The sequence below is a fragment of the Podarcis muralis genome, chromosome 2, assembly GCF_964188315.1.
Source record: "Podarcis muralis chromosome 2, rPodMur119.hap1.1, whole genome shotgun sequence".
In the NCBI taxonomy this organism is placed as follows: Eukaryota; Metazoa; Chordata; class Lepidosauria; order Squamata; family Lacertidae; genus Podarcis; species Podarcis muralis.
The window spans coordinates 122,289,607-122,430,241 of NC_135656.1; the positions used below are offsets into that span (position 1 = coordinate 122,289,607).

Here is a 140,635-nt window from a genome sequence, read left to right on the forward strand (position 1 = left end):
ACTCAATAATTGAATGTTAAAGGGCCTTTCCTGGAAGCGCCTTCCCTGGGACCCACCGGCAGGGTACGTGGGATCCGGCTGCGATGTTGGGGACCTGCAGGGTCTCCTTGGAAGTTTCCCCCCCCCCCCCACACACGTTTCTCTTTCCCTGGAGGGCCAAGAGATGCTCCCCTGCCCTGCACCCCCAGGGGCCCTTGATGCAGAGTCCTTGGCCCAGATGGAGAAGGGAGGGCAGCCCCTAGAGCGCAGAAGCAAGCAGGGAGAGGGAGGGAGGGAGGGGCGGTCTGGGCGCCCTCGGCTTGCCAAGGGTTAAAAGGAGCAGAGCGGGATTCCTAGAGAGGACAGGAAGGGGAGGGCGGTGGGGGGGCAAGGTCCTCCCGAGCAGAAGCCCCTCCCTGCCCAGTCCCTTCCTGCCAGCAAAGAGGAGGCTGCTTTGTTCTCTCTGCTTTGCAAAAACTTCCTCGGTGCCCCTCCTGGAATCCGGTGAGTCTCTTCTCTCTTCCCCCTTGGGGTGCAGCGGGGAGAAGGGGGTCCCAGGGCTGCAAGGGGGGAGGCAAGGGGTCCCCCGCTCAGCTCATGCATGGGGGGGGGGGAAGACCCCCAAGTCCTGCCCCCAATTCCTCTCTGCCAAGCCAGGGAGGGGCTGAGTGTCCAGCAGGTCTGCAACTCTCTTCTTTGGGGCAACAAAAAGAGGGCATGCAAATAAGGCCCCTTCAGACTGAGGGGAAAGTCGCATTTCATAACATAGAGAAGCAACGAAGGAATCCGTGGAAGGAGAAGCCCTGTGGAGTGGGGAGATGCAGCCCCCCCCCCCCAAGTGGGGAGACTATCTACCCAACTACAATTCCCAGAGTTCCCTGGCAAGAAGGGTGGATTGGTGACCACTCTGGGAATTGCAGTCTTTGGGCAGCAGGGCTGAAGCTGTCTCCTTGCACCTCTCAGGGTCCTGAACCAATTCTGGCTCCCAGGATTCTTGGGAGGAGTCCCTAGGGCCGGGTGAGATCTGGTTTCCAACCTTGTGATGGATCAGCAGCTAAACATCTGCCCCCTCCCAGCTGAGCAAGTGCACAGACTGGCATGTGCCACTCTTAGAATTGTAGAATTGGAAGGGACCATGGCGGTCATCTAGTCCAACCCCCGGCAATGCAGGAATCTTTTGCCCGACTTGGGGACTGAACCTGTGACCTTGGAATTAAGAGTCTCCTGCTCTACCAAGTAAGCTATCCAGGATGCAAGCTTTTGGGAGCAGGAGCTGCATCCAGCCTTGCTCAGATCAATATTTTTAGGAAGACCAAGCCCCTCCTGCCCTGGCAAGGCACTGGAGTGAAGCTGCCGCCGCAATCAGCATCCTGTGTGAATAATAATAATATTTATCTGCTACCCAGTTGACTGGGTTTTCCCAGACACTCTGGGCGGCTTCCAGCACATATAATATACAGGGCTGCCTTCAGGTGTCTTCTTAAGTTTACATAGTTACTCATCTCCTTGACATCTGATGGGAGCGTGTTCCACAGGGAGGGAGCCACTACCAAGAAGGCCCTCAGCCTGCTTCCCTGTAACTTCTCTTCTTGCACTGAGGGAACCGCCAGAAGGCCCTTGGTGCTGGACCTCAGGGTCCAGGCTGAACGATGGGGGTGGAGATGCTCCTTCGGGTATCCTAGGCCAAGGCCGTTGAGGGTTTTAAAGCACCAACACTTTGAAAGTAGATCCTTTCGGAGCGGTCTTACATGGTTCCAGCAGCCACTCCCAGACACCAGTCTAGCCTCCGCATTCTGCAGAACACTAAGTGAATGACACAGAAGTTGCTACAAATGGTATAAGGAAACATGATATGGAATTAAGGGAAAAGATGGTGTTGACCTGGAGTGGTTACAGAATTTCTGGTCTCTCCCCAAATGCCACGGGCCCTGCTCCAAAGAGAGCTTCTCTAAAGAAAGCACAACCAAAAATCACTCCATTTTGCGTGAATAAGGAAAATGAGGAGGTGGCTAAGAAACAGCAGGAGCCAGATCCTATTCCCAACCTTCTAGGGTCTCTCAGCAGCTCTAATGATGAGAAGAAAGAGGTTTGGGGCCCAGCCAGCTCAACTGCTAAGGCATCTCTTGCACTGAGACGTGGGTGCACCTATATGTAATAGCTACTCGGCTGTATTCTGCCCATGCTCTGGGGTTGCAGTTTTCAGGCTTGGGGACAGGATGGTGCCTGGTTTTTGCACCAAGTTCTATCCATAAGCCCCACTGAGTTCAATGGGGTCCACTCTCAGTCACTACTGTGAATACCATGCCAGCCTTAAGAAGTGGGGTGAGGTGCAAACAGATTAAGTTGGAATCACCTGAGATGTTTCAAATGGGGTTTCTGTTGGGAAGGGGCTGCCCCATTTGTGCTTCTCCAGGGGCAGGGGAATATCTAGGGCAGCAGAATCCCTGCAGGGCCTCTGAGGCTCCCTTTGTTTCTTCCTCTCTCCCAGGACCCTGCAGCTTGTGGTGGCTTCTCGACCCCTCAGGAAGGATGAAAGAGACTGAATCTGTAAACCTAGAGAGGATGGAAGGGGGAAGATGGACAGTTGACCTGGTCAGGTTGTCTCCTGCATCCCTCCCCACAGCCTCTGAGCGTTCCCTCCCAGGGGCCTCTGAGAGATCTGGTGAGTCCCAGGGGAGGGGAGATGGGGACATGGATGGATGGAGCTGTATTGGGGCTTGTGTAGCATTCGTGCACACTCTCCCACCTCTCCAGCCTGCCTTCCAACTCCAGCAAGACCCAGCTGAGGGGTGTGGGATGTGTCGAAACTTTTTCAGAACATAAAGAAACAAAAACAGTAGTTTGCTGCCCCCACTTCCTTATCTTAGAACAGGCCTGAAAAGTAAGCTAAGGAAGGAGGTTACTCTTCAGTTTTTCCAGACTGCCCCACACTGTGTCACTTTTCTGTGTCACAGACAGAAATCCACCAGGCTCTGGTAGGCGACTAAGCGGTCAGGTACTGGTTTGGCTTCCCCGGCAGAAAGGCATTAGAGACAGAAACAGGGAAAAGTCCTTTTTCCAGAATTTTTTAAAAACCAAGATTATTCAAACATAAAAGTTGGCACACCTCTTACAAACCCCAAACAGAAAATAAAAACATTTTTCGATATCACTAACTACAGAACATACTCACAAGGAGAATGAAAGTGTGGAACAGAACTGTTCTCCGCATCCCTGGCATCAGGGCAAGTCCTCTTTGCAAGACAGTGGTCTCGCATGGCAAGGTATGTTAGGGAATTGCAAGTTGGCTTCCTTAGGTTTTATCCCCTTCGAACCCACGTGGATTCAAAACTCAAAAGCCAATTAGTTCTTTAGATTAATTAGGAACTCGCCAATGGTTAGATAGAAGAACAATGACTCAGGCTTGTTAGGAGCCTTGACAGCCGAATCCTGTTTATCAAAAGGCCTTGAAGATGAAAAGCATTCCCGAAGCCAGACCAGATTCTTTGAGTTGTAAATTAAGCTTCATAACCTTTTTCACACAGAAAGGGCATCTAAGATAGCCAGGTGTCAAGACTACAAATCAGCTAGGAACCTCCTTCCTGCAGATGGAGAAGATAACTTATTCACACTCTTTGAGACAGAAAGTCTGCAATTAAAGAAGAAGATACACATTCCAAGAATTCTACAGCGTTTGGCTCTCCCATAATGCTCTTCTTTAGCATGAGCCAAAGTTCTAACTTGCTAAGAGCCAGTGTGGTGTTCTGGTTAAGAGTGGTATTCACCTAATCTGGGGAACCGGGTTCGCTTCCCCGCTCCTCCACCTGCAGCTGCTGGGTGACCTTGGGCCAGTCACACTTCTCTGAAGTCTCTCAGCCCCACTCACCTCACAGAGTCTTTGTTGTGGGGGAGGAAGGGAAAGGAGAATGTTAGCTGCTTTGAGACTCCTTCGGGTAGTGATAAAGCGGGATATCAAATCCAAACTCCTCCTCCTCCTCTTTTTCTTTTTCTTCTATTTCACAACTTCATTACAAACTCTTTATTGGTAATACATAGAGATAAATTGAGGATTTTTACAATTTTATAACATGCAGATAAAATTATGTGTTGCGAAACCAGAGAGAGGAGCTGGGGGAAGTCTTAGTGGTGGGGAGGGATTTTTTTCTTTTTTAGGGAGAAATGTGGGGGGGATAATGTAGATGATGTATTTTTGTTAAAATTGTTATGTTTGAATTCCTAATAAAAACATGTACTTTTTTTAAAAAAAAGGAATTAAGGGAAAAGATGGTGTTGACCTGGAGTGGTTACAGAATTTCTGGTCTCTCCCCGAGTGCCACGGGCCCTGCTCCAAAGAGAGCTTCTCTAAAGAAAGCACAACCAAAAATCACTCCATTTTGCGTGAATAAGGAAAATGAGGAGGTGGCTAAGAAACAGCAGGAGCCAGATCCTATTCCCAACCTTCTAGGGTCTCTCAGCAGCTCTAATGATGAGCAGAAAGAGGTTTGGGGCCCAGCCAGCTCAACTGCTAAGGCATCTCTTGCACTGAGACGTGGGGGCACCTACATGTAATAGCTACTCGGCTGTTTTCTGCCCATGCTCTGGGGTTGCAGTTTTCAGGCTTGGGGACAGGATGGTGCCTGGTTTTTGCACCAAGTTCTATCCATAAGCCCCACTGAATTCAATGGGGTCTACTCTCAGGTCATTAGTGTGCATACCATGCCAGCCTTAAGAAGTGGGGTGAGGTGCAAATAGATTAAATGGGAATCACTGGAGATGTTTCAAATGGGGTTTCTGTTGGGAAGGGGCTGCCCCATTTGTGCTTCTCTAGGAGCAGGGGGATATCTAGGGCAGGAGAATCCCTGCAGGGCCTCTGAGGCTCCCTTTGTTTCTTCCTCTCTCCCAGGACCCTGCAGCTTGTGGTGGCTTCTCGTCTCCTCAGGAAGGATGAAAGAGACTGAATCTGTAAACCTAGAGAGGATGGAAGGGGGAAGATGGACAGTTGACCTGGTCAGGTTGTCTCCTGCATCCCTCCTCACAGCCTCTGAGCGTTCCCTCCCAGGGACTTCCAAGAGATCTGGTGAGTCCCAGGGGAGGGGAGATGGGGACATGGATGGATGGGGCTGGAGAGGTACTGGAGCTTGCTCATTTTGGGGGTGGGATGAGGTAGGCAGGCAGATGGAGTTTGAGAAGGTGGGTACCTTTTTGGGCTCCTCCACCTGCCTTCCAGCGCCTTTGACATCTGCAGGCAATTTGAGCCAGGAATACGTCACAGCTCACCGGCCACCGCGATGTACTGCTGCCAGTACTGTGCTCTGAATACCTTACCAATGTCAGAGAACTCACTGATCCATCTTGCAGCACTAGAAGCCATGGTTCTTTAAATTACCTATTCCTAATGTCAGGATTGACTGCAGATGGGGCCTCTGTGTTTCACCTTTTACTTTTCTTTTAGGAATAACTTTTCCTTTTCTTTTAAAAACAAGGATCATATAGGACTAATATATGATACAAATATGTAGACTGAGTCTTCTTAGTCTTCTCATGTGATTCTCAAAACTAGTAGAAGTAATTTGCAGGAATGTCTATAACATATGGTTCATCGTTAGTGGTCACTGTATCAGTTCTGAGTTCATGAATTGGTTTAAATTAGGCGGGGGGAGGAGGAGAGATAGGAGAGAACAGAGCAACAGAACAAGTCACTGATCCATCGTGCAGCACTAGAAGCTGATCCTAAATCTTTAAATTACCTGATCCTAATTTCAGGAATGACTACAGGTGGGGCCTCCGTGTGTTGCCCCATTATCTTTTCTTTTTGGAACAACTTTTTATTGCTTTTAAAAGCAAGGATTATAGGACTAATAAATGATACAAATGTATAGACTCATTCTTCTCATGTCATTTGAATATCTCAAAACTAGCAGAATAAATTTGCAGGAATAACATGTCGTTCCTCGTTGGTGATCAGTATATAAGTTCTGAGTTCATGAATTGGTATAAATTGAAACAAAAAAGGGTAAACAGCGGAGAACAGAGAACATTCAACTTCGCATAGCTGAATTCCTAGTCAAAAGCTATTGTGGCCGTTGGGCTTAGATTAAGTGCGAGTAATAGTCATTTTCCATCTTACGTTACCAATTAAACTATCCTTATTTTTTGCTCTATCGGACGCACTTTTCCCCCTCCAGAAATGAAGAGGAAGTGTTTGTGCGTCCTATGGAGCGAATGCAGGCTTTCGCTGAAGCCTGGAGGGAGATAGGGGTCGGTGCGCAGCGGGGGTTGGTGCTGCACACTTCAGGCTGCTATCCGCAAGCCTTTGGAGCCCGGCGGGAACTCCCGCCGCATTCAAAAGGCTTGTGGATAGCTGCCTGTTCTGGGGTTGGGGGAAGCTCAGGCTTCCCCCGCCCCAGCCCCACAGCTAAAAACGAAGCCAGGAGAGTTAGCGGGATCCATCCCGCTTGCTGTCTTGGCTTCTGCCAAAGCCGCCCGCAGCCTCTCCCGGCTGGAGAGTTTGCGCGCGACTAAAGAGGAAGCCAAGACAGCCAGCGGGATGGATCCCGCTCACTGTCTTAGCTTCTTTGCTCTTTGGGGCTGGGGGGGGGGGAAATCATTTTTTCCCCTTTATTTCCCCCCTAAAGACTTGGTGCGCCCTATGGTCCGGTGCACCCTATGGAGCTAAAAATACGGTATACAGAGTTGGTCTCCTCATGAAAATGAGAGGAGATTCAAGGTGAAGTAAGAGATTTAGAAAAAAGTTTAAATTTAGACCAAATTTAGATTGAGGCAACAGCTGGTGGGGAGTGTGCAGGTGAAGATGTTCCTGCTTGTTTCAGAGGAGACACGGACGTTGCTGGATCCTGACAAGAGAGCTTTGCGTAAGGAAGTCAAGGAGGAGAATTGTGGGATCATGGACCCTCTCATTAAACATCAATTTTGAAATTCCATACATACCTCTATTTCGGGGTGGCCAACTTCCAAGAGACTGCGATCTACTCGCAGAATTAAAAACTGGGAGTGATCTACCCCTGTTTTTGAGGGGTTCAGGTCAAAGTTGTTGAGCTTTTATTAGCAACTCACCAAAGGAGCGCCGGGGGGAAAACAGCCTCCAGCCTTGGTTTGTAAGCTCTGTCTTCCATTCTCCAACAATGGAAGGAGGATCCGGGAGGGAGTCAGCGATTGACTGTGATTGACCAAAACCTCGCAAGGATCTACCAGTAGATCGTGATCGACCTGTTGGACACCCCTGCTCTATTTGATGAACCTCCAGTATTTGGATGGAGACCAACAGCATCTGGGATGTAACATCCACACCGTGAGCCCTGAATGGAGGGGTATCAACTGTTTTCTCTGTGAATATTCTTTGTCTAGTCACGCCTTTTTAAACAATGACCAGGCTTGTCTGAACCACCCAGGCCTTCTTAAATGTGGGCTTGAGAGTTTTTAGGGAAGTTGAAGTAACTTCTGTTAGGTTTGTTGTTTTGGCTTCTGTTTGCATTTGATTGACCAAAGAGATGACTGACCTTGCATATGGGGTGGATTCCAGGATTGAGCCAAATAAAATCTATCCCAGATAAAAGCCAAGCAATATGTCAGTTAATACCAGCCAACAAAGGCAGTGAAAACTATTGTAAGGCCTCACATTTAACTTCCTCTATCACAAGCATTCATTAACTTTGTTCAATGATGGATGTGAACCACGTCCCCTTCGCTCTGAGTGGGGTTAGGGTCCGGGGCAGCAATGCAGAGTTAGCACGACTTACCCTAACATGGCAGTGCATTGCTGGGGGAGGGGTCAGGTGGTGGGTTTGATGGTTCTGTGTCATCTGTGCCCCGGTCACAGTATGCTGGCAGTGTGACCCATTGGTTTCAATAGAGTCAGGCACCCCTCAGGCTTGCTCAAATGTTGGGGGGTTGAAGATGCCATTAATTTAGACTTCAAGGCTGTCCTCTTGAGGCTGAAACAAAGCACTCTCAAGTCTCTTAGTGAGTTGGGGGGGGCGGGGAACTTGTTCAATAATCTGGAGCTCCATTTCTTCCTGAGGCAATAATTATCTTCTCTCTTCATTGCAGATGGTGATGAATGGGAAGGGAAGAACAAGGGGGACCACAACAGAATCCACATATCGGAGAAATCAAATAAATATTCAGAGTATGGAGAGAACATCGGCCAGAGCTCCCAGTCCACCTCCCATCAACGAAAGAGCTTCATTCGGAGGGATAGCCTCACTTCACATGAAAGAATTCACAGAGGAGAGAAATTTTATCACTGCAGAGAATGTGGAAAGAGCTTCAGTCGAAAGGATCATCTCACTCGCCATCAAAGAATTCATAGGGGGGGGAAACCCTATCAGTGCCTGGAATGTGAAAAGAGCTTCAGTCAAAAGGACAGTCTGACTTTGCATCAAAGAATACATACAGGGGAGAAATCCTATCAGTGCTTGGAATGTGGGAAGAGCTTCAGTCGAAAGGACAGTCTGACTTTGCATCAAAGAATACATACAGGAGAGAAATCCTATCAGTGCTTGGAATGTGGAAAGAGCTTTAGTCACAGATCACATCTCACTTCCCATCAAAGAATTCATACAGGGGAGAAACCCTATCAGTGCTTAGAATGTGGAAAGAGCTTTAATCAAAGCATACATCTCACGTCCCATCAAAGAATTCATACAGGGGAGAAACCCTATCAGTGCTTTGAATGTGGGAATAGCTTCAGTCGAAAGGACAGTCTCACTTTGCATCAAAGAATTCATACAGGGGAGAAACCTTTTCAGTGCCTGGAATGTGGAAAGAGCTTCAGTAGGAGCACCCATCTCACTTCCCATGAAAGAATTCATTCAGGGGAGAAATCCTTTCAGTGTTTGGAATGTGGAAAAAGCTTCAGTCACAGGCAGGGTCTCACTTCCCATCAAAGAATTCATACAGGGAAGAAACCATATCAGTGCTTCGAATGTGGGAAGAGCTTCAGTCACAGCACCCATCTCACTTCCCATCAAATAATTCATACAGGGGAGAAACCCTATCAGTGCTTGGAATGTGGGAAGAGCTTCAGTCGAAAGGACAGTCTCACTTCGCATCAAAGAATACATACAGGGGAGAAACCCTATCAGTGCTTAGAATGTGGGAAGCGCTTCAGTCACAGATCATATCTCACTTCCCATCAAAGAATTCATACAGGGGAGAAACCCTATCAGTGCTTGGAATGTGGGACGAGCTTCAGTCAGAGCAGCAGTCTCACTTCCCATCAAAAACTTCATAAAGGAGAGAAACCACATCAGTGCTTGGAATGTGGGAAAAGTTTCAGTCAGAGTGCCACTCTCATAATCCATAAAAGAATCCATACAGGGGAGAAACCATACCAGTGCTTGGAATGTGGGAAGAGTTTCAGTCACAGACATCATCTCACTTCCCATCAAAGAATCCATACAGGGGAGAAACCATATCAGTGCTTCGAATGTGGGAAGAGTTTCAGTCAGAGATCACATCTCGCTTCCCACCAAAGAATCCATACAGGGGAGAAACCCTATCAGTGCTTGGAATGTGGAAAGAGCTTCAGTCACAGCCGCAGTCTCGCTTCCCATCACAGAATTCACACCAGAGAGAAATCTTCTTAGTGTTTGGAATGTGGGAAGAGTTTCAGTCAGAGTGCCACTCTCATGGCCCACCAAATAATTCATACAGGGTTGAAAGCATATCAGCGCATGGAATGTAGATAAAATTTCCCTCGTAAAAAAGTCAATTCAAGAACTCACAGCATGGTGAATAATAGAATGGTAGATTCGGAATCTAGTCCAACACCTGCCAACGCAGGAAAAAATCATTTCAAGCATCCATGACAGATGGCCATCCAACTTCTTCTTAAATACCTCCAATGAAGGAGAGTCCACCCCCTTCTGAGGGAGTTCCTTTTCACTGCTGGCTCTTACTATCAGAAAGTTCTTCCTGCTCTTTAGGAGAAATCTCCTTTTGTGTTGCTTGAATCACCTCTTCAGATTCCTTCATGACCTTGAGAAGGACTTCTGTATGTCTGAGAATGTCCAGGGGATTGGACCATGCTCTATATTTGGGGGGGAACCCATGGAGAGGAGTCTGATATAGGGCTTAAGTCGTCTAGGCATTGGTCAGATTGTCGTAATTACAGACATACTTACTGGTTTGGATGGAGGTGATTCTTATTCCAGGGGAAGTGGTGACCCTGAGATTACAGGTGCTCTCGCCAATATTGTCCAAACGTCCAGTAAAACTTTGACACAGCAGACCAATAGTTTACCCATTGAGGTTGACGTATTGGGAGGTTAGGTTTAGGGCTGTGTGGTATTGCTTCATTGTATGTGGGGTCCCTATAAAGGGAACTTCTTCCTCTAGGTGGGAGGGAGACTGGTCAAGTTACCATCAGTTGAATGGAACATTTAAGTCAGATTTTTTAAAACGGATTTGCAGAACAAAACTCACAGTTTGAAAGGGAGTTATTAGGCTCCAGGGTTAAAATATTATCTAAATGTTACTGGAGTGGGATACAAAGAATGAAATGATAAAATCATGAATGAGAAGCTGGGCCAGAGATGTAGGACAAAACATTGACTTTGCTTTATGGGAACAACTGTGGAAAGTAAATTTAAGTAAATTTACAGCTTGCTACACACTAAAGGAAAACTTCGTGAAAATGATGCAGAGGAGTCAATCAAGATCATCCAGGGTCTGAAACCAAGCCTTATGAGGAGGGCTTGAAGGAACTGGGGGGGGGCATATCTATTTCATTTTTTTAAAATATTTATTACTTTTAAAGATTACAAAAAAGAAAAAAGGAAGGGGGGAAAAGAAAAAAGATGAAAAAACGAAAAAACAATACAATGTATAAACAATACACAACACGACACTAACACAATAAACTAAGCAAGACAAAGCAAAAACAATTTAGAACACACATCATACCATTTCAGTATCATATCTTACATTCACTTGTTTCGACGACCTCCTCACACCTCCCTTTTTGTATTTCACTTCTATTAATTGTTTCAGCAATTCCTTTCCATCTTCCTCTATTTTCTGTCATATAGTTGTCTATATTTTAACCTTATTTTCCCTTTAATACTTCAATAATCTACTTGTACTTAATTCCTTCTAACATTTCTACTAAAGCCGTATAGCTTCATTCCAACATTTTTCTAACACTCATTAATTTTACAATATTTCCATAAATAGTCTTTAAACTTTTTCCAATCTTCTTCCACCGTCTCTTCTCCCTGGTCTCGGATTCTGCCAGTCATTTCCGCAAATTCCATATAGTCCATCAACCTGAAGAGTAATTCTCGGGGAAACTCCCACCTAGAGATGATTTTATTCCTTCTCAACAGGGCAACCAAATCTCCGTAGTTAAAACTAAGATCCAAAACATATTTCGGGACGTCTTTCAAAATTTCTCCAAGTCTGAGGGCCCTCACAATTTTAATCTCTTCTTGACCCAAGTCCAGGTCCCAAAAATCAGCAAATCCCTGTGTACGGGGATCTATCAAACTTTCCTTCTCCAGTTCAGGTAGAGCTCTGATCCTCGAAATCTGATTTTCTTTAAATTCAATCATAGAAGGCATCAACTTGTGATCATCAAGTTGCATCCGTAAGGCTGGGACTCTCTCTCTCTCCAGTTGTGTTACTTTAGGTTCAACAACAGCAACTTTCTCCCTGGCCTTCTCCGCAGCAGTTTGCCATGTCAAAGTAGATTCCTGTATCAATTTCTGAATAGTTTCTGTATTGATGTTCACTTTTTGTCCCAAATTATCGATTTTGGTAGTTACCACATCCACCTTCTTGTTAAGCTGTTCCAGTGAGTCGTTTATCTTACTTAATACAACCACTAAGGCCTCTTCTGTCGACATTCTTAACCGATTCAAGGTCAGTCCCAGAATCTCACAGCTTTTTATCTTGCAGCTGGAAATTCCCCCAGCTCAGCTCTTGTAACAGTTTCAAAGGCTTCCTCTAGAGGGAAACAGTTTCTATTTGTATTGGTCCTTTTAGACACAGTTCAAACAATAAAGTTAGTTTCAATTTTCAGTTACTTTTACTCCTTTTTAAACGCAGGCGGAGACAATGGAAACAATGTATTTCTTTTATTTAGCTAGCTGTCAGTGAACGTTCTAGTCACAGTCAATAAGCATTCTAAAGCACGTCAGTCCTGCTGGCAGCCCGTTTCCAGGATTGGAGCGGTGGTATTTTAACTCTGTTCACTCTCTCCTGCAGGTATATTCAGTCCAAAACTTTCCCCCCTCTTCTCCTGCCACCAAGGGGGTTTAGTATTTTTTACTGATGGAAATTTAGTCCTTTACAATAGACTTTCTGCGACTTCAGCTTGCATCCTCATTGCTTCAATCTATTTACAAAAGGGGAAGGTGGACTTCCTGTTTTGGACCTCCCCATTTCGACACCAAATTAAGACATTTAAAAATCCAATTCTCCGCTCTACTCACGGGTAGTTGCTTTAAGATCAAATTGTCCACAGGAAAAAGTCAGCACTCTCCAGCAACAGCTATCCGGCTTCGCTCCGTGGAAGAAGTAATCAATTTGAAGCACCACGCCGCTCACCCCACGTCGCTCCGGATCCCCAAAACCGGATTTCCCCGCGAGTAGGGGAGGCGCAGAAGGTGCCAGCCGAATCCCACGTTCACAGGCTTCACCCGCCTGTGATTTTTAGTGGGTCTCCGTCTTCGCTGTGGCGGCCAGACCCGAATTTCCACGAGGCAAATTCCTCCCGATAAGAGAAATTCCGCCATTACCGGAGGCGCCAACACGGAAGTCGGGCATATCTATTTCAAGTGAAGTTTGCCGAAATCTGCACTTGCAACATGGGCTGCCATACGTCCAGATTTTCCTGGACATTTCAGCAATTTCCACCCAGACGCTGCTTACAATTCTGGATATATGGCAACCATATCTGTATACAGTGGTACCTCGGTTTTCTAACAGCTTAGTTCCTGAACAACTTTGAACTCAAATGCTGCAAACCTGGAAGTCAGTGTTCCAGTTTGTGAACTTTGCTTCGGAAGCCGAGCATGCTGAGGAGCTTCTGTTTCCATTGTTGCACTAATTTGTGTCCCCTTGCATTGTAATCAAAGCCTTCCTCCTTCTGTTTTCACTGTTCCGCTGCTAATTTGCGCGCCCCCCCCATTGTAATTAAAGCCTTCCATTTCCAGTTTGCAGTGTTCTGAGGTGATATTTGGAGCTTATATCTGGTGCTTTTGTTTTTGCTAAAAGAAATTGCGTTTTTATTTGGCTTTTTGTGTGTGACTGTGGCTTGTTGTTCGTTTTTGATTGATCGTGTGACTGCGGCAATGTATAAAAGCCCTCCCATCCAAACAGTGTCTAACATCAGTGCAGGTAAGAAAAAATAATAATTTTAATTTTAATCTAAAGTACTGTCTTCTTTCTTTTATAGTACAGTACGTTGATTACTGCTTTCATTTTATGGATCAATGGTCTCGTTAGATAGTAAAATTCATGTTAAATTGCTGTTTTAGGAGTTTTTTTAAAAGTCTGGAATTGATTACCGTATTTTTTGCTCTATAAGACGCACCAGACCACAAGACGCACCTAGTTTTTGGAGGAGGAAAACAAGGGGAAAAAATTCTGAATCTCAGAAGCCGGAACAGCAAGAGGGATTGCTGCGCAGTGACATCTGGCTGGTTGATAGCCTGACATCTGGCTGGTTGATAGGGGAGCAAATACTTATTTCACTCATTGTAATACACAGCAATCTCTGACTTTTGTCTTCTGGGTTTCTGGGGGTTTTCCTGTTGTTATTCCATCTCTCACAGCTACAATAAACCTATCTCTTACGCACAGCAACCCAGGTCATGTGGGCGGGGAGGGGGGGTTGCAGTGATTTTTAGGAAGTCATTAGTCTGCACCAGGCGTCCTATTGGGAAGACCCAGTTCTCTGAGTGCATGTTCTGGAAGTTGGGCAATAGGGGCAGTACAGGATTCCTACTGGTGTACCGACCTCCCCGCTGCACCAAGGATTCCCTGCCCGAGCTGCTTCAGGTCGTGGCGGATATGCTCCTGGAGACACCTAGCTTGGTTGTCCTGGGGGATTTTAACATCCATGCCGACACGACCTTACAAGGGGCCGCTCGGGACTTCGTGGAAAGCATGGCCTCCATAGGGCTGTCCCTGAATAAGTTTGGCCCAACTCATAGCCATGGACATGCCTTAGACTTGGTGTTCACCTCTATGGATGTTGGTGATCTGACACTAACTAAAAGGGAAACAAAAGAAGTGCCATGGTCAGATCACTTCCTGGTGCAACTGGACTTCTCCGCAACCCTTCCCCTCTGCAGGGAGGTGGGACCGATTCGGATGGTCTGCCCCCGCCATTTAATGGATCCAATTGGCTTCCAGAGAGTGGTAGGGGATGCTTTATCCCAAGTTGATGGCCTTTCAGCTGATTCCCTGGTGGCACGCTGGAATGCGGAGTTAACCAGGGCTATTGACTGTCTGGCTCCGAAGCGCCCTCTCCGATTGCATGGAGCCTGGACAGCCCCGTGGTTTCCCCCGGAGCTGAGGGTGATGAAACAATCGTTGAGACGGCTAGAGCGCCGGTGGCGGAAAACTCATTCTGAATCAGACCGGACACGGGCTAGAGCTCAATGTCGAGCCTACCAAGTGGCACTGGCAACGGCGAAGAGGGCCTTCTTCGCCGCCTCCATTGCATCTGCAGAAAACAGCAGCAGGAGACTTTTTCAGGTGGTTCGCAATCTATCGGAACCACCTGTACCACCGGGGCCTGGTAGGGACCCCAAGATCTCCTGCAATGCTTTTGCAATTTTTTTTGCAGATAAAATCGCTCAGATTCAGAAGGAGGTAGACTCCACCGTGGGAGCAGGGCCAGGGCGGGAGAGTGCTAGAGTTCTGTCTGGTCCTGTTACATGGGATCAATTCCAATCTGTTACCTCCGAGGATGTGGACAGGCTGCTTGGAAAAGTGAAACCGACCACCTGTCTCCTTGATCCTTGCCCATCCTGGCTGATAAAAGCGAGCCGGGAAGGGCTGGGCGATGGGCTCTGCGGGGTGGTGAATGCTTCCCTCTGTGAGGGAGCCTTCCCAGACCCGCTGAAAGAGGCGGTCATTAAACCGCTTCATAAAAAAACATCTTTAGACCCGGCCAATTTGGCCAACTATCGCCCAGTCTCAAATCTTCCATTCTTGGGCAAGGTGATTGAGCGGGTGGTTGCACGCCTGGAGGAAACGGACCATTTGGATCCCTTCCAATCGGGATTCAGGTCTCACCATGGGACTGAAACTGCCTTGGTCGCGCTGGTTGATGATCTTCGGCGGGCTAGGGACAAAGGTGAGAGCTGTTTCCTAGTTCTGCTGGATCTCTCAGCGGCCTTTGACACCATTGACCATAACATCCTTCTGGACCGTCTAGAGGGGCTGGGAGCTGGGGGCACTGTTATACAGTGGTTCCGCTCCTTCCTCCTGGGCCATGTCCAGAAAGTGGTGGGGGGGATGAGTGTTCAGACCCCTGGGCTCTCACTTGTGGGGTGCCTCAGGGTTCTGTCCTCTCCCCCATGCTTTTTAATATCTATATGAAGCCGCTGGGAGAGATCATCAGGGGGTTTGGACTGGGTGTTCATCAGTACGCAGATGACACCCAGCTCTACCTCTCCTTTAAATCAGAACCAGTGAAGGCGGTGAAGGTCCTGTGTGAGTGCCTGGAGGCGGTTGGAGGATGGATGGCGGCTAACAGACTGAGGTTGAATCCTGACAAGAATAAGTACTGTTTTTGGGGGACAGGGAGCGGGTTGGTGTGGGGGATTCCCTGGTCTTGAATGGGGTAACTGTGCCCCTAAAGGACCAGGTGCATAGCCTGGGAGTCATTTTGGACTCACAGCTGTCCATGGAGGCGCAGGTTAACTCTGTGTCCAGGGCAGCTGTCTACCAGCTCCACCTGGTACGCAGGCTAAGACCCTACCTGCCCGCGAACTGTCTCGCCAGAGTGGTGCATGCTCTAGTTATCTCACGCTTGGACTACTGCAACGCGCTCTACGTGGGGCTACCTTTGAAGGTGACCCGGAAACTGCAATTAATCCAGAACGCGGCAGCTAGACTGGTGACTGGGAGTGGCCGCCGGGACCATATAACACCGGTTCTGAGAGACCTGCATTGGCTCCCAGTACGTTTCCGAGCACGATTCAAAGTGTTGGTGCTGACCTTTAAAGCCCTAAACGGCCTCGGTCCTGTATACCTGAAGGAGCGTCTCCACCCCCATCATTCTGCCCGGACGCTGAGGTCCAGCGCCGAGGGCCTTCTGGCGGTTCCCTCATTGCGAGAAGCAAAGCTACAGGGAACCAGACAGAGGGCCTTCTCGGTAGTGGCGCCCGCCCTATGGAACACCCTCCCTTCAGATGTCAAAGAGATAAATAATTACCTGATATTCAGAAGACATCTTAAGGCAGCCCTGTTCAGGGAAGTTTTTAATATGTAACGCTGTACTGTTTTTAACACTGATTGGGAGCCGCCCAGAGTGGCTGGGGAAACTCAGCCAGATGGGCGGGGTATAAATAATAAATTATTATTATTATTATTATTATTATTATTATTATTATTATTATTATTACCATTAAAATTACGGACTGGTCATTTCTTTGTCAGAGGGCAAAGGGGCAAATTTAGCTGGGGATCAAATACTTTCCCCCCTCACTGTACCTTCATCACTTTAATACATACCGTATTTTTAGCTCCATAAGATGCACCTGACCATAAGGCGCACCTAGTTTTTAGAGGGGGGATGCAAAAAAAAAAAAAAAAAACATAATTTAAACGGAGCGCTGAGCAGAGCCTGTATGCATCCCACTCTGCTCAGCGCTCCCTTTCACGAGCCGCATGGAGCGTATGTGTGGCGCTTGCAGGCTTTTGCCCGAGGAGGGAGAAGGGCAGCCCGTCAGTGACAGGCTGCCCTTCTCCCTCCTCGGGGAAAAGCCCCCAAGAGCCACACACACACACTCCGCGCAGCTCTTTAAAGGGAGCGTGGCTCTTGGGCGCTTTTGCAAGAGGTGGGTGAAGTGAGAAAGCCATGCTCTGTCCCTTCCCCCACCTCCCGCGAAAGCCATGGATTGCTGTGCGAAGCCGGTGCAGGGGAGCGGGATGAAGGCTCCCCGCTCCCCTGCGAAGACTTCGCGCGGCTAAGCTGGAAGCTAGAACAGCGAGAGGGAGCGCTGCGCAGTGCTCCCTCTCGCTGTTCTGGCTTCTGGGGTAGCCCACGAAGCCTGCATTTGCTCCATAGGACGCACATGAAGTGAAGGCCCAAGACAGGAGTTGATCATCATGTGAGCTGCGCACAGGTGGGCTGAAGCGAGCTGCCAGCTAGCCTGTGGAGCCTCCTTTTTATTGAGACAAATATGCAAGCTAGGCAGATACATTTTGGCCTGTGACCTTTACACATCTCCCAGTCCCAAGATCGTGGGCTGGTACAAAGTTATTTTGGCACCTGTTTCCACAGCGTCATTTCCCCCTTGCACAGTGTATGACGAAGGAGGCAAAAGGTCTCAGGGACAAAGGTTACAGACAGGACACTGCAGACTGCTGAGACCGCAAAAGGTCAGACAGAGGGAACAATGTTCGAGACAGCCATGACTTGTCTGAGGGGGAGTATGCTACATACCCCAGGGTCACGCGTGCAGGCAGACTGTGGCTGCCTGCTGGCGGAGAAGTGTGCTCCCTCCGGACCCCACTCACCACTCCGCGATATCCCTACACGCACACACATTTCCCCTTTTTAGGAGGGGGAAAGTGTGTCTTATAGAGCGAAAAATACGGTAGCTAAACAAATTTACATATGAACACCACTACATTGTATGCACTCCGTACATTTAAAATTGCTTTTACCCTTTGAGTTTTTTGATGTGAAGGAGTGAACCCTGAGTGAAATACTTTCCACACTCCATACATTTAAATGGGTTTCCCCGTTTGTTGATGTTTTGCATGGGTTCTATTATCAGTGAAAGTCTCTCCCTGTGTGAGTTTGTTGATGCAAAGCAAGCTGTGCCTTCTAACAAACTCTCCATACATTTAAATGGTTTATACCCTGTGTGAGTTTGCTCATGTGAACTAAGGCTTGACTTCACATTCCACACATTCAATTTGTTTCTCTCCCGTGTGAGTTCATTGATGTACTCTTAAGTGATCGACTTTGACTAAACCCCTTTTCACACGCCATACATTTAAATGTGAATTTGTCTGGGGTATAGTAAGGTTTTATTTCAATCTGAACTATGTTTCACACGTCAAACAACCCTAGAATGAAGCAGTTTCCTGAGCACTGAACAGGTCCTTTATGGATCAAAAAGGAACAATTATGTAAATATACAACCTGAGGCCACTGTGGGTACAAGGATGGGGCTGCATATGTGGGGCTGGAGCTGTGTGTCTTGTATTTCCCATTATTTTTGCACATTTTTAATGCCAATACAAAAATTAAATAAAAATTTAAAAGGTATTGGTATGCCAGTGATCTATATTGGAATCATAGAATCTACTGTCAAACAGCTCTTACTGCCAGAAAGTTTTTCCATATGTTTAGTCGGAATCTCCTTCCCTAAAACATGAAGCCATTGGTTCGAGTGAGTCCTTGTTAACTCTTTTTCCTATCTCAAGTAGTTGGGAGGGAGGGGAAGGTTCATCTCCAAGGTGGATTCTTTAAAGTTTATAAAGGCTTAGCCGAATCCTTTGCTATTCAATCTCAGAAATCACGTGTTGGTGTCCCTGTGTCAATTCTCTGAGAGCATGCAAGACGGGGGCACCGTCGGAAGCCATTTCAACACGCCACGACGCGACCGGCTTCTCTCCCCCCCGTGGTTCCTTTGATGGCTCCTTAGCTTATACTTATCGTGAAACCTCTTCCCGCACTCGGGGCACTGATACGGCTTTTCCCCCATGTGCATTCTCTGGTGTGTGAGAAGGCGCGATTTTTCGTAAAAACTCCTGCTGCATTCCAAGCAATTGTAGGGTTTGTCTCCTGCGTGAATCCTCTGGTGCGACTTCAGGTTGGACGTCCGATGGAAGCTCTTCCCGCACACTGAGCACCGGTACGGTTTCTCCCGTGTGGATCCCTTCGTGGGAGGTCAGCTGCGAGCGCCGAATGAAGCTCTTGCCGCACACCAGGCATTTATGAGGCTTGTCCTTTGAACGAATTAACTGGTGCAGGTTCAGGCCCGACTTGTCGCAAAAGTTCCGGCGGCACATGGAACAGCTGTAGGGTTTCTCTCCCGTGTGTTTCCTTAGGTGGGCAGTGAGGCTTGTGTTCCGACTGAAGCTCTTCCCGCACTCGGAGCAGTGATACGGCCTCTCTCCCGTGTGGGTTCTCTGATGTGATGTGAAGTTGGCACGCTGCCGAAAGCTCTTTCCGCACACTGAGCACTGATATGGCTTTTCGCCCGTGTGGATTGTCTGATGAGTAGCGAGGTGTGCGCTCTGCCTAAAGCTCACCCCGCACTCCAAACATCTGTGTTGCTTCAGACTCGTGTGGATTCTCCTATGAACACTGAGATCTGATTTGTAGCTGAAGTGTTTCCCACACACGGGGCAGATATTCCTTTTCTTTCCCTTGGGATTGTGTTCCTGAACTGGAACTTCGTGGAGGTTAATCCCTGGCCAATATGTCTTCTTGCCTTCCTCTGCTGGGTTTTTCTTCTGCTTATTCTCTCCTTCTGGAGTCCTGAAGTTCTCTTCCATCTCCTGAATCTTGCTTCCCCCTACTGGCCTGGCATATTGGTCTCCATGTTTCTCATCCCCCCCATCACCTGCTGAAATCAGACAGAGAAACCTGGTAAGAGCACAGCAGGAGAAAAGAACATCATCATCATCATCATTATTATTATTATTATTATTATTATTATTATTACCCTGCCCTTCGCCCAAAGGTACCATGGTAGGTTACAGAAATTAAAACATTAAAAAAGTTTAAAACAACTCACAATCACAGAAATAAAGAGGATCCTTAAGAAATACAGCAAACCCACAATTTACCCTCACTTTATTTGCACAAGCGACTGAAAAATAAGCAAACAAATTTGAAAGATGCAGGGGGAAATTTGGAGATGGTTCTGTCTGAGAGCACGGCCACTCCTCAACTGGCGGGAAAGCTAAAAAGCAGGGAACGTGCGCTCCCACCCAGAAACATGCGCTTGCACCAAAAGGACTTTGCTTGCACCAAAAGGCTCTCTCCCTCTCTAAGCAAGCTTCCTACCTTCCACAGCCAGCGAAGGAATTCAAAGCCAGCACCGGTTGGCTTCACGGTTTTAAGAACCGCTTCAACCACAAGAACATGCACACGTCCGGGGAGGCTGCATGTGTGCGCAAGGAGGAGTCAAATACATCCCCTCCTGAGCCCTTAAAACACCGGATAAACAACAAGGGATATGTGCCGGAACAAGTTATCCGTGGGGGGAAATGCCTGAATAAAGTCTGATCGATGGGGAATTTGGTGTGAGTCTCCATCCTTGACCCCCCAGAGGAATTTCTCCCACAAGGATACAGGTCAAGAGGAGTCCAAGTCTTGCTGAACTACCTCAAGTCAGAGCACAGAGGGGATAGATTCTTACCCAGAGAGGCCACATTCCAAGAGTTCTCCAAGGTGACTTCTCTGTGCAGGGATTTCTGCCGTGTGCTGAGTAGGGCCCACTCCTTGTTGCTGAAATACACGGCCACATCCTCGAAGGTCACCAGATCCTGGAAGGGGAAGCAGACATCCCTTAGGAACAGAGGATCCCAAGGAACAGACTCCCTCAGGAGATGGGTGGCCATCTTTCAATTTAGTTGAAATTCCTGCATTGCATGGGATTGAACCTTTGCATGGGATTGAACCTTTGGGGGTGCCTGCCAACTCTACAACACATCCAAAGTTATAAGGCTTCCATGAATCTCTGGACTTTCCCCTCCATGGGTTCTGTTGTTAAACCTTTTCTACTGCATCTTTTTTTTAAATAATACAAATTTATATAACTCTGTTGTGTCCATAGTTCTCGTTACATTACAAGTGTTATTGTAGTCCCGCTAACATTTTGAAATGCTTCAAGGTAAATTATAATTTTCCCTCATTCCTTATTAAAGTTTTGGTCTTCCTGGTTCCTAAGCTTTCCAGTCAGTTTTGCTATTTCAGCATAACCCATCAACTTAATTTGCCATTCTACTCTGGTAGGGACTTTATCTTCTTTCCATCTCTGGGCTAACAACATCTGCACAGCTGTCGTCATACACACTAAAAAGTCTTTTCTGCTCCCTTGGAATTTCAGCACCTACAATTCCTAATAGAAAAGCCTCTGGGTTTTTATTTTGGTAAAAGTTATTTTAAACATTTTTCCCAGTTCATTGTATATCATTTCCCAGAATGCTTTTATTATCTTACACTTCCACCACATATGATAAAAGGTCCCTTCTTTTTCTTTACATTTCCAACAGGTATTTGTGCCTACGGTTCTACATTCTATGCAGCCCTTCATATGAGAAATACTGGGTTATGCTTGGGGGGCTCATAACACAGGCAAAACGCCCCCCCCGTGTGCCCCCCATGTCCTTAAACAGTTACTTCCCTTGTTGCAAAGGGTTAGATAAATACTTGATACCTTCAAGGTGTGCTCAAAAATCACAAACACAGCAATGAAGAAAAAGAAAGTAAGATTTATTGCTGACAGCAATAAGACCCAGCGGAAATTGGCTTCCAAAGACTGGGTGTGGAGCTCTGGTACTTTGGGTTTACAGTGGTACCTCGGGTTAAGAACTTAATTTGTTCTGGAGGTCTGTTCTTAATCTGAAACTGTTCTAAACCTGAAGGACCACTTTAGCTAATGGGGGCCTCCCGCTGCTGCTGCGCCGCCAGAGCACGATTTCTGTTCTCATCCTGAAGCAAAGTTCATAACCCGAGGTAATATTTCTGGGTTAGCGGAGTCTGTATCCTGAAGCATCTGTAACCCAAGGTACCACTGTATATCCCTTTTTCCAAACAGCATTAAACATTACATATTCATAAATTGCAGCAAAATCAAACCAATGAGCTTGGACACAATGCTTCCTAAATCCTCCTATGTCCATTTACAGATCACTTCTGCTTTTTTCCATATATGTACTCAGGATATCACTAATTGCTTCTACCTTATTATCGGCGAGCAAGCGGAAAAAAATCCCCTTTTGGCAGGCAAAGCCAAAATCCCCCCTTTTGTTATCAAGAAGAAGAAGAAGGAGTCTCAAAGTGGCTAACATTCTCCATTCCCTTCCTCCCCCACAACAAACACTCTGTGAGGTGAGTGGGGCTGAGAGACTTCAAAGAAGTGTGACTAGCCCAAGGTCACCCAGCAGCTGCATGTGGAGGAACGGAGACGCAAACCTGGTTCCCCAGATTACGAGCCTACCGCTCTTAACCACTACACCACACTGGCTCTCAACCAGTGTGCAGACATCTGCGTAAGATGGAAAGTACCCAACTTCAGACATCCTGCTTTGTCAGGTCATGGTGACCATCTCATGAGCATGAGGAACGTTCCTTACAGATTGCAAACGCAGCTAAATATATTTCTGTTTTCTGCAAGCACAGCAGCAAAAGAGAGGCGGCATTTGATTCTTAGCATTTAGGCACTTTTAGCATTAAGCATTTTTAAGATACATGACAGCATATGAGGCACAAGGGTATACCTGTTATACCTTCTTTGGGTAGCCTTGCCACACCCTACCTGAGCTGGCTGTACATCTGCCGCTTCCACGCAACCACAAAAATGGGGCATTTCCAGGGGCATGCAGGACATCCCTCGGGACCCTGCGAGGTGGCAGAAACAGAACGTTGAAAGCAGGCTGGGACTCTGGGAGAGGCTGGGCACAAAACACAGGCACTCGCTAGGGAAAGACAGCCTGAGCACATGTGATGAAAAAGTTGGTTTTGCTGGACAGGTTGGATGCAACAAGCATTTATTTTTTCCCCTGCCAGCAAATAGTTAACAAATGGCAGCCTCTGGTTGGCCGTGGTTCCAGGAGGGAGAGTTTAAAAGGAGAGGATTTGAGAAGAGGCAGTTAGTTGAGGAGGTTGAAACAAAATTTAAAAATTTCTTAAAGAAGGCTGATCGCCGAAGAATGGATGCTTTTGAATTATGGTGCTGGAGGAGACTCTTGAGAATCCCATGGACTGCAAGAAGACCAAACCTATCCATTCTGAAGGAAATCAGCCCTGAGTGCTCACTGGAAGGACAGATCCTGAAGCTGAGGCTACAATACTTTGGCCACCTCATGAGAAGAGAAGACTCCCTGGAAAAGACCCTGATGTTGGGAAAGATGGAGGGCACAAGGAGTCCCGACAGAGGATGAGATGGTTGGTCAGTGTTCTCGAAGAGACCAGCATGAGTTTGACCAAACTGCGGGAGGCAATGGAAGACAGAAGTGCCTGGTGTGCTCTGGTCCAGGGGGTCACAAAGAGTCAGACACGGCTAAACGACTAAACAACAACAAGCACTTTAGAGACCAACTAAGTTTGTTATTGGGATGAGCTTTCGTGTGCACGCACACTTCTTCAGAAAGCTCATACCAATAACAAACTTAGTTGGTCTCTAAGGTGCAACTGGGAAAAAAAAAAAATTTGTTTCACTACGGCAGACCAACACGGCTACCTACCTATATTGAGAGGGTTGGTTGAGGTGGGCTGGAATTGAGGTTGGAGAGGCTGGGAGATAGGTAAGGAGACAAGTTAGGGGGCAGGTTGTGGTATAAAGAGTGAATGGGAGGAAGAGTTGGTTCTGGAAAATCAACTTCCACTCTGAGTATATTGTGAAGGACAGAGTGTGGTGTCCTGTAGATGGAACAGACCAGAATTTTACAGGGAGGCAGAGGTTGAGGCAAGAGAAGTAGGAGCTGGAAAGGAACAGCCTACTGGGGATTCAAATCTAGTCTGGAGGGGAGAGATTCTTCTAAGGAAAAGAGGCAACTCCCAAACCCAGTGAAGGCTGTGTGTGTGTGTGTGTGTGTGTGTGTGTGTGTGTGTGTGGAGAGAGCCCTTAGGTCTATTACTTAAAGTACGGTACCTCAGTAAAACCGCACTTATACCAAAAGGGCAGAAGCATATCTATTTGGAATTTTGAATAACGACATTCCCAATGACAAAATCAACATATTTCTGTACGCAACAACGGCAGCGAGAATGTTGGTAGCCAGTCATTGGAAAGGAAATTATATCCCAACAAAAGGGGGAATGGATAAGTAAACTTTGTGAGTACCTGGAGTTAGCAAAATTGACGGATTTAATAAGGCATAGATCAAAAATTATAATTCAGAAACAATAGAAATGTTTAAATGATTATTTATACAAGCAGGGCTCAAATACGAAAGTTTGGTTGTGTCTAGACTAACCTTGTGAAGAATACAGAGAACATAAAGATTTGATTGATTATGAAAGAATTTAAGAAAGGGAAATGACTCAAGAACAGATGTAAATGCGAGCAAGATAACTAAGAGACATGCGGTGGAAGTCTTAAAATATTTTAACTAAGATTATATACTGTAGTGTTTGAAGCAAGAATTTGTTAATATTTTCCTTTTTCTTCTTCTGTCTGCTTTCTTATAACTTTTCTTCTTTTTCTCTTATTAGTTTTCATTTTGGAAAATATGTATATAAGGGTGTTTACAGTGCTATGTATCGTTTTTTGTTCTTTTTTGTTGTCTTTTTACCGAAAAAATCAATAAAATCTTATTAATTTAAATAAAAAAATGTGAAACTGCCCTGTATTCCTGAAGTAACCTGTGTTGAGTCCATTTGTGTTTATTTACTATCTTGCCTTAAATAGATCTTTATTGCTTATTTAAAGAAAACCTGTCTGAGACTCCAACTTACTAGCTACCCCCTCACAAAGGTCCCCAGGAGCAGGATACTCTGGGCTAGAATTTTAAGGGGAAAGGGAAAGAAACCTTCGGGTAAAGGGTTGTTCAGTGAGATGGGGGCAATTTATCTGAGTGAGAGTGGGCCAAACAGAAGGAGTGCATGGCGCCAATCCTGGCTGGCTGCATTAGTTTCCGGGCTGGTTTTGACCTATAAAGACTTGTGCTGTGGCTCAAGACCACAACACCTCAAGGACAGCCTTGGGTATAGCTGGTGCCATATTTTACTTTGGCTTTTAAGGCCTTCATTTAGAGGGTTTTCAGGCTTCTTTCGGGACGCAGGTGGCGCTGTGGGTAAAAGCCTCAGCGCCTAGGACTTGCCGATCGAAAGGTCGGCGGTTCGAATCCCCGCGGCGGGGTGCGCTCCCGTCGTTCGGTCCCAGCGCCTGCCAACCTAGCAGTTCGAAAGCAGCCCCGGGTGCAAGTAGATAAATAGGGACCGCTTACTGGCGGGAAGGTAAACGGCGTTTCCGTGTGCGGCTCTGGCTCGCCAGAGCAGCGATGTCACGCTGGCCACGTGACCCGGAAGTGTCTCCGGACAGCGCTGGCCCCCGGCCTCTTGAGTGAGATGGGTGCACAACCCTAGAGTCTGTCAAGACTGGCCCGTACGGGCAGGGGTACCTTTACCTTTACTAGGCTTCTTTCAGTGGGGCAGAAACTGTAAGACCTGTATTTTATTTTGTATTGATGTGTGCGCTTTTCAGTCTTATATTGATTGCGATTATTGTAATTGCTTTTAGCATGTCTACCGTGCTGGAAAGTTGCTTTGCATTATTATTTTACGAGTAGAGCGACCAAGAAACACTACTATTATTACAATTAACAATAATAATATTCAGGGTGTGCTACTATGCTTTGCTTTGTGGGGGTGTCATTGTTAATTTTAATTACAACTATTTATTTGATTCCATGTATGAAACTTCCTATAACGTATCTCAAAAGCCACTTCACAATAAATTAGTAACAACCCACCCACCCCCCGTCAAAAAATAGTAAAAAGATGACAATATCACACAACTTCGCAACAGCTGCAATAATAGGAAAGCACTTGTGGATTTTGGGTTTTTAATTTGTTCTCAAGTTATACTTTATGTATTTTAAGTTGTCGTTAAGTTGCACCAAAATTCAATTTGTAAAACAGAAAATAAAATTGCACAGCTTCACATATAAAAATAATTATGAGAAACTTCTTTAAAACACACACACACATTTAAAAATGCTTTCATGTGTAAAAACAATTTCAAATCTGATGCCATTACAAACTGGAATAACGACCCCCCCCCCTTATAAGACCTCTTGTTGTGTCTCAGTTTCATTGCAAGCTGCTCAGAGATGGCCATGGAATTAAGCGCTATACCAAATATAGGGGGCATCGGAGGAAGAAAACAGAGAAGGAGGAGGAGAGCTGATACTTCACAAAATCCTGCAGTTCTGAAGCCCAAAGGATCCTCCCTTACCCAATGAATCATTCAGACTTTGTACCTCCTGGGCGATACCCCACGAGAGGGGCTTTGCACAACGGTCAGTTGGGTCCTTCTCTGACTCGTGGGAATCAACGGCCACATCTAAGGACAGGCTTTGCACCTGAAACAGAAGCAAGGCACCCAGACAGGGAACAGGGAGAGGAAGTTAGGAAGGACAGTGCAAACCAAGCAATGGATTCTCGCCTTCCTCCCTCAAGTCTTCTGGCAAAACTCTACTGCAGAAACCAGTGGAGCTGTGAGGCGGAAAGAGGACCTTCTCCGTGGCTCTAGTAAATGTTATAAAGGCTTAATCCCATTTAAAGTGTGTGTGTATTCCCGTGCTGGGACTTCCGGGTGAAGGACGAATAACCAATCTATACCTGTATTAAGAACATAAGGGCCTGCTGGATCAGGCCAACGGCACATCGAGCCTTATGAGGAATGGTTGTTAATAATAATAATAATAATAATAATAATAATAATAATTCATTATTTATACCATCTGGCTGGGCTTCCCCAGCCACTCTGGGTGGCTTCCAACAAAATATTAAAATGCAGTAATGCATCAAACATTAAAAGCTTCCCTAAAGAGGGCTGCCTTCAGATGTCTTCTAAAAGTCTGGTGGTAGTTGTTCTCTTTGACATCTGGTGGGAGGGCGTTCCACAGGGCGGGCGCCACTACCGAAAAGGCCCTCTGCCTGGTTCCCTGTAACTTGGCTTCTCGCAGTGAGGGAACTGCCAGAAGGCCCTCGGCGTTGGACCTCAGTGTCCGGGCAGAACGATGGGGGTGGAGACGCTCCTTCAGGTATATTGGACCGAGGCCGTTTAGGGCTTTAAAGGTCAGCATCAACACTTTGAATTGTGCTCGGAAATGTACTGGGAGTCAATGTAGGTCTTTCAAGACCGGTGTTATGTGGTCTTGGCAGCCGTCACCAGTCTAGCTGCCGCATTCTGGATTAGTTGTAGTTTCCGGGTTACCTTCAAAGGTACCCCACATAGAGCGCATTGCAGTAGTCCAAGCGGGAGATAACCAGAGCATGCACCACTCTGGCGAGGCAGTCCACCGGCAGATAGGGTCTCAGCCTGCATACCAGATCGAGCTGATAAACAGCTGCCCTGGACACAGAATGGACCTGTGCCTCCATGGACAGCTGTGAGTCCAGAATGACTCCCAGGCTGCGCACCTGGTCCTTCAGGGACACATTTACCCCATTCAGGACCAGGGAGTCCTCCACACCTGCCTGCCTCCTGTCCCCCCAAAAGAGTACTTCTGTCTTGTCAGGATTCAACCTCAGTCTGTTAGCCGCCATCCATCCTCCAACCGCCTCCAGGCACTCACACAGGACCTTCACCACCTTCACTGGTTGAAGGAGCTGGGTATGTTTAGCCCGGTAAAGAGGAGATATGATAGCCATCTTCAAATATCTCAAGGGCTGTCACATGCAGGGAACAAGGTGGTTTTCTCCTGCTCTGGAGGGTAGGACTGAAACCCATGGCTTCAAGTTACAAAAAGTGAGATTCTGACTAAATCTACGGGGGGAAATTCTGACAGTTAAGAGCTGTTCGACGGTAGAACGGTTTCCCTCGGGAGCTTGTGGACTCTCCTTCCTTGGAGGTTTTTAAGCAGAGGTTGGGTGGCCAACTGTCATGGATGCTTTAGCTGAGATTAGCTGAGATTCCTGCATTGCAGGGAGTTGGACTAGAAATCAGCCTTTCTCAACCTGTGGGTACCCAGATGTTGTTGAACTACAACTCCCATCACCCCTAGCTAGCAAGGCCAGAGCTCAGGGACGATGGGGGCTGTAGTCCAACATCTGGGGACCCACAGGTTGAGAACTGCTGGACTAGAATAAGCATGGGAGGTCCCTTCCAAATCTACAGTGGGAAACCAGCAAGCTAGACTGAAGCAGCACAAGAACACTCTCCTCTACTGCGGTTTCCAGAAACTGGTATTCAGAACCACGGCTGCCTTCTCATGTTGGAGGGGGATTTCCAGCCGGCGGCAGAGGACAGAGTGACTCCAGGAGACATAGGTGTAAAAACCCAAACAAAAACGAAGACTTTATTACTAAGCAAATAAACACAAACTCTGGTGGGTGTTATTCCTGCAGGCGGGCAACAAAACTCAGCTTTTTTCCTTTATAGCAACGGTCACCTGCAGCCAATTAATCCCAGAAACTTCTTAAAGGTATACACACATGTTTCTGTGCCGAATGTCCTCTAACATCTCAGTCCCTTAGAACTGCCTGGATGATTGGGGTGGGGTGGGGATAACCCTCTCACCTGTCTCTCTTCCTGCCTCCTCTCTTCTGCCTGGCTCAGGAGGAAGCCTGCCAAGGCCACCGCCTGGGAGCTGGTCTCCGCTCCGCACTCCCTGACCCAGTTCTCCATCTCCGGGGGGGAGGACAGCCAGGAACTGCTCCAGGATCACCAGGTCCAGCATCTGGGCCTTGGTGAGCCTTTCCGGCTTCAGCCACAGACGGCAGAGACTGTGGAGTCGGCTGCAAAAGTCTCGGGGGCCCTCAGCCTCCTGGTAGCCAAACTCCCTGAACCGCTGGCGCCGAACGTCTGTGCCAGCTTCTCCTGAACTTAGGATCTTCTTCACCGTTCCTTCCCAGAATCCTCCGCTGCTCCCAGTCTTGGTGGCACCAGGGTCTCCTCCTGCTCTGTCTCCTGCTGTGCCCGAAAGATCCATCTTGGACCTGTGGGGAGAGGCCTCCTGCTTACTCCCACAAGTTTAAGGAAGGACGTTAACATACAGCTTCCAAGCAAGCTGAATGTTTCCAGCTGTCAATCCGAGCATTGCCCTGCAGGAAAGAAAATCTCCCCTCCAGAAACAAACAGGAAGAACCAGAGATCACCAATCCTCATTCAGAAACATTCTTCCCCTGTCTCTCTTTCCCCTGGACGTAGCTCCGTTGGTTAGAGTGTGGTGCTGATAACGCCAAGGTTGCAGGTTCGATACCCATATGGGACAGCTGCGTATTCCTGCCTTGCAGGGGGTTGGAATAGATGATGGACAGGGTTCCTTTTAACACTATGATTCTATGACTGTCCCCTATCTCTTGTTGTCACTGTGTGTGTGTGTGTATGTATACAGTCATACTTCAGGTTACGTCCCGTGGCAACCCAGAAGGATCGGAAAGGGTTACTTCTGGGTTTCGGCGCATGCGCAAAAGCACAAAATGGCGTCACGTGCATGCACAGAAGCACCGTATCGCAACCTGCATGTGCGCAGATGCGCCGCTGCGGGTTGTGCTCTTTTCATGTTGCAAATGGGCGTCCAGAATGGATCCTGTTTGCAACCAGAGGTACCACTGTATATATCCAGGCAAAGAGTCCTTTGTAACTTAAAAGCTGACACTTTTCTCTTGCTAAACATCAGAACCACACAGCAACATTAAAAAGCAGTACCTGGGGACGCAGGTGGCGCTGTGGGTTAAAGCCTCAGCACCTAGGACTTGCCGATCGAAAGGTCGGTGGTTCGAATCCCTGCGGCGGGGTGCACTCCTGTCGTTCGGTCCCAGCGCCTGCCAACCTAGCAGTTCGAAAGCACCTTCAGGTGCAAGTAGATAAATAGGGACCGCTTACCAGCGGGAAGGTAAACGGTGTTCCGTGTGCTGCGCTGGCTTGCCAGAGCAGCGATGTCACGCTGGCCACGTGACCCGGAAGTGTCTGCGGACAGCACTGGCTCCCAGCCTATAGAGTGAGATGAGCGCACAACCCTAGAGTCTGGCAAGACTGGCCCGTACGGGCAGGGGTACCTTTACCTTTACCTTGGGTTAAGAACTGAATTTGTTCTGGAGGTCCGTTCTTAACCTGAAACTGTTCTTAACCTGAAGCACCACTTTACCTAATGGGGCCTCCTGCTGCTGCCACGCCGCCAGAGCACGATTTCTGTTCTCTGTCCTGAAGCAAAGTTCTTAACCCGAGGTACTATTTCTGGGTTAGCAGAGTCTGTAACCTGAAGCATCTGTAACCTGAAGCGCCTGTAACTCGAGGTACCACTGTATGAAGAAATCATTAAAATGACTGGCTACCGGGGACATTCTAGAAACCTGCATAGGACTGTTGGCATACAAAGGTCTTCCAAGAGATGCTCCCAAACTGGTAGCTGTGGACAGCACTCTCTCTCTCTCTCGCTCTCTCTCTTTAGCTGAGTCCGTGGGAACAAAAAACAAACCAATAAACCACCCTCCCAAAACATATTTGCAGAGCACGAGACTCTCAGGGTCGTGGCTTCCAGACCCACATCGGGCAAAAGATTCCTGCATTGCAGGAGCCTGGGCTAGGATGTCCCTCGTGCTCCTTTGCAACTCTGCAATTCTCTGATTCCCTACGTCCATGCTAAGGAGCATAGCTCAGTGGCAGGGCGTCTGCCTCGCATGCAGATGGTCCCGGGTTCAATCCCTACATGCGGCGTCTGTAGGTAGGGCTGGGAATGTCCTTTCTCCGGAGCTTTGGAGAGTCGCTGTCAGCCCAACGCGGGCAACTCTTGATTCCGATGCCCGGAGTCCGCAACACACAACACACACATACACACACACGCCCACTCCCCATCCTGCCCGCGGGAAGGCATCACCTCCCCCCCCCCGCCCCACAAATTCCACTCACCCCTCCAGACCCAAATGCAGCAGGATGTGACTCTCCCTGAAATGCGGGGGGGGGGGGAGTGTTTGGGTGGGTGGGATTTCACCCTTAGCGAGTCTGGCTTTTTTGGGCGGGGGAGGTCTTTGCACAGGGAGAGATCAGACGGAAGAAGGGAATCAACCAGGGAGAGGCGTTGCTGGATCCGGGGAGAGATCCACTTCTTCTCTTCTTGCTCTTGCAAAGTGGACTTGGAGAAGGGGGAGGGCTGTCCCCTCCCCAGCCCCCCCACGCTTTTCTTGCTACGGGAAAGTGCATCTCGGGGTTAAAGAGATCGAGTCCAGGCGCCTAGAGAGGCTGCAGAGGGAACGGCAACACTTCTTCCTTGCCGCTCAAGCCCCTGCGCGCCTTCCTGCTTTTTGTGAATGGAGCTTGGAACGCCCGCGTCACCCCACGTGGCTCCCAGGAGGGCGCAAATTGCGTTTGAGTGGCAAGCAAAATGCAGTTTTTCCCAGGATGGGAAAAACCAATGGTCTGGGGTTGCACCAACTCCTGGCGTGCCAATCTCTCTTTCTTCCACACATATCATTTCCTTTTCCTTTTTTTACAAATTTAAACAGATAAATGTATATTTTGTTATCAAAGTTATCATCGACTTCCCTCTCCCCCCCCCCCCCACCCATGGTTCATTTCAATAACTCTTTTCTACTACATAATCTGGGATGTGGGTGGCGCTGTGGTCTAGCTCCCGTTGCTCTGTCCCTGCTCCTGCCAACCTAGCAGTTCGAAAGCACGTCAAAGTGCAAGTAGATAAATGGGTACCGCTCCGGCAGGAAGGTAAACGGCGTTTCCCTGCGCTGCTCTGGTTCGCCAGAAGCGGCTTAGTCATGCTGGCCACATGACCCGGAAGCTGTACGCCGGCTCCCTTGGCCAATAAAGTGAGATGAGCACCACAACCCCAGAGTCGGCCACGACTGGACCTAACGGTCAGGGATCCCTTTACCCATTAGCTTTACTACATAATCTATTCCCCTCCCCCACATTCTCGTTTCCCCAGTTTTATATCAATTTTTTGTTAATTGCTCTTTAATTACTCCACTAGCCTGACCGTGTTGCATCAAGTTCAGGATCTGTGCGCTTGCCTGTTGATTTTATTGCATTGCATATGAGTGTGCAAGTATAGCTCAGGCGACCCAAAATAATCAAAGAGACGGAACAATTCCCCTATGAGGAAAGTTTGCAGCGTTTGGGGGCTTTTTAATTCAAAGCAGGTCAGTCCAACCCCTCAGACCAAGCGGGCCGCAAGAATACCTTGACACGGGACCCAGGGGCCACTCACCGAATTAGATTTAGGGGTGTGTGCTTATACTCCCCCCTCCATATCAGCACAGATAATATTTAGGGTTCACAGAAGACTTGCAGTTTCCTCGTTTTATTTAGCATGTTTCTTTACTTAAGCAAACGCAATTCAAGGTTACAAAGGAGAAAAATGTAAGTTTATCAAACTGATACAGAAAATGCCACCTAGCAAATTAGGACAAAAGAAAACAAATAATTCCCTAGGCGTAGGCCTGATTCTATCAACAAGAGAAGACAAGAGTTTGGTGCCCCAAAAGGTGGCAATATCTATACCCCGTCTCCCCTCTGAAGAGGAAATTTTTACAACACACATTCAAAATGGTTGGTCATCTTCACAATTGCCAGGGGGAAATATCTCTTTTAGACCAAAGGAAAGCTATCCGGTTTGTAGATCTGTACACATGAAAAGAAAGCAATCGTTCTATTATGAAGGCTACACATACAGCTGTTTTCATCGAAACGTCCTTTACTTTGATATTTGATGCTTAGAGTAAAAGTTGGCACTTGGTAGATCTGGATTTCTACCAGGTCACATAGTTCCTTTTCAGTCTAGACAGATATTAATTGGCACATTGGTCCTTTAATTTGCTGAGCGGTTTGTTATAAAGATTTTCTTGTTGACAACAGAGAGACGCTTTGAGGCTTGGCTTGTGTTAAGAAAGGCCAGGGGGTTGGAAGACACTGCTTCACACTTCTGTCAAGGGAGCTCCTGGGTTCTTCACCACCTCTCTGAACGCTGAACTGAATTACGCTGGAGAAAATGGGGTATTCTGGCTCTGTGGTCTAGGCCTGCTCCTTTTTCTTCGTGGAAGTGGAAGAACACAGGACATCCACAACAGCACAACAAACCACTGGTGGGTATAGGTGTTTGTGGGCGTTTAAATGGCCCTTTTGTGATTTGGAAAGGTATGAATGATTGATGGCATATCCGCAGATCAGGATAGTGATACGACTGCCCCGTAAACAAAGCAGAATGAATTACCAATGACACCAGATTTAGACTAACCACCATGCTTCAACTGCAGATGAATGCGGTATAATCTGAATAAGCAAGATGTCTGGAAGAGACGATAGGCTTAATAAGGCCTGGACAGAAGCTTTAACCACAGAGTGATCAATTCTGCTGTCTCTCTCCTTATATGAGAGATAGTAAGGGCCTCACTGTGACAGAACTTCCGCAGAAGTGGAAGGCTCCATAACGGTCAAACCAATCATGGAAAAAACTGGGCTCTCCCACCCGTTTATTACAATTTTTCAATAATACATATAGCAAAAATGTTAGTATGCATTTCTTATTCCGTAACTTTCTGTAATAAAACAAAATGAGACAAAAACAAAGGTGGGGGAGAGGAAAGAGCAAGACATAAAAGAAGCTAAGAATCTGCAAGTGCATGGAGCTATATAACAGGTGATTGGACTAGATGACCTTTGGGGGAGCCTTCCAACACTACAATTCTCTGATTCGAGGGAGAGAGGGACTTTCCATTCGTGGGTCAATACATTTCATTCTAATTCAAGTTGTTGCAAATTCCATGCTATTTCATATGGCTGATCCACTGTATGGGTTCTTTGATGTGAAGTAAGTTTGCAGCTTGTACTGAAGCTCTTTCCACACTCAGCGCATGCACAGGGTTTCTCTCCCATGTTGTTTTTCTGATGTAAAGTAAGACTCCTACGAGAATTAAAACTCTTTCCACACTCCAGACATTTGTATGGTTTCTCCCCTGTGTGGGTTTTTTCATGTGAACTGAAGTTTGCCTTTCGACTGAAGCTCTTTCCACACTCCAAACACGTGTGTGGTTTCTCTTCTGTGTGGATTCTCTGATGTTTAGTGAGTGCTCCATTGTCCACGAAACCCTTTCCACACTCCAGACATTTGTGCGGCTTCTCCCGTTTATGGATTCTCTGATGTGAAGTAAGGTGCCCAGTTTGACTGAAGCGCTTTCCACACTCCATGCATTGATATGGTTTTTCTCCTGTGTGAATTCTTTGATGTGAAGTTAAGCGTCCATTTTGACTGAAGCTCTTTCCACATTCGTGGCATTCATATGGTTTCTCCCCCGTGTGGGTTCTCTGATGTAAACGAAGGTGTCCACTCTGACTGAATCTCTTTCCACACTCTTTGCATTCATATGGTTTCTCCCCTGTGTGGGTTCTCTGATGTGAGGTTAGGAGGCCACTCTGACTGAACCTCTTTCCACATTCACGGCATTCGTATGGTTTCTCCCCCGTGTGGGTTCTCTGATGTAAAGTAAGGTGTCCACTCTGACTGAACCTCTTTCCGCACACTGTGCATATGTAGGGTTTTTCTCCCGTGTGGGTTCTTTCGTGTGAAATAAGGTTTCCAATGTAACTGAAACTCTTTCCACACTGCGTGCATTCATACGGCTTCTCCCCCGTGTGGGTTCTCTGATGTAAATTAAGGTGTCCACTCTGACTGAAGCTCTTTCCACACTCCGTGCATGTATACGGTTTGTCTCCCGTGTGGGTTCTTTCATGTGTACTAAGGTTTCCCATGAAACTGAAGCTCTTTCCACACTGCATGCATTCATGCGGCTTCTCTCCTGTGCGGGTTCTGCTATGAGCATAAGTCCACAAGCATCTATATGATTTCATCCCTGTGTCGGCTATTTGATGTTCAGTAAGTGCTCCCTTAGCAAGCTCTTGCTGCACTCCTTGCATCTCCCCTGATGTGGGCTCCGCAATATTTATTTAACTTTGGTTTATTTTAGAATATTCCCCCTCCCCACCCCAGGACCCTTTCCCTTGCTTATTGTCCCTTTGTCATATTCCACCGGGATCAAGATTTCGTGGATATCAACAACATGGAAGGATTTCTCTCTCTCTGTCTCTCTCTCTGGTTTCCTTTGTGCCTCAAATGTATCCTTGGATTTCTAGATGTCCTTTTTCTTCCTTCTTTTTGCTGACACCACATATGATTTCCTATAATTTTATTTGTCCTGCTTTTGGCCTGTTTGGGGAAATAAGAAATGAACATGAAAACCTGTTTGGTGTTCAAGCCTGCTACTCTTTATTCATCATCTCCAGAGTTCTCTCTCTTCCTTTTTCTATGCCCTGCTGAATAAATTGATTATGCTACTGTCTGAAGACAATAACATAAATTCATTTCTGGTCCCTCTTGATAATAAATAATAATAATAATAATAATTTATTTATTTATTTATTTATATCTCACCCTCCCCAGCCGAAGCCGGGCTCAGGGCAGCTAACAACAATAAAAATAATACAACATTCTAAAATCATTTCATTATAAAATTAATTCAAATCAAATTGATGGCAACCATTGGGCTAGAGTTCTGTGAAGATTGCCAAAGGAGGGAGTCAGGCTGTGCCCTGGCCAAAGGCTTGGCGGATACCTCTCTTCATCTCCCAAGCACATCTCTCGCTTTCACATGTGTGGGTTTATGAGGAAATTTTTATCGGGAGGAAGGTAAGGGAGTAAAACTCTGAAAGGGTAGAACAGACTCACTTCTTAGGAGAAAAGAGAAGATTGTTATCTAAATTTCAGTGTTTTTAGATCGGAATGTGTTTCATTCTGGGGGCATCGAATTTGACTTTCACAAGTGCCATCTGTGAACATCAGATTAGTGAGCCTCAAATTAGGCAGCCTCTTGAGATCACATGACTTTTTAGTTTAGGACTGCTCTTCTATGTTTTTAAGGTACTCCCTGCTTTTGTCTTAGAGCTGTCGACTTAGAAACTGTTTTATGTTCTTGGTTGCCTTGTGTTGCACACCTAATAATAATAATAATAATAATAATTTATTATTTATTATTTATACCTTGCCCATCTGGCTGAGTTTCCCCAGCCACTCTGGGCGGCTTCCAATCAAGTGTTAAAAACAATGCAGCATTAAATATTAAAAGCTTCCCTAAACAGGGCTGCCTTCAGATGTCTTTTAAAGATAAGATAGCTGCTTATTTCCTTCACATCTGAAGGGAGGGCGTTCCACAAGGGAGACGCCACTACTGAGAAGGCCTTCCGTCTGGTTCCCTGAACCTCACTTCTCGCAATGAGGGAACCGCCAGTAGATAAACTGAAGTTAAAAATGCATACCACAAATAAACAGACTCGTAATATATCTTATGGCCTTGTGCGTCCTGCACAAACATCTCTCCCCCGAAAATAAAGCAGGAGATGAGTTCAGATTTCAGCAACAAGGGCCGTTCTTCTTGAGAAAGCAAAACCATAACTGCTATTCATAACATTCACGAGACCACATAACATAAAAGACCTACATTGGCTCCCAGTACGTTTCCGAGCACAATTCAAAGTGTTGGTGCTAACCTTAAAGCCCCAAGTGACCTCGGTCGTGTATACCTGAAGGAGCGTCTCCACCCCCATCGTTCTGCCCGGACACTGAGGTCCAGCGCCGAGGGCCTTCTGGCAGTTCCCTCCCTGCAAGAAGTGAGGTTGCAGAGAACCAGGCAGAGGGCCTTCTCGGTAGTGGTGCCCGCCTTGTGGAAACACCCTCCCATCAGATGTCAAGGGAATAAACAACTATCTGACTTTTAGAAGACATCTGAAGGCAGCCCTGTACAGGGACGTTTTTAATGTTTGATGTTTTATTATACTTTTATATTTGTCGGAAGCCGCCCAGAGTGGCTGGGGAAACCCAGTCAGATGGGCGAGGTATATATAATAAATTATTATTATTACTACGGCTGCAACAGAAATCTCAACCACACTCACACCAAGGTTGCAGGTTCAATCCCCGTACGGGAGAGCTGCACGTTCTTGCATTGTAGGGGGTCAGACTGCATGATCCTCAGGGTCTCTTCCAACTGTACGTTTCTAAGATTCTAATTCACTGGATAACAAGTGTTGGGTTACTGTATATGGGGCTCTATGTGGGGCTGCCTTGGGAAAGTGCTCAGAAATGTCAGCTGGCTCAAAAGAACTGCAGTCAGATTGTTAGCCAGGGCTGTTTATGGCGAGCACAAGACTCCCTTGTTACAACAACTCCACCGGCTAGCAGTCTGCCTCCAGGCACAATTCAAAGCAAGCTATCTTAATGACTGTATTCCCTCCTAAGAACCTACCTGGGTTTTGAGATCTGCAGTGGAGGCCCTTTTTCTCTGTCCCGCTACCCTCCCAGGAACAGGGCCTTCTCAGTGGCTGCTCCCCCACTTCGGAAGAAGTCAGAGAAGCTCTCTCCTTGCTGTCTTTCCACCGGCAGGCGAAGACTTTCTTGTCCCAACGGGCTTTTGGAAACTGACTGCTTTTCGCTGTTCTTATTTTATCCATAAGCTGCCTTGGGTCTCTGTCAGGAGAAAAGGTGGGGTGAGAAAGGTTTAGCTGCCCCAACCACAACCTTAAACCAACCCTAGCTGTCATACTGGCCCACCTTACAAAACTCTTGTGAGACTGTACTTTGAACCCTCAGCCAATAGTTTCTACTTTCTACCTTCGCTGTATTCTTTTCCGGACCCGTAGTTTTAGGCATGCCTCCTGAGGCATGTAAAAGTCGGCATGTCTTTTTCATCTGCAATTCTGCTGACAATTTAACAGGATGCAAATTTTATTTAAGAAGTAGTGAGGCCTGCTCTGTGTGTGAATTTGTGTCAATGGTGTCTCCGAAACTTTTTGACACATTACTTGGGAAGACAGGCAAACTAATGCCAGTGTCCTGGAAGAAGCAAAGATCACCAATGTCGAAGCAATGATTCTTCAACATCAACTTCATTGGACTGGTCATGTTGTGCAGATGCCTGATTATCGTCTTCCAAAGCAACTACAGTGGTACCTCGGGTTAAGAACTTACTTCGTTCTGGAGGTTCATTCTTAATCTGAAACTGTTCTTAACCTGAGGTACCACTTTACCTAATGGGGCCTCCCACTGCCACTGTGCCACCGCCGTGCAATTTCTGTTCTCATCCTGAAGCAAAGTTCTTAACCCAAGGTACTATTTCTGGGTTAGCAGAGTCTGTAACCTAAAGTGTCTGTAACCTGAAGCGTCTGTAACCTGAGGTACCACTGTACTCTATTCCAAACTTAAAAATGGAAAGTGTAATGCTGGTGGTCAACAAAAGAGGTTTTAAGACTGTCTCAAGGCAATTTTTTTTTTAAAGTAGTATAAACACCAGCAATTGGGAAACACTTGCCTGTGAGCGCTCCAATTGGAGAACAGCCTTTACCAAAGGTGTCATGGGTTTTGAATATGAAAACAACACAGCTGAAAACAAAGCAACCAAATATCCAAAAGAAACTATACCACATATGATTAGCTTTGAATGCTTTCCTTAGCTTTTACTCTCCTTCCCCAGAGGCTTTTAAGCAGAGGTTGGATGGCCGTATGTCATGGAGGCTTTAGATGAGTTCCCTGCACTGCAGGGGGTTGGACTAGATGACTCGTGGGGTCCCTTCCAGTGTTTGTGCTGACCTTTAAAGCCCTAATCGGCCTCAGTCCAGTATACCTAAAGGAGCGTCTCCACCCCCATCATTCTGCCCAGATACTGAGGTCCAGCACTGAGGGCCTTCTGGTGGTTCCCTCGCTACGAGAAGCCAAGTTACAGGGAACCAGGCAGAGGGCCTTCTCGGTAGTGGCACCCTCCCTGTGGAACGCCCTCCCACCAGATGTCAAAGAGAACAACAATTACCAGACTTTTAGAAGACATCTGAAAGCAGCCTTTTTTAGGGAAGCTTTTGACGTGTAACAGACCACTGTATTTTAATACTCTGTTGGAAGACGCCCAGAGTGGCTGGGGAAACCCAGCCAGATGGGCGGGGTATAAATAACAAATTCTATTGCATTCTAATTCTATTCTAAGATTCTATGATTCCATAACATGAAAGAATCAGAGCCCCTCCAACTTTCCCCACCACGCCATATTCTCTGCATTGAGGGGGACCCCATAGGACTGTTGGAAGGCAACCAGCGCTCGCTGCAGCTGGATAAGCCTGGATTCTTTGAGGTGGGGGTCCCTCCGTCCCTCTTTTTTTGTGGGGAAGGGGAGGCAGGAGGAGTCCTGCTCCTGCTCCATCCATCCCACTCGGGCAAGGCTGTTTCCTCTGCATCCAGACGCTTGCTTCCACCCCCCACCCCGTACATCCCATGTCGTCTGAGCTCTGGGATTTGGGGGGGGGGGCTGGGGGGGTGGGCTTCAAAGGATTTCGTGCAACGGAGAAGCATGCAGCCGCCTGGCCTCCGCTTTGCAGCTCCTTTGCATGGATTAGCACCTCCCCACCCCACCCCGACCCTTCCTTTCCCATTCCAAAAAATAAAAAATAAAAATAGAATTATCCTCCCCTCTGCCCCTTTTACCTGTTTGACCTCTCCAGGCATCAGCCTCCTCCCCCATGACCGAGAAGACGAGTTCATTCCCTGCAAAAAAATGAAAAAGGGAGGGACTGTGACCCCCCCCACTCCTCCCCTTTGCAAAAAAACCTCCTGCCCCTCTAGGAATCCCAAAAATTCCTGGCCGGAAACCGCCTCTCGCCACTCAATCGCCTCTTTCCACGCATTTCAAGTGCGCAACTCGCAACTTCGGGTTCGTTTTCGAACGCAGAGAGAGAGAGAGAGAGAGAGAGAGAGAGAGAGAGCGAGCGAGCCGTAGAGCTATTGCCTTGTAGAGCAAACCCCATAAGACTCCTGCCAGCGTTCGAGTGGGAACCGGAAGTGATGGGGCGCACACATGCGCACGCAAACATCCACAGAGTGCTGGACGAAGGGCCGAAAAAGAGCTGAGATTTAAGGGGATTTTTGGGCCACGGTGTCGCCAGGAAGCCGTGGATCCGCGATTTTTGTGGTGCATGCTGTGCCCGTGGCTAATGGTGTTTGATCTGATGGTGACTTCGGGCTGATCTGGTGCAAAAATCATGAGGATCCGTGTTTTTTAACCATGTTTTTGCACCATTGCGGCCCCACGAAAACAGTGGGCGCATGATTTTTTTTATGCTGCCTACAAACTAAGACATGGTCTACAGGGATGCAGGTGGTGCTGTGGGCTAAACCACAGAGCCTAGGACTTGCCGATCACAAGGTCGGCGGTTTGAATCCCCGCGACAGGGTGAGCTCCCGTTGCTCGGTCCCTGCTCCTGCCAACCTAGCAGTTCAAAAGCACGTCAAAGTGCAAGTAGATAAATAGGTACCGCTCCGGCGGGAAGGTAAACAGTGTTTCCGTGCGCTGCTCTGGTTCGCCAGAAGCGGCTTAGTCATGCTGGCCACATGACCCGGAAGCTGTACGCCGGCTCCCTCGGCCAATAAAGCGAGATGAGTGCTGCAACCCCAGAGTCGGTCACGACTGGACCGAATGGTCAGGGGTCCCTTTACCTTTTACCACTCTCTCTCTCCAGTCATCCTCATCCTGTTTGGGGCCTTTCGGAAACCAGATGGGTATATTGGTTCAGATACCTCCTCTTATACCAAGCTCAAAGTGACCTTATCTCTGCAATTATTGCAGCTCCCAGATGAAATTCCCAGTATCATGGCTGGTGATGTGTTGTGTGACCCATTGCAGCTTATGCAGTCAGCTGATATAGACATCTAGGTGTTGGCTGAGGGGGTAAACTGGTCGACCGGAGACTCAGATAGCCATCTGAAGCAGAAATCATGTTTGGGGAAATTATTTTTTTAAAAATCACCAGCATAATAAAAGTGAATGCAATTCATTTTATTTAAGGTGCAATAATCTACCATTCTTTTAAAAATAACACTATACAACGCACTGATTAAATGGGAGAAAGAAGTTGTGAAACTAAATCTATGAAAGCATCTGGTAAAGTGGGCATTACCTGCAAGCAAAATGTAGCTCCAGGGATTAAAATTAACTATGAATTTTACCATAGCTAAGTACATGCATTCGCCCAGCTAAATTCCACCCCTCCTGTAATCTAATGCTTCTATATTCCCAGAGCGACATCTTAATTTAACAGAAGCTGCCAACAGAGAGGTTAATCCCAGGGAACAAGCTCCTCTGGTCTTGGAGGAAGGTTAGACCCAAGGTCAAACTGGTGTCCAGGAAGAAGAGTAGAAGAAGAGTTTGGATTTGATATCCCACTTTATCACTACCCGAAGGAGTCTCAAAGCAGCTAACATTCTCCTTTCCCTTCCTCCCCCACAACAAACACTCTGTGAGGTGAGTGGGGCTGAGAGACTTCAGAGAAGTGTGACCGGCCCAAGGTCACCCAGCAGCTGCATGTGGAGGAGTGGGGAAGCGAACCCGGTTCACCAGATTAGGAGACTACCGCTCTTAACCACTGCACCACACTGGCTCTCATCAAGGATAAACATTAAGGAGAAGGCAAGATACAAAATTAATACAATACTGAAGTCTGAACCACACTTCGGAATAAAGGAAAATGATTTATAATGAGCTGGAAAAACTGTCAAATATAACTTTTGTTTAATAATAATAATAATTTTTATTTAGACCCCACCCTCCCCAGGCAATACAGTGGTGCCTCGCAAGACGAAAAGAATCCGTTCCGCGAGTCTCTTCGTCTAGCGGTTTTTTCGTCTTGCGAAGCAACCCTATTAGCGGAGTAGCGCTATTAGCGGCTATTAAAGGCTTAGCGGCTTAGCTGCTAAAAGGCTATTAGCGGCTTAGCGGCTTAGAAAAAGGGGGGGGGAGCAAAAAAAAAATTGCAAGACTCGCAAGACGTTTTCGTCTTGCGAAGCAAGCCCATAGGGAAAATCGTCTTGCGAAGCAACTCAAAAACGGAAAACCCTTTCGTCTAGCGGGTTTTCCGTCTTGCGAGGCATTCGTCTTGCGGGGCACCACTGTACCGGGCTCAGGGTGGCTAACGACCAATAATAAAAACAAGTTGATTAAAATACAATTTTTTAAAAAAATTAAAATACAATATTAAAACATTAGGATGCAGCCTCTTCACAGGAGGAGAAAGGGAAAAGAAAGAGGGGGAGGGAATCAAACTGATTCTAAGCCAAAGGCCAGGAGGAACAACTCTGTCTTACAGGCCCTGTGGAAAGAAATCAGATCCTGCAGGGCCCTGGTCTCATGAGGCAGAGCGTTCCACCAGGCCGGAGCCAGTGTTGAGAAGGCCCTGGCTCTGGTTGAAGCCAATCTAACTTCCTTAGGGCCCGGGACCTCTAGAGTATTGCTATTTATGGACCTTGAGGCTCTCCGTGGGGCATACCAGGAGAGGCGGTCCCGTAGGTACGAGGGTCCTAGGCTTTAAAGGTCAAAAGCAGCACCTTAAATCTGACCCTGTACTCCACCGGAAGCCAGTGCAGCTGGGAAAGCACTGGGTGAATATGCTCCCATGGCAGAGACCCTGTGAGGAGCCTCGCTGCAGCATTCTGCACCCGTTTAAAAAAAACCCAGAAGCTTTTCTGTTAGGAATAACTGGTTTAGTGGTACCCAAAGAACAGAAAAAAATTGTTTATGTATGCTACTACGGCTGCTCAAATGATATATGCCCAGAGATGGAAAGAAGAAGCAGTTCCGACCACAGAGGATTGGCAACAAAAAATGATGGAGTATGCAGGAACTTGCTGGAAGAATAAGAAATCAAAAAAGAAGATGCTATAGTATAGAATTTATGGAATATCTGAAGGGTCATTGTAAACAACTTAAAATCATTGCCAGGACTGATATAAAAATGTGCAGTGAGAGAAAGTTAAATAGAATATAAAAGAAAAAGTTTGTAAAAAGGTTTGAATTGGATATGCAGTAGTAAAAGAGATAATATAAGTATCTGCAGAAAGGGAGGGGAGAGGGTCAATATTAAGATTTGGTGTTTTAAATTGATTATGTAATTTTTTTGTTAAAATATCTGTAAAACAATAGAATGAAAAATGAAATGAAAAAATAAAGGAGAAGATAAAAAAAAAATACTTATAACAACTAATTCATTGCCCAAGAAAAACCTCATTTTTTCTTTGGGCAACTCACGATGATCTGAGAGCTTTTTCAGGGTAGCCTCTGGTGGGCCAGAGCCAATGGACACGTCCATTGTCAGCCTTCCATCCCACTATGGGCATGGCGGCACGGCTTGGCCAAAGCATACTCTCTACGCAGCATCTGATGAAGGAGACTCTAGGCAATACATGTCCAGGTGCCCCAAAGTTCTTGTTTCTACACTAGTTTCATGCCTCCCTTGGTTCTTCCATGTACAGTAAGGTTTCCTGCTCCCATTGCAGCTCTTTTCCTATTCCATTCACTTAGAGGGTTTCTCCATGGCGTGGGTTTTGTGGTGTGATTTGAGACTTCCCATATCATGGTTCCTTCCACACTCATGAATTTCTCCCCAGCATGGGTTTTGGATAGAAGTTAAGGCTTCCACTATGTCTGAAACTCTTTTGATGTGCCATACATTTAAAGAGTTTCTCCCCGGTTGGATTGGTCGATGGGATCTGAGGCTTAGAGAGGTTCTTCCCACATGCCATGCATTTAAATGGCTTCTATCCTGTGTGGGTTCTTTGATGCTTAGTAAGGTCACCTCTCCCAGCTGAAGTTCTTTCCACACTCCATGTGTAAATGTGGCTCCCCAGTGTGGATTATTTGATGTAAAATAAGAGGGTAAGAACAACTGAACCTCTTTCAATACTCCATAAATTAATGCGAATTCTCCACTGTGTGGGTTCTTTGATGTAAAGTAAGATTACTCCTTTGACTGAAGCACTTTCCACACTCCATACATTTAAACGGTTTCTCCCCACTGTGGGTTCTTTGATGTAAAGTAAGATTACTCCTCTGACTGAAGCACTTTCCACACTCCATACATTTAAATGGTTTTTCCCCACTGTGGGTTCTTTGATGTAAAGTAAGATTACTCTTCTGACTGAAGCATTTCCCACACTCCTTACATGAAAATGGTTTTTCTCCTGTGTGGATTTTCTGGTGTAAAGTAAGTTTACTCCTCTGAGTGAAGCATTTTCCACACTCCATGCACTTAAATGGTTTGTCCCCTGTGTGGATTCTTTGATGTAAAGTGAGTTTACATCTCTGACTGAAGTTCTTTCCACATTCCATGCATTTAAAGGGTTTTTCTCCCGTGTGGATTCTTTGATGTAAAGCAAGTCTATTTCCCTGACTGAAGCTCTTTCCACACTCCATGCATTTAAAGGGTTTCTCCCCTGTGTGCATTCTTCGATGCACAGTAAGGTCACAAGTCCTACGAAAGTTCTTCCCACACTCCATGCATTTAAATGGTTTCTCCCCTGTGTGGATTCTTTGATGTGATTTGAGGCTTCCCCTATCACAGAAGTTCTTTCCACACTCCATGCATTTGTAGGGTGTCTCCCCTGTATGGGTTCTTTGATGCACAGTAAGGTCACTAGTCCTACGGAAGCTCTTTCCACACTCTCTGCATTGAAATGGTTTCTCCCCTGTGTGGATTCTTTGATGCACAGTAAGGGCACTACTCCTAGGGAACCTCTTGCCACATGTCATGCATTTAAATGGCTTCTCCCCAGTGTGGATTCTTTGATGTGATTTCAGGCTCCCCCTATCACAGAAGCTCTTTCCACACTCCATGCATTTATATGGTGTCTCTCCTCTATGGGTTCTTTGATGCAAAGTAAGATAGTAATTGCGACTGAAGCTCTTTCCACACTCCATACATTTAAATGGTTTCTCCCCTGTGTGGGTTCTTTGATGTGCAATAAGGCTTCTGCTCTGGCTAAAGGTCATTCCGCACTCCATACATTTCAGTAGTTTCTCACTGGTATGGATTCTGTCATGCACAGTAAGGTTATGCCTTGAACCAAAACTCTTTCCACACACCATACATCTGTGAGGTTTTGCTCCTGTATGGGTTATCTGATGTGAAGCAAGGTTTCCACTCTGACTAAAACTTTTTCCACACTCCATACATTTAAATGGTTTCTCCCCTGTGTGGGTTATTTGATGTGCAGTAAGTCTTCCCTTCTGGCTAAATCCCTTTCCACACTCCATACATTTAAATGGCTTCTCCCCAGTATGGGTTCTTCGATGTGTGATAAGGCTTCCTTTCTGGCAAAAGCTCTTTCCACACTCCATACATTTAAATGGTTTCTCCGCTGTGTGGGTAATTTGATGTGCAATAAGTCTTCCGCTCTGACTGAAACCCTTTCCACACTGCATGCATTTAAATGGTTTCTCCCCTGTGTGGGTTTGTTGATGGAATCTAAGGTTTCCACTTGTGCTGAAACTCTTTCCACACTCTATGCACACATATGGTTTGTTCCCTGTGTGTGTACTTTGATGTACATTAAGATACCCACTGCTACTGAAACACTTTCCACACTCCATACATTTAAATGGTTTCTCCCCGGTGTGCGTTCTTTGATGCTGAGTAAGGTCACCTTTCCCACAAAAGCTCTTTCCACACTCCATACATTTAAATGGTTTCTCCCCTGTGTGGATTCTTTGATGTGCAGTAAGGTTTCCACTCTGGGTAAAGCTCTTTCCACACTCGATACATGTGTAAGGTTTCTCTCCTGTATGGGTTCTTCGATGTGAATAAAGGTAACCTCTCCAACTAAAGCACTTTCCACACTCCTTGCATTTAAATGGTTTCTCCACTGTGTGCGTTGTGTAATGTAACTTAAGGCTTCCACCATGTCTGAAACTCTTTCCGCACACCATACATTTAAACGGTTTCTCCCCCGTGTGGGTTCTTTGATGTAAAGTAAGGGTATTCTTATGAGTGAAGTTCTTTCCACACTCCACGCAGTTAAACGGTTTCTCCCCTGTGTGGGTTCTTTGATGTAAAGTAAGGGTATTCTTATGAGTGAAGCTCTTCCCACACTCCTTGCATTTATATGGCTTCTTCCCTGTGTGGGTTTTTAGATGCTTAGTAAGGTTACTAATGCCACTGAAGTTCTTTCCACACTCTCTGCATTTAAATGGCTTCTCCCCTGTGTGCGTTGTTTGATGCTGAGTTAGAGTTCCACTGCGACTGAAGCTCTTTCCACACTCTAGGCATTTGAACGGTTTCTCCCCTGTGTGAGTTCTTTGATGTTGAGTAAGAGTTTTACTATGACTGAAGCTCTTTCCACACTTCAAACATTTCAGTGGTTTCTCTCCTGTGTGGATGTTGTAACGTACATTAAATTGAGTTGGGTGACTATATAGTTTGCTGCGTTCTGGACATGCTTTCCCAGTGTTTCCTGTGTGATCTTCCTGTGAACTCAGGGGTACATGGACATCGATGTCCTCAGTAGCCAAGGATTTAATTCCCCCACTCTTCAACATGTTTCCTACATGCTTTGGGGGTGCTCCTTGATCTACAAAAGTCTCTTTCCATGCTTCTTGCTCTACATTTTCTGATGACACCATGGATGGCTCCTTGTTATTCTCCATGTTTTGCCCGTTACCTTTTCGGAGGGGAAGGAGAAAAAGAAAAGGTCATTCAAATTGCAAGGTAGAAGCAGACACTTTGAATCAGGCCCATTTCTCTGCTACTCTGATTTTACCATTTTCAAGCATCTCCCCCTTCTCCTTTCCATGCCCAGCTGAATCTGAGGTTATCAAGGGATATGTGTCATGTAGTGAGGGGGGCACAGTCCCAAGGACTAGCTGGAGAAGCTCTGGGGCCCACATTTGTCCTTGTGGGTTATTCCAAGAGCCCTACATGGGCCAAGTAGATGCGGACAGGAACCCAGAAGCAAGACATAAAGGCAACAAACCTCTCCTTCCTCTCTTTCCAGAAGAAAAAGAACCCCAGGACACAACTAAGTACCTACCTGCTGAGGTCGCCCCTTCTTTGAGATCCTGGAGAAATGGATCGTGTCCTTCTTCCCAACAGGAACGGAGGTCTGATTCTTTCAAGGAAAGAGACAATGTTAGACACCTGTGGTCACAAAATATCCAGCCATTTCTAATCGATCCGTATCCACGAGTTCAAAGCCAAGGAAAGGGATTATGCATTGAGATGCTATAAATATGCACCACATGACTAGGAGGGGCCTGTGTGGTCCCTGCTATTACAAAGTGTGGGTTTATAATGTATTATGTATTTACCCAGTAACATTATGCCCGTAGTGAGAGATTTTTCTTTCTTGGGCTCCATGATCACTGCAGATGGTGACAGCAGCCACGAAATTAAAAGACGCCTGCTTCTTGGGAGAAGGGCAATGACAGGCCTAGACAGCATCTTGAGAAGTAGAGACGTCACCTTGCTAACAAAGGTCCATATAGTTAAAGCTATGGTTTTCCCAGTAGTGATGTATGGAAGTGAGAGCTGGACCATAAAGAAGGCTGAGCGCCCAAGAATGGATGCTTTTGAATTATGGTGCTGGAGAAGACTCTTGAGAGTCCCATGGACTGCAAGAAGATCAAACGCATCCATTCTTAAGGAAATCAGCCCTGAGTGCTCACTGGAAGGACAGATCGTGAAGCTGAGGCTCCAATACTTTGGCCACCTCATGAGAAGAGAAGACTCGCTGGAGAAGACACTGATGCTGGGAAAGATGGAGGGCACAAGGAGAAGGGGGCGACAGAGGACGAGATGGTTGGATAGTGTTTTCGAGGTTACCAGCATGAGTTTGACCAAACTGCGGGAGGTGGTGGAGGACAGAGGTGCCTGGCGTGCTCTGGTCCATGGGGTCACGAAGAGTCGGACACGACTAAACAACAACAACAACAACAATTATGCCCATAAGAAGTTCACACGCACAAGAAGAATAAAGGAAGACTGGTTAATTACTTGAAATGCAAGTATAAATGGTTGATACCAGGGAAATGCAACATGGTTTGATTTCAGAAGAGAAAACTTCCCCCAAATGAGGAGGCTGGTAAAAAGGAAGTTGGTAAATCATTCCACTTGATTTTATACTGTAGATCAGGAAAGGTACCAGGACAGCAAAGAGGACACTGGGACGGTTAATCAGCAGAGACAGAGAAGCAGCGAGAGACTAGAAGGTTTCCTTCGAAAAACTGAAACCTTGTCCAAATTAAGAGAACAAAAAGGAACACAAACTCTGGCAAGAAAAGGTGCTAGCAGACAGAAAGGGATGCTAGAAAAGACACTGAGGAACGCATTGCTAGAATCATACCAAGGCCAACGACAAGAAGTGATTTAAATATGATTTAAGTTATTTAAATATCACTAGCAGGAAACTGTCTAGGGAGGCAGCTGGAAACTTGGGTGGCAAGAGAGTCAAAGGAGTTGTGAGGAAGGAAAAGGAGATTGCAGAGAAGCCAAACAAATTATATCACAACAGAGGAAATAGGGCAAATTCCAGGACCTGAATTAACCTTTACAGGAGACAAAGTCTAGAGAAGTAAGGCGGATAGTGAGATATGAAGTTCTGGGCCTAATAAAATAAAACTCAAGGGGTGGTCAGCTGTCTTTGTCATGGCCATGTCTGTGGCAGTGTTGCACTGCTGGAAGATAAAGGTACTGCCCATTTTAGCTGTCTGTCAACACCTCTGTTCTGGAGGCAGCTGAAACCAGCATGGGGCCAATATTGTGCTTCTTCGAGAGTGTTCTGAGCAGTTAATACCCTGCTCAGTGCTAGACAAGAAGCTTACGCACATGGCCAACATGCAACGGCTTGGAATTTCTGTGGCGGATTCATTTACCATGTATTATTCTCTCCTGGACCTTGCTATCTGATTTTTCATCAGAGCACCTGATCAGCTCAGAGATTAATGGGGCTCCTTAGATTTCTCTGAGCAACACTTCAAAATAGTCAAATGAATGTATCAATCATATTTTTTTATAAAACAATAATAAATTTAATAATAATAAATTTTTATTTATACCCCGTCCTCTCCGGCTGGGCTCAGGGTGGCCAACACCAAAGATGAATTGCAATAAAATGTAATAGAAAAAACAAAAACAAACAACAACAACCAAACAATTAAAATACAGCTTAAAATGCAGCCTCATTTTAGTTGTTGTTGTTGTTTAGTTGTGTCCGACTCTTCGTGACCCCATGGACCAGAGCACGCCAGGCACCTCTGTCTTCCACTGCCTCCCGCAGTTTGGTCAAACTCATTTTACTAGTTAGCCCATAAATCAAGACCATAAAGGGAGGAAACATCAGATATTCACCCGAGCCGGCTATCCATGCTGGTCCTACAGGGGACAGCAAAAAAGCCAAGGGAAAATTTATATACGAAATCCCATATAAGGGGTCAGAGTGAGTCTAAGCCGAAGGCCAGGCAGAACAGCTCCGTTTTGCAGGCCCTGCAGAAAGATGTCAAACCCCACAGGGCCCTAGTCTCTTGTGACAGAGTGTTCCACCACATCGGGGCCAATGCTGAAAAGGCCCTGGCCCTAGTTGAGAGCAATCTACACTCAAATGTAATTTAAAATGATGTTTTAAAAAATAAAAACAAATAAATAAAAAAGATTGCTAGATCCAGTGGGCATCCATTCCAAGAGTTGACGAAGAACTTAAATTGCTGATCTTGTATCAAAAAATGTAACTTGTGCCTTCATCAGCTTCCGTACCCGACAACCAGGATAGCTCGGTTGGTTAGAGAATGGAGCTGATAACGGCAAGCTTGCAGGTTCGATCCCTGAACGGGACAGCTGCGTATTCCTGCATTGAGGAGTTGGACCAGTCAAGAGGCGGGGGGAAAGTTGCTCTTGTGCTCATATCCTGCTTGCGGGTTTCCCACAGGCCTCTGTTGGGCGCTATGAAAACAGGAAGCAGGCCAAATGGACCACTGCACTGGCCTGATCCAACAGGCTATTCTTATGTTCTTCCTACACTGCATGATTAAATGGCACAAAGAGCAAATTCACGCCTCCAACGTCTAACAGTCAAGAGGAATAAAAATGTGTCCTTACCTAGAGAGGCCACCATCTCATAATTCTCCTCCATGACTTCCTTGTGCAGAGCTCTTTGGCCTGGATCCAGCAGAGCCCACTCCTCCTCCGTGAAAAACACAGCCACCTCCTCAAAGGTCAAGAGGGCCTGGAAGAAGAAGAAGAAGAAGAAGAAGAAGAAGAAGAAGAAGAAGAAGAAGAAGAAGAAGAAGAAGAAGTAGAAGACAGAGCTTCTCTTAGATCCCCATCATCCCCACTCAACACAGAGGGAAGCTGGGTTGTCCCATCTGTGCCTCTTCCCTCCTCCCTGCTCCCGTTGCTCTTTCCCTACCTGAGGAAGCTGCCTGGCTCCTCTTTCCACTCCACCTCTGAGAAGAGACTGTTCAGAGGGGGTCTCGGAGGCCATTGCACTGGCTGTAGGCGATTTGGAGGAGGCGTAAACTGGGCCACTTCTGGGACTCTCTCAGCAGTTGTCACGATGTACTTCAAAGCAGGGAGCAACTCTTAAGTGGTGCCATTGCAGGGTCTGCAGGAGAGAGAAACAGGGAACATGTCATCCTGTGTACAGGAGGTTTATAGGATTATAAGCTGTCTCAGCCTTTAGGGGACATTCAGCATATGTTCATCCAGATACACAAGTTAGTAAAGTTTTAGGATCAAATTCAAAAACACATAAAGAAAGGTTATTCTTAATTATTATTATTAATAATACTCTGCCCATCTGGCTGGGTTTCCCCAGCCACTCTGGGCAGCTTACAACACATAAAAACGGTAAAACATTAGACATTAAAAATTTCCCTAAACAGGGCTGCGTTCAGATGTCTTCTAAAAGTCAGATACAGTCATATCTCATGTTACGTTTGCTTCATGTTATGTTCTTTCAGGTTACGTCCCGCGGTGACCCGGAAGTACCAGAAAGGGATACTTCTGGGTTTCGCTGCTCGCGCATGTGCAGAAGCGCAAAATCGCGCTTAAGCGCCAAATCACAAGCCACGCGTGCTGCAGGTTGCGCTTTTTTCATGTTGCGAACGGGCCTCCGGAACACATCCCGTTCGCAACCAGAGGCACCACTGTAGTTGTTAATTCCTTTGACATCCGATGGGAGGGCATTCCACAGGGCGGGTGCCACTACCAAGAAGGCCCTCTGCATGGTTCCGTGCAACCTCACTTCTCGCAGTTAAGGGAACCAGCAGAAGGCCCTTGGAGCTGGACCTCAGTGTCCGGGCTGAATGATGGGGGTGGAGATGCTCCTTCAGGCCTACAGGGCCGTTTAGGGCTTTAAAGGTCAGCACCAACACTTTGAATTGTGCTCGGAAACGTATTGGGAGCCAATGTAGGTCTTTCAAGACCGGTGTTATATGGTCCTAGCGACCACTCCCAGTCACCAGTCTAACTGCTACATTCTAGATTAGTTGTGGTTTCCAAGCCACCTTCAAAAGTAGCCCCATGTAGAGTGCATTTCATTAGTCTAAGCGGAAGATAACCAGGGCATGCACCACTCTGTGGACACAGTCTGCGGGAAGGAAGGGTCTCAGCCTGCATACCAGATGGAGATGGTAGATAACTGCCCTGGACACAGATTTTGACCTGCACCTCCATGGACAGCTGTGAGCCAAAATTGCTCCCAGACTGCACACCTGGTCCTTCAGAGGCACGGTTACCCCCCTTAAGACCAGGGATTTCCCCACACCTGCCCACCCACAAACAGTACATCAGTCTTGTCAGGATTCAACCTCAATCTTAGCCGCCATCCATCCTCCAACCTCTTCCAGACACTCATATACAGTGGTACCTCGCAAGACGAATGCCTCGCAAGACGGAAAACTCTCAAGACGAAAGGGTTTTTTGTTTTTTGAGTTGCTTCGCAAGACGATTTTCCCTATGGGCTTGCTTCGCAAGACGGAAACGTCTTGCAAGTTTGTTTCCTTTTTCTTAAAACCGTTAACACAGTTGCGACGACTTCGAGGAGCAACTCATAGCACACGGTGTGGTAGCCTTTTTTGAGGTTTTTGAAGACTTTGGTGATTTTTGAAGCTTTTCCAAAACTTTTCCGAAACCGTGCTTCGCAAGACAAAAAAATCGCAAGACGAAAAAACTCGCGGAACGAATTAATTTCGTCTTGCGAGGCACCACTGTATCTATAGACCTCGCTTTTCGTTTCCTTCAAACAGCTATCTGGCAAACCATTTTCTGACCTTTGAAAACATTTTTAATAAAGAAAAAAGCAACCTCGTAAATTATTGCCCATCTCTGGTTGGAAGAAAACTGGTATTTGGAGAGAATCAGGTTGCAGAAGCTCCATACAAGCTGGTGTGTGAGGTGGGTGGCTTGAGAGCACTCTCAGGACTAACCAGGACTAGGGGAAGGAGATACAAAATTTGGTGATATTGGCACCCTAGGCCAAAATCCAGCCTTCAAGTCCTCTCCATCCAGCACTCAGGAATCTCCCCAAGCCAAACACCCTCTCCATCACTGCCCTGAGTCCTTGCTGACAGAATTTACGTGGCCGGAAAGGATCCTTTGAATGGTACCTGCTTCAGGTTACAGACTCCGCTAACCCAGAAATAGTACCTCAGGTTAAGAACTTTGCCTCAGGATGAGAACAGAAATTGTGCTCCGGCGGCGCAACAGCAGCAGGAGGCCCCATTAGCTAAAGTGGTGCTTCAGGTTAAGAACATACCTCCAGAACGAATTAAGTACTTAACCTGAGGTACCACTGTACCTACTGGACAAAGCTCAGTCACATCCCTAACTCCACCCACTTTTGTCTTTGGCCCCGCCCACAAATGGAAGTGGCCCCTGGAAGGCTGCTAAGGGAGCGAATGTGGCCCTCTGGCTGAAGAACGCTCCCCTCTCCTGTTCCAACCACTACATTTTACTCTGCTTATCATCCTGGCCAACCTCACAGGGTTGTTGTGTGAGCACTGTCCAAGTGGTGGGCTTTGGAACCCCTTTAACGCTAAGAGGTTTTTCCCTGTTACAGATAGGTAGCCGTGTTGGTCTGCCATAGTCAAAACAAAAAAATTCCTTCCAGTAGCACCTTAAAGTCCAACTAAGTTAGTTCTTGGTATGAGCTTTCGTGTGCATGCACACTTCTTCAGATACACTGAAACAGAAGTTGCCAGATCCTTCTATGATTGCAACTCATTACCAAACTTAAAACCATGGAGAGACCTGGTCTTAACAAAGACATTGGATTCTTATCTCATTATACATGACAAAGCCGTTTTTCACCCTCTCACCCCTTGCTTTTTCCTGTAAGAGACCCATTGCAGTCGTTAAGAGTCGTCAACAGGCTCATCACAGCTATCTGCCAATCACCCATCTCCCACCACCCTTCTGAGTAATACCCCTCCCCACCTTCTCACTATATAGAAGGATCTGGCAACTTCTGTTTCAGTGTATCTGAAGAAGTGTGCATGCACACGAAAGCTCATACCAAGAACTAACTTAGTTGGTCTTTAAGGTGCTACTGGAAGGAGGTTTTTCCCTGTCAACCTGGATGTTTTCAAGGCGGACAAGAATGAGGCTGGCAGCCCCAGCAGAGAAAGACCCTCAGCATCCCTGAGCTGAGCCAATCCTGCAAGAGAGTCCAGATCCCCCCCCCACACACACACACATGGAGGCTTTGATCTCCCCCTCCAACAAACTCCCAAGAGGGTATCTGGAGAATATCCCCTTTTCGGAAAGAAAAAGCATCAAAACCTGGTGGTGGTGGGTGGGGATGCATGTTATTCCCCTAGTGAGCTGGACACGGGGCATTTATTTGATTCATCCAGCCTTGAGACTATTTAGAAGGCTTTTAAGTCCCTAAACCATTTCATATCTCTGCATCAAATGCCAAGGACCAAATGCAGGTCTCAGAATCCATTCCTCTGTTCAAACATGGGTTAAGACAGACAGATAGAGCAGTGTTTCCCAACCGGTGTTCCGTGGCACACTAGTGTGCCGCGAGACGTTGCCTGGTGTGCCGTGGGAGGGAGGCGGGCGAGTCGGGCGGCGAGAGGCGGGGCGGCGGCGGCGAGGATCCGCGTCGAGCCGGGGGCGGCTCCGCGGTGATGGTGCCGAGGTTTCTCTCTCTCTTTTTTTTTTTTTTGCATCGTACATTTTTATTGAGATTATACAAAAAGAAAAGAAAAAACACAAATAAAAAAAGAGAGAAGGTAACAATAAGAATACATGTAAGCACTCAAAATCCAACCTGAATATATCTTATAATACATTAGTATAAAGAGTATACTTTATTTACATAAATTGTTGTTTCCCTTCTCTCAAATATACAAAAAAAAAACCGGTTTACCAAATATTCCTAACAAATCATATTATACTCGACTCTCTCAAACCTGAGACTCCCCTCCACCCTTTTGGTAAGTATCAAAAATATTCCATACTCACGTACTTATTTTTCCACTGATCAAATTTAATCGCTAGTAAATTTTTCCTATCCCCGCCAGTGCTTTATAGATTTGTTCCTATATAGTTCCAATATTTACTCCAATTTTTCTGAAATTTCTGTTCATCTTGATCTCGAATTTTAACTGTTAACCTATCCAACTCGGCATAATTTATCATTTTGGCCTGCCAATCACCTAAACTGGGCAAGTTTTCCACTTTCCAATTTTGCGCCAACACAACTCTTGCTGCGGTGGTGGCATAAAGAAATATGGTCTTATCTTCTTTTTTAATTTCTTTGCCCGTCAGTCCCAACAAAAAGGCTTCAGGCCTTTTGGGAAAAGTATATTTAAATATTTTTTTAAGCTCATTATATATTATTTCCCAAAAGCCTTTCACCTTGTTGCACCGCCACCACATGTGATAAAGATCCCCCTCCACCTCACCACATTTCCAGCATTTGTTGTTCTGTAACCTATACATTTTGGCCAACTTCACCGGTGTAAGATACCATCTATATACCATCTTCCAAATATTCTCTCTCAATGCCGTGCAAGCCGTGAATTTTATGGTACTATTCCACAGTTCCGACCACCTTACAAAATCAATATTATACCCAAAGTCGATAGCCCATTTGATCATTGCCTCCTTGACCTCCTCATCTTTTGTTTGCCACTCCAATAAGATCTCATATATTCTAGACAATGTTTTGTTCTTACTATCTATCACCTCTACGTTAAACTTTGATTTTTTATCTTCAAAGCCTAAACTCTTTTTGTCTTCTCTCTCCATTCTCCCCTCACACACACACACACACACACACACAGAGGAAATAACACAGGATCAGCTGACAGGACCCGGCCAATGGGGCGGCGGCGGGGCAGCGCGCACAAAAGGGAGGAGCGCGAAACGGCGGCGGCGCAGGGCGGGAGGGCGGCGCATTGCGCGTGCTCAAACCCGCCCTCCGAGGCGCAGAGGGGAGCTGGGCAAGCGCCTTCTTCAACCACGCGCTCGTTTAAAAGTTTCTCTTTCAAAAAGGAAACGTGTGTTTCTTCCACCCCATTGGCTGCGACTCCACCCACTCCGTCCTCCTCCCCCTCGCCCGCCCGCGGCGCCTCGCTCCTCAGCCTCCGCCATGTACCGCTCGCTCCGCTCCCTCCAGCGCCTGAGTTGCGCCAGGGGCGCCGCCGTCCACGCGCGCCAGAGGGGCCCGCCGACCTGCAGCCGCCACCCGCAGCCACGGAGGATGGTGAGCTGCGCCTCCCCCCCCCGCTGCGCGCGCAATGGAGGGAGGGAGGGAGGGGCAAGGGCGTCAGAGGTGACCTTTGCCGGCCTCTTGCGGGACAGGCGCCTCCTGCGCGGCTGAGGGGCCCCTTCCCGCCTTTGTGGGCCTGACGCGGCCTCAGGGTTCCCTCCCTCTCTCCACATATATAAATTGGCTTTTATTATTAGCGCTTTCGCATTCCTTTTTCTCCCTCCCAGGAGCTCCGGTGGGGGGGGGGCGGGCGGGGCTCCCCGCCATTTACCCCCCACAACAACCCTGTGAGGGAGGCCGGGCTGAGAGGATTCCAACCCGCGTCCGCCCCCGCTGCTTCCTTCAAGTGGCGTCCTGGGCGAGGACAACATTTGACGGCCCCTCCCTCAAATATCCCTCATTTTTGCAATAATTCATTTTGGTACAGCTGCTTTTTCCAACGGATCTGTTCAGTGTTGTTATTTGCGCCCCTCTGCCGCCAGCAGCGTCCCAAATCCAGCGCTGCTCCCCTCCTTAGGATGCCAAGCACTCTGAATTGGGAAGTGGCCCCCTTGGGAAGAGGGAGGCTTGCCTCCAAGTAAAGATGAATATGAAAGTACCTTGTTTTTAAGGGCCTGCGGTGGTGATGGCTGTTTAACATCCAAGGCTCACAACACAAAAACACAAAACTACATTACATGGGACAGTGGTACCTCGGGTAACTGAGGCTTCAGGTTACAGACTCCACTAACCCAGAAATATTACCTTGGGTTAAGAACTTTGCTTCAGGATGAGAACAGAAATCGTGCTCCAGCATTCAATTTTTTTTATAATAATCTAAAAAAGTTAACTACAGCTTTGAAACTTCCCAGGAGAGGCCGCCCAGCGCGGGGCTCTCGCCGTCTGCCTGCCTGGCTGCCTGCGAGCTCGGCGGGCAGCGCCTCTGTCCGCAGCGCCCGCCTCGCGGCTCTCATTCCCTGCCCCTGCCAAAGCTCACCCAGCCAAGCCACGCTCTCCTTCCTGCCTCGCTTTGCTGCCTCCTCCCCCCCCACCCCCAAAGCTTGGAGGTTCCCCGGCGCCGGCCCGCAGGTTTGACCCCCTTCTCACACCTGTTCGCGCTCCTTGCACGGAATGGGGCGGATGGGGAGGAACGGGGCTCGCCGCTGCCTCCGCTCACCCTCCCCCCCTCCGCCGGCGGTCCCGCGATTCTTGGCTTTTTGGCGGTTGGCACAGAAGGAAGGCAAGGGGGGGAGAATTGAAACTTACACTTTCGTGCGTCCCTCCCGGCGTGACGCTGCGCGCTGACGTCACGGGGCTGTGGTGTGCCTCGAGATTTTTTTCATGAAACAAGTGTGCCTTTGCCCAAAAAAGGTTGGGAAACACTGAGATAGATGATAGATAGGAGGAGCAGGCAAGCCCCACTTTGCACAATCAATCACATGACACGGCTCCCCCCCCCTATTTGAATGGCAATGCCCATCCACTTGGGTTAGTGGTAGCGGTCCCCTCAAATATTTTATGGGGGGCATCGAAGGGACCCCCCAGGACCTGGCTCCTCTGGGTGGGGTGGAGAGACGACACTTTTCAGCTGGGTGGCCTGGATCAACGTCCCGGGGGGGGGGCGCTCCTTCCTGCTATTCTCCCATTCTCGCCCCCCAAAAACCCCTCCCCCCACAGCAATGCAAAATTACCCCCAAATATGTTGCACCTCTTTCCCTTCTTCCTGCTCCTCTTCCGGGGAAAGCGGGTTGAGACCCATCCCCGCCTCTCGAGTAGCCGGAGGTCATTGAGCCAGAGGGAAGGGTGAAGATCTCCCTCTCCCTGCGAGCAGAAATCGGTGGAAACCACAGTCTGCTCCCACCCGCAGATCACAAGCTGGGAGGGGCGGCTCTGTCTTCGTAGCTCTATGGGCCGCCGCGTTCGAAAGGGAACCCGAAGTGTCATGAGAACTGAGAACTGCCATGGTTCTCAAAGCTGCAGGAAGCGCTGTTCGGAGGCTGTTTCCAAGCCGGGGGGGGGGGGGAGAAGGAAGAGGGAATCCTAACCCCTCCACTTTTTTTCCTGGTAGGGGAAACTTGTACTGAGGGGGAGGCCGGTTTCTGGGGAGGACAAAGAGGTAAAGGCGCAGATGGGGGGGGGGGGAGAGAATGATGATAAGCGGGGGGAGGCAGGATGGGGGATCTGATCCATGCAATGTACATGCAACTAAAAAGTTGCATTTTTTGCATCGCGCAACATTTTTTGCATTGCACAATTCTTATTTTTTTGCATTGCACAAAATTGATTGACACCCACCCCCTCTGCAGTTTCCTGCACGGGATGAGCGGGAGGACTAGCCTTGTTGCGGAGGGAAATGGCTTTAGTTGAACTGGGTGAGAGAAGGACAAGCTCTTTCCCACCCCCGACCAACGACGAGCAAAAACAAAAGGACGGCGAAGAGACCCCCCCCCCTTCCTAGGTATCCACGCTTCATGATAGGCTCTTCTTGACACCCCCCACCCCTGTGGATCAACCCTCTGCAATACAGAAATTTGCAGCTGTCCCTTACGGGGATCGAACCTGCAACCTTGGCATTATTGGCCTACCTAGGTGCTTCAGAGAATGGGGCAGTTTTAATCTGTTTCAGCATTTTGACTTTTGTATATTGTAAAGTACTGTTGTATGTCCCCCACCCCACCCCCATTCTACTTGGCTGTCCTGGCATCTGCCAAAGAACCCTGGGAACTGTAGTTTAATAACAACAACAACAATAATTTATTTGTACCTCGCCCATCTGGCTGGGTTTCCACAGCAACTCTGGGCGGCTTCCAACAAAGACTAAGAATACACTAAGATGTCACACATTAAAAACTTCCCTGAACAGGGCTGCCTTCAGATGTCTTCTGAATGTCACGTAGTTGTTTATCTCTGTGACATCTGGTGGGAGGGTGTTCAACAGGGCGGGTGCCACTACCAAGAAGGCCCTCTGCCTGGTTCCCTGTAACTTGGCTTCTCACAATGAGGGAACTGCCAGAAGGCCCTCAGCGCTGGACCTCAGCGCCCTGAATGAACAATGGGGATGGAAATGCTCCTTCAGGTATTCTAGGCCGAGGCTGTTTAGGGCTTTGAAGGTCAACACCAACACTTTGAATTGTGCTCAGAAACATACTGGGAGCCAATGTAGGTCTTTCAAGATGCGGACTTGGGTTGTGCCCTTATCTCACATTACAGGCCGAGGGAGCCGACATTTGTCCATAGACAACTTCCAGGTCATGAGGCCAGCATGATTAAGCCGCTTCTGGCGAATCAGAGCAGCACACGGAAACGCCGTTTACCTTCCCGCCAGAGCAGTACCTATTTATCTGCTTGCACTTGATGTGCTTTTGAACTGCTAGGTGGGCAGGAGCTGGGACCGAACAATGGGAACTCACCCCGTTGCTGGGATTCGAACTGCCAACCTTCCGATCGGCAGCCCCTAGGCTCAGTGGTTTAGACCCGCGTCCCAAGGCTGGGCTTTTCTCTCTGGCCAGCTACGAAGGGGGGGGGGGAAACATTTCCTCAGGATTGGCCTCATCGGAGCAGGGGCATGCAGCTGTCAAAATCTCCACCTTGCCGTAGTCTCATTGCTGAGCCGCAATGTTCAGAGCTCAGTGGAGTGAGACCAGCCAACTCGACGAGTCTCTGAGGTGCTAGCATCCAAAGTCAGGTCCAGACCTAGGGCCGGACGAACAGCAATCCACATGGTCAGATGGTCCAGGGGTCATGGAATCCAATGTTCATAGTGATAAGGGTCAAAGCGAGCAGGAAGCAGCAAGGTAGGGCCAGAAACTGTAAGCGTTGTTTCCAGCATCTGACTGCTGCTTGATGCTCTGTGGCAAGGCCATCTGGAAGAGCTTTACCTTTATGCCCTATGTATAACCATGTACCCTAACAATGCATAATTGTTAATGTTAGAAGTGCCTAAAATCTTAAGAATCAAAGTCTCTCTCTGCCCTGTTGCTGTGCTTGCAGAAAGCAAATAAATATTTAGCTACTTCTGCGTTCTGTAGGGAACATTCCTCAGGCTGTTTCTTCGGCTCACGAAAATAGCACGAGACGGTCACGCCGACCTGAGAAACAGGAAATTGGATGTTTGCCACATAACATAAGGCATCTGCCTGATAACAGAAGGGGGGATTTTGGCTTCAACTGCCAAAGGGTTTTCCCCCTCTTTCTGCTAGTTTGCTGAAAATAGGGTAAAGGCCGTTATTTCTTATGCACATACCGGTATATGGAAAAGCAGAAGTAATCTTTACATGGACATAGGAAGGGCTGCACCCATGTTCATTGGTTTGATTTTGCTGCAGTATGTGAATATGTAATGTTTAATGCTGTTTGGAATAAGGTATATAAACCTAAAGTCCCTAGGGCTCTGGGCCCAGGCTCTGGAAATTATTCCTCTGGGTCTTTATTGCTCAGCAATAAATTTTTACTTTCTTTTTCTCCACTGCTGTGTCTGTCGATTCTTGAGCCTATCTTGAATGGGTAACAGGTATTCCTTATCTCCTTGCAACAGTTCTGCAGTTCTCATCAGTGCCTTCTCCTCTGAGTCCTTGAAGGCTGGTCAGCTGAAGGTGGAGTCTCTCTGCCTTCTCCTCGTTCAGGCTGCTGTTCAGCAGGCAAAGTGGACTCCTGGCCCATGGTACTCTGCAGATTTACAAACTGCCATTTGAACCAGTTTGCTGCCTCCTGGAAAGCTGTATTGTTGTCTTCAGAGGTTTCCATAGGGCGTGGAAATAGGAAAGAGAAGAACTCCAGAGGTGATGAATGAAGAGAAGCAGGTCGTTGGTTTTGACTGCTGATCAGATCATTGGTCCCTGCCTTGAACTCCTAACACATTTCCCTTCTTCCTTCTTTCCCCCAAACAGGCAAAGGACAGGAGAAAAAGTTGTCATCAGAAACAGGCAAGCAGAAACCAGGAAAAGAGGCGTCCGGGAATAGAAAGGGACTGATAAGGACAGAAAGAAACAAGTCAGAGAAGAAATCGTGTACTCTTCAGGGTCCTGATTCTTATGAACGCTCAATCCCACAGAAAAACAACAAAGGGAAAGAAAAGGTGAAGTATCCAGTGGGGAGGGAAATATTGAAAAAGAAGTTATTTGACTTCCCTATAAAATTCCATCAATGCCCCTATAGTTTTCAGTGCTTTAGATTTTACTGTTTCATATGTCATTTCCATGAAAGGGTTTCCACTAATAAGAACATCCAGATATCTAAAAATGTGGGTTTGGTTTGTTCTATGGCTTGCTGGTCTAAGAACCATGTATGTCTACCAAAAACCACAATATTGGTCTTAGAATAGTTTATGGATAAACATCCCTGCTTGCAATTCACACTAAGCACGTTCAATAGATTTTTGAAGACCCAGCCGCGGGAGGGAGAGAAACACCAGATTATGAATTTCAGTAGGGACAAATGTAAGGTTCTACACTTAAGCAGGAAGAACCAGATGCAAAAATATAGGATGGTGGATACTTGACTTACTAGCAGTACATGTGAAAAGGATCTAGGGCAGGCATGTCCAAAGTCCATTTCAGGGGCCTAATCTGGCCCACTGGTCACTTTAATCTGGCCCCTGTGGAAGTTTATTTTCTGGGGTAAAATCCTAAAAAAAGCTCTCTCTGGCCCTCTTTGAAAAAAGTTTGGACACCCCTGGGGGTCTTGGTGGACCACAAGCTTAACACGCTATTCTAGGCTGCATCAACAGAAGCCTAGTGTCCAGATTAAAGGAAGTAATAGTACTGCTCTATTCTGCCTTCGTCAGACCACACTTGGAATACTTTGTCCAATTCTGGGCACCACAATTTAAGAAGGATGTTGACAAGCTGGAACATGTGCACAGGAGGGAAACCAAGATGATCAAAGGTCTGGAAACAAAGCCTTATGAGGAACAGTTGAAGGAGCTGGGTATATTTAGCCTGGAAAAGAGGAGCCTGAGAGATAATAGCCATTTCCAAATATCTTAAGGGCTGTCACATGGAAGAGGGAACGTACTTGTTTTCTCCTGCTCTAGAGGGTAGGACTTTCTGACATTAAGAGCTGTTCAGCAGCGGAATGGGCTTCCACAAGAGCGGGTAGACTCTCCTTCGTTGGAGGTTTTTAAGCAGAGGTTGGATGGCCATCTGTCATGGATGCTTTAGCTGAAATTCTTGCATTGCAGAGGGTTGGACTAGATGACCGCTGGGTCCCTTCCGGTTCTAAGATTCTATGATCTGCATACACCAGAATACTGATATTTGGGGTACAGTGGTGCCTCGCAAGACGAAATTAATTCGTTCTGTGAGTTTTGTCGTCTTGCAATTTTTTTGTCTTGCGAAGCACGGTGTCGGGAAAGTTTTGGAAAAGCTTCAAAAATCACCAAAGTCTTCAAAAACCTCAAAAAAGGCTACCACACCGCGTTCTATGAGTTGCTCCTCGAAGTCAAGTCGCAACTGTATTAACGGTGTTAAGAAAAAGGAAACAAACTTGCAAGACGTTTCCATCTTGCGAAGCAAGCCCATAGGGGAAATCGTCTTGCGAAGCAGCTCAAAAAACAAAAAACGAGTTTTTTGTCTTGCGAGGTACCACTGTATGTTAAAAAGGGGGTGTATGGGGTGGTACCTCTCGTGGGGGACACGTCATGCTCCTTCTCAGGTAGTTGGTCCAATCTTGGTCCCCAACCTGCACTCAGCTCTCACCTGTGGCTCCTAGAAACTGCCAGCAGGCGACAGCAGTCACACCCTGGGAAACGGCTTCGACTGGCTGGCTAAACCAGGTGAGGGTAGCTGATGGGTATCAAACCCCTGGCAAGCTGGGGACTTCCCCTGCATGCGAAAACGGGCTCTGGTAGATTGAGCAGACAGGATCACGAGTGAAGTGAGGGGCAGATGGGGCTCACCCAGCTGGAAAAGGGAGCCCATCTAGGAGAAGGAAGTCTGATCCTTAACCTCCATTGCCTTGCAGGGTATCTTCAGGAGAGGAAAAGGCTACACAAATCCAGAGTGGAGTTCGTAAGATGATGCCTCGTATGCTTTCTTCCAGAAACTCCTGCAGCCAAGCTGGTGCCAAACATCTTCTCGACTGTCTTGCCAGAGTGGTGCATGCTCTGGTTATCTCCAGCTTGGACTACTGCAATGCGCTCTCCGTGGGGCTACCTTTGAAGGCGACCTGGAAACTACAACTAATCCAGAATGCGACAACTAGACTGGGGAATGGGAGTGGCTGCCAAGACCATATAACACCAGTCCTAAAAGATCATCCCTGGCTCCCAGTATGTTTCCAAGCACAATTCAAAGTGTTGGTGCTGACCTTTAAAGCCCTAAACGGCCTTGGCTCAGTATACCTGAAGGAGCATTTACTCCCCCATCGTTCAGGCCGGACACTGAGGTCCAGCTCAGAGGGCCTTCTGGCGGTTCCCTCCCTGCGATAAGTGAAGCTACAGGGAACTAGGCAGAGAGCCTTCTCGGTAGTGGTGCCCGCCCTGCGAAACATTCTCCCATCAGATGTCAAGGAAATAAACAACTATCTGACTTTTAGAAGACATCTGAAGGCAGCCCTGTTTAGGGAAGTTTTTAATGTTTGATGTTTTATCGTATTTTTAATATTCTGATGGGAACCTCCCAGAGTGGCTGGGGACACCCAGCCAGAAGGGCGGGGTATAAAAAGTAGAGCTGTTCTGAACAGAGCACTTTCCTACTATAAAGGCAAAGGGACCCTTGACAGTTAAGTCCAGTTGCAAACGACTCTGGGGTTGCAGCGCTCATCTCGCTTTACAGGCCAAGGGAGCCAGCGTTTGTTCTCAGACAGTTTTTCTGGGTCATGTGGCCAGCATGACTGAGCCGCTTCTGGCACTTTGATGTGCTTTTGAACTGCTAGGTGGTCAGGAGCTGGAACCGAACAACGGGAGCTCACCCCATCACGGCACAGTGGTTTAAACCACAGCGCCACCCATCTCCCTTCCTACTATATGCATTGGAATTTTAAACAGGGACATTTGAGAGGGATCAGTGGAGGAGACTGAAGATAGAGAGCTGGCATCTTTGGCGGGAATGCCCCAAATCCAACTATTCTAGACAACGATCATATAAGAAATATGCAAAATAACTAAGCAAGTATTAGAAGTCACCCTACTAAACATCTTCCAAGACAATAATGCCCACTCACATCATAAAAAGCTCATAGCCCACTGTCACGGGACTGCCAAGGAACGCCTTTGAGTCGGGGGTATAGAGTCAGAGTGGGAACAGTCAGAAGGAGACAGAAAGGAAGTGACGGAAGGGGAAGAGGGAGAGAGCCAGGAGGCGGGAAGGCTCTCTGATGCTGAAGCAGAGCCCCAGCACCGCACAGGGAGCTCAGGAACAGACGGAGAGCCTATGCAAAGGAGAAGGTTAAAGCGCAGGGATCAGAGACGTCCCATGAAGTTCCCCCGCCTTTTCTATTGGAGAAGCAGGAGAAGACCACTCCCCGAATCTGAACTGGATGATTCAGATGCATGATTGTACTGTGCTGCTTGTACATATGTAAAATAAAGAACTGTAAATATCTCTCTGAGTGAGCAGAGGGTGCTTATTGCGAAGAGCACACACAAACCATCACACCCACCTACTCTCAGCAGCCAGAAACAACATAGCAAGACACTGGAGAGACCTGTCAGGAACAAGCATGGACCAATGGTACTATATAGTATGGGAAACAGCCTTATTAGAAAAACTAACCAATAAACTGAAACTGACACAGGGACGAATGGAAGAAGACGCCGTCATCCCGGTATGGCTCCCCTTTATCGCATACACAGCCCAACAAGACAATGACAAGAATCCGCCAACAGCATACGAATCAATATGGTTAACCTGATTCAAAAACACCCGTCCACCCCACTCACACATGAAAACAAAGTTCACCACAGCCAATCACACACAACCATACGCTAAGCCAACTCCAACCTCTCACCACCAAAGGAACACAAGCGAATGGTAAAGAGATCCTGCACAAGTCACGCCGACACAAAATCCCACATATACATTAAGTAGAAGCATTGCCACCCGACCCCACCCCCACTCACCACTCCCCCTTTTCTTCCTAATGCATCACTAATGTCTCCACAAATGAAACTGATCTGTAGAAAATGGATCTTGAAAAAAGAAACATTGCACATGCTTTTGTAAACCAGTAAATCTTTAATAAAATATGTTAACGAAACAAAAAAACAACAACAGGTGGTTGTTTGAGCTGTTTGGAGGCTTGATGGTGAGCCGGTTTGTGGCTGTGTGCTCCGCTAGAGCCCGCGGTCCGAGGGGTAGAAGCTACTGCTGAGAAGCAGCCACGTTGAAAGAGGAAGTTGAGGGAAGGAGTTGGAAACCATCAGCAGATATACTTAGCTGATTGCAGCTTCCAGGAGCTTGTGAACAGGGGAATTTGTGAGGGTGTTTGGTGGGGGATTTGAGGGCAAGGCTTGCAGTGCTGCCTCAGAATGCATGTGGGGCATAGGAAGGTGAGGGAGCTGCTGCAAGGACTTGCCAGACTTGTGCCACGTTTATCTTCCTGCCGAAGAATGTGCAAAAGCACACCTGTCACAAGTATAAATTGGTTGCCTTGCTGGAAGAGAAGGTACAGCAACTTGAGGTCCACCTCGTTGCCAGACTTCGAGCTTTGGGGCAAGATGTGGAGTCCCTTGACGGAGCTGAGTGGACTGTGCTGGAACACCAACTTGGATAGGTGCCCCTACAGAGGTGGAAGATCACCCATAGCAGGAGACAAGATGCCTGGAGGTACGTGGCACAGAAGGACGACTGTCAGGAGCCAGGCCGAGTCATTGGAGCTGCAAAATCAATTCCACGCCCTCACTTCGGACACAGTTTCTGGGCCGCAGGAGCTAGGACAGCAGTTGCTGACCTCAGAATGCACCAAGGTGGCTTCGAAAGGTACAGTGCCCAGAATGATTTCTGCCACACACACACCAGAGGAGGAGATTGACTTAGAGGAGTCATTTTTCATTCTGGATCTAAACCCTTCAGATCGAAGGCTACTGATTGTGGATGCTCTGACAACTCATATATTCTAAAACTTTAAACAACAAATCCCAGGAAACCTTATCAAATACTTTCTCAACATCAAACATTAAAGCCGCTTGTTTTTGTTGATGTGTGAGCAGCCACAGTGAATACAAAAATTCTGCCACTCCGCAGAGGTGAAAGAGACACTGCTGGTGTCTCCCTACTGAGGTGGACAGAGGCAGCAGTGTGCGGAGGAAACAGAATGTCCCGGGAGGTGTGTTCGTCTTCCAGGTGCATAAATTCAAGATTTGGCAGAGAAGTTGCCAAGTCTTATAAAGCCCACTGGTCAACTACCCGTTCCTTCTTATCCGCAACACACAGCCATCAACATTTAACAAGGGACTCTGGGCAGGAAGCTGAAAGGCTTTTGGGCACAGGTGGTGTGTTCATCATTTCTTCCTATTGAGGGCTGTAGCCCAGGGAGAGAGAGGAAAATACTGGAAATAAACCACTGGCCGTGCAAGCAGTGCCGTCAGGAAGGGTTTGGCTTAAGCAAAATCCCACCAAGACTTTGGTTGCAGAAGTCCTGGAAGGTGGCCATCACAGTCACCTGACTTGAACTCCATAGAAAACCTCTGGTGGGATCTGAAAAGGGCGGTTGAGGCATGCAAAATATTACTGAACTGGAGGCCATTGCTCATGAGATTCTTCAGCTGCCAGAAGCCGCTGTCTGGCTACGCATCTCATTTGCAGCAGGTCATGGGAGCCAAAAGCTGCTCTACTAAGTGCTAAAGATCCTTGACATTAAGTGTTTGAATAATAGTGAGACTGGATAAGCCAGTGTAAGTTGCACTGTCAGCGGAATTTGGGGAAACCATTGGAAACATCCGTTGTGTTGAGTTTTTTCAATTGCCTCTCTTTGATTTGCTCATGGCAAACAGCTGAAAGTCTGTAAATTTTGATAATGAACCCGTTTTGCAATGGAGGTTGAATAATGTCAATTGCAACTGCATTTAGAGGGAAACAACTGTGTAGAAGAAACTGAAAAATTGGATGATGCCTTCCGAGAACAGATGACCAAACATTTAAAAAGGAGATATCGTAGTCATTGGAGACTTGAGCTACCCCAAACTCTGTTGGAACTCAAATTCTTCCAAGAATTCACCCATTGCATTGCTATTTCATTTCCCAGATGATAGAAGGAACAACAAAGAGATTGTTTATCTTGGACCTGATGCTCACCAAAAGAGAGGAACTGGTTGAAGTACTGGGAAACTTGGGAGGAAGTGATCATGTCCTCCTGAGTTTTATGACACACTAGCAAGGAAAAGCTGAGTGTAGTCAGACATGCACTCTGGGCTTTAAGAAGGCCAATTTCAAAAAGCTTAAGGAGCGCCAAGAGGAAGGGAGTCTAAAGTGGATGGGCGTTCCAAACGAGACAGGAACATGGTATGGCTTAGAGATCAGCTGAGAATTAACAAGGGCATGTATAAGAAATGGAAGTTGAAGGGTGAATGTCAGGCGGGCTAAAGCTCAGGCTTGCAAGAGAGCTAAACATAATAATAAAGGTTTCTTCAGCTATGTTCAAAGCGAGAGGAAGAATAAGCAAGTCGTAGGTCCTCTCTGTGAAGAAGACTGAGAAATACTATTGACTAAGGGAAGGCAGAACTGCTCAACGCCAACTTTGCCTCTGTCTTCACCCCAAAGGAAAGCAGTGCCAAACCTGGCGACAACAAAATAAATAATGTAAGGAAGGAGCTGCAGCCCAAGATAGAAAAAGAGGTGGTTCTATGTTTTTTATGATTTCTTCTTTGTGTGGATTCTTTGATGCTTAGTAAGGTCACCATTCCCACTGAAGCTCTTTCCGCACTCTGTACATTTAAACGGTTTCTCCCCTGTGTGTGTTCTTTGATGTAAAGCAAGGTGAGCACTTTGACTAAAGCTCTTTCCACACTCCTTGCATAGGAACGGTTTTTCCCTTGTGTGGATTCTTTTATGCTTAGTAAGGTCACCAGACCCACAGAAGCTTTTTCCACACTCCGTACATTTAAATGGTTTCTCCCCTGTGTGTGTTCTTTGATGTAAAATAAGGTGAGCTTTCTGACTAAAGCGTTTTCCACACTCCTTGCATAGGAACGGTTTTTCCTTTGTGTGGATTTTTTGATGCTTGATAAGGCCATCACCCCCACTGAAACTCTTTCCGCACTCTGGACACTTAAACTGTTTCTCCCCTGTGTGTGTTGTTTGATGCTGAGCAAGGTCACCACTCCCACTGGAGCTCTTTCCACACTCCAAAGATTTGAATTGTTTCTCCCCTGTGTATGTTCTTTGATGAAAAGTAAGGTGAGCTCTTTGAGTAAAGCCCTTTCCACACTCCATGCATTTGAAGGGTTTCTCCCTCGTGTGGATTCTGAGATGCTTAGAAAGGTCACCGCTTCCAGTGAAACCTTTTCCACACTCCATACACTGAAACGGTTTCTCCCCTGTATGTGTTCTTTCATGTAAAGTAAGGTGAGCGCTCTGACTAAAGCATTTTCCACACTCCATGCACCTGAACGGTTTCTCCCTTGTGTGGATTCTCTGATGCTTAGAAAGGTCACCACGTCCAGTGAAACTTTTTCCACACTCGGTACATTCAAATGGTTTCTCCCCTGTGTGGATTCTATGATGCATGCTAAGGCTTCCACTATGGCTGAAGCTCTTTCCACACACCGTACATTTAAATGGTTTCACCTCTGTATGAATCCCATGAGTTCGGTAATGCATTTTTAATTGTGATCTATATCTAAATATTTCACCACACTCTGTACATTTGTTTTCTGTGTGATCTTTCTTTGAGACGAGGGGTTCAGGGACATCAATGTCCTGAGAAGCTGTGGATTTCTTTTTTGCTTTCTTTGACTTGTTTCTTTCATGATCTGGGGTTTCTATTTGATTTACAGACATTTCTTTTGATGCTTCGTGTTCTGAGTTTTCTGACGACACCACGGCGGATGTCTCCCCGCAATTGTTCTGCCCACTGCCTGTTTCAGGGGAGGGAGAAAAAGGAAATGTCACTCAAACGGCAAGCAGAGATCTCGTTACGGATTGAGCCCAGTTCTCTGCTTCTCTGATTTTGTCATTTTCAGAGTGGCTGGGGCAACGCAGCCAGATGGGTGGTGTAAAAATAAAATCATCATCATCATCATTACTATGATTAAGCATCTTCCATTTCTTCTCTTCATGCCCAGCTCAATCTGAGGTTAGCTTCTAAATATCCTACAGTCTCAAGACGACAACAACACAAGCCCCTTCCTGTTCTATCTCCCACCTGGTTTCACTAAGCACAGGTGAGTCTGATTTGATGCAATTGGGGTTGGAGGAGATAAGACATGAAAAAGGCTGGGGAGGAGACCAAGCGGGGAACAAAGCGCTCCTCCTTGGTTATGGTTTTGGCTGCGGTCAAAAGACACTTGTAAATTATAGGAGCACAGAAATCTGCCAGGTGCTCAGCCAGTATGTCTTGTTTTTCTTTGATAATTGATAAAGCTTACAAAAAAAATTCTCATTCCAAGGGAAATCTGAGCATCTCTCGCTCTTTCATTTGGGAGGAACATATCACCTGTTGCTCGCTGCCCAATTTGATTCAGGTAACTGGGATTTAATCAGGGTTTACTCAGCTCTGCACCAATGATCATTATTTTCACAATGGTAATGCTGTTATTTTATCACGTTTTTATGTCATTAACCTCATTGATCGTCTTTTCTGATTAAGTTTGATTAAGTTCTATGGAAGAAATGTCTTTTCCATGTGCTGGAATGCTCACCCTTGTACACTAGACTGATACGACTAACTTCCTTAATGTGGCAGAAGTTAAAGAAGGAATCCAGCTGAAAAAGTTAACCGTCAGCTCTGTTTCTGTTGCACAGAAATCAGGTGTAGATTTGTCCTCCAAACAGAGCGAAATTATCACACTTTCAAATCCCTGAGCGAAAACACAACCTACCTGATGTCTCCCCTTCTTTGTCATCCTGGAGAAGCTGCTCTTGCCTTCCTTCCCAGTACGAACTGAGGTCTGATTCTTTCAGGGAAAGAGAGAGCAGTTACTTTGGACCACAAAACATCCAGCCATTCCAGTCAAGCCAAGTCTATGACCTCAAACCCAAGAGGGCCAATTCCGATCCCTTATTGACTAGCAAAAGGGCTCAGCATGAAATGGAGCTCAGCATGAAACCTCTGTTGCAGGGATGATGCTGCAGAACTTAGCAAAGCTAGCTGTCTTGATTTGGACTACCACGGCTCAAAACACAGAAAGCAAAAACCAGCCCCCGGAAGCCAGCCCTTCTTCCTCACCCACAGCAAGCCAAGGCTGTGGGGTACTTCAACTTTACAATTTGAGATGAAGTATTTTCCCATGGAGATTCAAGCCACTGCAACATTTCTGTGTTCACAGAATTGTAGAGTTGGAAGGGACCCCGAGGGTCATTTAGTCCAACCCCCTGCAATGCAGGAATCTTTTGCCTGACGTGGGGCTCAAACCCTTGAACCCTGAGATTTAAGAGCCCCATGCTCTACCGACTGAGCTAATGGAGGAGAGGGAGAATGCTTTTGGAAGCTGAACGTCTGACGGGGCTTCTGAACATTTTGGAAGTTGAACGGACTTCTGGAACGTATTCCATTCGACTTCCGAGGTACCACTGCAATAGTATTAATAATAAATCTTGGGGTTACATGCGAAAGCGGAAGTTTTGCAACCATTTGCTCTTAAGACTTCACCAAATGTATTGGTTTTCTCTGGGAACACCGGGAGCCACAAGTGGGCAAGATGCTCTTAACCATGGGTAGGCAAACTAAGGCCTGGGGGCCGGATCCGGCCCAATCGCCTTCTAAATCCGGCCCGCAAACGGTCTGGGAATCAGAGTGTTTTTACATGAGTAGCATGTGTCCTTTTATTCAAAATGCATCTCTGGGTTATTTGTGGGGCATAGGAATTCATTTTTATTTTTATTTTCAAAATATAGTCCAGCCCCCCACAAGGTCTGAGGGACAGTAGACCGGACCCCTGCTGAAAAAGTTTGCTGACCCCTGTTCTTATCGCTAAGATCCTGCTTGCAGGCTGCCCCACAGACATTTTCTTGGGATGCAGGATACTACCGTGAACAAGACACTGGGCTGGGGGTCACTGGATTGGACCAGTTATTCCTCCACTGAATGCAGAAATAGGTTTCCTTACCCAGAGAGGTCACTGCCTCGTAATTCTCCTCCATGACTTCCCTGTTCAGAGCTCTTTGGCTTGGATCCAGCAGAGCACACTCTTCCTCTGTGAAACGCACGGCCACCTCCTCAAAGGTGACCAGACCCTGGAAGAAGGAGGAAATATTGCTTCTCTTAGATCCCTTCCCTACTCAACATAAAGGGAGGCAGAGTTGCCTCTTCCCTCGTCCCCATTGCTCTTTCCCTACCTGTGGGCGCTGCTTGGCCCCTCTTTCCACTCCATCCCTAAGAAGAGAGGGTCCAGGTTGTGCCTCTGACGCCATTGTGCTGCCCTTGGAAGGAGATGGAGGATAAGGAGGCAGAAACTGGGCTGCACTTCAACGAAGGGAGCAGCTCTCAAGTGGTCCCTGCAGGGGAAAGAAAGGGGAGGGGAAGAATTAAATCAATTCAATTTATATCACGATTTAAATCACGATTTAAATCACTAGTCAGTAAGACTTGATTTAAATCTTTTTTCTTTCTTTTTTTTGCAGAAAGACTCATTCTTGGTGGTATAATCTTAATATTTACAAAAATTACTGATTTGGTTATACTATTAGAAATACATAGACTGATAATTTCCATAATAACAATTTAAACAATTTATGTAACTAAAACAACAACAACAATAATAATAGTAATAATAATAATTTATTCTTCCAACCAAATATTAAAATACAGTAATACATCAAACATTAAAATCTTCCCTAAACAGGGCTGCCTTCAGATTATACCATATGTATCCACGTTTGTTAACTGCTGTGGTTAAACACTTTAAAAAAAACACACCTTAGACTGAGTTATAGCACACATGAAAAACTTAAAACAAATCCTTATTTCCTGATGAATAGCCTTTGGACTAAAATGGAACCTGAAAAGAAAACGATCTTTAGAAAAAGGTTTCCCCTCCAAAACATTTTATTTAAAAAACCCAAATAAAATTTAAAAAAACCCAACCTACGACCCTGAGAGTAAGAGGCCTCATGCTCTACCAACTGAGCTATCCCTGTGCACCCCCCCCAAAAAAAGATGCTCTGCATCCCTGTTCTAACCATTTTACAGTGCTGTTGAGAGAGCAATGTGGAGGTGTTGCATCTTATCCTCAAACTAAATCTCCGGAGTAGCTCTGGACCAGTCTCTTCAATGCAAGAAACAGCAGCAAAACCCCCTGGGGCAGGGTGGTATTTATCCCCCCCCCCAAGTCCAGCTGGGGCAGGGGCATTTTACTTATCTCCCCGATTAAGAACTCAATACAGTGGTACCTCGGGTTACATATGCTTCAGGTTACAGACTCCGCTAACCCAGAAATAGTACCTCGGGTTAAGAACTTTGCTTCAGGATGAGAAGAGAAATCGTGCTCCGGTGGCGCGGCGGCAGCGGGAGGCCCCATTAGCTAAAGTGGTGCTTCAAGTTAAGAACAGTTTCAGGTTAAGAACGGACGTCCGGAACGAATTAAGTACTTAACCCGAGGTACCACCGTAGTTTAGTATGGCAGCACAATTAATTATTGAGGCCGGAGGAACATCGCCCGGCTGTGAGTGCGAAGGCTGCTCCCTGCAAGGCCCCTCCACCTGGCCTAGGGGGCAGGGCCCACACTCACCAGCCCCACTGAAGAGGCCCCTCATGAGGCCAGAGGAACATCACCTGGCTATCGTTAGATTGGTTTAATATGCTGTAAACCGCTTTTGAGATTTTCATTTAAAAATATTAAGCGGTATATAAATATTTATTTATTGAATTTGCATACTGCCCTAAATCCGCAGGTCTCGGGGGAGTTACAGCATAAAATCACAAAAATACATAACAAAAAACCCCCAAAAACAATCCAATAAACGCCCCCTTCCCCAACATAATTTAACAGGAACTTTGGAACTCCCTGCCTATGGATATCAGAGGCGCCTTCCCTGCATTTCAGTCAAGCCTACCAGATGTTCAGAAAGTTTGTATGAGTTTAAATTTGCTGTAGTCTATTTTGCTGTGGTTTTAACTGTTTCCATGTTTGAAATGATTGTTGTGATTTTTTTCTTAAGTGATAATTTTACGGTGTTTTCTTTTTTCTTTGTAAACTGCCTTGGGGTCCCCCCCCCTAAAACCAAGAGGTTTATAAATTATGTTAAATGAAGAAATCTCCTCCTCTTGACTCTTTGTCAAAGGAATCTCACTTGGCCAGTTTGCCATTGTCTTATTACTCACAGGCTATTATCTCCTCCAAAGGCCATTTCTATTCTTTTGAGTTGGGGGCTACAAAAGCAGAGCAGGAAACCCTCTGCTTCCTTCCTCTGTAACAAAGATTTACCTCCCCCACCCCCACCAACAAGACCTGGGTTGATCTCTACAGAGAGGTGAAGGCAGCTCCAGAGAGGATCTGTTCTAGGTTTGGAAAAGGGCACCTCCGAGGGTCATCTAGTCCAACCCCTGCGATGCAGTAATCTCAGCTAAAGCATGCATGGCAGAGGGCAGAATCTATGGATTCCCAGAGGGAAAAGGGGGACGGGGGTCCCCTGTTTTCCACTCGTCATAACAACATCTCAACTAGGGCCAGGGCCTTTTCAGTACTGGCCCCGACTTGGTGGAACGCTCTGTCACGAGAGACCAGGGCCCTGCGGGACTTGACATCTTTCCACCGGGCCTTTGGTTTGGACTCAGTCTGACCCTTCTGTTTCCCTCCCCTTATGGTTTTGATCTATGGGCTACTTATAAAATGAGGCTGCATTTTAAATTACATTTTAACCTGTATTTTAAATTTGTTTTGTGTCTATGTTAAATTATGTTTTTACTGTAATTTTACTGGTGTTAGCCGCCCTGAGCCCGGCTCTGGCCGGGGAGGGCGGGGTATAGATAAAACTTATTATTACTATTACTATTATTATTATTATTATTATTATTATTATTATTGAGAGCCAATGGCCTATCTAGCCCAGCACCCAATTCTCACAGAAGCCAACAAGATGCCCGTGGGAGACAAGAAATCCAGGATTCGAACACAAGGTCACTCTCCCTTCCTGCTGTTTCCAACAGCTGGCATTCAACGTGAAACACCAGAGCACAACCTCCCAGGCTGGCAGCCTTATTTATAGACCATGAGTTTGTCTCATTTCTCTTTCAAAGCCACCCAAGGGTGGCCCATCGCTGCCCCCCTCCCTGGGGGCAGGGAGCGAGTTCCACAGTCTGATTTTGCACTGCATGGAGCTGATCAAAGAACCACAGAGTTGGGAGGGATCGCCACCGCCCAGGGTCATCTAGTCCAACCCCCTGCAATGCAAGAATAGGCAGCCTGTCCCACAGGGGGGTGGGGATCGAACCTGCAACCTTGCTCTTATCAGCACCCCCCTCTAACCAACTGGGATGCTTTAGCTGAGATTCGTGCATCCCAGCGGGTCAGACTAGATGGCCCTTGGGGGTCCCCTCCCGTTTCTACGATTCCTGAAACTTCCAACTTGCAGCTTTTTTTGCGGGGGGGGGGGGGAATCCACCAGTTCTAGCACTGCGGGAGAGGGAGAAAAACTTTTTCCCCTCCGCGCCATGCTCGGTTATGCAAACTTCTCTAAACTGCAAAGTCCCAACACGTGTCGACCTTTTTTTCACTCCCCCACCTCCCAAATTTTTCCCCCCTCCCTCCTCCTCTCCCGGCTGCCCGGTTTGCAGATTCGGCATGGGGAGGGATGCAAATATCCCCCAGCCACCCATCATATCTCCCCCCAAATATGTTGCACCTTTCTGAATTCTTCCCTCTGCAGCCACCTCGCCTCCTTAGCAAAGTCTCTCCTCCGCGTGTGGCTGCAGAGACCAACGCCCCCCCCCCGCCCCGTTCCCAGATAATAGCCCCTCCCGCCTCCTCTGAAACTTCCTGTCTCTCTAGGAAGCCGAGCTCCTCGTCCCACGTTGGGGAAGGAATGGCCATGGGTTCCCATACCTGTGCGGGCAACCTGAACGGGATCCTGAAGTGTTCCATAGAATCCTAGAATTGGAAGGGACCCCCAAAGTCATCTAGTCCAACTCCCCCCCCCTGCAATGCAGGACTGTTCCACCCAAGTCTGGGCTTGAAACTACCACCCTGGCCATGAAGAGTCTCTTTTAGGTATACATAATTGATCAGTGTTATGTACTGAGTTGAATAGGATCCAAACTGCAGCAGTCTGATTGGTCCTAGAACAATAGGATCCAAAAGGCAGCAGTCTGATTGGTCCTAGAACAATAGGATTCAGAATGCAGCAGTCTGATTGGTCCTAGAACAATAGGATTCAGAATGCAGCAGTCTGATTGGTCCTAGAACAATGCAGCAGTATGATTGGTTGGCAGGAACTACCCAATCATGCTCCAGATAGAAGTGAATCCACAACCTGATTGGCTTACAGTAGAATTCCGGAATTAGCCAATCATGTGCAGCCCACTGTGTAAATAATGTATACAAAGCAGATACTTTGAGGGGACATTCATTCATTCCTCCTCACCACTATGAGCTGAATAAAGAGCATGAAATCACTTTGCGACTCTGAGTATATTTCAATCAGGTTGCCGTATTTCAAAAAGTTAAGATCTGGATAATAATAATAATAATAATAATAATAATAATAATAATAATAATAATAATTTTATTTGTACTCCGCCCTCACCGGCTGGAGCTGGGCTCAGGGCAGCTAACATCATAAAACTAACACAGTATAGGTAAAGGAAAAGGGACCCCTGACCATTAGGTCCAGTCGTGACCGACTCTGGGGTTGTGGCGCTCATCTCGCTTTACTGGCCGAGGGAGCTGGCGTACAGCTTCTGGGTCATATGGCCAGCAGGACTAAGCCGCTTCTGGCGAACCAGAGCTGCGCACGGAAACGCCGCTTACCTTTCCGCCGGAGTGGTATCTATTTATCTACTTGCACTTTGACGTGCTTTCGAACTGCTAGGTTGGCAGGAGTAGGGACTGAGCAAAGGGAGCTCACCCCGTCACGGGGATTCGAACCACCGACCTTCTGATCGGCAAGCCCTAGGCTCTGTGGTTTAACCCACCGCGCCACCCGCGTCCCTTAACACAGTATACAAAGAACATAAAAACAGGCAATCAATTAATTAAAATACATCTCAACATTAATTCAGAACAAATTAAAATCTGGACAGACGGCAGTCCACAGGTAAAATTGAGAGTGGGATACATGGGTGTAGCCAGGATTTGGGGGGGGGGGCGCAGAACCTCAGTTTGCTATGTATTTTTTTATATTTTTATTGATTTATAGGAAGGGCTTGGCTATGCCTATATCCGGACACAAAAATTGTTAAGCTTTTCTTAAGCAAAATCACGCACAAACAAAAACAGCCATTTACTTCCAAAATGGCTACCATATGCCTAGGTTTTCCCTGACATTTAAAACGGAAATGCTGCCCAGACACCATTTTTGGTGGACGGACCCTGGCTATGTCCGGGAAATACCAGAAGTATGGCAGCCCTACTAGTGAACAGAAAAAAATGTTTATGTAAGCTACCCCGGTTGCAATTAAAATTAATGGAATACTGTATGCAGAAATGGCAAAAATCACTGGAAGGATACGAAATCATGGAGAGAGACTTTTTAAAAATAGAATGGGGGGAAATTATTGACTGTTTGGCGGCACAATGTAAACAAATTAAAACATCAGCAGGACTGATAGAAACCCGTGCAGTAAGAGACAAGGGAAGGGAAATAAGGGGAAATTTGCAAATATATTTGAATCGGATATGCAGTGATAAAAAGATATGAAATTAGTATCCTCCACAGAAAGGCGGGGAGGAAAATCGAGAGGAAGGTAAATTAGATTTGTAAAGATTGTTTTCCTTGTTTTGTAAAAGCTGTAAATGAAAAAAACAAAATGAAATTAAGAGTCTAATGCTCTACCAACTGAACTAAATAAAAATAAAAATTATTTAAAAAATTTATTTGTACCCCGCAAATCTGGCTGGGTTTCCCCAGCCACTCTGGGTGGCTTCCAACAAAATATTAAAAATACAATAAAACACATCAAACATTAGAAACTTCCCTAAATCTCTCTGCTCGTTGACATTGTGAAACAGATGGAAATCATTCATGAGGATGGCAATTCAGAGGGTGAATGCAAACAGCATGAAGCTGTTGTCTGCAGCAATTCTATCCCATCTATCATTGCAATACGAAGAGCAATGGGAAGACTAAAGATGGACTTTGGTTGAAGTTACCAGAGCTGATGACACCCGTCTGTTCTTTGTATTAGTTGGAAGGGCAGAGGAAGGAGTTGTGACTCCTGAACTGGCGAGAGAGGTTATGGAGAGATCCTGAGGGCCCTGACTTGGAAAGAGTATCTCACCTCTTTTGAGTTTTACCTAGGCTGAAAGGTGTCCCTGGATGGAGGCTGAAGAGCGTTGGGCAATTGTGCGCAGAAACCCAGTACAAAAGGGGAAATTTACATCTATTGCATCATGTTATCTGGAATCAAGCTCTTTGTGAAATCCACACAGCAACCTTGAGAGGAGAGTTGCTTTCTGATAACAAAGTGAAAAGGAAAGGAGCTGAGCAGGCAAAACGTAAGTTTGAACTGAGAGTTGGCACCTGCCAATAATAATAAGAAGACCACCAATTACAAGCCCTCTTAAACAATCCAGTAGTAAAACCAGCAGCAACTAGACCCCTGACAACCTCCGAAAACCTCCTCCTAACAACAAAGGGACACGGCAAAGGGATGGTATCCACAATATACAAAATACTACTCCAAAACCCCACAAACCCGTAATCACCAGCCCCACTGAAGAGGCTCCTCATGAGGCTGGAGGAACATCACCTGGCTAATGTGTTATTGATTTAATATGCTGTAAACCGCTGTGGTCTAAACCAGTGAGCCTAGGACTTGCCGATCAGAAGGTCGGCGGTTCGAATCCCTGCGACGGGGTGAGCTCCCGTTGCTCGGTCCCTGCTCCGGCCAACCTAGCAGTTCGAAAGCACGTCAAAGTGCAAGTAGATAAATAAGTACCACTCTGGTGGGAAGGTAAATGGCGTTTCCATGCACTGCTCTGGTTTTGCCAGAAGCGGCTTAGTCATGTATTATTTTACTGTTGTTAGCCGCTCTGAGCCCGGCTTTGGCTGGGGATGGCGGGAAGTAAATAAAATTTTATTATTTTATTATTATGATGCTATCTGCGGACAAACCCCGGCTCCCTCGGCCAGTAAAGCAAGATGAGTGCCACAACCTCAGAGTCGTCCACAACTGGACTATAATTGTCAGGGGTCCCTTTACCTTAAACCGCTTTGAGGTTTTTATTAAGAATATAAAGCGGTGTATAAATTAATAAATAAAATATTTTCTTTAAAAAAAACAACATGCCATGTGACAAAGACACATGAGAGCAGAAGCAGCAAAGCAGGCTGGGAAGTGCTGGGACTGCGCAATCATTTGGACATACTAAAGTTATTCAGGCCTAACTGCTAACTGTGGAGTCACTCCGACATGTGACTCATTCTCCTTATAAGCTACTTATAAGCCATTTTATACTTATAAGCCATTTTCTCTCTGTGTTCTCTGTAAGAGTTCATTCAGAGTCAGTCTGACTCAGTTGTGAGCAGAGTCAGTATGTAATCTCAGTCAAACTGTCTGGAACCATGTTGTTTATGAAGAAGTTTATTTTAACTCAGTAAAGCTCTTATTGCTTCACTTAAAAACTCTGCATTATTAATTTACGCTGCGCGTCACAAGAATGTTGTGAGGACGACATAAGCTATGAGATTAACCCCCCTCAGTGGAACAGAATGTGGTCCAACCCCCTCTTTAAATCCATATCAACGAAAAGGAAAGAACTCACTCTAAAACTCACCTACGGGTGACAAGAATGCACCAACAGCTTTTGAATCAATATGGTTAACCTGATTCAAAAACACCCGCCCACCCCACTCACACATGAAAACAGAGTTCACCACAGCCAATCGCAAACAAGCAACCACACCCTAGGCCAGGGGTCTGCAACCCGCGGCTCCAGAGCCGCATGTGGCTCTTTTACACCTTTGCCGCAGCTCCGGGGCAGATACTAGTGAGGGGAGGAGGCGCATTGTGCGCCCTGACACTCCCCACTGTGGCAGGCGCTGTACTGGCTGTGACGTCACATGGGGGCGGTGCGTGCATTAGTCACGCACCGTCCCGACGTCACCTTCCCGCCCTCTGTCAGATCGCGGCTCCGGAGATATATTTGTTTTAAATGTCGCAATGGTTTTGCGGCTCCCAGTTTTTTTCCCCTTCAGAAACGGGTCCAAGTGGCTCTTTTTGTCTTAAAGGTTGCAGATCCCTGCCCTAGGCCAACCCCCTCTCTCAACAAAAGGAGGAGGGACGCTGACACAAAACCCCACACATAAAGTAAAATAGAAACATCACCACCCAACCCCAACCCCACTCACCATTTCCCCCTTCACCTCTTCCCCCCTTTTCTTCCTAATGTAACACTAATGTCTCAACAAATGAAACTGATCTGAAAAAAGAGACATTGCACATACAGTCATACCTCGGGTTACAGATGCTTCAAGTTGCATTTTTTTGGGTTAAAGGTAAAGGGACCCCTGACCATTAGGTCCAGTCGTGACCAACTCTGGGTTGTGGCGCTCATCTTGCTTTACTGGCCGAGGGAGCCGGCGTACAGCTTCCGGGTCATGTGGCCAGCATGACTAAGCCGCTTCTGGCGAACCAGAGCAGTGCACGGAAACGCCCTTTACCTTCCCGCCAGAGCGGTACCTATTTATCTACTTGCACTTGGACGTGCTTTCAAACTGCTAGGTTGGCAGGAGCAGGGACCGAGCAATGGGAGCTTAGCCCGTCACAGGGATTCGAACCGCCGACCTTCTGATCGGCAAGTCCTAGGCTCTGTGATTTAACCCTCAGCGCCACTCGAGTCCCTTCTTCTTCTTTTTCTTGGGGGGGGGGTTATGGAATTGCACCTGTGGTGTAATTGGAACCAACTGAGCGGGAGTCTGCAAAAGAGTCATTTGGTTTCCTGTGTGCTGCCTTTGTCAAATCAAAGAACAGGTTGAAGAAATCTGCTCCTTCTCCGGATCCCAACCCAAACGCACCCCTGATCCTACAAGATCATCCTAAGTGGAAGGAAAAAGGAAAATGTGTGATGTCCAAGAAAACATTCAGGGACGATTTGAATGGACATCATCAAACCCACCAAGAGGAGAAACCACATAACGGCACAGAATGCAGAAAAAGTTTCAGTGACAATGGCGATCTTGGCCCACATCAGAGAACCCACACCGGTGAAAGATCCTATAAGTGCCTGCTGTGTGGGAAAAGATTCAGCCAGAGCTGCAACCTCACGTCGCATTGGAGGACCCACACAGGGGAGAAGCCATACAGATGCGTCGAGTGTGGGAAAAGCTTCAGTCATAGCACGACCCTCATTTCGCACCAAATAACCCATACAGGAGAGAAGCCGTATAAGTGTATGGAGTGCAGGAAGAGTTTCAGCAGTGGCGAAAGGCTCAGTAGACACCAGAGGACTCGCACGTTAAAGAAACATGATCTGTGGAGGGTGGAAAGAGCTTCAGTTGGAGAGTGCATCATATTGGACATCAGAGAATCCTTGCAGCAGAGGAAGCATTTTAATGCTTGGATATCTTACTAAGCAGGGAAGAAGACAGATTCAGCAAATACTCAACTCTATGGCTAAAACAAGGGATGCGGGTGGCGCTGTGGGTTAAAGCCTCAGTGCCTAGGACTTGCCGATCGAAAGGTCGGCGGTTCGAATCCCCGCGGCGGGGTGCGCTCCTGTCGTTCGGTCCCAGCGCCTGCCAACCTAGCAGTTCGAAAGCACCTTCGGGTGCAAGTAGATAAATAGGGACCGCTTACCAGCGGGAAGGTAAACGGCGTTCCGTGTGCTGCACTGGCTCGGCAGATGCAGCTTGTCACGCTGGCCACGTGACCCGGAAGTGTCTCCGGACAGCGCTGGCTCCCGGCCTATAGAGTGAGATGAGCGCACAACCCTAGAGTCTGGCAAGACTGGCCCGAACGGGCAGGGGTACCTTTACCTTTACCTTTATGGCTAAAACAAAAAAACCCAACCAGGATGGATATTATCCACCCCAAAGTCAGAATAAGGATTCTCCACCCATAGAATCATAAAATTGTTGAGTTGGAAGGGACTCCGAGGGTCATCTAGTCTAATTTTTCCAGTTGCACTGGCTCCTGGTGGAGTACAGGGTCAGATTTAAGGTGCTGGTTTTGACCTTTAAAGCCCTTCATGGCCTAGGACCCCTGTACCTACGGGACCGCCTCTCCCGGTATACCCCACGGAGAGCCTCAAGGTCCACAAATAGCAACACCCTAGAAGTCCCTAGAAGGTCAAAAGCAGCACCTTAAATCTGACCCTGTACTCCACCGGGAGCCAGTGCAGTTTGAAAAGCACTGGGTGAATCTGCTCCCATGGCAGAGACCCCGTGAGGAGCCTCGCTGCAGCATTCTGCACCCGCTGGAGTTTCTGGGACAGCTTCAAGGGCAGCCCCGCGTAGAGCGAATTACAGTAGTCAAGCCTGGAGGTGACCATCGCATGGATCACTTAATCTTATTATTAAGTTGTATTTTAATTAATTGCTTTTATACCTGGTGTTAGCCACCTTGAGCCCGGTCTTGACTGGGGAGGGCAGGGTATAAATAAAATTTATTATTATTATTAGCTTTTTGTGTTGCATCATTGCATACACCACCCTGGCATTTTGTGATATTGCGGTAAAAGCATGGGTCGAATAAAACAGAACATTGACATGTGTAATTAAATATTTCCCTTTCTGATGTCAAACTCTTTTTTGCCTCCCCCTCCCAAAAAACAAAAACAAAGTGAGCTTGCTGCCATCCCATTTCTCAGACTATTGATAAGAAATAACAGTTTAGACCAAACTTTTTTGGCCACCGACTTCTTGGTTCCATACAGTCATCCCCGGTGCCACTGTGCCCTATGAAAAAAGCGTTATTTGGAATAGATAGATAAACTTTATTTGCATTAGCCAACGGCCATAGCAAGTTATTCGGAATAGTGGTTTGCATGTCCCGCAAAGGAAGATAACACAATAAAATTCAGAACAGTAAGAATTAATTGCACATTTATTCAAAATCCAATAATTAATTAATTCAACGAAACTGATGAATTTGATCTGGTGATGCTAGCTTTTCAAAGTCTATGATAGTTATTTACATCTCCAGTAGGTAAAGGTAAAGGACCCCTGGGTGGTTAAGTCCAGTCAAAGGCAGCTATGGGGTTGCGGCGCTCATCTCGCTTTCAGGCCGAGGGAGTCGGCATTTGTCTACAGACAGTTTTCCAGGTGATGTGGCCAGCATGACTAAACCGCTTCTGGCGCAACAGGACGCCGTGACGGAAACCAGAGCGCACAGAAATGGCATTTACCTTCCTGCTGCAGCAGTACCTATTTATCTACTTGCACTGGCGTGCTTTCAAACTGCTAGGTTGACACGGGCTGGGACAGAGCAACGGGAGCTCACCCCGTCGCGGGGATTCGAACCGCGACCTTCTGATCAACAAGCCCAAGAGGTTCAGTGGTTTAGACCTCAGTACCACCCGCTGCCTCGTCTCTAGTGTGCCCCCCCAGGTAATCCCATTGCCCACCCCAGGGGGGCACTACCACCCCATTTAGGAACCACTGATTTGGATGGAGCATTTTTTGATTGGGAGTGAGGAAGCATCTTGAGGCTTTTGGGCAAGGAGGCAAGTAGAGGAGTTAAAAATTCTAAAAAGCTTCATTTGCCGGAAATGTTTTGGTTGGCCCAACCCGTTAAGAAAAACACAAATCCCAGACTACGGCACATTACGGTGCTGGGTGACCAGCCCTTTTGTTATGGTTTAATGGTATAGAAATGGATGGTGGATGTGTCTTCAGTAGGATCTTCTGGTTAGGAGACACAGAGGAATCGGAGATGCTCACCAGAGCTTGTGTCTTTCCGCAGGAGCTTTAAAAGACGATTTAAGACAAATTCATGAGGGGAAAGGCAGGGAGCCTCCAAGGTCAGCTGGGTGGGTGACATCAGCCTCAGCCCAGTATACCTGAAGGAGCGCCTCCATCCCCATCGTTCAGTGAGGTCCAGCTCCGAGGGCCTTCTGGCAGCTCCCTCACTGTGAGATGCGAGGTCACAGGGAACCAGGCAGAGGGCCTTTTCGGTAGTGGCACCTGCCCTGTGGAATGCCCTCCCATCAGATGTCAAGGAAATAAATATCTGACTTTCAGAAGACATCTGAAGGCAGCCCTGTTTAGGGAAGTTTTTAATGTCTGATGTTCTATCATGTTTTTAATACTCTGCTGGCAGCTGCCCAGAGTGGCTGAGGAAACCCAGTCAGATGGGCAGGGTATAAATAATAAATGATGATGATGATGATGGTTCTACATAGGCTGCTCACACAACCAAAGCTACCAGAGTTCACCCCTATCAGCTGACTGAGAGGGCTTTAAATCCTGATCAGTTTGGCTGTGCATGTCTGATCCCCTCCAGAGTTGGGAAAGGCTTGTGGAGCCTGCCTGGTGTTTTTCCATGAGTAGAATGTGTGCTTTTATTTAAAATGCATCTCTGGGTTATTTGTGGGGCATAAGAATTCGTTCATCCCCCCCCCCCCCCAATATACTCCAGCCCACCACATGGTCTGCGGAACGGTGGACTGGCCCACGGCTGAAAAAGGTTGCTGACCCCTCACCTAATCCATTCCTGGACGGTTTGCCATTGTCCATGGGATGAATGCCTGCCTGGCACCCATTTGCCAGGATGCCAGTGCAAGAGGCTGCTGTGGACGTGATCCCAGGTTTCAGGGTTTATGGCTGCCCACACCCCAGACTCCCCACTTCGTAAGCCATTCCTTTCCTGAACAGAACAAAGTTGGAATGGTACAATTCCACACTGGTGGTTGCCAGACAACTCCAAGCACGCCTGGAGGATGCGGACCATTTAGATCCCTTCCAATCGGGATTCAGGCCTCACCATGGGACTGAAACTGCCTTGGTCGCGCTGGTTGACGATCTCCGGCAGGCTAGGGACAAAGGTGAGAGCTGTTTCCTAGTTCTGCTGGATCTCTCAGCGGCCTTTGACACCATCGACCATAACATCCTTCTGGACCGTCTAGAGGGGCTGGGAGCTGGGGGCACTGTTATACGGTGGTTCCGCTCCTTTCTCCTGGGCCGTGTCCAGAAAGTGGTGGGGGGGGGGATGAGTGTTCAGACCCCTGGGCTCTCACTTGTGGGGTGCCTCAGGGTTCCATCCTCTCCCCCATGCTTTTTAATATCTATATGAAGCCGCTGGGAGAGATCATCAGGGGGTTTGGGCTGGGCGTCCATCAGTATGCAGATGACACCCAGCTCTACCTCTTCTTTAAATCAGAAACAGTGAAAGCGGTGAAGGTCCTGTGTGAGTGCCTGGAGGCTGTTGGAGGATGGATGGCGGCTAACAGATTGAGGTTGAATCCTGACAAGACAGAAGTACTGTTTTTGGGGGGCAGGGGGCGGGCGGGTGTGGGGGATTCCCTGGTCCTGAATGGGGTAACTGTGCCCCTGAAGGACCAGGTGCACAGCCTGGGAGTCATTTTGGACTCACAGCTGTCCATGGAGGCGCAGGTTAACTCTGTGTCCAGGGCAGCTGTCTACCAGCTCCACCTGGTACGCAGGCTAAGACCCTACCTGCCCGCGGACTGTCTTGCCAGAGTGGTGCATGCTCTAGTTATCTCCCGCTTGGACTACTGCAACGTGCTCTACGTGGGGCTACCTTTGAAGGTGACCCAGAAACTGCAATTAATCCAGAATGCGGCAGCTAGACGGGTGACTGGGAGTGGCCGCCGGGACCACATAACACCGGTTCTGAGAGATCTGCATTGGCTCCCAGTACGTTTCCGAGCACGATTCAAAGTGTTGGTGCTGACCTTTAAAGCCCTAAACGGCCTCGGTCCAATATACCTGAAGGAGCGTCTCCACCCCCATCGTTCAGCCCGGACACTGAGATCCAGCGCCAAGGGCCTTCTGGCAGTTCCCCCATTGCGAGAAGTAAGGTTACAGGGAACCAGGCAGAGGGCCTTCTCGGTAGTGGCGCCTGCCCTGTGGAACGCCCTCCCAGCAGATGTCAAAGCAATAAACAACTATTTTACTTTTAAAGGTCATCTGAAGGCAGCCCTCTTTAGGGAAGTTTTTAATGTTTGATGCTGTACTGTTTTTAATATTCAGTTGGAAGCCGCCCAGAGTGGCTGGGGAAACCCAGCCAGATGGGTGGGGTATAAATAATAAATTATTATTATATTATTATTATTTTATATGACTTTCTAAAGTTTTCCCAGTGAGTCAGTACGTAGATTCATTTATCAGCGAATTGTTATATTTGGTAATGTGCAGCAAAGGCCCTTTGACTAGAGATAGGAAGAACTGTGATGAAGTGTTTTGTGGGGACATTTGCCGAAGTGATTGCGCTGATTTTGGTAGCCGGGGTGTGTGTGTGTATGATATGTTTAGGAAAGCTTTTAATGTTTAATAGACTATTGTATTTTAAAATTCTGTTGGAAGCTGTCCAGAGGGCAGGGCATAAATTATTATTATTATTATTATTATTATTATTATTATTATTATTATTATCTGCTGGAGGGGCAACCCCTCCCCCCTCAATCTTTACATAAATTCCTGCAACAGGTGGAAATGCAAACTGGGAACCTTCTGCTTTAGCAGAGGCGGAAGGAAAGGGGCTGCACGGTGTAGGTTTGAAGCCAAAAAGGCCACCCTCAATTTAGGGGAAAGTGGAGGGGGGTGCAAACGAGACCCGACCCCCCCTTTCCGTCCCAGCATGCTCCTCTCCTCTTCCTTTCAGCGTCTGGTCTTTTCTCCTTGCATACTGGACCCAAAACGCACTCACCAGCTCCCTTGCAGATTTTTATTTATTTTTTTGGTTGTGGTGGGGGAGATAGAAGAAGGGAGGCTCTAGATGGGGGGGGCAGGAAGTGGATGCTTCATGGCCTCTCTAGGCATTCGGCTCTCTCTCGCTCCTTAACCCTGTGTTGGGTTACTCTCCACAAGAAACAAAAAGGGGGGGAGGATGGAAAAGTGGTGTAAGCTTTGCACGCTCCCCTTGGGAAAACATAAACAAAAACAGCAACAAAAAAGCAAAGGGATTTCTATTTTATTTCTATTTTTTGCAGGCAGCGGGCTTGCTTTTTGCTCACGCCTCTGCTGGGCTTCTTTGCATCTAGCAAAGTGGGATTTTCTCAGTTAGGATTGCAAACGGAATTGCAATGATTGCAAAAATGGGGATATAAATATATATAGAGAGAGAGAGATTAGCAATATTATTTTTTTTTTTTGCAATAATCGCAATTCTGTTTACAATTCTAACCGCGAGGTTTGCAAAACCTCTTTGTTTGCTTCCTTCGGGCGAGAGAGAGAAGAAAATGGGTTAATAAGGGGGGGGGGGAAGTCGCCTGCGCTTTCCTAGACAGGCACCGAGGAAGAAGAGGAGGAGGAGGAGGAGGAGGAAGCGGAGACGGGAAGGTCACTTCCTCCCCCTTTTTGGGAAAGTTGGGAGGGGTCTGGTGAGTGAAATGGGAGAACTGGGGGGGAACTGGGGGACGTGCGGGTGGGGGAGGGGGTGGGCCGGAGGAGGATCGGTGGTGCTTTTGGGGTCGGGGAAGGTCCTGGGGAGGAAAGTGGGGCGAAGGCAAAGTGGGGTTGGGGGGGGGGGAGGTTGTCGCTGGACCTTTTGTGGCGCAATCGCGCGACACGGTTGCAATTGCGGCGCAGGAGAATCCCTTTGATCTCCCACCCCTCCCCCGCTCCTATCATAATCATGATCATAAACAATCCAGGCAGGGAAAGAAAAGGTCCACCCCCTTCATTGGATCCCGCACTTGTCTGATGCAATCTCTTGACTCCGGGGAGTGGAGGGGGTGTCACAATTTTTGTGGGTTTGGGGAGACCGCCCCCCCCACTCCCGGGGTTCAAACCAGAAATTGTCGGTGCATCTTTGGGGGCGGGGAACCTCAGCTGCTGCGGACAGATGGGGGCGGGGTGGGCCACGTCTTGCCCCCCCCCCCGTGGGATCCCGTGGGATCTGGGGATCTCAAAGGAGGCCGTGTGGGGCAGGAAAGAGGTGGAGAGGGGTGGGGGGTGTCACTGGCAAAGCGCCTGCGTTGCATTATTATTAATATTATGTATTACTACTACAGGAGTCTGCGTTATATAAGCCTCTGCTTCGTTCAATGACGCTCTGCATTGTTAATAGTATTGTTGCAATGTGCATTATTGGAGTTGGAAAATGACGCCAGCGGTCATCAAGTCCAGCCCCCTTGTACTGCAACCGTGCTCTGCGTCACGATGCAATGTTATTCTTGATCGTTCATCATAATAGCAATTAGACCGATGAATAACGTCTCCATGCGACTTATCAGGGTGGGGGCGGGGGGAGTTGGGATGCTCTAACTGCCAGCGTTAGACCTACTGGACCATCTAGCTCAGGGGTCAGCAAACTTTTCCAGCAGGGGGCCGGTCCACTGTCCCTCAGGCCTTATGAGGGGGCGCGGACTATATTTAGAAAAACAAAAAAAGAGCAAATTCCTATGCCCCACAAATAACCCAGAGATGCATTTTAAATAAAAGCGCACATTCTACTCATGTAAAAACGCGCTGATTCCTGGGCCGGATTTAGAAAGCAATTGGGCCGGATTCGGCCCCCAGGCCTTAGTTTGCCTACCCATGATCTAGCTCAATAGTGCCTGCACGGACTGGTAGCAGCGGCTTTCCAGAGTTTCAAGTAAAGCCCCCCCCCCAAACCCTGGAGATGCTGCACAGGGGTTGAATCCCGGGACTTAATGCATGCAAAGCACATGCTTTGTCGCCAACCTGTGGCCTTTCAAATTGCTATGAGATACGCCTCCCATTTTTCATGGCCATTGGCTGGTGGATCGGGCCAAAGGTGGGGTGATCCTAGTCCAAAATCCTGTTCTCCCAGTGAGTCCCAGGAATGTAAACCCCATTTATTTATTTTTTAATTTATAGTGGTTGGCATTTTAAAAAAAATTAAATAAAAATAAACTGGTGTTATTCGGAGACATATTAGCTCCGACAGTGGAGCAGCCAGTAACACACCGGTTGCAAAGTACTGAATTCATAGAGTTTTTTGTGGCAACACAGAAAGCCCTGAATGGTTTGTTCTCCCTCCTCTATTACGGGCAGGATGCCTCCGGAAAAACCCAGTTCCTGGGACTCTGAATAGGGGAGAGTGCTGATGGTTTGTGGGGCATCCCTTAATGGTTACACAGCTTTTGCAACTGTGAGAACAGGGTGCTTGGGCTGGGTGAGCGTTTGTTTGGGCAGAGCCAACTGCCTCAGGATTCTTCTGGTATATTATAAAACCCTAGATTCATAGAGGTGGAAGGGACCCCAGGGTCATCTAGTCCAACCCACTGCAATGCAGGAATCTCAGCTAAAGCACCCATGACAGATGGCCGTTCAACCTCTGCTTAAAAACTGCCAGGGTTCTTCACGTACATCGTTGGTACTTCAGGTTGTGTTTTGTTGCGCCTAGGAAACGTCAACCCGCTTTAGTCAGTCATGGGTCTGGTTTAGTTCAGGCAGAACCAGATGCCACTTCCTGATTGGCTCGCTCTCCTCTCAGTGCTTCATCCCATTGGCTATCTCTTGTACCTGTCTCATTAGACCAAAAGGACTCTTATCTTCAGACCACAGGAGGCAGGGCCTTTGATTGGTTCGCTCTCCCCTCAGCGCTCCATCTTGTTGGCTCTCTCCCATGCCTGTCACATTAGACCAGCTTTTCCTGCTGTTTCACCTCCCAATACAGAACCAGGGCGCCCCAACTGACATTCCCTCAATGAAATAAAACCGACATTTTCACCAACCGTACACCCAAAAAGCTCCAGAGCACCCATTTTTCTTTTACTGCATAATAATAATAATAATAATAATAATAATAATATCTAGCTCAGTTTCCCCAGCCACTCTGAGCAACTTCCAACAAATATAGGTAAAGGTAAAGGGACCCCTGACCGTTAGGTCCAGTCGTGACTGACTCTGGGATTGTGGCGCTCATCTCGCTTTACTGGCCGAGGGAGCAGGCGTACAGTTTCCGGATCATGTGGCCAGCATGACTAAGCCGAATCTGGCGAACCAGAGCAGCGCACGGAAACGCGGTTTATCTTTCCTCTGGAGCGGTACCTATTTATCTACTTGCACTTTGACATGCTTTTGAACTGCTAGGTTGGCAGGAGCTGGGACCGAGCAACAGGAGTTCACCCCGTTGTGGGGATTTGAACCGCCAACCTTCTGATCAGCAAGTCCTAGGCTCTGTGGTTTAACCCACAGCACCACCCGCGTCCCCTCCGACAAATATAAAAGCATAATAAAACACCAAACATTAAAAACCTCTCTGTACAGGGCTGCTTTCAGATGTCTTCTAAAAATTGTGTCGTTCTTTATCTCCTAGTCGTCTGGTGGGAGGGCTTTCCACAGGGAGGGCACCACCACCAAGAAGGCTCTGTCCCTGGTTCCCTGTAACTTCGCTTCTCGCAGTGAGAGAACCAGCAAAAAACCTCAGTGTCTGGGGTTGAGCGATAGGGGTGGAGACAATCCTTTAGGTATACTGGGCCGATGCCATTTAGGGCTTTCAAGGTCAGCACCAACACTTTGATTTGTCCTCAGAAATGTACTGGGAGCCAATGTAGGTCTTTCAGGACTGGTGTTATATGGTCTCAGCGGCCAGTCTAGTTGCCACATTCTGGTTTAATTGTAGTTTCCGGGTCACCTTCAAAGGTAGCCCCACGTAGAGCGCATTGCAGTAGTCCAAGCGGGGGATGCACCACTCTGGCAAGACAGTCCATGGGCAGGTAGGGTCTCAGTTGGCGTACTCAGTTGGAGCCAGAAGACCCTTGGAGCTGGACTGCTTGCACGCTTCTGGTTGCAGGATGCAGGCTTAGATGGATATCAGGTGTGATCCAGCACCTGGGGAAGCTGCTCTCATAAACAACGTCCTCCTTGTTCTTACAGGCTCACCAGGGAAGCCTCGGCTGCAGAGGGTGCTAGTTGCTGTGACGGAAGCAGAAGCCTTTTGTGGTCGGGATCTCTGAGCACCGGTGCAGAGCGATCCGGCAGACTCTCATCTGTGAGACCAGAGCAACAGTTGAGTGGGGAGGCTGTAGGATCTTTCCCTGCCCCGCCGTCCTCTGTCACGGGGGCAGGAGATGGAGGGAGGTTGATGGTGTGTGGGATGAAAGAGGACCAGGAGATATCTGGAGGTCAATGTCTGGTAAAGGGGTTCTGCTTAGAGATTCCAGCTTTGCATAAGTGAGCTGGCCGGTCTTCAGTTTTCTGTGCCGGGAGTGAAGATGGCATCCATAGCTCAATTGGCAGAACACTTGGTTTGTATGCAGAAAAGCCCCTCCCTAGGATCACTCGCCGAAGTGTCTCATTAAATGGGTGCCATTTAGCAGAGCTGGAAGAAGCCAGTTGGAGGAGAGGTTTTTCCTGGACTTTTGCGAGTTAAACCACAGAGCCTAGGACTTGCCGATCAGAAGGTCGGCGGTTTGAATCCCTGAGACGGGATGAACTCCCGTTGCTCGGTCCCTGCTCCTGCCAACCTAGCAATTCAAAAGCGCGTCAAAGTGCAAGTAGATAAATAGGTACTGCTCTGGCGGGAAAGTAAACGGCGTTTCCGTGCGCTACTCTGGTACACCAGAAGCGGCTTAGTCATGCTGGCCACATGACCCGGAAGCTGTACGCCGGCTCCCTTGGCCAATAAAGCGAGATGAGCACCGCAACCCCAGAGTCGGTCACAACTGGACTTAATGGTCAGGGGTCCCTTTACCTTTATAGGCGGAGGGGCAATGAACTTGGTACATCCCATCAAGTCACTTTGGAAGTGGGTGTAGGATCTAAAGACTCCTGCTTGCAAAGCCTTGGCAGAGAGAACAGCGAGCAGAAAACTTTATTTGCGCCCACCGGTCTCACAGAGTTGTTTTTATTATTAATATTGATTAATTTTGTATACCGCCCTCCATCCGTAAATCTCAGGGCGGTTCACAACATAAAAATACAATATAAAGAAACCAGCAGAAGCAACATTTATATGTTTATTTCCTAATATTTACACATTGCTTGATTGAAAGGAAATAAAGTTTTTAGGGGGCTAACCAGGCTGGGATAGCAGGCTTGTTGGGTTTTGAATGTCTTATGTAGATTTTTCAATTTCGTTGTTCTGTATGGGACAATGACAATAAAGATTATCGTATCGTATAAAAAAGAATAAACCAGTAAAATTATCAGTAAATAATAATAGATACCAATAACAATAAAACTAAAAGCGGTTAAAAACAAACTTTTGTAAAGCTTTCGAAAAGAATTAAACGAGAAACTAAAAACAGATTAAATACATGTCCGTGTCCTGTGGCTCTTGGGTCTCTCTTCTCTTTTTCCTTCACTTCAGAGAGAGAGAGGCATCAGTTGAATCGCCAGGAAACCCGTTGTGAGACAGAGAAGGAGCAAGAATGAAAGTGAAGCTGGAGCAAGGACATCCTTTGGAGTCGTACGGGGCTCCCCTTGAGCACGAAGAGAAGTTTAGCGTGCAAAGCCAAGCAGGCGAGCAATCTGGGAAGGGGGCAGGAAGAGACCCTCACGCCTTGGAGGCCAGGGGCAGCGGGGAATTCTGGGTAGGAAGTGTGCAGGAGATCCTGGCCGGGGAGACAGAACGCTCAAAGGGACCATACCAGCGTTTCAAGCATTTCTGCTACCAGGAGGCCGAGGGGCCCCGCGAGGTCTGCAGCCAGCTCCATGACCTTTGCCGCCAGTGGCTGAAGCCGGAAAGGCTCACCAAGGCCCAGATGCTGGACCTGGTGATCCTGGAGCAGTTCCTGGCTGTCCTCCCCGCGGAGATGGAGAGCTGGGTCAGGGAGTGCGGAGCAGAGACCAGCTCCCAGGCGGTGGCCCTGGCCGAAGGCTTCCTCCTGAGCCAGGCGGAGGGGAAGAAGCAGGAGGAAGAACAGGTGAGTATTTCATCCTGATCTCGGAGTTGAAAGTGCTTGCTTCGAGTCTCCCCAGCCACTCTGGGTGGCTTCCAATCAAGTGTTAAAAACAATGCAGCATCAAATATTAAAAACTTCCCTAAAGAGGGCTGCCTTCAGATGTCTTTTAAAGATAAGATAGCTGCTTATTTCCTTCACATCTGATGGGAGGGCGTTCCACAGGACAGGTGCCACTACCGAGAAGGCCCTCTGTCTGGTTTCCTGTAACCTCACTTCTCGCAATGAGGGAACCGCCAGAAGGCTCTCGGCGCTGGATCTCAGTGTCTGGGCAGAACGATGGTGGAGACGCTCCTTCAGGTATACTGGACCGAGGCCGTTTAGGGCTTTAAAGGTCAGCACCAACACTTTGAATTGTGCTTGGAAACGTACTGGGAACCAATGCAGATCTCTCAGGACCGGTGTTATGTGGTCCCGGCGGCCACTCCCAGTCACCATTCTAGCTGCCGCATTCTGGATTAATTGGAGTTTCCGGGTCACCTTCAAAGGTAGCCCCACATAGAGTGCATTGCAGTAGTCCAAGCGGGAGATAACTAGAGCATGCACTACTCTAGCAAGACAGTCCGCAGGCAGGTAGGGTCTCAGCCTGCGTAGCAGGTGGAGCTGGTAGACAGCTGCCCTGGACACAGAATTAACCTGCGCCTCCATGGCCAGCTGTGAATCCAAAATGACTCCTAGGCTGCGCACCTGGTCCTTCAGGGGCACAGTTACCCCATTCAGGACCAGGGACTCCCCCACATCTTTAACCTTTAAAGCCCTATACAGCATAGGACCCTCATACCTACGGGACTGCTTCTCCTGGTATGTCCCACGGAGGACCTTATGGTCTTCAAATAAAAACATCTTGGAGATCCCGGGCCATAGGGAGGTTAGGCTGGTTTCAACCAGAGCCAGGGCTTTTTCGGCCGTGGCCCCGGTCTGGTGGAACGCTCTGTCACAAGAGACTAGGGCCCTGCGGGACTTGATATCTTTCCACAGGGCCTGCAAGACGGAGCTGTTCCACCAGGCCTTTGGCCAAGGCACAGCCTGACCCCCTCCTTTGGCAATCCTCATAGCACTCTAGCCCAATGGTTGCCAGTAATTTGACTCTGAATTGATTTTAGAATGAATTGATTTTAGAATGTATTTCAATTAATTGATTGTGATTTTATGTAAACTGTGTTATTTTTACCGTTGTTAGCTGCTCTGAGCCCGGCTTCGGCTGGGGAGGGTGGGATATAAATAACAATAACAATTATTATTATTATTATTATTATTATTATTATTATTATTATTATCATGCACAAACCTCAGTAATGCCCAGGGCCGGATTACCAAATAGGCAGAGTTGGCACCAGCCTATGGGTCCCACGTCTCCCTTGACTCAGAAACCTACATCTTGGGGGGGGGGGGAGCAAGATTTTTACTGCCTAGGGGCTTTCAAAGGGTTTAATCTGGCATTTCCAGACACCATCGTCATCACCATCATAATTTATTATTTATACCCTGCCCATCTGGCTGGGTTTCCCCAGCCACTCTGGGCAGCTCCCAATGGAATATTTAAAACACAATAAAACATCAAACATTAAAAACTAAACATCCCCACGCCCTCTAATCTCTTCACTCACCAACACCTCCCTCCCTCTCCCTCCCCCCCATAAAATTGTTTTATTTTCATTTCTTCATTTCAACAATTTTTATTGTGGTTCCCAAACTTATAGCCTCCGCCACCATACACATTTTATTTCTATAATCGCACACCCTATAAAAAGCATTATTTAGTGTAGTGGTTTGCACAGCCCGCCAGGGAAGATAGTAACACGATAAAATATATGGGCGATAAAATTCAAAGCAGTTCAAACCCTCTGCAATGGGAGGATCACAGCTTAGCAAGACCTCCCCTCCTCCACACATCTCAAACACTGTAGAGCTACCGTATTTTTCCGCGTATTACACACACCCCGAGGTATAATACGCCCCCTATATTTGGGGACTCCAAATTCAGAGTTGTTGAGCTTTTTTGGGGAGATGGTTGTTGAACTTTTTTTTACGGGAAACTCGCTCTCAAGGCTGTGTCGATAAATACACCGCCAGAAGCAGCCAATTGCCAGCACTACAGCCAATCAACACGAGCTCTTGCCGCAGCCAACAATAATACGCCCTATAGCCGCTGACAATCTCCGGCTCGCGGCAGCAATCAGTCCCACATCCCCACTTTGCACTATCTGTGTATAAGATGCCCCCCAATTTTTCAGATGGTTTTTTTTAATAAAAAAGACCTAGTCTTATACAGTCATACCTCAGGTTACAGACGCTTCAGGTTGCACGTTTTCAGGTTACGGATGTGCCGAAACCCGGAAGTACCAGAACAGGTTATTTCCGGGTTTCGGCGCATGCGCAGAAGTGCTAAACCTGGTATGCCCCACGGAGGACCTTAAGGTCCATAAATAGCAACACCCTAGAGGTCCTGGGCCCTAAGGATGTCAGATTAGCCTCAACCAGAGCCAGGGCCTTTTCAACACTGGCTCCAGCCTGGTGGAACGCTCTGCCTCATGAGACCAGGGCCCTGCAGGATCTGATTTCTTTCCACAGGGCCTGTAAGACAGAGTTGTTCCGCCTGGCCTTTGGCTTGGAGTCAATTTGATCCCCTCCCCCTCTTTCTTTTTTCTTTTTTCCTTTTTCCTTCTGTGATGGAACTCCTATTTGGGGACTTCCCTGGCTTTTTTCTGGCCCACGTAGGGCCAGTCTGGATAGTTGGCCTTGGTGAAGGCTTGACATTTTCATCCCCAAAAAAGTTTTTGATTTGAGTTCCTACTGAAATGAGGCTGCATTTTAATACTGTATTTTAATCTTGTTTTTAAGTTGTATTTCAATCAATTGTTTTATACCTGGTGTTAGCCACCCTGAGCCCAGTCTTGGCTGGGGAGGGCGGGGTATAAATAAAATTGATTGTTATTATTATTATTATAGAAGTGCCGAATCGTGACCCGTGCGTGTGCAGATGCGACGCTGCGGATTGTGGATGTGCCTCCTGCACGGATCACGTTCGCAACTCGAGCATCCACTGTATATGGAAAAGTATGGTACAATGGACCCTTGGGTTACGTACTGCTCTGGATACGTAATCTTCGAGTTGCGAAAGCGGCAAACCCGGGAGCGTATTCTTTTGGGTTTTGCCGCATGTGCAGAAGCGCTCTATTGCGTCGTGCATGCTCTCAGAAGCGGCGCCTCTGGTTACGGATTTTTCAGGGTGCGCACGGACCCCCGAAACGAATTAAATTTGTAACCAGTAGGTCCACTGTGTTTCCAGTCACTGTGGGCAATGCACTGGAGGAGTAGAGGAGTAAAAAGTTTCACACTCTTCTTGGGCTCGCATGTTAATATGGAATTTTTCTTCCTCCACAAGGTTCCTGTGTCCTTTGAAGATGTCCCTGTGCCTTTCACCAAGGAAGAAGAGGAAGAATGGGCACTGCTGGACCCAGGCCAGAACGCCTTGCCCAGGGAAGTCTTGGTGGAAGACTTTGGGAATCTAGCCTCGCTAGGTAAGTTTTTGCTCTGAGTTGTGAATATGAGTTCATATATATATGTATATGTATACAGTGGCACCTCTGGTTGCGAATGGGATCCGTTCCGGAGGCCCATTCGCAACATGAAAAGAGCGCAACCCGCAGCGGCGCGCCTGCGCCCACATGGGTTGCGATTCACCGCTTCTGCACATGCGCGTGATGTCATTTTGCACGTCTGCGCATGCGCGAGTGGCGAAACCCGGAAGTAACACTTTCTGGTACTTCTGGGTCACCGCGGGACGTATCCTGAAAGAACGTAACATGAAGCAAACGTAACATGAGGTATGACCTATGTTCTTCTTGTTCTCTTATTCTGTATGTTAAATCTGCAAGCTGCACATATTCCATCAATTTGCCATTCTTCTTTAGTTAGGACTTTGCTCGTTTTCCATTTTTGGGCCAACAAAACATGGGCCACTGTAGTGGCATACATAAATAGTCTTTTTTGACACCTGGGAATTTCTGTGAGTTATTCCCAACAGAAAGGACTCTTGCTCTCTATTGCAAGTGAAGATTTCACCGGGGAGGTCTGTGGCCTTCCTGGAGGGTGGCAGGGGGCTGCTATTGAGCATCTTTGGACCTGCTCCATTATCTTCTGGCCTGTCAGGATTTTGGAGTGTCTTCACAAGTAGGAAAAATCTGTACTTGGTGGTCCTCAGTCAGAGCTGAATGTTCTCAATGAGTAGGTGGCTTTCAGGTTGGGGTTTTCATTCCTTGTGCTGAGATGTTACTGACAGGCCACCCATGGGTTCCAGAACGTAAGGAGAGCCATCATGGATCAGGCCAATGGCCCATGTATTCCAGCATCCTGTTCTTGCAGTGGCCAAGCATATACCTGTGGGAAACCCACAAGCAAGATTTGAGGAGAAGGTTGCACTCCTGTCATTTACAGCAACTAGTAATCAGAAGCCTAGGAACGCAGGTGGCACTGTGGTCTAAACCACTGAGCCTCTTGGGCTTGCTGATCGGAAGGTCGGCGGTTCAAATCCCCACGACGGGGTGAGCTCCTGTTTCTCTGTCCTAACTTCTGCCAGCCTAGCAGTTCAAAAGCATGCCAGTGCAAGTAGATAAATAGGTATCGCTGTGATGGGAAGGCAAACGGCGTTTCCGTGTGCTCTGGCACTCGTCACGGTCCTCCGTGCACCAGTAGAGGTTAAGTCATGACCCGGAAAACTGTCTGTGGACAAATGCCAGCTCCCTTGGCCTGAAAGTGAGATGAGCGCTGCACCCCGTAGTCGCCTTTGACTGGACTTAACCGCCCAGGGGTCCTTTACCTTTATTCAAAAGCATTGCTGCCTCCGACTGTGTAGGCAGAGCATATTATTTTATTTTATTTTTTGTAATTTTTGTTTTTTACCAACAACCAAAACACAAACAGTGAAAACAAGCAGTGAAAACCCCCAGGCGGCTGATACATTGGGTATACATAATCAATAATAACATATTCACATCAACCATATGTACAATTCGATATATCTTAACACTCTTCCCTCCACAAGGTTTCTTTAACTTTTAACATTTTAATTGCCCCAAATTGTTCAAACCTACCCAAATAATTCAATATCTTCTCAAACCAATCCTCCCCCTTCTCACTGACCTTAAACCCTTTCATTTTATGTATCCTCACAGTTAGATATTCTAAGATTATAATATTTTTCTATCTTTCTCTCCATTGGTTCACCCCTAGCTCTTCTGCATTTTTCCAGTTATTCGCTATAACCTGTCTGGCTGCAATTATCATCAATTTTACCCATTTACATTCCTCTTTTGTTTCTAACTCGTGCTACTCGGGCTAATATTTTATTATTATTATTATTATTATTATTATTATTATTATTATTATTATTATTATTGCCAGAAATTATTAAATTATATACAGTCCTTCATCAAGAGACCAATTTGGAGATGGTATTTAACACCAGTTAGATCAAATCAAATAAACAAGGAATATTTGGATTTATGTTGGAGGGGATGCCAGGAAACAGGGAATTATGTTCACATGTGGTGGGGGTGTAAATATGAACAATTCTTTTTGGCAAAGGGTGTTTAAGGAGATAACAGAAATCACTGGGTTAAAGCTGACCGAAAGGCCAGAGGTAGCATTATTATCAGTTTACGATGGGATGGCAGTTACGCAGGCTATCAAGGCCTTGCTCCCAAGTTTATTGACAGCTGCACGAATTACGATAGCTAGGAAGTGGAAGGGGTGAGCGGAATATAAAATGGAAGAATGGTATAAAGAGGGTTGGGATATAGCTATTAATGATAAATTAACATGTGCCATTAAGGTAAGACAGGGAATATGCAAGAGAAATAATTTCGAGGAGATATGGAGTGTATGTGTAGGAGGAGTCAAACCATCGCAAGAGGCGTTGAAATTTTGGGAGGTTGGGTAGCTACTATGGAATGGTCTCAGTGGTGGGGTGCAAATTTTTATTCTTATTTATTTAGGATTATTACTTTGTCCCCCCCAAAAAAGGGAAAAAAAGAGAGACAGACCACAGGAAGGTTTACAACATAGCCCTTGAGGCTAGTAGTCGTCAGTAGCCCTACTCTCAATAAATTTGTCTAATTCTCCTTTCAAGCCAACCAAGTTGGTGGCCATCACTGTAACAGTTGGATTCCAGCAGGAAAACACTTGCAAGATTTTGAGTACCATTTCCCTTATGGAAGCAGAAACCAATTTGAATGGGGATTTTGTCCACATTGCTGCCCAGTCTTCCTCATCTTTTTTTCCAACCTAGCGGTTCTTCTGAAGTCTTTGGCAGGGCCAAGGAAGTAGAACCACACATGTATTAATTTGCCACACCACTGGGTTGGACTCAAAGGTTCCTTCTCGCCTGTTTTCTTGACCCTCTTTCTGTTCCAACAGGTGGCGGATGGCCCAGTAAGAACAACAACAACAGACCCTGTGAGAGAAGCAAGCTTCAAGAAATGGAAGAGAACTTCAGAAATCCCGAGGGACCGACAGAACAGGAGGAAAACCAGATGGAGAAGTGGCTGGATGAACCCGCCGCTTCCCAGGACGAAAACTTTCGTGAAATCGTGGTTCAGCCAGAAAAGTCAAGAGGAACAAGGAGGAATGCCTGCCCTGCGCTTGTGAAGAACACCGGTCACAAATCAGACGTCAACGGCCACTGGAAAGTTCATGCGGAAGAGAAGCCGTACAAATGCATGGAGTGTGGAAAGAACTTCAGCCAGAGCACTCTCCTTAGGTTGCATCAGAGAATCCACACGGGAGACAAGCCCTACAGCTGCTCCGAGTGCGGCAAGAGATTTTACGACAGGTCTCACCTCAACAGCCACAAAAGAACCCACACCGGGGAGAAGCCGTATAAGTGCTTGGAGTGCGGGAAGAACTTCAGCCACAAGGTGAACCTTACCTCCCACCAGCGGATCCACACGGGAGAGAAACCTTACAACTGCTCGGACTGCGGGAAGAGCTTTTGCGACAAGCAGAACCTTATCAGACACCAAAGAATCCACACGGGAGAGAAGCCGTACAAATGTATGGAGTGTGGGCAGAACTTCAGGCAGAGGGCGACCCTCACCTCTCACCAGAGAGTCCACACCGGGGAGAGACCCTACCAGTGCTTGGATTGCGGAAAGTGCTTTTTCAGAAAAGCGGAACTGAACCGACACCAGAGGATTCACAGGGGAGAAGAAAGGCCCGTCATCTCTTGGAGCGTCGAAATGGCATCAGACGGGGTGTCGATTTTATGTCCCATCAGAGAACTGGCACAGGAAAACCAGCCGATAACTCCCGTGATTAAACAAGAACAGTATTGCTAAAATAAGAGTCAGAATAATTTGCATGAGAGACACACACACAAACACACTTTCCCCCCTGCCCCAATAAATGTTTGGGAGTGTAGAAAGAGCTTCAGCTAGAGCAGAACGTATAATGTAGAGTATGCATACTCTGTGAGAAAACAAACTTTTAACGCAGATCATACCTGAGGCTGTTGGACCAGGCTGCCTTTACGAGCAAAGAGTTGGCGCCCTATTCTTCGGCTTCCGATGTGTAAATCTCTCATGTGCCTTACTGAGTCCTGTCATCACTTGCGAAAGCTGACTAGTCAGCCTGCTTCCTTTGTGCCTATTTTTCCTATTAAAATATACACATTTGACGCAAAAACAATTCCTGTCCATTGAACGGTAGTTCCTTCTTGGAGCGTTGCATATTAAGACACATTTCGCTAACTGAGAGTTGTCGTGCTTTTTGTAACTGGAATGGTGGACTTAAATGATCCTAGAATTATCCCAGTGTAGAAACAGTGGTACCTCGGGTTACAGACACTTCAGTTTACAGACTCTGCTAACCCAGAAATAGTACCTCGGGTTAAGAACTTTGCTTCAGGATGAGAACAGAAATCGCGCGGCGGCAGCAGGAGGCCCCATTAGCTAAAGTGGTATTTCAGGTTAAGAACAGTTTCAGGTTGAGAAAGGACCTCCAGAACGAATTAAGTTCTTAACCCGAGGTACCACTGTATGTTGATGTTCCAGTTCCCAGATCCTGGTGTTGCTGGCTAAGGGTGAGTAGAGACGAAGAAGGGGCTCATGGCAGTGTGAATGCTGTCCTGGAAGCCCCCAATTTAACACCTGCTTCCTCTTGCATAGCAGCAAAGCCAATACTGGAATACGCTACAGACATCAACTAGCAAAGGGATGGACTTTCTGCCTGCAACCTACAACAGAGTGAGGCTCACTAAGTACGTCTGTCAGGGGTGGGGAATCACAAGCCTGGGGGCTGAATGCAATCCACTGGGTCAGTGGTTCTCAACCTGTGGGTCCCCAGATGTTGTTGGACAACAACTCCCATCATCCCTGAGCTCTGACCTTGCTAGCTAGGGATGATGGGAGTTGTAGTCCAACAACATCTGGGGACCCACAGGTTGAGAACTGCTGCACTGGGTGTCTCTATCTGGCCCCTAGGGCTCACACCCCTTGCCGGCTCTGCTTTGCACCCCCAAGTCAGTGGAGCCCTAATTATGTGTTGGATTTGGGCCAGAAAAAAGGAGAGGTGGTAATAATAATAATAATAATAATAATAATAATAATAATAATAATAATAATAATATATTATTTCTACCCTGCCCACCTGACTGGGTTTCCCCAGCCACTCTGGGCGGCTTCCAGCAAAAGATAAAATAAAACTTCCCTAAACAGGGCTGCCTTCAGATGTCTTCTAAATGTCATATAGTTGTTTATTTCTTTGACATCTGATGAGAGGGCGTTCCACAGGGCGGGCGCCACTACTGAGAAGGCCCTCTGCCTGGTTCCCTGTAACTTTGCTTCTTGCAGTGAGGGAACCGCTAGAAGGCCCTCGGCGCTGGACCTCAGTGTCCAGGTTGGACGATGGGGGTGGAGACGCTCCTTCAGGTATTATTATTTTATTAAAACCAGCTTTATATACCACTTAATCACCAGAGACTGCTAAGCCATTTACATAAATCAGTATAAAATATTAGTTTAAAAAATGTTGGTTGTCATCCATCTGTTTTGGGAGACAATCTAGGAGTGCGCCTTTGGGGTTGAGGTCAAGCTGTTGGAAGGTTGCAGCGCCTGCAGTGGCTATGGAGACCAACATGGGAGAGACATGTTTTGTTGCAGCCGGGGCAGAGGAAGGCGTCTGGTTCTGCTGCTGCAGATGCGCCATGACATTTCTTCTCTCTGTGCTCCTCCCAGCTATGTTCCTCTTCTGGTAACTGCTACGGATGCACAACTTGACTGCCTGTCTCCAAGCATTGCGGTCGTCTACAAGGGATTCCAACGTCGCGGGGCTGATTTTGCCTGCCTTCATGTCACATTTGCAGACATTTTGGTTAATGCAGAGTTGGTCTGCCAACGGGCCTGGTGCCTGAAGCCAGCTCCCCTGTAGAGCACAATCTTGGGGGTCCTGCCATCTTCCATTCTGTGGGCATGGCCAAGCCAGTGTTAATCAATTTAAAATATTGGTAATTTGAGAATACCATTAAAATCAAATGTTAATTACTGTACAAGTTGGTCTAAAATTTATCAAGATACAAATAAAATTGGGAGTTTTTTTATTTAAAAAATTGAAATCATTTTTATTTGATTTTACAATACAAAATTATTAAAAAATTCAAATACATACCTATATGCAGAGATTCCTCCGACTCTCAGGACTCCCTACCCTGGAGTCCCATTTTAAGCATTTAAAACCGCATCGTCTTCCAAAACTGTTATATCAACCCATATTTTCCATGGTGATTTTTACACTGCAAGTGAAAATCCTGCCAATACAGTGTTACCTCAGGTTACATACACTTCAGGTTACAGATGCTTCAGGTTACAGACTCCACTAACCCAGAAATAGTATCTCGAGTTAAGAACTTTGCTTCAGGATAAGAACAGAAATCGTGCTCCGGCGGCGCAGCAACAGGAGGAGGCCCCATTAGCTAAAGTGGTGCTTCAGGTTAAGGACAGTTTCAGCTTAAGAATGGACCTCCAGCACAATTAAGTACTTAACCCAAGGTACTACTGTATTTCCTTCCATCTGCTTAACAGTGGTCTCTTAAATAACTTATAATTTTTTCCCATGATTTTGTAAAGTTTCTGTCTTCTTGGTTCCTGAGTTTTCCAGTCAACTTTGCCATTTTTGCACAGCTTGGTTTGCCATTCTTCTTTAGTAAGAACTTTGTCGTCTTTTCATCTCTGGGCTAGTAGCTTCTGGGCGGTTGTAGTTGCATACCGTACATAAAAAGTCTTTTTCTGGTCCTTTGGGATGTTGGTACCTGTAATTCCTAATAAAACGCTTCTGGTTTTTTAACAAAAGCTATTTTAAACATTTTTTTCCATTTCATTGTATATCATCTCCCAGAAAGCTTTTACCACCTTAAAGGTCCACCACATACGATAAAAAGTAACTTTTTTTCTTTACATTTCCAGCAGGTATTTGTACTTGTCCTGTACATTTTTGCCAGCTTAAAGGTAAAGGGACCCCTGACTCTGGGGTTGCGGCGCTCGTCTTGCTTTACTGGCCGAGGGAGCCGGCGTACAGCTTCCGGGTCATGTGGCCAGCATGACTAAGCTGCTTCTGGCGAACCAGAGCAGTGCATGGAAACGCCGTTTACCTTCCCGCCTATTTATCTACTTGCACTGGTGTGCTTTCGAACTGCTAGGTTGGCAGGAGCAGGGACCGAGCAATGGGAGCTCACCACGTTGCAGGGATTCAAACTGCCGACCTTCTGATAGGCAAGCCCTATGTTCTGTGGTTTAACCCACCGCCCCACCCACCAGCTTAGTAGGAGTCAAATACCGCTGGTACATCATTTTCATATAATTCTCTTTCAAAGTACAACAGGACGTGAATTTCAGGTCTGTTTTCCATAACCTTTCCCAATCTGCCACCTGGACGTTATGTCCCAAATCTGTTGCCCAGTGTATCATTACCGATTTGACCTGTTCACCTTTAAAAATTGGGAGTTTTGATTGGAAGTGCTCTACAAAAATATAAAAGGAAGCATTAGAATTATGGATAAAAAAATAGTTACAACCAGACATTCAAAATATTCAAGAGGTGATTGAAATGGGCAGTAGCTAAAAAATGAAACACGCTTGTATAGACTTGCAAACACCTTTTTAGGAGGTGCCAAAAAGAGCGCAGCAAAGATGTTTTTAGTCTCTTACTCTCTTTCAAGTTAAGCAAATTGTTGCTGGCTCTCTTGCAGACCCACACTACGCATCGAAGTGCATCTGACGCACATTTAAAGCACATAACTCCCACCCCACCTAAAAGCTTTCTTCACCCCCTCAGCCCTGCTATGTAAAGCTGGCCAAAGGCATTGCCAGCCACTGAGGCCACTTGGCAAACCCTTGTATCGCCTGCCTTTCATAGGCTTCCTCCTCCTCCAGAAAAGGTTCCAGTTACAGATAGGTAGCCGTGTTGGTCTGCCATAGTCAAAACAAAAAAAAATTCCTTCCAGTAGCACCTTAAAGCAGTGTTTCCCAACCGGTGTTCCGCGGCACACTAGTGTGCCGCGAGACGTTGCCTGGTGTGCCATGGGAGGGAGGCGGGCGAGTCGGGCGGCGAGAGGCGGGGCGGCGGCGGCGAGGAGAGGCCGCCCAGCGCGGGGCTCTCGCCATCTGCCTGCCTGGCTGCCTGCGTGGCGCTGACGTCACGGGGCTGTAACGTGCCCCACATAGGCACACGCGGGGCGGCGAGCGAGCTCCCTCCCACATCCCATCGCCGGCTCTGCACCAGGCGGTAGAGCTCGGCGAAGTCGCCGCGCTGGAAGGCCAGCAGCGCCCGCGCCTTGGCCAGGCTCTCGCCTGCCTGCGCCTCCAGGCACGGCGCCTCGGCGTCGGGCGGCAGCGAGCCCAGGAAGCGGCCCAGCCGGCCGGGGTCGCCCGCCTGCAGCAGCGCCTCGCACCCGCACGAGACCTGCTCCGCCGAGAAGCGCGGCGAGCGCGGAGGATCGGGCGCGGCGGAGGCCAGCCCCGCGCTTGGAGAGGACGCAGCAGCCGTCGCCAAACCCGATCCTCCTCCTCCTGCTCCGCCGCCGTCCTCTGGCTCTCGGCCGGGAGGAGCCTGCGGCGACGGGGCGGGCGCCGAAGTTGGCAGAAGTTGGCGCGCCTCCTCGGCAGCGCCTTCGTCCTCCTCCTCCTCCTGCCTCTGCTCTCCTCCGGCGGCGGGGGTGCGCTGCCCTCCCCGGCCGGGGGGCTCGGCGGGGCCCGCGGGGAAGGAGGCCATGTTCGTGGCGCGCGGGATCGCGGCCCCCCTCGCCCGCCTCCGGCCCGCTCCCCTCCCCCTGCGCGCTGCCCTAGCCGTGCGGGTCTCCTCCCCCTGCGCCGCCGTCCCCTTTCCACATCCTAGGAGCCGCGGTCCGCCTACCGCCCCCGGGCCACGGCGCGGCTCCCAGCCCGGGCTGGCCTCCGCCTCCTGGGACGCGCGCCCACCCCCGCGGCCCCCCAAACTTCGGAGCAACTCTCCAGACGCTTCTCCCCCGCCTCGGTCTCCCTCCTTTCCACTTCTCTTCCCCCCTTCCTTCCCTCTTTCTTTCTCTTTCTCTCCCACCTGCCTTTCCTTCTATTAACTTTCCTTCCCCCTCCCTTCGTCCTTCCTACTTTTACTCCTGGGCTCCTCCCCCCTTTGCGCAGCCACAAATCAATCTCTCTCTCTTTTTTCCCCTCTCTCTCTTCTTTGCTCAGACGCAAAAAAGCGCCGCTTTTTGGAAATCCGGACTGCTGTCCCCGCTGAAACGATACTTTAAAAAAGGAAGAACCCACTGGCTCTTATTTCTGTTGAAAGCAGTAGATCCCGAACTCTTTTGGCCCACTGCCCCCTTGGTTCCACATCCCCCAGTGTCCCCTATGCTTACTCTATAGAAAGCATTACAGGGGTTAACGCGGCTCGCTAAGGAAGATATTAATAGAATTCTGCATTTGGGGGGAGACCCTAACAGTCATCTACCATTACCTTCTATGCTGTTACTAATTTTTTATTTTTTTTTTACATAAGTAAAAAGTGACCTTTCCCCATCTGGCATGGTGGTGTGCCTCGAGATTTTTTTCATGAAACAAGTGTGCCTTTGCCCAAAAAAGGTTGGGAAACACTTCCTTAAAGACCAACTAAGTTAGTTCTTGGTATGAGCTTTCGTGTGCATGCACACTTCTTCAGATACACTGAAACAGAAGTTGCCAGATCCTTCTATATAGTGAAAAAGTGGGGAGGGGTATTACTCAGAAGGGTGGTGGGAATGGGTGATTGGCAGATAGCTGTGATGAGCCTGTTGAAGACTCTTAACGACTGCAATAGGTCTTACAGGAAAAAGCAAGGGGTGAGAAGGTGAAAAATGGCTTTGTCATGTATAATGAGATAAGAATCCAATGTCTTTGTTCAGACCAGGTTTCTCCATGGTTTTAAGTTTCGTAATGAGTTGCAATTCAGCAGCTTCTCTTTCCAGTCTATTTCTGAAATTCCTTTGTAGTAAAACAGCTACTTTGAGATCTTGTATAGAATGTCCTGGGAGATTGAAGTGTTCTCCTACTGGTTTCTCTGTCTTGTGATTCTTGATGTCAGATTTATGTCCGTTTATTCTTTGGCGTAAGGTTTGGCCTGTTTGTCCAATATAGAGAGCTGAAGGACACTGTTGGCATTTGATGGCATACACAATGTAGGAGAACACTTCAATCTCCCAGGACATTCTACCAAGAACTAACTTAGTTGGTCTTTAAGGTGCTACTGGAAGGAATTTTTTTTGTCCAGAAAAGGTGTGTGTGTTTGTGGGGTGGGTGGGTGTTAGTGCTGAACTCCATGTACTTTTGGGAAGAGGGTGTTCTCTCTCTCTCTCTCTCTCTCTCTCTCTCTCTCTCTCTCTCTCTCTCTCATACCACCTGGAATCTATTGTTTTAACCCTGAGATGACCTCTTCCCCGGAAGGTTTCCAAATTCCTTGATTTGGAAATGCAAGAGTGGGATGATATTATTTTCATCATCATCATCAACAATTTTATTTATACTTTTCAGATATATACATTTCACTGATTTTATATTCATTTTGACATTTTAAAACTTGACTTCCTTCCCCCTCTTCCTGCAGTCCCTTAAATTCATTTTTTATATCTTCTGCCTATCCAAATTCATTTAATTTGCTCATTTAATTGTCTGCTTTAAATATATACTCCTATGAAACTGCAGGTTATTACAACAATCCTGCTGATGTTTTTATCTGTTTACAATTTATCTGTAAATATTCAATAAACCATTTCCATTCTTTTATAAAAAGGTTGTTATCTTGATTTCTTATTCTTCTGGTGAGTTTCGTCATTTCTGCATATTCCATAAGTTTTTGTATCCATGCCTCCTTTGCTGGGACTTCTTTTTCTTTCCATTTTTAGGCTAGTAACATTCTTGCCGCTGTTGTCACATACACGAATAAATTACATTTTAGGTAGTTCTATCCCTATAATTTCCAGAAGAAAGGTTTCTGGGTTTTGTGGGGTTTTTTGGTGGGTTTTTTTTTACCAACGTTATTTTAAACATCCTTTTCATTTCATTATACAGTCATACCTCGGGTTGAATATGCTTCAAGTTGAGCGCGTTCAAGTTGCGCTCCGCGGCAACCTGGAAGTAATGGAGTGCGTTACTTCCGGGTTTTGCCGCTTGCGCAGACGCTCAAAATGACGTCATGCGCAGAAGCGGCAAAAAGGGACGTGCGTGTGCTCAAACGTGCCGTCGCTAGTTTTGTTTGCTTCTGGATGTGAACGGGGCTCCGGAACAGATCCCATTCGCATCCCGAGGTACCACTGAATATCATTTCCTTTTCTTTCTTTTTTTGCCAACATCGCAGCCATTTTTATTGCAAATGTTTTGGATTTAAACAGTTTTCTTTATTTAGGTATCCAGAAGACATGAGACAACATATTCCTCTGGTCATCCGTATGTTGCCCAGTCCTCAGCTCTATCTATGGTTCTGAAGCTCTCATTTTTCGTCTTATCTGTTCTGCGTGTGCTTGGTTCCTGGCTCTGTTTTCTTGATACTCTTTCTTTAAGCATCGCCAGCGCCTCATTTCTGTGTCAAAACCATTGCAGCGACCAAAATATCTCATGATGGAGTGCTCTTTGTGGCAATAAATGTCAAGGCAATAAACAACTATTTTACTTTTTAAAATCAACTGAAGGCTTTTAGGGAAGTTTTAAATGTCTGACGCTGTGGTGTTTTTAATATTCGGTTGGAAGCCACCCAGAGTGGCTGGGGAAACCCAGCCAGCTGCGCGGGGTATAAATTATTATTATTATTAATATTATTATTATTATTATTATTATTATTATTATTATTATTATTATTACTCCTTGAGCAGACGGATAATAAGGTTGCATTCTTCACTGTGCAGATGAGGAGACAGATCTGGGTGCATCGCAAATTAAGGAGAGCTCATGAGCAAAGTCTTCCACCTGGGAAATTAGACTTGCGCGCCTGCTTTTTCCAGTCAATTCACAACTAAGTTCTGCAAAACTCCCAGCACGCCTGGAACAGACGGGAATTCAAAGAAAGGGCAAAACCCGGATGTAAGCTTCGTTCAGACCCGGAAGTTGTTCTTCTTTGACCGCTTCCGTCACACGGAAACCCCCGCCTCTTCCGCTGCAGCTGATAGCGCACAACTTAACGCAGGCGCGATCGGAACAGGAGACGAGGAGCGCCAGGGGGCTTCTGTGACTGTCGCTGTTCGCGCTCTGCGCAGCCGCCAACGCGGCGCGCGGCACCGCTAGGGCGGTGATTGGCTTTGGCGCACGAGAAGGCGGCAGCTGATTGGCTGGTTCAAAGCTGAGGGGACCGTTTGGCGAGCGGCGGTAGTCGTGAGGGGTTTGTTAAGCCGAAGAAGCAGATGGCAAAGAGGCGGCGGCTAAACGCCGGAGGTGGGAAGGACGGAGCCGAGTAAGTTCGTCTTGAGGGTGGGGGAGCGACGCTGAGGTAACGGGGCTGCCCCTTTCCCTCAGAAGAAAGCGAGCCGGGGAAACAGTACGTTGTAAATCAGTTTATTTTCATCCGGCTCTTTCTCCGAGGAGCTCAGAACGGCCCATAATATAGTGGGACCCTATCTCATCCTGGCGACAACCCTGTGAGGTGGGTTAGGGCCGGGAGAGCTTCGTGGCCGAGAGCGTTTGAACCCGAGTAATGGCCTTTGGGCCTGGGGTGCCGGATGACGTCATTATATATCATTTCCCAGTAAACCTTAAGCTTACTACAAGACCACCTCATATGATTAAAAAAGTCTTTCTCTTTACATTTCGAGATTTTCCGGCTGATAACGATAATCTTTATTTATCATTGTGCCATACAGAACAACGAAATTGAAAAAACAACAACATCAGACATTCAGAAACCAACAAGGCTGCTATCCCAGCCTGGTTAGCCCCCTAAAAATTCTGATACCCCATAATTAAATACAATATACTCCCATAGAGACTACAGTGTTACCTCAGGTTACATACGCTTCAGGTTACAGACTCCGCTAACCCAGAAATAGTACCTCAGGTTAAGAACTTTGCTTCAGGATGAGAACAGAAATCATGCTCTGGCAGCACAGCAGCTGCAGGAGGCCCCATTAGTTAAAGTGGTGGTTCAGGTTAAGAACAGTTTCAGGTTAAGAACAGTTTCAGGTTAAGAACTGACCTCCAGAACGAATTAAGTACTTAACCCGAGGTACCGCTGTACCTTAAAAAGGTAAAGGAACCCCTGACCATTAGGTCCAGTCGTGGCCGACTCTGGGGTTGCGGTGCTCATCTCGCTTTATTGGCCAAGGGAGCCGGCGTACAGCTTCCGGGTCACGTGTCCAGCATGACTAAGCCGCTTCTGGTGAACTAGAGCAGCGCACGGAAACGCCATTTACCTTCCCGCTGGAGCAGTACCTATTTATCTACTTGCACTTTGATGTGCTTTCGAACTTCTAGGTTGGCAGGAGCAGGGACCGAGCAACAGGAGTTCACCCCGTTGTGCGGATTCAAACCGCCAACCTTCTGATCGGCAAGTCCTAGGCTCTGTGGTTTAACCCACAGCGCCGCCCATGTCCCTTACACTGCGTTTAAAACCAAAATCTAATTTGAATAGAAACTGTTTCTCAGGCGGCTAGTCCTAGTCTTTATAACCCTGTACCTTCTTTCAGAAGGCAGACACTGAAAGAGATCATTTCCGGGTTGCGCACTATCCTGCACTATCTCTGCAGCTTTCTTAGAAGCATAGATTTGATCCAAGGTGGGAAGAGTGCCCCCAATTATTCTCTCCGCAGTCTTTACAACCCTGGACAGCATTGTTTTTCCCCTGACCGTGCAGCTCCCAAACCACACATACAGACCATAAGTTAATAACACTCTCAACAGTACAATGGTAAAATGCCATCAACAGGTCCTTTGAGAGATTATTTTTCCGGAGGATTCTCAGAAAATATAACATCTGCTGTGCTCTCTTCATCAGGTCTTTGCTGTTTTCTCCCCAGGTTAGGTAATGATATGACCGGTACCAATCTATGCTGTTTTCAGCCTGTTGTAATCATATTTCTTTAGTCTCTTGATCTTTCGTCGTAACTTGGTTTATTAATAATTTTCTTCAGATGAAAAATTTGAAGGAAAGGAAGAAAAACACAGCACAGAAAACGGAATAAACGCAATTAACACCAGCACACCTGTCTTTTCCCTCTCTGCACATAGAATCGGGACGGACCCCTGAGGGTCATCCAGTCCAGCCCCTCCCCTCGCAATGCAGGAATCTCAGCTAAAGCATCCCTGACAGATGGCCATCCAACCTCTGCTTAAAATACTCCAAGGAAGGAGAGTCTGCCACCTCTGGAGGGAGACTGTTTGGGGGCATTGGTTTTGGGCATAAGTCTCTCTCAAGGGTTAAAGAAAGGGAGGCCAGATACCTAGAGAAGCCTGGAAAGAGACACTTCTCTCCCCCTTTCTGCTCCCCCACCCCACCCCGCCACACACACAGTCTTTCTCAAAAAATTCATATTGCAGTGTGTGCATTGACGCAAAGGAGCGGGGCTGTCTCCCTTCACGATCAGGTGGGTGCAATGGGAGGAGGGTCTGGGTAGGGGGGGGGGAATGAGAGGTGGAATTTTTATTTATAGGGGTGGTTTGCATCACTTCTTGCAGACCTGCCTGTGCGCCATGGCTCGGTGCTAAAGCGATGGTCATGGGGTTCACGCAAAGCATAGAATCCTAGAATCGTAAGAGTTGGAAGGGATCCCCACGGGTCCAACTCCCTCAGCTCAAACATTCAGGACAGATAGCAAAAAGTAAAAGTGGGGAGGGAGGTGCAGAGAGAGGGGAAAGCAGGGGGGGGGCAGGGGCACGCCAGCCCTGACACGCATAACAGACCACATGCATGCACACCATTTGAATGGCAATGCCCAGCAACTTGGGGGTGGTAGTTACACACACCCTCCATATCTTCTCAAAATTATTCCTCCTGCATATTCCCAGTCTTATCTTAATGGCACATGTTAATTTATCATTAATTGCTATATCCCACACCTTTATACCATTCTTCCATTTTATATCCTGCTTGCCCCTTCCACTTCCTAGCTATCATAATTTGTGCAGCTGTCAATAAATTTGTGAGCAAGTCCTTCCTAGCCTGATAACCTTCCACCCCATCATAAATTGATAATAATGCTACCTCCAGACTGGGCCAAGCCTAGAGGAGAGAGACCCTAAGAAGGGTCAGGACTTCCTGTGGAAAGGAGGGAGGGTACTGTTCAATTTTTTGTTTGTGATGTATGGTGTATACTCTACTTTTCTACTGACAAAGGTTTTGTGGAAGAATGGAAACTGTTTTTGGATTATTTAAGGAAATGCTATATGGTGAACACCTGAGCAGGATTTGAACCACAAGCAACAGAAGGGATTGAAGATTATAGTAGTTTTGTTAAGGTTTAAGAGATAGAAGAGAGGATACAGCACAGGGAGAGAAACAAGCACTATGGAAAAGGGGGTGGGAAGTCGGGGGGAATATTTTATCATGTATTGAAATGTGTGTGTGAACTTTTGGAAAACTTAATTTAAAAAAAATCACAAAGTATACTTTATTTTTCTCACCAGCTGAAACTGTTTAAGTCATTTTGGAACAAATATTGTATGAATTTGGATTTGATATCCCGCTTTATCACTACCCAAAGGAGTCTCAAAGCGGCTAACATTCTCCTTTCCCTTCCTCCCCCACAACAAACACTCTGTGATGTGAGTGGGGCTGAGAGACTTCAGAGAAGTGTGACTGGCCCAAGGTCACCCAGCAGCTGCATGTGGAGGAGCGGAGACGCGAACCCCGCTCACCAGATTACGAGTCCACCGCTCTTAACCACTACACCGCACTGGCTCTCCGAGGAAGCCATGACTACAGTGTCATAATGCCTGGAAGTTGGGCCTGTAGGAGGAGCCGGGACAGACATTTAAAACCAGAATGAAAATATTGCTTGTGTAAGAATATATTTAAGGTTTCGGGGGGGGGGGGGGGGCGGATTCAGAAAGGGGATTGATAAGTGTCCATTAAAGAAAGGGGAGCAAGATCTGGGGATGGAATCACAACAGTTGATGCTGAAAACAGAGAAAATTGTTCATCCAAGGAGAAGCTGAAAAGCTGCATGAAAATGTTGCAAGGCTGGAGCCCAGGTGCTAAGTTGGTGTTAAGAAAAGCAAAGCTGCTCAGAGTTAACAGCACTTCTGAAAGCAGATGAAAAGGTGTATGTCGTAATAGACCCTTCAGAGGGTGAACCTCAGATGCTCAAACAACATCATGCTCAATCAGGGCACCAGGGAATGGACAAGACAGGCTCTCCGTACCCCTGGGGATATTTTATGCACAAAACTTTTCAGATAACAGTGCAAGAAATTAGCTCACCTTGCCATTATGCCTAATGTTAGTTGATTGCTTTCACAGGCAATCACTGGCTGAATCCCTGGAGCTTTGGTAAGAATTAAGAATAATTATAAGGGAAAGAAGCATCACCTTGGCAACATTCCAGTGGCGCTCGTGGCGCAGGTGCAGAGCAGAAGAAAAACATGTTTATGGGATCTCACAGAAGTGTCTCCCTAGTGTCGACGTGGCCATTAACGGACAAAGCACTTTCATAAAATTGGGGACCAATATATTATTTTACGATAAATGTGTTTGTGTTTGAACAAACACCATGGAATCATCTCAGAACAATTGTGAGTTCATTAAACTACTTCTAGGGGGTGCCATACACCCATGATTTCCCGTTCATGGCAACCCATGTCGGAAGTGCTGATTTTTTTGGTGAATTTCCTTAAAAAGCTCAAAAACGTCAACCCCACCCCTGCAAAAATAGCTCAGCAACTTTGCCAGCCCCCCAGCAACTGTTGTGTCCGGGTGTTCATTTTGAAAAACGGCAACCCTAGTTTTGGCAAAGCATGAGGCTCTTAATTTCAGGGTTGTGGGTTTGGCCCCCTGCAAGATTCCTCATGGCCCCGTCCAACTCTGGATTTCAATAAGTTTAGGGTTGGCAAGTGTTTTGAGACCAGGGGGCCACATTCTCTTCTGCATAACCTTCAGGGGGCCACATGTCAGTGTCAGATGCAAAAGTGGGCGGAACAATAATTGCACATCTTACCTATGCAAAGTAGCCTAGCTCTTCCTCAAGTGTTATCCTCTATCCAGCAAGGCAAGCAGGGAGCATTATCAGAGCATCAGGACACATTTCAGCCGCGGGGAAGCATTCAGGAAGGGTTCAAAACAGGGCCGATGGCAGGATTGGCTAAGGAGGGGTGTGTGACCTACAGACAGCTCTGTGGGCTAGATGGGGAGGCTTGGAGGCCCTTTGGCCTGAGGCTCCACATCTGTGCTTTACTGAATCAGAACATGGAATAATCAAGATCAATATGGTCAGTGCTTTTTTTTCTTAAAAAATGTTTAGGAGTACTCTCATTTTCCTATTCATATTGAAATACTGTCCCTTAAATAGGCCAAACTTTGAATTCACAAAATGTTTCTGTGTCCCCCCCCAGAAAAACACTGGATGTCGTAATGTCTGCTTTGACTCACAGGCCTGAAAAGAATTGAGTGTTCGTTCTGTAGATTTAAGAACAGTTTTATTTTCAGGTAGGTAGCCGTGTTGGTGTGACGCAGTCAAAATAAATAAAAAACTTTAAAAAATTGTCCAGTAGCATTTTATTGACCAACTAAGTTTGTTCTGGGCTTTTGTGCACATCCACACTTCTTCAGATACCAACAATTTTATTATTTATATAATTTGTTACATATCTAAATAATAAACAATATATATAATAGCACACAGACATATATATAATTTAATAATAATTCCAACTCTACAAATCTATGATTCTATGATGGTTCTTAATTTTCTTTAGTGATAATTTTATCTTTTTTTTTGTCCACCGCTTTGAGATTGTCACAATCTGGCGGCTATACATATCATGAAATAATACCATAGTAATAAAAATGAATGAAAGGAAAACAGGAACAACCAGGGGGAAGAGAACATAAATAAATGCGTGCATGGGGGGAGGGAGGCTTCAACCCCCCAAATCAAAGTTGCCAGCTTGCATTCCAAATAGCGCAATGAACACCTGGGCGCCCGCCTTTTCACTCCCACTTTGGCTTCTTTCCCTGTCTCCTAGGCGCTTTGTTGAAAAGCTCCTGGGCAATAAGGGTTAAAGAAAGAGAATCTGATGTCTAGAGAGGACTGGGAAGAGATATTTCATGCCCCCAACCCCCCCTTAGCCCCCCCCCCACCTCCGCCCATTCCCTGTCTTTTTCTCCAACGGATCAGATTTGGGGGGCGCAGCGGGCTGCAAATGGCACAGTGTAGGAGGCGAGGTGCGTATTAATAAAAAGGGGAGGCTTCCCTCCCTCGCACAGTCAGGTGGGTGCCAAGTGGGGGAGGGTCCGGGTATAGGATTTGGAGGACCAGACCATGTCATTACCGAGGAGGCAGGTTTAGAATCATAGAATAGAATCATAGAATCATAGAGTTGGAAGAGACCACAAGGGCCATCAAGTCCAACCCCCTGCCAAGCAGGAAACACCATCAGAGCACTCCTGACATATGGTTGTCAAGCCTCTGCTTAAAGACCTCCAAAGAAGGAGACTCCACCACACTCCTTGGCAGCAAATTCCACTGTCGAACAGCTCTTACTGTCAGGAAGTTCTTCCTAATGTTTAGGTGGAAAATTCTTTCTTGTAGTTTGGATCCATTGCTCGCCAGAGTCGTGCATGCTCTAGCTATCTCCCGCTTCGACTACTGCAACACATTCTATGTGGGGCTACCTTTGAAGGTGACCCGGAAACTGCAATTAATCCAGAATGCGGCAGCTAGACTGGGGACTAGGAGTGGCCGCTGGGAGCACAGAACACCGGTTCTGAGAGATCTGCATTGGCTCCCAGTATGTTTCCGAGCATGATTCAAAGTGTTGGTGCTGACCTTTAAAGCCCTAAACGGCCTTGGTCCTGTATACCTGAAGGAGCGTCTCCACCCCCATCGTTCAGCCCGGACACTGAGATCCAGCGCCGAGGGCCTTCTGGCAGTTCCCTCATTGTGAGAAGTGAGGCTACAGGGAACCAGACAGAGGGCCTTCTCGGTAGTGGCACCCACCCTGTGGAATGCCCTCCCATCAGATGTCAAAGAGATAAACAACTACCTGACATTCAGAAGATATCTTAAGGCAGCCCTGTTCAGGGAAGTTTTTAATATGTAATGCTGTACTGTTTTTAACACTTGATTAGGAGCCGTCCAGAGTGGCTGGGGAAACTCAGCCAGAAGGGCAGGGTATAAATAAATAATAATAATAATTATTACTTGCAAAGTTGTGTACCGCCCCCCTCCCCGCACAATCTGCTCTCTCTCTTGCGCAGCTCCAAGCACAATGGAGGGGAGGCGTCAGCGCCAACAAAGAGACCCAAGGAAGGACTGGAAGGAAAGGAAGAGGCATCCACGGGAGGAGGGAATTCCGGCTGAGAAAGTGGGGGCAATGGGGTCACTTTGGGGCATTGCCTTGATCTGAGGCGTCGGGCCCCCTGAAATGGGCTTTTGCGCGACTGCTGCTGTGCGATGACCCAGATGGCAACCCCCGTGCAAACGGCGAGTTGCCTGTGCTTAAGTTGCATTGTATTGCAGAAATAAAGTTCTGTTTGGTGCGGATGACTGCAAATGCTTGGAGTTCTTTGTAAACCTCAGAGAATATGAAAGGAGGCAAAGCTTCTGTGATAATTCAGATGGTTCAGAAGGTTCAGTTAGTGGAGAATGTGTCTGGTAAGAGGGAAGATGGCCTTGGGGATGTGGAGATCCAAGCATGTCAGCGTGATCTCAGGACTGCAATACCTCAAGGGCCGCCTCTTCCCATATAAACCTACCTGGACCCTGAGATCATCTTCTGAGGCCCTCCTTCGTGTGCCTCCTCCTTGAGAGGTCTGTAGGGTGGCATCATGAGAACGGGGCCTTCTCTGCAGTGGCTTCCTGTCTGTGGAATGCTCTTGCCAGGGACATTTGCCTGGCACCTTCATTATACACCTTTAGGCACCGGGCAAAAACCTTCCCCTTTAACCAGGCCTTTGGCTGACCTGACTGACATTCTGTACCCTTTTAAAATGTGGCTCCTTTCGGGGGGTGGGTGTTATTGGGTTGTTGTTTTTATTCTGGTTATATATGTTGTGATCTTTTCTGTGAACTCCCCTGAAACCTCTATGTATACAACAGTATATACCGGTAAACTCAATAAATAAAAAATAATAAGAATAAGAATCTCCTTGTAAAAGGAGTGGGTTTCATGAGTTCACAGTGTCCAGATGTAGGTACTCTATGTAGAGCGTGTATATATTTGCATACTTGCTAAAAGAATATATTGGTCCTGACCCCAACGAAGGTGCATTGCTATTTAAAGTCCAAGCTGACCTTTCCACCCTATGCTGGCCCATGTCAAAACAGGGCAGCTGCTTCTCTGTGTTCTTGCAAACATGTTTTCTCCAGCTCTGCATCTGCTCCTCAAGCCACAGAGAGACTCCAGAAGGTTGCCGGGGCGATGCTTTCCCTGCCTCATAAATATTCCTATTTTTCCCAGGGATTTCTCCAGAGATTCATAATTTCTCGCACTGAGTCTGAAAAGTCTGGTGCATAAAATATCCCCTGTCTTGTCAATTCCCTAAACAGGTGCAGACAGTGAGAGGGATAGAGCAAAAAGCCTACATCACAAATGAAAAGTGGCTGTGCTCTTCCTTCTTTCCTTCGTGCTTTTAGGACACCCCAAACGGGCTATTTTTAAATGTCACCACAAACATATTTTTGAGGGTGGCAGGTTGTGCACAACCATCTCACCCCCCTGCAATCCCAAGGGATGTGTTCGAGCCCCCCAACCTTCCAGGTGGCCCCTGAAATCCTATTTTGGTTTAAGAGAGGGATGAACCTAATATTGTTTTCAGGGTGGGTTCCTTGAACCCCCTATGTGAATTTCCTGTTGTTCTTGGTCACAAGGAATGGGTTTCAAGTCCCCCTGCCCTATGTGGCCCCTTCAGCCCCCATTTTGGATTAAGGGCCCAATGAACCTGAACGTTTTGCTTGGGATGGGCTGTGAGCACTCAACACAACCAACTCATCAATTCTTTTCTTTTAATAGTTTTTATTTGATTTTACAATTATAAGATTATAACAATACAGCCCTACATATCTATATTTAAAGATCTCTCCAAACCTTTGGACTTCTCACCTTCCCCTCCATGGGTTTTCAACTGCATACTGTTCAGCAGTCCATATTTTACATCACTCCGTTTTCTCCATAGCAATTGCTACATTACAAGTGTTATTGCAATCCTGCTAATGTTTTCATCTGCTTACAGTGGTCATCAACTCATCAATTCTGATCAGGAGGAATGGGTTTTGATTTCCCCCAATCTTCCACATGCTCCCTGAAACTCCCCCCTATTTATAATTAAGGGCCCAGTGGAGCTAAACATTTTTGTGGGATTCATGCTCTCTATAAACGTGGTCTGTTGCATGTCCCCACAGCCATCTATGGGTCCAAGAAACACAAGGGTCCTGAACACAAGGACCATAAAATTCCCGTATCACTTTGATTGCACGACGCACCCTGATTGCTTCTTGGTGTCTGGAGTACGGATGGCTCCCGCCTCCCGTGATTCCCCAATACAGTTTTCGGAAGTTCCAGGCAGCTGTAAAAGTTCTAAACAGTTCCATAAAGTTTTAAAAAGTGCTAATACTTATGAGTAGTAATGTTACAGATTACTTTACATTTTGGGGTGACCTTTTTTCACAACTGAGAAGAATTAGTCCCCTTTTCAGTTTGTTTGTTTGTTTGTTTGTTTGTTTTTGAAGTCAAAAAGTTATAACTCTAGTGCATACTCTATTTTTCTTGGTTATATGCAGCAACAAGGGCAGCTCCCACTCTTCTTCCTGGCTAGCTCTCCCTTCCCTATTTTGCTCTCCTTTGGCCTAACTGCAGCAAAGGCCATTTTCTTTGCTTTCCGGTCCACCTAAGCAACAGTTGCCCAGGCTGCCCAGAACTGCCTTGTCCTTCACTGTTTTATCTACCCCGCCTCCCCAACCAACAAGCCTTCACCCTCTCCTTTCCTCCTCCTCCTCTGTTTCATTGTCATTCGCTTTCCCACAACATTCCCACCGCTGGAGAGACCTGTCAGGAGTAAGCATGGACCAATGGTACCAAATAGTATGGGAAATAGCCCTATTAGAAAAATGAACCAATAAACTGAAACTGACACAGGGACAAATAGAAGACGACACCTTCACCCCTGTATGGCTCCCCTTTATCACACACACAGCCCAACAAGACAATGACAAAAGCCCACCAACAGCATACAAATCAATATGGCTAACCTGATCCAAAACACCCACCCACTCACACACGAAAACAAAGACCACCACAGCCAACCACAAATGAACAACCACACCCATGGCCAACCCCAACCTCTCTCACCACCAAAGGAACACAAGTGAACAGCAAAGAACCTGCACAAGCAATGCTGACACCAAACCCTACATATAGTAAGTAAAATAGAAACATCGCCACCCAACCCTAACCGCACCCATCTCTCCCCCCCCTCCACCCCTCTCTCCCTTTTCTTCCTAATGTCTCAACAAATGAAACTGAATTGTAAAAATGTTACATGGGGAAAAAAATACTAGAGACATTGCACACTTTTGTAAATCATCAAATTTTTAATAAAAAAACCCGCCAAAACATTCCCACCACTGTGGAAATGTCCGCCCGGAGCTTCCCCCTCCATAATACACTCCCTTCTTACTGCATTCAGTGGAAACATTCGAGGATTTTTCTGAGGAAGTGAAATGAAACAGGGGGAGGTGGGGGGGGGGGTTAGAGATGACAGTTGAGCGGGTAAGATTCTGGCCAAATGTGGACCTAGGTCCCTGTGTATATGGTCTGAAGGCGTACAATGTTAACAACACCTTTGCTGAGGCTGAAGAGAATAAGCAGAGGCCTAAATATAGGACAACTAGCTTATTACACCAGAAGCTTAACATGAGTCAACAGTGTGATGCAGCAACTTTTAAATATATTAAATAATAATATTGATTACCCGCCCTCACTGTAAGTTCCCTGCATGGCTCACAACATATTAAAATACAGCATTGAAAGGTGTGTTTTTTTAATTATACATTTAGGGGGGAAAGATAACAAATTTTAACTCTAATAAAAATAATGTTGAAAACTTAGTCTGCTTCAACAGAAGTATAGTGTTCAGATCAAGGGAAGTAATAGTCCCACTCTATTCTGCCTTGGTCAGACCACACCTGGAATACTGTGTCCAGTTCTGGGCACCATAAATTAAGGAAGATATTGATGAGTTGGCAGGTATGGGGTGGAGAGTGACCAAGATGACCAAGGGCCATGGAGGAATGGGGGAGACCACCTCTCCATCCTGACCCTCCCAGGGAGGAGGAAGAGGAACACAGTATAGATTTACAACAGGGGTTTGAGGGAAGTCACAGCTCAGAGGCAGATGAGGGGGAAAGTTGGGAAATCATGGGAGAGCCAGAGCAACACCTGGCTGACACGTCATTAGAAACCATTCTAGACCCACCATCTCCCAGAACCCAGCGAGCCTTGAAAGTAGGAGAGCAAAGAGCTCAAAGAGAGAGGGTACTTAGCAGCACCTGCAGAGGAGGTGATGATGATGACGAGTAAGGAAGTGGGAGAGACTGGGGGTGGAGATTCACTCAGGACAACACCATTATCCAGGAGGCTGGGTTCTATGGCCTCACTCTGTAAGCTTGGGGAGGGGAGGGGAAAGGACTGTAAGAAACTTTTCCTTGTCTTTATAATTTCCTGGGCAATCAGCCAGGAACCATTGATAGCACCCTAACATTGGGTATGTTTAGTCTGCATAGAGGCCTACATTTGTTATTTTCATTTATACTTACTCCTATGCCAGAAAGGGCATTGTATAATTGGATGGATATTTCTCTAAAATTAAGAAAAATAACAGGAGTGACAGTGGACATCCTTGTTCCATTCCACAACTAATTACAAAATTTTGGTAATGTGAATTCCCCGTGATCTATGTGATCTATATCTTCCAAAGTATTAACAAATTTTCAACCAAATCCAAATTTCATAACTACTTCCATTAAGTTGGTTGGTTCTACATGATCAAATGAGGGTAACGGTTTTTTAAACTGAAACATCATTTTTCAAGAATCTCACTTCCCTACCTTATTGAAAAATAATATTTTAAGAATCAGATGCTATTTTTAGTTTTTGCTGTCAGATGCTCCTTCGTGTTCAGATCAGGTCTCAGCAAAATAATGTAGCATTTGGGAATAAAGATGCAGCCCAGGAGCCCAGCACTGGAGGCCAAGATGGAGAAAACCTGAACGGCTACCATGTATTTCCCCTTGGTGCTCAGGTAGGTGGGCACAAAGGACACCCAAACACTGCAGAAGACCAGCATGCTGAAGGTGATCAGCTTGGCTTCATTGAAGGCCCCAGGAAGCTTCCTGGCTAGGAAAGCCACCGTGAAGCAGATGGCCGCCAGGAAGCCCATGTAGCCAAGGGCACCATAGAACATGGCAGAAGACCCTTCGTTGCATTGCAGGATGATCTCCCCAGGCTGGGAGTGCATGTCAGAGTCTGGGAATGGTGGCGAGATCCCCAGCCAGATCATGCAGATGACAACTTGGACACAGGAACAGGAAATGACAATGGAGTTGGCCAGACTCTTCCCCAGCCATCTCCTCACTGAGTTCCCTGGCTTGGTGGCCAGGAAGGCCAGAACCACAGTGATGGTTTTTGCCAACACAGAAGAAACAGCAACAGAGAAGGTGATGCTGAAGGCTGTTTGTCGGAGAAGGCAGGTCCCTTTCCTTGGCCTCCCAATGAACAGGAAGGAGGACAAAAAGGAAAGCAGGAGGGAGACGAGGAGGATGTAGGAGAGGTCCCGGTTGTTGGCTTTGACTATGGGAGTTTCATTGTATTTGATAAAGATTCCTAAAACAAAGCTTGTGGCTAAGGACCCCAGTAGGGCAAGGGAAAGTAGGACAACCCCCAGAGATTCTTCATAGGCTAGGAAGGTGATATGCTTGAACACACATTGATCTCGGGATGATGGGAGCAGTTGCTCGGGGGACTGTGCGATGAGGCAAGAATAAGAATAAGAATAGCAAACAGAAATGAAAAATGTATATGTATTAAGGAAGGTTTAAAATGGGTAATGTGTTTTGCAAACTTTGGTTTTTTTCCATAGTAGTTTTTTTTCTAAAGCGGTCTGGGCTCTTGCTGAGATTAAGATTAAGTAACTGGTTGCTGTTCTCTGCTAGCTAACATGTGAGTGTTGTAACCTTAGATCATGGGATGAAGGTATTGGATTGCAATATCTCCTTTTTGAAGGGAGTTGCCTTTTTGTTTTTGGCTCCAAAACTCAATAGAGTCAATATGGAAAGGAAGCTCTCCTGAAGGTAAGAGAGAGAGAGAGAGAGAGAGAGAGAGAGAGATCCCGAGCCTGTGCTGGACAGAATGATGTTCTCATTCTGTTATAACAAGATAATTCTCAAACAAGATAAAAGAACTAACTGGTAAAACGAAAACCCTAGAAGAACTAAATAAAAAAATACAAAAGGATTTGAGAGACCAGAGAAAAGAAGTTGAAAAAACTAAAGAAAATTTTGGAGAACTGAGTAAAACTCAAGATCAGGTCTTAGATAACTTAGCCTTGATAGAGATGAAACAAAAGCAATTAAATTTAAAATTTAGAGGAATAGGGGAGGAGAGAGAAGAAGATATAAGGGAGAAAATGATCAAAGAGCTTGCGACCTGGCTCTCATTGGAAGAAGAAGAAGTTGCACAAACGATAGAAAATGCCTTCAGAGTAAAAATAAGACCCAAACAGAACAGATTGAAAAAGGTACCAGGAGACTGTTTAGTGATTTTCAAATCAAGTGACATGAGAAACAAGATTCTGAGAGAAAGTTACCAGAGGAAACTGGTAATAGACGGGAAACCTATTATCATTTTTAAAGAAATACCAGTTAGGCTCCTTCGAAAAAGAGAGGGCTACAAACAAATAGTGGGTATCTTAAAGAAAAATAATATACAACACAGATGGGAATTCCCAGAAGGGATTTCCTTTTTTTACAAAGGGAAGAGATTTAAGATAACCGAAAACCAAGAAGTAAGTAAATTTCTACGAAGATATGAAAAAGACCTCAGGGGGGTAGAGGAAGGAGATGAGGAGAAGGATGGAGAGAGTGAAGGAAGGGGAGGGGGGAGGCTGAGGGGAAGATTGGAGGGGGAGGGAGGAGTAGGGGGAGGGGGAGAGGAAGGAGAGGAGGAAGAAGGGGAAGAGGGCGAAGAGGAAGAGGTCGAGGAACAAATAGAAGACAAAACCACCCGAACTTAACTTGGTAAAACCCAAAGTAGGAAGTTACTCACTTACCTACCAGTAGATAAAAACGATAATGAACCTTAAAATTGCAACGTGGAATGTTAATGGATTGAACGAAAAAGCCAAAAGGAATAAAATCGCAAATGTTTTGAAAAAGAGAAAACTGAATGTAATTGGTATTCAAGAAACTCATGTAGCTAAAAAGCATAAACATGTCTTAATAAATAAACACCTGGGTATGGAATTTATAAACTCTACGGAAGAGAAAAAAAAAGGAGTAGCAATATATGTTAAGGAAAAATGGGAACCGAAAATGATATATAAGGATGACGAGGGGAGGGTACTAGGGGTGCAAATTAACTTCCAGGGAGAAAAGATTAATGTAGTTAACATTTATGCCCCAAATACAAACAGACCTGAGTTTTTCAGGAAACTAGAACAAGTATTACTAGACCTAGATGATAATAAGATAATATTACTAGGTGACTTCAATGCTGTGCCATTACCAGATATTGATAGACAAACGGAAAATAAAAAACGAAATCAAGGAAAGTTACCGAAATCATTTCAAAATCTAGAAGAAAATCTAGATCTGATAGACATATGGAGACATAAACACCCAACAGAAAGACAATTTACTTTTTTTTCGGAAGTACAGAAGAGCTGGGGCAGAATAGACCAAATCTGGACCTCGAGAACACTCACCTTAAGAGTAATAAGATGTGATATACACCCAAGAACACTCTCAGATCACAGCCTAATAATATTGGAAATCAAGGGAGCACCGCAGGGAAGCTTCAGATGGAGACTAAATGAATATCTATTAGGGAATGACGAGGTTGTTGAAAAAGCCAAAAGTACCCTAAAGGAGTATTTTGAGCTGAATTCGAATACAGGAACAAACATAGAAGTAATTTGGGACGCCAGTAAGGCGGTAATAAGAGGATTATTCATTCAGCAAAATAATTTTAGGAAGAAGATAAGACAGCAGAAATTGGAAGAAATTCTTAAGCAGTTAAGAGAGCACGAGAAAAAACTAATAGATCACCCGAAAGATGAGCAGTTCTTATGCTTCCAATCGTTTCAAACTGCACAATATTCAATATCTGCAACACTACAGTCGATTGTCATGCTCAGTTGAGATGTCTATGAAGGGAAAGAAAATACCTGCCATGGCTGTAGCCTTTGAAGTCCCATTCTCTCAGTTCCCCTCTGCTTAGATCTAGATGAATATGCAGCATTTAAGGCACGAGCCACAGCTTGCAGAGTGTTGTAGATCCTGTAGCTGTCTAGAGAGAGGATTCTTTCCAGATCATCTTGGGGAAGCCTCTCCAGCTTCTCTCTCTCTCTGCATCTTGTCTGGCCTTTCACTGAGAATGCATGCTTTAAATAGAAACAATTAAAAGCATCCTCCCAAAACTTCTTAATACCAGAGAAAAAGGGTGGAAAATCACCGTACTTTGCCCCTTTACTTGTCTCAGTGAAGAAGGAAAATATACCATGGATGTGTTGGAAAGATATCTCATTATACATCAGCTCCAGGGCGACATCCCACAAAACTGTTGTGATGAAGATTTTCCCAGCAATGGATTTCATCAATATGTCAAAAAACAGTTGTATAAATTGTAGTCCATTTAAGAAAAAAGACATTTCCCCGTAGTAAACAAATACATGCACTTGCCTCCACTTGCGGAATGGAAGACGAGGAATGTGTACTCCATTTGTATTCGGTCCTTGGATGCTTTGTGAGATGACAACACAGACACCGCTCTTGATGAGCACGGGTGTCAAGCTCTTCAGGAACCTCTCTCCGTTGTCGGTGTCTGGTGCAAGGAGGCCAATCAAGGTCCATCGGAAGTGCTGGAGCAGCTTGACAATCCCTGGGTACAGGGCTTCTTCTTTGGGGACCATCCGGTAGAAAAAAGGGAAATGCCTCTTATCATTCAGAACATGAGAGACAAAAGCATAAGTGACCTGGGAAGAGAAGGAAGATTTGGATCTGGTTTGATTTCAGATCAAAGCCTATATATTTCTAAGCCCAACATGAGATTGGGAAGGTCTTAGGAAGGAGGAAGGTCTATTGCAAGGACCCTTTGGTGGGAACAGTGATTTCCTTGAAGGTTGTGGCAGCCGTAAAGAAGGCAAATTTGATGCTAGGGATCAACAGGAGGGTAGTTGAAAATAAGACTGCCAATATCATAATGCTATTATACCTCTCTCCATTCCTACCTGTGGGATTTTATAGATGCCCAACACGTTTGAAATCTGGATGGAGTTTTGAGAGTCAGACCCTTCGAGAACAGCCAGTAAGTTAGTCTGTTTACCACAGCTGTAGTTTGGAAAGCTCAGCTGCCCAATTGACAGCATGTCTAGCAAAGCATCATAGGTCACCTTTCCATCAAAAAAGTTCTCATGGATGCTGTAGCCCAGGGTGATGTTGGGTAACAGCTTTTGATTCTGGTTGATTGCTTGAATGGCATACAAGAAGGAGAGGAGCTGCCAGTACTTTGTGGGTCCTTTCCTGGGGGGAGAAATTATATACATGCCAGCACTGTCCAAGTAATATTTCTGTTCTACCGCTAATATTCAGCTCTACCTCTCTTTCAAATCAGAACCAGTGAAGGCAGTGAAGGTCCTGTGTGAGTGTCTGGAGGCGGATGGAGGATGGATGGCGGCTAACAGATTGAAGCTGAATGCTGACAAGACAGAAGTACTGTTTTGGAGGGACAGGAGGCAGGCAGGTGTGGAGGACTCCCTGGTCCTCAATGGGGCAACTGTGTCCCTGAAGGACCAGGTGCGCAGCCTGGGAGTCATATTGGACTCACAGCTGTCCATGGAGGCGCAAGACAATTCTGTGTCCAGGGCAGCTGCTTACCAGCTCCCTCCCGCAGACTGTCTTGCCAGAGTGGTGCATGCTCTAGTTATCTCTCGTCTACAATGCGCTCTATGTGGGGCTACCTTTGAAGGTGACCAGGAAACTACAACTAATCCAGAATGCGGCAGCTAGACTGGTGACTGGGAGCAGCTGCCGAGACCACATAACACCGGTCTTGAAAGATCTACATTGGCTCCCAGTACGTTTCCAAGCTCAATTCAAAGTGTTGCTCTGATGTTTAAAGCCCTAAACAGCCTTGGTCCAGTATACCTGAAAGAGCGTCTCCACCCCCATCGTTCAGCCCGGACACTGAGGTCCAGTGCCATGGGCCTTCTGGCGGTTCCCTCACTCCAAGAACCCAAGTTACAGGGAACCAGGTAGAGGGCCTTCTCAGTAGTGGCACCCGCCCTGTGGAACACCCTCCCACCAGATGTCAAAGAGAAAAACAACTACCAGATTTTTAGAAGACATCTGAAGGCAGCCCTGTTTAGGGAAGCTTTTAATGTTTATTCTGGGCTTCTTGCCCTGCCAGACAAATCTAGAGATATCTCTCTGCCACTTCTTAAAGCAATCCATTTTGTCCAAAATTTGCAATGTTTGAAACAAAAACAACATTCTAGGCAATACATTCATTTTTATCGCAGCAATACGGCCTAGCAGTGAAAGCTTCAAATTTGACCAAATTTCTAAATCTTTTTTCACTTCAGCCCAACATTTTTCATAGTTGTCTTTAAATAGATTCCCATTTTTAGCTGTCATGTTAATCCCCAGGTATTTCACTTTCTTAACCACTGTTAAACCTGTCTCATTCTGAAACCTCTCTCTCTCAATCGCAGTTAAATTTTTCTCTAAGACCTTTGTTTTTAACTTATTCAGTTTAAATCCTGCTACCTGACCAAATTCTTGAATCAGTTCCAAAACCCTTTTAGTACTAGATTCTGGCTCCTGCAATGTCAATACTAAGTCATCTGCAAATGCTCTCAATTTGTACTGTTTTGCTCTGACTTGAATACCTTTAACCAATTGGTCCCTTCTGATCATATTCAGCAGGACCTCCAGGACCGATATAAAAAGCAATGGGGAGATTGGGCAACCTTGTCGTGTCCCTTTCTCTATCTTAAATTCCTCCGTCACCACATTATTAACAATTAATTTAGCCTTTTGTTCTGAATATATTGCACTTATACCGTTTTCAAAGCCTTGGCCTACCCCCATCCCCTGTAGGTTCTTCTTCATGAAACTCCAAGAAATGTTGTCAAAAGCTTTCTCCATGTCCACAAATATCAAAACTGCCTTAGTATTTATATTCACTTGTAATTTTTCTAAAATATTGATTATGTTTCTCACATTATCAGATAGATGTCTACCCGGGAGAAAGCCTGCTTGGTCTTTATGTATCTCTTCCACTAGCACTCTTTTTAGTCTTTTAGCCAAAATATCTGCAAAAATTTTGTAATCCACATTGAGCAGTGATATGGGGCGGTAGTTCTTAAGCTGCATCTTTTCAGTCTCTGTTTTCAGTACAAGTGTAATATACGCTTCTTTCCACGACTCTTTCCCACCACCACTTTCTGAACACGGCCCAAGAGGAAGGAGTGGAACCACTGTATAACCAAGGCAGTTTCAGTCCCAATATGAGGCCTGATTCCCGATTAGAAGGGATCCAAATGGTCCCCATCCTCCAGACATGCCTGGAGTTGCTCAGCAACCACCTTCTCTATCACATGAATTTCTTCATGGGAAGCTAGACTCCTCTTGGAAGAGAAGCTGTTTCGACATTTCTAATATGCTTCACGCCCTGTATAGTGGTACTTCAGGTTACAGACGCTTCAGGTTACAGACTCCACTAACCCAGAAATAATACCTCATGTTAAGAACTTTGCTTCAGGGTGAGAAGAGAAATCGCGAGGCAGCAGCGGGAGGCCCCATTAGGTAAAGTGGTGCATCAGGTTAAGAACAGTTTCAGGTTAAGAATGGACCTCCTGAACGAATTATGTTCTTATGTCCCCGTATGAGTTCTTTGATGGCAGATGAGACCTGCCCTCTTTCTGAAGCTCTTTCCACATTCCAAGCACTGATAGGATTTCTCCCGTGTATGAATTCTGTGATGAGAAGTGAGATTCTGCTTCCAACTGAAGCTCTTCCCACATTCCAAGCAGTTATAGGGTTTCTTCCCTGTATGGATTCTTTGATGGGAAGTGAGATGGGCTCCCTGACTGAAACTCTTCCCACATTCCAAGCAATGATAGGGTTTCTCCCCTGTATGAATTCTGTGATGAGAAGTGAGATGGGTACTCTGACTGAAGCTCTTTCCACATTCAAAGCACTGATAGGGTTTCTTCCCTGTATGGATTCTTTGATGGGAAGTGAGATGGGCTCTCTGACTGAAACTCTTCCCACATTCCAAGCAATGATAGGGTTTCTCCCCTGTATGAGTTCTTTGGTGGGAAGCAAGACTGTGGCTGTGACAGAAGTTCTTTCCACATTCCAAGCACTGATAGGGTTTCTCCCCTGTATGAATTCTGTGATGAGAAGTGAGATCCCCACTCTGACGAAAGCCCTTTCCACATTCAAGGCACTGATAGGGTTTCTTCCCTGTATGGATACTTTGATGGCAAGTGAGATGGGCTCTCTGACTGAAACTCTTCCCACATTCCAAGCAATGATAGGGTTTCTCCCCTGTATGAGTTCTTTGGTGGGAAGCAAGACTTTGGCTGTGACTGAAGTTCTTTCCACATTCCAAGCACTGATAGGGTTTCTCCCCTGTATGAATTCTATGATGAGAAGTGAGATCCCCACTCTGACAAAAGCTCTTTCCACATTCAAAGCACTGAAAGGGTTTCTCTTCTGTATGAATTCTTTGGTGGGAAACAAGACTTTGGCTGTGACTGAAGTTCTTTCCACATTCCAAGCAGTGATAGGGTTTCTCCCCTGTATGAATTCTTTGGTGGGAAACAAGACTTTGGCTGTGACTGAAGTTCTTTCCACATTCCAAGCACTGATAGGGTTTCTCCCCTGTATGAACTCTTTGATGGGAAGCAAGATTGTGACTGTGACTGAAGCTCTTTCCACATTCCAAGCACTGATAGGGTTTCACCCCTGTATGAATTCTTTGATGGGAAGTGAGATCGGTGCTGTGACTGAAGCTCTTCCCACATTCCAAGCACTGATAGGGTTTCTCTCCTGTATGAATTCTTCGATGGGAAGTGAGATGGGTTCTCTGACTGAAGCTCTTCCCACATTCCAAGCACTGATAGGGTTTCTCTCCTGTATGAATTCTTCGATGGGAAGTGAGATGGGTTCTCTGACTGAAGCTCTTCCCACATTCCAAGCAGCGATAGGGTTTCTCTCCTGTATGAATTCTGTGATGAGAAGTGAGATCCCCGCTCTGACAAAAGCTCTTCCCACATTCCAAGCACTGATGGGGTTTCTCTCCAGTATGAATTCTTTGATGCAAAGTGAGTTTGTCCTTCCGACTGAAGCTCTTCCCACATTCTGAGCACTGATAGCCTTTCTTCCCACTGTGACTTCTTTGATGGGAACGGGAACTCTGACTGGAGCTCTCTCCATACTCCCAATTTTGATATGGCTTCTCCACTGTGTGGATTTTGTCATGGTCTCCCCCATTCTTCATTTCCAATTCATCACCACCTACAACAAAGACAGAAACTAATTAGATCCTCAGCAAGAAATGGAGCCCCCAGCTATGGAACAATGCTAATGAACATTTGTGAAAGAGGAAGAACAGAAGATGTGAGGTCTTTCTACGGAGGTCATGGCCTTTGTCGACCAGCATTCACAGACATATTTTTGAGAACCAGAGGTTCAGAAAGTCTGGCTCTTTTCTAGGATGGATTTTTGTTGCCACAATCATGAAATCCACCCCAACTCTAACATTGGTCTTCTCTTTAAAAAACGGGCAGAGGCTAAAACAGAAACCCAAACCTGACAGAAATTACCTCAGCTTCCCTAACAACTCTGTGTGTGAATGTTGCCCCCAAGTTGCTATGGAAAGGCTGACTGTCACTCCAGAAGGCCGTTTTTTTCAGTTAGGTCTGTTCTCAACTGTCGAGTGAGAGAGAGGTTTTCTGAGAGAGCACCTGCTGCCTGTTTTATGCTGCTATGTGCCTCAGAAAAAGTCTGTAAAGTCTCATATAGATAGAAGCACTTGTAATTCACTCTTCATACCTCATGTAGCAGTATTATTTGATGTTGAATTATTTTGGTTTTTTGAGTGTAGCTTATTGTCTTGAATAACGAATGGGATAAATGTAGAAATAATCTAAATCAATAAAGAATATATATATAGATATATTAGATATAAGCACATTTAAACATGTTTTAGTATATCAAGTAATGCAATGTGTTCTGTTTAAACTCTCAACAGAGAATCTTGTGGAGTCTTTTCTAGGAGAAAAAAAAAGCTATGTTTTTAAGAGTCAAACAACCCGGGGTAATCTCCACACATATAAATACCACAGAAAATGGGTTTGGCTCCCACAAAATCCAGAAAACCACGAATATTCCAGAAAGACAGGTGGAGAATTGTAAAGTGACACGTTTTACCTCAGAAACTGACATTAACATTTTGACCACTTTGCCAGCGTATTCTTAATTTTCTCTCAGAAACAATTTTTAAAGGCAGATTGAAAAATAGAAAGAAATTTTTAGGATGCATAGAGGAAATTTTACACAGTGGAATAGGAGAATGAGAAGTGAGTGAGGCTGGGATACTTCAGAAAAGTGTGACTAGCCCAAGGTCGCCCAGCAGCTACATGTGGAGGAGCGGAGATGCGAACCCGGTTCACCAGATTACGAGTCTACCGCAATTAACCACTGCGCCACACTGGCTCTCCTTAATCTTAATCTAAGTACAACAACCACAAGAGCTCCTGAACAGACAACCAGCTATGTGATGTTGAATGCTCTCTGTTCTCTCCCGTTTCCCGTTTTTGTGTTCCAGTTTAAACCAATTCATGAACTCAGAACTCATACACTGACCATTAATGATGAACCATATGTTACAGACATTCCTGCAAATTTATTCTACTAGTTTTGAGATATACAAATGACATGAGAAGACCCGGTCTACATGTTTGTATCATTTATTATTCATATGTTCCTTGTTTTTAAAAGGAAATAAAAAATTATTCCAAAAAGAAATGGGCGACACACAGCATAGGCCCTATCTGCATTCAAACTGCAAAGCAGCATCAGGTTACTTTAAAGAGTCGTGTCTTCTACTGCTGTGTGATGAAGCTGTAAGTTTTTTGACATAGGTAGGGCATTCAGGTCACGGCACCGGTATTAGACATTTTGAGCTGCCAATACATTGTGGTGGCAAAGGCGCAGGCAGGCAGGTGGTGGAGCCCAAAAAGGTGCTCACCTTCTCAATCTCCGCCTGCCTGCCTGCCTCCCCCCACCCCCAGGGTGAGCAAGCCCCAATACCTCTCTGGCTCCATCCCTCCATGTCCCCATCTCCCCTCCCCTGGAACTCACCAGATCTCTCTGAGAGCCCTAGAGAGGAACGCCCAGAGGCTGTAAGGAGGGATGTAGGAGACAACCTGACCAGGTCAACTGTCCATCTTCCCCCTTCCATCCTCGCAAGCTTTGCAGCATCCATCTCTTTCATCCTTCCTGAAGAGTCAAGGAGCCAAAAGAAGCTGCAGGGTCCTGGGAGAGAGGAAACTTGACATGAGCCAACAGTGTGACGCGGCAGCTAAAAAAGCCAATGCAATTCTGGACTGCATCAATAGGAGTATAGCATCTAGATCAAGGGAAGTAATAGTGCCACTGTATTCTGCTCTGGTCAGACCTCACCTGGAGTACTGTGTCCAGTTCTGGGGACCACAGTTCAAGAAGGACACTGACAAGCTGGAACGTGTCCAGGGGAGGGCAACCAAAATGGTCAAAGGCCTGGAAACGATGCCTTATGAGGAATGGCTAAGGGAGCTGGGCATGTTTAGCCTGGAGAAGAGGAGGTTAAGGGGTGATATGATAGCCATGTTCAAATATATAAAAGGATGTCACATAGAGGAGGGAGAAAGGTTGTTTTCTGCTGCTCCAGAGAAGCGGACTCGGAGCAATGGATCCAAACTACAAGAAAGAAGATTCCACCTAAACATTAGGAAGGACTTCCTGACAGTAAGAGCTGTTCGACAGTGGAATTTGCTGCCAAGGAGTGTGGTGGAGTCTCCTTCTTTGGAGGTCTTTAAGCAGAGGCTTGACAACCATATGTCAGGAGTGCTCTGATGGTGTTTCCTGCTTGGCAGGGGGTTGGACTCGATGACCCTTGTGGTCTCTTCCAACTCTACGATTCTATGATTCTAGGAAGAAGCAAAGTGAGCCTCAAAGGCCCTGCAGGGAAGAAGAAGAAGAGAAAAAGAAGAGTTTGGATTTGACCACTGGTGTTAAATTTACGGCATGCAATGCCTTAAGAGAAAACATTATGAAAATGATCTACAGGTGGTACATGACTCCTGCTAAGTTAGCAAAGATCTATCATTTGCCCAACAACAAGTGTTGGAAGTGTAATGAAACGGAGGGAACCTTCTATCACCTTTGGTGGACCTGCCCGAAGATTAAGGCTTTCTGGGAAATGATCTATAATGAAATAAAAAAAGTTCTGAAGAGAACCTTTGTTAAAAAACCAGAAGCCTTTCTCTTGGGCATGGTGGGCCAAATGGTGCCAAAGAAGGATAGGACATTTTTTATGTATGCCACTACAGCAGCAAGAATTCTTCTAGCAAAGTATTGGAAGACGCAAGATTTACCCACGTTGGAAGAATGGCAGACGAAGGTGATTGATTATATGGGACTGGCAGAGATGACTGGCAGAATTCGAGACCGGGGGAAAGAGGCGGTGGATGAAGATTGGAATAAATTCAAAGTTTATCTTAAAAACTGTTGTAATTTGGAAAATTAGGGGCTCAGAGTAATAAGAGATAAAGAACTACAGTTGTATTAATAACTAATAGAAGTTAAATTTATGAAATATAATCAAGTTTATTACGAGAGGGTTGCTGAAAAATCTTGAAACAAGAATGCAGAAAAGGGGTGGTACGGGGAAGTCGATTTTGTGTTTGTTTATGTTTATGCTTTTGCTTTGTTTCTTTTTTACTTATGGAAAACTAATAAAAATTCATTAAAAAAAAAAAAAAAAAGAGTTTGGATTTGATATCCCGCTTTATCACTACCCGAAGGAGTCTCAAAGCGGCTAACATTCTCCTTTCCCTTCCTCCCCCACAACAAACACTCCGTGAGGTGAGTGGGGCTGAGATACTTCAGAGAAGTGTGACTAGCCCAAGGTCACCCAGCAGCTGCATGTGGAGGAGCGGAGATGAGAACCCGGTTCACCAGATTACGAGTCTACCGCTCTTAACCACTGCGCCACACTGGCTCTCACTGGATTCTCCTGCCCCTGGAAAAGCACAAATGGGGCAGCCCCTTCCCAACAGAAACCCCATTTATAAACCTTTCCAGTGGTTCCAATTTCCTCTGTTTACTCCTTTCCCCTCTTCGTAAGGCCGGCATGGTCTGCACAGTAGAGACCTGAGAATAGATCCCATTAAACTCAGTGGGGCTTATGGACAGAACTTGGGGCAAAAACCAGGCACCATCTTGTCCCCAAGCCTGAAGACTGCAACGCCAGGCATGCTTATCTATGGTATCATAAGGCAAAAGTTCATAAAAGTTTTCATAGTCATAAAGAGCTGTGAACAGAAACTGACAAGCAGTTAAAATTAAAGGACTTTGAAAAAGTAAGAGAAAATGGAATAGACTGGTTACAATATTTACAACTAAATGAAACTTTTAAAAATCATAAAAAGAAAGGATTTAGTTATCAAGTGTCAAGATTTCAGAGAGAAATAGTAGAAAGTAGTACAAAACTGCTGTCAAAAATGAACGAACAGCTTTTGGAATGGGACACTAAAGAGGACCAGGTCAAATGCGCTATGATAAAATGGGCAAAGGGTGTGGGACATAATAGATGAATGACGGATTGGGAAAGGCTTTGGAAGTTAGATTTGGAAGTTAGGCCGCTGAGACCACCTAACACCAGTCTTGAAAGACCTACACTGGCTCCCAGTACGTTTCCGAGCACAAATCAAAATGTTGGTGCTGACCTTTAAAGCCCTAAACGGCCTCGGCCCAGTATACCTGAAGGAGCGTCTCCACCCCCATCGTTCTGCCCAGACACTGAGGTCCAGCGCCGAGGGCATTCTGGCGGTTCCCTCTCTGCGAGAAGCCAAGTTACAGGGAACCAGGCAGAGGGCCTTCTTGTTAGTGGCACCCGCCCAGATGTCAAAGTGAAGAACAACTACCAGACTTTCAGAAGACATCTGAAGGCAGCCCTGTTTAGGGAAGCTTTTAATGTTTCATAGATTATTGTATTTTAATATTCTGTTGGAAGCCACAAAGAGTGGATGGGGAAACCCAGCCAGATGGGCAGGGTATAAATAATAAATTATTATTATTATTATAGTTTTGAATTTTTCTGCATGTACCTTACTGAAGGAGAACTACATGAAAATGATGTATAGGTGGTATTTGACCCCGGTTGATCGCTGGATCAACACCTTGTTGTGGTGAGTGGGCTTGCACGTTCCTATGACCCTGGTGAGCGAAGCCATCGGGAATCTCCCAGCAGGATCACCCTGGTACTTTACTAATAATAGTGGAAGTGATGCAGAGAGTGACTCTTCTGAATATTCCGTGTATACCAGTAGTATACAAGGAATCTTTACAACCCCAAGTTGTCCCCAAAGAATCTGCCCTGCAAGCAAAAGAAACCTCTGACAAGCACTTGAACAACCCCAACCTGGAAACAGAGCCCCATGTGCTTCCCCATCTCAGAAGTCCCACCTGGCCCTGAGGGAACCGGATTCGCAGGAGAAACAGTTCCCCTCTCCTCTCCTCGGACAAGTGAAAGGAAGTCTCCCCTGCTGAAGAGATGACAGCCCTGCTTGCCTGGAATTCACATTTTACTGACCACGCTGCACTGATTCTCCCAGTCTCCTCGCTAGAACAGAGGAGCAGGAACATGAAGGTACAGCACCTTCTCCCTCGTCACAGAAGGAGACGCAGTTACAACCATCTCAAACAATGATCCTGGAAACATGGACAGCAGATGAGCTGTTGCTCAACGGATTTCATTCATTCTCAACTGGGGCAGATCTAGGGGTAAAGCGTGGAAGAGCGAAAGGGGGGCTGGGGGTCTTAGTCTCCACTACCCTACGTGCCATTTCAAGCCCTCTCCCCTCATTCATGTCATAAGCTAGGGCAGTGTTGATACAATTCAGCCACCAGGCCGTGTTGGTAAGGGAAATTTATACCACTGACCTTATTTTGCTGAACCCAAAGGCATCTATAGTTTTCGGAGGGGACCTCAATGCCAGATTGGGCCCTAATGATCATGCCCTTTATGCACAGCACAAATGCTCTCCTCCCAACCGTGAAGCCAGTGGATTCCTCCTCACCCGTTGTTCCAAAGATCAGAAATCAAACTTTGCAGGCATCTGCTTGGCTCAAACAGCATTCAAGCTAAACCTCTACATCTTAAATGGTGCTCTTGGAAGTGGCTATCCTCTCTGGCTCCAGAAGGAGAGCTATAGACCAGGGGTCAGCAACCTTTCTCAGCCATGGGCAGGTCCACCATCCCTCAGACCTTGCGGTGGGCCGGGCTATATTTTGAAGAGAGAAAAAAATGAACGAATTCCTATGCCCCACAAATAACCCAGAGATGCATTTTAAATAAAAGGACATACAGTGGTACCTCGGATTACATACGCTTCAGGTTACAAATGCTTCTGGTTACAGACTGCGCTAACCCAGAAATAGTACCTGAAGTTAAGAACTTTGCTTCACGATGAGAACAGAAATTGTGCTCCGGCAATGTGGCAGCAGCAGGAGGCCCCATTAACTAAAGTGGTGCTTCAGATTAAGAACAATTTCAGGTTAAGAACGGACCTCCGGAACGAATTAAGTACTTAACCCAAGGTACCACTGTATTCTACTCATGGAAAAACAAGGCTGATTCCTGGACCGTCCGCGGGCCGGATTTAGAAGGCGATTGGGCCGCATCCGGCCCCCGGGCCTCAGTTTGCCTAGCCCTGCTCCTGACAATGTACTCCAAACCTGCCTGGTGTTTTTACATGAGCAGAATGTGTGCTTTTATTGAAAATGCATCTCTGGGTTACTTGTGGGGCATAGTTCCCTAGACCAGATATTAGTTTGCTCTATAGTTTGGTATACAGAGTACGTCCTGGAGGCTGACATCCGTATAAACGACCAAACTGATTAAAGAACGAAAAAAGCTGAGCTACGTTAGAAAAGCGATCCAATAATAAGAGATCTCGCTCTCGTCGCCCTGCTAAAAATGTAGCAGTTTCTGCTTGGAGAAAAGACACAGTAGCGATGCTGGCCAAGAGGAAGACCCCCCTTCCTCCTCCTCCTCCTCCTCCTCCTCCTCCTCCTCCTCAGCCCTTGATCGAGACTCCAGGGCTCTCTCTGCAGGCTCCCCCCTCCCAGACCCCCTCCCCCGCGGGGCAGAGCCCTGGCCCCCTCGCTGGCTTGGCTTGGGGGAATGTCTGCCCCCCCCATTTGGCGCCCCCCAGGCACGATCTGACCAGCCCCCCAGGCATCCTCCCCCGCAGCCCCTTCTCCCCATTGCACCAGACTCACCCCGAGGCAGCTCTTGCAAGAGAGAGAGGGAGACGGAAGCAGCCCCTCCGCTTGCAGGCGGGAATGGCGAGGGAGGGGCTTTGCTCGGGAGGACCTTGCCCCCCCCACGCCTCCACTTCCTGTCCTCTCTAGAAAGCCAGCTCTGTGCCTTTTAACCCTTGGCAAGCCGAGCACAAGCGGAGCCCCGCTCTCTCCTCCTCCAAGGCAGGAGGAGCCCAGGAGGAGCCGCTAACCCAGAAATATTACCTCGTGTTAAGAACTTTGCTTCAGGATGAGAACAGAAATGGCCTTGGATCCTAAGCCTATGTAGCAAATGCATAGTTTGGGGGTACTCTTGGATACACCTTTGTCAGTAGAGAGCCACGTGTCCTCTAGGGCTGTTTGTGAACAGGAATAGCCTGACCACTGGAGCACTGGAAAACTTGGAGCTGGACTGCTGCAATGCACTCTTTCTGGGGCTGCCCTGGGGTCTGGTGCAGAATCTCTAGTTGGTGAAAAATGATGTGGCCGGATTGTTCTTGCGAGCTTTTGGTCAAGAACATCTGGCACCACAGCCCCCCATTTGAAGGAACTATCCACTTAATACTATTTTCTGCTTCCTGCAACTTCCATTCCTGATCCACAAGAGGACCTCTTCTCTTATTCCATGGCAACTAAGCTTACTCAGGAGGCACCTTGATGAAAGTGTCAGGGTGTCTCTCCCCCACACAACATGACTCCAGCAGTTAATTGTGGTGGTCAGGTGGGATTGCTATGAGGAATTATGGAAAATGTAGCAAGCCATTGTGTCAGCAATGAACGCATTGCTTTGACTGGGCTTGAGCCATTTGGCATGATTTCTGATCGAATCCCACAAGCCTCTGCACCTCTGCCATTTTCTCACTGCCTGACAGTCATGTATAGCATTCTAAAACACAGACCAGTTGCTTCACCGGGCATCCTCAGTACATAAAGACAGAAAGTAGCTTTGATGTAGATTGTGTTAATCTTTAGGTCGATCTTAAGGGCCAGGAAGAGAGTTCACAAGGAGATGGTAAATACTGTCTTTCTTTCCGATGGGTTTATGACCTCTGGGTTTCCTAAATGCATTCCTCCTTGGTTCCTGTTTGTTTAGCTTAACCACGTATGCATGCTCAAGTAGGAAATAGTTTCTTTGTAGTTAAAAGGATTTCTCTGATCTGACTTTGTCCCACGTGGGGGATTTTTTGAAATCCTCAGAGGAAATCTGATTGGTTCTTACAATAGCTGTGTTAAGAGTTCTTTTCTTAATAAAAGGGACCTGGGCCAGGGTGTGGCAGATTATATTATTGGCACTTCCTCCCAGAGTCTTGCTGGCCAAGCCTCGTGTGTATTTTATTAATCAGGGTCCAATCCTTTCCTTTTTTTAAAAAAAATTATATTTATTAAGAATTTAAAATTTACAGAAAAACAGAAAAAGAAGAGAGAGAAAAAAGAAATTAAACAATACAAGTCAACAAAAAATAAAAAAATACAAAACACACAATACATCAAAACCAAAAAAAAAGAAAAAAAAGAATTAAAAACAAATCCAATATTCCCATATCTTTATCTTTCATTAACTTGTTTCATCGACCTCCTCACACCTTCCTTTTTTGTATTCTAATTATTAATTATCTCAGCAAGTCCTTTCCATCTTTCACCATATTCTGCCATTTAATTGTCTTAATTTATTTTAACTTTTTCTTACCCTAAAAAGCCCTAAGACTTAAAACTTATTTGTACATAACTCCTTATAGCATTTCTACTAAAGCCAAATAGTTTCATTCCAACATTTTTCTAACAGTCATTAATTTTACATTATTTCTCTAAATGAGTTTTTAAACTTTCTTCCAATCTTCACCCACCGTCTCATCTTCCTGGTCTCGGGTTCTGTCAGTCCTTTCTGTCAATTCCATCTAGTCCATCAACCTGGTGATCTTCTGTCCAAGGCTCTTAACTCTTTTCCATGTCCCTTCTGAAGATCTTCTTTATATTTATACCTACACTTTACTTTGTCTTTTGCTGATCTTGTTCTTAATTTCCTTCCTTTGCCACAGAGGAGTAGATCTCAGGGGGACTCCAACCTAACAATGTCTTTATCCCTTCTCGGCAGGTCGTCCCATTCTCCATGGTCAGCACTAAAATTCAAAAGATATTTCAAGGCATGCTTCAATGTCCCTCCAAAGTTAAAGGCCCCCACAACTCCAGTCTCCCCCTGGCCCAGAACCAAATCCCAGAAGTCAGAACATCCCTCCATAGGGGAATCTATCCAACTTCCCATCTCCAGTCCAAATGGGACTCCATCTCTCCAAATCTGGCCCACTCCAGATTCGGGCATCAGAAACAACAGCTTATGTTCCTGCACAACAGCTTATGTTCCTGCTCTCTCCACTTGCATTACTTGAGGTTCAACAACGACCTCCTCCTTTATCTTCTCCGCAGCTTGCCCTATCAAAGCAGATTCCTGGGTCGGTTCCTGAGAGGTTTCTATATAGGTATTCAATGTTTGTCCAAAATTTTCAGTTGCAGTAGTCATCAAATCCATCTTCTTATGAAGCTGCTCCAACAAAGCACTTGTCCTGCAAAAAGCAGAGACTAAGGCTTCCTCCGCCCACATTCTTGTCCAAGGTCAATGTCTAGTTCTCACGATCTTTAATCTCTACAGCTGGGGAGTTCCCCAGGTCCACTCCAACAGCAGTTTCAAAAGCTCCCTCTAGAGGAAACAATTTCTATTTGTATCCGTCCTTTTGAAAGCAGATCCGGCAACAAAATTACTTTCATTTTTCAAATATTTTGTTCCTTTTAAGTGCAAAAGGAAACATTGGAATCAATATGTTTCTCTTTTTTAACTATCTGTCAACATACGTTTCATTCACTGTCAATGAACTTTCCCAAAACGTCTGTCTTCTTGACAGCCCGTTCCCAGGTTCAAGACAGTAGAAATATATATTTCTTTACTCTCTCTCCTGCAGGCTTGAACAATCTAAGATTTCCCCCCTCTTCTCCTGCTTCCAAGGGGGGTTTAGTAATTTTAGCCGATGGAAATTTAGTCCTTTACAAAAAACTTTTCAGACTTTAGCTTGCGATGTCTTTGCTTCAAACTATTTACAAAAGCGGAAGGCGGACTTCCTGTTTAGACCTTCCCGCTTCGGTGCCAAATTACGAAGTTTAATAATCCAATTTTCCGTTCTACTCACGGGTACTTGTTTAAAGTCCAATTGTCCACAGGAAAAAGTCAGCGCTCTCCGGCAACAGCAATGCGGCTTCACTCCGTGAAAAAAGCAGTCGATTCGAAGCACCGCGCCGCTCACCCCACGTCGCTCCGGATCCCCGAAACCAGGTTTCCCCGCGAGTAGGGGAGGCGCAAAAGGTGCCAGCCGAATCCCACGTCCACAGGCTTCTCCCGCCTGTGGTTTTTAATGGGTATCCGCCTCGCCGTGGCGGTCAGGACCCTAATTTCCACGAAGCGGATTCCTCCCGATCAGAGGAAATCCGCCATTGGGGGTGGCGCTAACCAGGAAGTCTCAGGGTCCAATCCTTTCCTTCACCTTATTAGGTTAAACGAATAAAAAGGGCCACAACTTTATTGATTACAGCATGTGAGAGGTATTGGCTTAGGCATTGGATAAAACAACAGGAAGGGGTGAGTCTAACAAGGGTTAACCACCAGTAGGAGGAGCCTGTTGATGCAAATACAACTGTAAGCTCCCCCTGATGTCACCGGGGGTCATTCCATGGCCCTAGCCACCACAAGGGCATCGGACAGGATCCACAACCGCCAGATTCCTTTACCGGAATATCCATAAAGTGCAGAGGTAGGCGATGGCCACACCTTGCCCTCCAATACGCAAACATATTCCAATGCCTAACCGCCAATATCCAAAACGTTGTGACGATTTGCTACAAGGTAGGTGAAAGACCAAGTGGCTGGTGCCAATTAGCCAGTTGGGCAACCAAGGCGACCAACCACAGGTCCATAGCAAGGTCAAGAACCAAGCTATGGTGGGTGGGTGATCTGACAAAAACCAGCAGCGCAATGAAAGGGAAGCATTGCCGCGGCCACATTTGAGCGGCTAAACCCCACCCCCAAGCCTCCACCTGACTGGTTGGCTACCAGGGGGCGTGATGTGGCAGCCGGGCCAGGTGGGCAGGTGCCGGAATGCCCCCTGCCGACACGGGAAACAGCTCCCGCTCACAACTCCTCCCCTCTGTAAGGAGGAGAGGCTTTCTTAAATTGTGGTGCCCAGAACTGGACACAATATTGTAGGTGTGGTCTGACCAAGGCTGAATAGTACTGCTCTATTTAGCCTCGGTCAGCAGACACATGGAATACTGTGTCCAGTTCTGGGCACCACAATTTAAGAAGATTGTATGTGCAGAGAAGGGTGACCAAGATGATGAAGGGTCTGGAAACAAGTCTCAGGAACAGTTGAAGGAGTTGGGTATGTGTAGCCTGGAAAAGAGGAAACTGAGAGGAGATGTGATAGAGCAACTTAAATATCTGAAAGTCTGTCCCATGGAAGATGGAGCAAGCTTGTTTTCTCTTGCTCTGGAAGGTAGGATCAGATCCAATGGATTCAAGTTCCAAGGAAGGAGATTCTGACTAAATGTCAGGAAGAACTTTCCGACAGTAAGAGATGTTTGACAGTGGAACAGACTCCCTCACCTTGGAAGATTGTGGACTCTCCTTCCTTGGAGTGTTGGGACAGCCACCTAACATGAATGCTTTAGTTAAGATTCTTCCATTGCAGGGGTTTGGACTAGATTACCATCCAGGCCCTTCCAACTCTATGATTCCCTGAATGAACTAAGCCCACAAAGGACGGAAAAAAGTTTCAGTGATAAACAGAAATCCTACTAGAGAAGAAGAAATCTTCAGAAGGATATTAGCGTAGAAAATGTGGAAGATTGTTCAGGTAGAGAGCTCATCATAGGGACATCAGCGTAGAGAGAAAAGATGCCTTACTTATACATTGTTTTTTATAATAATAGTAATTATTTTTATTTATTTATACATACATACATACATCAGGACGCGGGTGGCGCTGTGGGTTAAAGCCTCAGCGCCTAGGACTTGCCGATCGCATGGTTGGCGGTTCGAATCCCCGCAGCGGGGTGCGCTCCCGTTGCTCGGTCCCAGCGCCTGCCAACCTAGCAGTTCGAAAGCACCCCCAGGTGCAAGTAGATAAATAGGGACCGCTTACTAGCGGGAAGGTAAACGGCGTTTCCGTGTGCGGCTCTGGCTTGCCAGATGCAGCTTTGTCACGCTGGCCACGTGACCCGGAAGTGTCTCCGGACAGCGCTGGCCCCCGGCCTCTAGAGTGAGATGGGCGCACAACCCTAGA

At 46.7% G+C, this 140,635-nt stretch overlaps 6 protein-coding genes, 2 long non-coding RNA genes, 1 other non-coding gene and 1 pseudogene across 16 annotated transcripts; 5 read left to right on the forward strand and 5 right to left on the reverse strand.

Moving 5' to 3' along the window:
* The first annotated feature begins 344 nt into the window (after window positions 1-344).
* On the forward strand, window positions 345-13,135 carry LOC144326632 (uncharacterized). The gene is given in 5 exon segments (XM_077923226.1): window positions 345-483; window positions 2,468-2,641; window positions 4,862-5,035; window positions 8,026-9,338; window positions 9,341-13,135. Coding segments are annotated over 4 exon segments (1,944 nt in total). The 5' UTR covers window positions 345-483; window positions 2,468-2,508; the 3' UTR covers window positions 9,665-13,135.
* A 4,039-nt stretch (window positions 13,136-17,174) lies between these two features.
* On the reverse strand, window positions 17,175-30,900 carry LOC114592601 (uncharacterized; annotated as a pseudogene). The gene is made up of 5 exons (XR_013391637.1): window positions 30,089-30,900; window positions 28,596-29,726; window positions 26,332-26,433; window positions 20,544-20,670; window positions 17,175-19,745 (listed from the first exon to the last, which is right to left on the reverse strand). The product of XR_013391637.1 is annotated as an uncharacterized LOC114592601 (transcript).
* A 1,415-nt stretch (window positions 30,901-32,315) lies between these two features.
* LOC114592607 (uncharacterized) lies at window positions 32,316-39,848 on the reverse strand. Its single transcript, XM_077923358.1, has 3 exons — window positions 39,544-39,848; window positions 37,322-37,542; window positions 32,316-35,229 (listed from the first exon to the last, which is right to left on the reverse strand). Exon 3 carries the CDS (start codon window positions 34,938-34,940, stop codon window positions 33,762-33,764), a length of 1,179 nt encoding a protein of 392 aa, XP_077779484.1. The 5' UTR covers window positions 34,941-35,229; window positions 37,322-37,542; window positions 39,544-39,848; the 3' UTR covers window positions 32,316-33,761.
* Window positions 39,849-40,870: 1,022 nt separating this feature from the next.
* LOC114592534 (uncharacterized) lies at window positions 40,871-74,596 on the reverse strand. 3 transcript variants are annotated; one of them, XM_077923113.1, is made up of 6 exons: window positions 74,511-74,596; window positions 71,007-71,165; window positions 70,778-70,904; window positions 69,551-69,625; window positions 67,386-68,590; window positions 40,871-46,261 (listed from the first exon to the last, which is right to left on the reverse strand). In XM_077923113.1, the coding sequence occupies exons 2-6, from the start codon at window positions 71,079-71,081 to the stop codon at window positions 43,799-43,801; spliced, it is 3,945 nt and encodes a 1,314-aa protein (XP_077779239.1). In that variant the 5' UTR covers window positions 71,082-71,165; window positions 74,511-74,596; the 3' UTR covers window positions 40,871-43,798. The 3 variants fall into 3 exon arrangements, with proteins under 3 accessions (XP_077779239.1, XP_077779238.1, XP_028576559.2); XM_077923112.1 differs by lacking the exons at window positions 67,386-68,590; window positions 69,551-69,625; window positions 70,778-70,904; window positions 71,007-71,165; window positions 74,511-74,596 and adding exons at window positions 46,912-46,989; window positions 49,971-50,097; window positions 50,281-50,475; window positions 57,284-57,447 and having other exon boundaries at window positions 40,871-46,542; XM_028720726.2 differs by lacking the exons at window positions 67,386-68,590; window positions 69,551-69,625; window positions 70,778-70,904; window positions 71,007-71,165; window positions 74,511-74,596 and adding exons at window positions 46,912-46,989; window positions 49,971-50,097; window positions 50,281-50,475; window positions 57,267-57,447 and having other exon boundaries at window positions 40,871-46,542.
* On the forward strand, window positions 48,499-48,703 carry LOC144327094 (small nucleolar RNA SNORA74). The gene has a single exon (XR_013392032.1). It is a non-coding gene; the product is annotated as a small nucleolar RNA SNORA74 (small nucleolar RNA).
* On the forward strand, window positions 57,551-64,115 carry LOC114592672 (uncharacterized). 3 transcript variants are annotated; one of them, XR_013391666.1, is made up of 3 exons: window positions 57,551-57,691; window positions 60,462-60,649; window positions 62,536-64,115. It is a non-coding gene; the product is annotated as an uncharacterized LOC114592672 (long non-coding RNA). The 3 variants fall into 3 exon arrangements; XR_013391667.1 differs by having other exon boundaries at window positions 57,551-57,639; XR_013391665.1 differs by lacking the exon at window positions 57,551-57,691 and having other exon boundaries at window positions 58,546-60,649.
* Window positions 74,597-86,209: 11,613 nt separating the features above from the next.
* LOC114592665 (uncharacterized) lies at window positions 86,210-99,505 on the forward strand. 2 transcript variants are annotated; one of them, XM_077923307.1, is made up of 5 exons: window positions 86,210-86,326; window positions 89,793-89,924; window positions 91,230-91,783; window positions 95,205-95,340; window positions 98,237-99,505. In XM_077923307.1, the coding sequence occupies exons 3-5, from the start codon at window positions 91,289-91,291 to the stop codon at window positions 99,154-99,156; spliced, it is 1,551 nt and encodes a 516-aa protein (XP_077779433.1). In that variant the 5' UTR covers window positions 86,210-86,326; window positions 89,793-89,924; window positions 91,230-91,288; the 3' UTR covers window positions 99,157-99,505. The 2 variants fall into 2 exon arrangements, with proteins under 2 accessions (XP_077779433.1, XP_077779434.1); XM_077923308.1 differs by lacking the exon at window positions 89,793-89,924 and having other exon boundaries at window positions 86,275-86,326; window positions 91,228-91,783.
* Window positions 99,506-107,278: 7,773 nt separating this feature from the next.
* On the forward strand, window positions 107,279-113,002 carry LOC144326693 (uncharacterized). Of its 2 annotated transcripts, none has more exons than XR_013391670.1 (2): window positions 107,279-107,848; window positions 110,929-113,002. It is a non-coding gene; the product is annotated as an uncharacterized LOC144326693 (long non-coding RNA). The 2 variants fall into 2 exon arrangements; XR_013391669.1 differs by having other exon boundaries at window positions 107,279-107,764.
* Window positions 113,003-117,942: 4,940 nt separating this feature from the next.
* Window positions 117,943-123,643, reverse strand: LOC144326825 (vomeronasal type-2 receptor 26-like). Its single transcript, XM_077923666.1, has 2 exons — window positions 123,497-123,643; window positions 117,943-120,478 (listed from the first exon to the last, which is right to left on the reverse strand). The coding sequence occupies exons 1-2, from the start codon at window positions 123,641-123,643 to the stop codon at window positions 119,591-119,593; spliced, it is 1,035 nt and encodes a 344-aa protein (XP_077779792.1). The 3' UTR covers window positions 117,943-119,590.
* Window positions 123,644-125,064: 1,421 nt separating this feature from the next.
* Window positions 125,065-134,420, reverse strand: LOC144326637 (uncharacterized). Its single transcript, XM_077923255.1, has 3 exons — window positions 133,950-134,420; window positions 130,107-130,280; window positions 125,065-128,258 (listed from the first exon to the last, which is right to left on the reverse strand). Exons 2-3 carry the CDS (start codon window positions 130,237-130,239, stop codon window positions 126,607-126,609), a joined length of 1,785 nt encoding a protein of 594 aa, XP_077779381.1. The 5' UTR covers window positions 130,240-130,280; window positions 133,950-134,420; the 3' UTR covers window positions 125,065-126,606.
* Between the last annotated feature and the right edge of the window lie 6,215 nt (window positions 134,421-140,635).

What these genes read in the sequence shown, in the direction of transcription:
- LOC114592534 (XM_077923113.1), bottom strand. Translation starts at nt 71,081, where the DNA reads ATGGCGTCAGAGGCACAACCTGGACCCTCTCTTCTTAGGGATGGAGTG. An exon ending in GGGCCAAGCAGCGCCCACAG is followed by an intron (nt 70,905 to 71,006) that starts GTAGGGAAAGAG and finishes TCCTTCTTCCAG; the next exon opens with GGTCTGGTCACCTTTGAGGA. An exon ending in CGAGGCAGTGACCTCTCTGG is followed by an intron (nt 69,626 to 70,777) that starts GTAAGGAAACCT and finishes TTTCCCTGAAAG; the next exon opens with AATCAGACCTCAGTTCGTAC.
- LOC144326637 (XM_077923255.1), bottom strand. Translation starts at nt 130,239, where the DNA reads ATGAAAGAGATGGATGCTGCAAAGCTTGCGAGGATGGAAGGGGGAAGA. An exon ending in AGGGCTCTCAGAGAGATCTG is followed by an intron (nt 128,259 to 130,106) that starts GTGAGTTCCAGG and finishes TCTTTGTTGTAG; the next exon opens with GTGGTGATGAATTGGAAATG.
- LOC114592607 (XM_077923358.1), bottom strand. Translation starts at nt 34,940, where the DNA reads ATGCAAGGAGTGCAGCAAGAGCTTGCTAAGGGAGCACTTACTGAACAT.
- LOC144326825 (XM_077923666.1), bottom strand. Translation starts at nt 123,643, where the DNA reads ATGGTCCCCAAAGAAGAAGCCCTGTACCCAGGGATTGTCAAGCTGCTC. An exon ending in CCGTGCTCATCAAGAGCGGT is followed by an intron (nt 120,479 to 123,496) that starts GTCTGTGTTGTC and finishes CTCATCGCACAG; the next exon opens with TCCCCCGAGCAACTGCTCCC.
- LOC114592665 (XM_077923307.1), top strand. Translation starts at nt 91,289, where the DNA reads ATGAAAGTGAAGCTGGAGCAAGGACATCCTTTGGAGTCGTACGGGGCT. An exon ending in AGAAGCAGGAGGAAGAACAG is followed by an intron (nt 91,784 to 95,204) that starts GTGAGTATTTCA and finishes TTCCTCCACAAG; the next exon opens with GTTCCTGTGTCCTTTGAAGA. An exon ending in TGGGAATCTAGCCTCGCTAG is followed by an intron (nt 95,341 to 98,236) that starts GTAAGTTTTTGC and finishes CTGTTCCAACAG; the next exon opens with GTGGCGGATGGCCCAGTAAG.